Here is a 144,179-nt window from a genome sequence, read left to right as displayed (position 1 = left end):
ACCCCATCCCTCCTCCTAGCACAAATCCCCCCCATCCCTCCTCCTAGCACAAATCTCCCCCCCATCCCTCCTCCTAGCACAAATCCCCCCCCCCCCATCCCTCCTCCTAGCACAAATCCACCCCCCCATCCCTCCTCCTAGCACAAATCCACCCCCCATCCCTCCTCCTAGCACAAATCCACCCCATCCCTCCTCCTAGCACACATCTCCCCCATCCCTCTTTATAGCACAAATCCCCTCCCCCCCAAATTCCCCTTCTTCTAGTACAAATTCTCCCCCCCCCGCACAAATTCCCCCCTCTTAGCAGAAATTCCCACCCCCTCCTAGCACACACATTTCCCCCCAATTCCCCCAAACTCTTCTCCTAGCATATATCCCCCCATTCCTCCTTCTAGCAAATATCCCCCCCCAATCCTGATTACACTTCTCAGCACAGATAGCTTCCCATCCCCCCTTCTCCACAAACGCACAAACTATTATTCCCCCCCTCAATGTGTACAATTTCCCTGTAACCTTCCCCTCTTCACCCTCTCCTGTCACTACAGCACTCCTCCAGCACATGAGAGAGGATCGCTCTTGGATGGCATTGGACTGCACACACACACAGTTTGATTACCGCCCCTATCCACATTTCTTACTGCTGGGAGATGAGCAGCCCTTGGAGGAGATGGGGGGGCGGTAATCAAACTGTGTGCGTGTGTACAGTCCGATGCCATCTCCCCACTCTGCCACTTCTCTCACTGCTCCAGGATGCCATTCCCCTTTCCTGGCTCTGAGTGCGGGCGATAGTGGGGGGAGATCAGCAGCCACTCAGGCATCACATCGAAGGAAGGGCTGGGGAGGGGGCACAACTGAAATATGGGTGGAAATTAGCACCCCCCTGGATCCGCCTTGTCTGTGTCTCTCCATCCAGCAGCTGAAAACTGGCGAGAGGGAGAGAGGAAGAAACTGGCTTTAAGTTGCTGCAGAGAGCAGCACAGGGCATTGTTCTCCAATCTGTCTGCTGTCTGGGCCCCCTATAGGAGAACCGTGGAACAACCCTGATGACGGCCCTGCTCAGGATCATTCAGTGACGCAGTATAAAGTCACATACAATAATAAGTTTACTAAGAATTACACCCAGCATATGAGACAAGAGAAGTGGTACTGTGCAGGGTCCATACATGCAAAATAATAACAGATACTGAGAATTATACACAGCATACAGGACAAGAGAAGTGGCACTTGGCAGCTTCCATACATACAAAATAAGAACCGATACCGAAAATTACACTCGGCATACGGGACAAGAAAAGTGGTACTGTGCAGGGTCCATACATACAGAATAAGAACAGATATTCTGCCATTCTGCCGATGTACGTCGGCAGAATGGCACAGGTGCGCAAAAGGTCGTAACCATACATCCCTTCATAATCAAGGGCCGGCGGCGCGTGCCTGTGAGTCCTGCAGACTTGATGTCCGCCGGTGGCCCACGATCGTGACAAGGAGAGGCAGAATGGGGAAATGCCTGTGTAAACAAGACATTTCCCTATTCTGCCTAGTGACATGACAGGGATCCACTGCTCCCTGTCATCGGGAGCAGTGATTTCATGTCCTAGGTAGCCCATCCTCCCTACGGTTAGAACACGGTGAGGGAACACATTTAACCCCTTGATCGCCCCCTAGTGTCAACCCTTTCCCTGCCACTGACATTTGCACAATAATCATTTGGCTATTTTTAGCTCTGTATAAATGTCAGTGCTCCCAAAATTGGCTGATCTGTCCGCCTCATTGTTGCACTCCTGATAAAAATCGCAGATCACCGCCATTACTAATAAAAAAAAAAAAAATGTAATAATAAAAATGCCATAAATCCCCTATTTTGTAGACCCTATAACTTTTGCGCAAACCACTCAATATACACTTATTGCAATTTTTTTTTTACCAAAAATATGTAGATACATATCGGCCTAAACTTAGAAAGAACTTTTAGTTTTTTAATATGATTTTTTGAGGATATTTATTATAGCAAAAAGTAAAAAATATTACTTTTTTTCAAAATTGTCTGTCTTTTTTGTTTATAGCACAAAAAATAAAAAACGCAGAAGTGATCAAATACCACCAAAAGAAAGCTATAATTGTGGGAAAAAAGGACGTTAATTTTGTTTGGGTACAAGGTCGCATGACCGTGCAATTGTCAGTTAAAGCAACAGTGCCAAATCGCAAAAAATGCTCTGTCATTAAGGGGGTAAAATCTTCCGGGTACAGTTTAATTATATATAAAATCTATAAAATGATATAACATTTATTTGGCTACAGTGTTACATGACCGAGGTATTCCCAGTCTAAGTTTCCAGGCCTGAAAAGTGTCAGTTGGTATGATCAGTGTGACAGACTCACCCGAGACAGAGGCTATTGGAGGGGACTGAACGCTAGCCTCTTGCCAACAGATTATGGGCCCTGGCATTTGGGGGAATGGTGCTCTCTGTGAGCTGTATGCCTGGGGACCCTGGGGTTGGTGTTACTTTGGATTCAGCTCCATGTCCCCCCGAAACACACAGACTCTGGGGACCCTGTATTTGCCATAGTAGCAATAGTGACTGAGTCATACTGTTGGGACTCAAACTGTGAGAAGATGCTAATGTCATCAACTCCACTCACCTGTCTGATGTCAGCTATAATGTGTTTAATGTAAATGAGTTTAGTCTAGGTTCTAAGGGTATTCAACTCATTGTTGTTTGTTCTGATTAACCCTGTGTTGATGTTTATGGTAATGTGTGTTAATTAAATGAGCTGATCACATTAGCCACCAGCACTGGCTAGGAGACAAACAGTCTAGGCTGAGGAGGGGGGAGATTGTTGTTTGTATTGTTAATTGTAATTAGCTCCTGCTATTGTGTTTATACTACTGTGTGAAGCTCGATGCCCACAAGTCTGTCCTACAGGTCATGTCTCTGAGTCATCTGGTCTGCGTAAATTTTGTAGTAAATTAGCTCATGTTAATTAGGTTAGCTTTGAGTCATCCTGCTGTATAAATTTGTGTGAGATCTCAAATAAAGAGTTAGTCCTGATGTACTCCAAGACTGGTGTTGTCTAGTTCTTGGGGGTTCCTATAGCCAGATCCATTGGACTTGTGTTCCAGAACTTAGGAAGCGGTATACTGACGGAAGCACTCAAGCGAAGTGAGGGACGTTCCGTGACAATCAGTTATTAGCAATTTATTAATAATGCCCCCCTATCACTGTTAAATATTACTCAAGTTAGCATTGTCTACACTTTGAGGGGAGAAGCTCTTATTAATCACTAATTCTTAATTTATCATAGAGCAAGGTTAATTTAATTTTTAAATTTTTAATTTTCACATTGTCAGATTGTGTTTCCTGTGATTGTTAGCGTTTTTATTTACAATTTTTGCTATTATCATATTATTATTGTATATATTACTATATTATTATTGATATTAAATATTTGTAGGTTTTTTTTTTCAGTTACACCGGCATTAAGATGCCACGGCACCAGACCCGTGGAAGGCGATCCCGCCAGGAGGGAGGAGCGTCTCCAATTGCCCACCGGACGCGAGGACAGCTTCGGAGGAGACAAGAGGACGGAGCCAACAACTTGCGCCATCCTCCTGGAGACCACAACAGGGATCAGCACCCAGTGCCTCCGAGACCACCGGCAATGGAGCAGCCTACCTGTTCCATTTGCCTCAGTGAGTATAGTGCAGAGAACTCTACTGAATTACAATGTACTCACACATACCATTCTGATTGTATCCACAGATGGGTACAACAAAATGCGACTTGTCCCTTGTGCCGGACATTTATTCCATATAGTTTTTGTTTATGGTATGAAGGTAATGCATGCATTATTCTTGTCCTGGGGCTTGATGAAAATGGAGCCCCCATCCTGGATATCCAGAATGCATAGTATTATCTTTCAGATCCCCTGAAAAAAACATGGGGTAATGTATAGTAGATAATGCCAAGAAAAAAAATATACTTCAGGCTATTAACACTGAAAAGGAGTTGCTTCATCTCGATTGAACTACCACCTCTCAGATGAACACTCCAGTCATTCTCCACTGAAAAGGAGTCGCTTCACCCTGATTGAGCTACCACCTCTCAGGTGAACACTCCAGACATTCACCACTGAAAAGGAGTCGCTTCACGCTGATTGAATTATCACCTCTCAGGTGAACACTCCAGACATTTACCCCTGAAAAGGAGTCGCTTCACCCTGAGTGAACTACCATCTCTCAGGTGAACACTCTAGACGTTTACCAATGAAAAGGAGTTGCTTCACCCTGATTGAACTACCACCTCTCAGGTGAACACTCCAGACATTCACCACTGAAAAGGAGTCGCTTCACCCTGATTGAACTAACACCTCTCAGGTGATCACTCCAGACATTTACCACTGAAAAGGAGTCGCTTCACCCTGATTGAACTACCATCTCTCAGGTGAACACTCCAGACATTCACCACTAAAAAGGAGTCGCTTCACTCTGAATTACCACCTCTCAGGTGAACACTCCAGACACTTACCACTGAAAAGGAGTCAATTCACCCTGATTGAACTACCACCCCTCAGGTGAACACTCCAGACGTTTACCAATGAAAAGGAGTCGCTTCACCCTGATTGAACTACCACCTCTCAGGTGAACACTCCAGACATTCACCACTGAAAAGGAGTCGCTTCACCCTGATTGAACTAACACCTCTCAGGTGATCACTCCAGACATTTACCACTGAAAAGGAGTCGCTTCACCCTGATTGAACTACCATCTCTCAGGTGAACACTCCAGACATTCACCACTAAAAAGGAGTCGCTTCACTCTGAATTACCACCTCTCAGGTGAACACTCCAGACACTTACCACTGAAAAGGAGTCAATTCACCCTGATTGAACTACCACCCCTCAGGTGAACACTCCAGACGTTTACCAATGAAAAGGAGTTGCTTCACCCTGATTGAACTACCACCTCTCAGGTGAACACTCCAGACATTCACCACTAAAAAGGAGTCACTTCACTCTAATTGAATTACCACCTCTCAGGTGAACACTCCAGACATTCACCACTGAAAAGGAGTCGCTTCACCCTGATTGAACTAACACCTCTCAGGTGATCACTCCAGACATTTACCACTGAAAAGGAGTCGCTTCACCCTGATTGAACTACTATCTCTCAGGTGAACACTCCAGACATTCACCACTAAAAAGGAGTCGCTTCACTCTGAATTACCACCTCTCAGGTGAACACTCCAGACACTTACCACTGAAAAGGAGTCAATTCACCCTGATTGAACTACCACCCCTCAGGTGAACACTCCAGACGTTTACCAATGAAAAGGAGTCGCTTCACCCTGATTGAACTACCACCTCTCAGGTGAACACTCCAGACATTCACCACTGAAAAGGAGTCGCTTCACCCTGATTGAACTAACACCTCTCAGGTGATCACTCCAGACATTTACCACTGAAAAGGAGTCGCTTCACCCTGATTGAATTATCACCTCTTAGGTGAACACTCCAGACATTCTCCACTGAAAAGGAGTCACTTCAGAGTTTAGTGTCACTTATTAACATCTTAGAAAAAAGGAGAGGAATTGGCTGGCTATAAGGGGTGGACAAAGGGCCGGATTTATTTTTACACTAAACAATATCTTTATTTACTGAAAAGGAGTCGCTTCACCCTGATTGAACTACCACCTCTCAGGTGAACACTCCAGACATTCTCCACTGAAAAGGAGTCGCTTCACCCTGAGTGAACTACCACCTCTCAGGTGAACACTCCAGACATTTACCACTGAAAAGGAGTCGCTTCACTCTGATTGAACTACTACCTCTCAGGTGAACAATCCAGACATTCACCGCTGAAAAGGAGTATCTTCACCCTGATTGAATTACCGACTCTCAGGTGAACACTCCAGACATTCACCACTGAAAAGGAGTTGTTTCAGAGTTTAGTGTCACTTTATTAACATCTTAGAAAAAAGGAGAGGAATTGGCCGGCTATAGGGGGTGGAGGAGGCCAGATTTATTTTTACACTAAACAATATCTTTATTTTTCAGTAAACATTCTGTAAAAATTCATAAACATCCATTAGTTAATGGTACTCCTATACTGCGCCTTTTTCCCCCTCACGTCTGTTTGGAACGAGCAGTGCATGTTAGTTGCAGTCATGTACACTGCAAACCCAGAGCTCATAGCCCATAGCATAAAGCCCAGAGCCCAAAGCTTATAGCCTAGAGCCCAAAGCTCATAGCATAAAGTCTAAAGCCCATAGCCCAGAGCACATAGTTCATAGCCTAAAGTTCAAAGCCCAAAGCCCTTTTCGGGAAGTTGGATCATAAAAAATAATAAATGGAACAGAGTTTAGTGTCACTTCTTTACCAACTTACACAAAGGAAGTGTGATTGGGCGGCTAGGAAAGAAGGAAGCGCAAAGCCCAAAAGCCCATAGCCCAAAGCTACTTTTCTTCTTTATCGTACATCATAGGACACAGAACCTTAAGTAATTACTTAATGAGTTATGGGCCACCTTCAGGTGTTGACACTAGTAAACCCAACCAAGGAAGTTCACTGCCTATATAACCCCTCCTCCTTCCAGGAGCACATCAGTTTTTTCGCCAGTGTTTAAGGTGTTGGTCACGAGTGAAGATGTGCTCTGAGGAACTCCAGGAGGGATCCATGCTGGATTTAAAAAGCCTCCACAACCGGATCCATCCACGCCACTGCGGCCACAGGATGGTACCCGGGCCTCGCATTGAAGAACAAGGTTTTGCCTGTAATGCTTCTCTTTGAGAGCTGGACCCTAGGAACCAGGACTCTTTTTGGTCTTGCTACATTACCTAAAGTTGTCCTGAAGGGTGCTATACAAGGCCCAAAGGAGTGGAACCCCTATTAAAAGGGACCCAGTCTTTGAAGGTTTAACTACGCTGCCCGCCGTAATGGGTGAAATTTGGATCTGTCTGTTTACCGCAGTATCCTGCAGCGAGGAAAAGGTAGGAGGAAAGCACAGAAACTGCAAAGTCCACCTATGACTTTTCCTTTAACATATAATGTTGTAATGCCTTAAAAACGCCTCTAAAGGGAGTAAAAAATGTATATAGCCTGTTGATTCTGTGCTCAACAAGCGTGTGCCCTAGCAGCCGGAATGAGGCTCTCCTCTCCCCCTAATGGGGAAACTGAGTGCAGGGGGTACAGGTACTAGATACAGTGCATTGATATACTGTGATAAATGCAAAAAGCTGTTAAACTGCTAAGTAACCCCTCCGTCCGCCCATCCACCCACACTCCCAACCCCCCCCCCACCTTTGTGGAATGTGGGGTGGTGTTTTTTAGTAAGGAAAACATTTACTTGTACATAAACTGTAAAGCGCTCCTCTCCTCCTTCTGGCTGTGTCACAAAGCCGTTTCGTGCGCACGCACAAGGCCAAAAGAATTCACTGAGGAAGGAGGAAGGGTCGGGCAAGGGGCGTGGCTTAACGACGGCACCGTGTGTGAACTCTAAAGCACACAGCGCACTACAATCAGGTTCACACCTGAGGGGCTTAAAAACTAATGCTCTGAGAACACAAAGTTGTCTACCAGAGCAGCTGAAGCAGGGCTGCCAGAGGACACAGGAACGCTGGAGCATGTGAGGGGGTTTACACAGGCATTTTCAGTACAGGAAAAGACATCATTGTTTTTATTCTATGCTGTTAGTGTTTTTCCTGCTATTGTCGGAAAATAGAACAGTTCTTAGAGTACCTCTGCTTTGTGCTTGGCACTATGGCTTCTAAAGGTTGCTACTAAGGCACCCAAGGTTCCACCCCCAGGCGCGGGGAACTCTAGCCATGCCTCCCAGAAATGACAAGCCAGGGTGGGTCTTTGGAACCGATTGGCGCAACTGCTTCTCACACTTCAGCTCCTGTATACGTGACTGAAGATGCATTTTCCTCTGCCCTGCAGGGCTTAGAAGGAAGATTAGTGGCTTTAATCGCATCCTCCATCCAAGGTGATAGGAAGCATGCTAGATCCCTCTCTCCCACTCCAAACCCTTTATTAAGGGAACAATGGGGACAAGATGAGGTGTTACCCTCAAACAATCGAAAGGAAAAGCAAGCCGATTATTCCTCTGCTGAGGAAACAGCTGATGAATCAGCTTCACAATCTGAGGTACAAACCCCTACAAAAATGGTTTGTTCCACCTTCATACTACCCCTAACAGAGTTAGCTGAAGGTCCGGTTTTCTCTTGGGTTCTTTGAAACCTTTACAAACCTTTGCATGCGTTTTCAGTTCATGCATTACTAGAAAAGTTTATTACGCTGAATGGGATCATCCAGATAAGCACTGTTTCCCTCCAAAGAGATTCTTAGTTCTCTATCCCATGGAGGAAAAGATTCACAAAAAGGTGGAAAGTTCCAGTAGTTGACGCTGCGATTCCAGTGTGAATAAAAGTCTAACTTGTCCAGTAGACAATGTACAAATGCTTAAAGATCCAACAGATAAAAAGTTGGAATTCCTGTTAAGATCCTCTTTTTCTTTAGCAGGGACCATTACTCAGCCTGCAGTTGCAGCAATAGGTATCTGTCAGTCATTAAAGGACCAATTCACAAATGCTCTTAAAGAGCTCCCTGCACAACAGGCCCGTCAATTGGCCGAGTTCCCAGAAGCATTATGTTTTGCCATAGATGCTATATAAGATTCTATTCACCAGGCGTTCCACCTTTGCGTAGAACCCTTTGGTAAAAGATTGGTCTGCCGAAGCACCTTGCAAGAAGCTTCTGGCTAGTTTCCCTTTTCATGGGGAAGGACTATTTGGTGATGATTTGGATAAATACATCCAGACGATTTCTAGTGGAAAGAGTACTCTTTTACCAGTCAAAATGAAGTATAAACGACCTTCATTAAACTGACTTTTTTTTGCCTGTGCCAGGGGCATCCCCCTCTAGGCAGTGGCGACGGCTTCCACCGTCAGACTCAAGAGGAAGGACTCAGGGTCAGGTCCAGTCACAGAAAACATTTCAGCCACTATATACATGATTGAAAATGCTTTTCCTCTGCCCTGCAGGGTCTAGAAGGAAAATTAGCCACTTTAATCGCATCTGCTATCTAAAAGGATTGGAAGCGTGTTAGATCCCCCTCCCCCACCTTAGACCCCTTATCAATGGAACAGTGGGTAGAGGATGATGGGTTACCCTCAGGTGATCAAGAAGCTGAACCCTTTTCAGCCTTGCAATCTGAGATATTGCTGGTGCAACTCTCTTACAGAGATGGTTTGTGTTTTTTCAAACTACCTCTAGTAGTCAGCTGATAGTTTTAGGTTCCTTAGAACCTTCACTGCCTTTTTTCATGCATTTCCTGTACATGTACAGATCCACACAGAAATTCAACAGATCCATTCTGGATCTAAAAGAATCTAAATCAGTTCCTGAAGATCCGCTGCTTTCTATGAAGTCGATCAGATCAGTAGTTTCTATCCTACAAGGATAAAAGAAAACTTCTGGTGCCTATCAGCATCAGGGATGCATATCTGCATGTCTATATATTTCCCGCTTAACAAAGGTTTCTGCGGTTCGAAGTAGAACAGCAGCATTTCAGTTTATAGCCTTGCCCTTTGGGCCAGCTACAGCACCCCGAGTGTTCACAAGAGTGCTAGCCCCACCTCTAGCCAGGTCAAGGGCACAGGGCTTAAACAGTCTTGGCATACCTAGACAATCTATTGCTAATAGACCAATCGGTGTTTGGAGTAAGGTGTACGCATTACAACCAGTTACCTGGTTGCGTTCTCAACCTAGTGAAGTCTCCCTTAAAACCGCTAAAAAAGGGGGAGTATTTGGGTCTGCTCTTAGCTCAGAAAAAGGGGGTGTTCTTGCCAAGGCAAAAGACAACTCCATAAGAGATGGTCAGGTCAAAAGGAGATCCCTCCATTCACCTTTGCATGAGGTTGTTAGAAAGGATAGTGGCTTCATTTGAAGCAGTTCCCTATACCCAGTTCCATTCGAGACTGTTGCAAAACAGTATTCTATCTGCTAACAAGACGATCCAAGCTTTGGACTTGCCAATACGGCTGTCCCCAAGGGTGTTCCAAAGTCTCAATTGGTGTTACTAACCAGAATCTGCTGAAAGGAAGATCCTTCAGACCTGTTATCTGGAAAGTGGTAATAACAGATGCCAGCCTTTCAGGCTGGGGAGCAGTACTAAAGTAGACAACTGTCCAAGGACAGTGGTCAAGAACCGAAAGAGCCTTGCCCATCATCAGCCTAGAGATTTGGGCAGTGCGTCTAGCTCTAAAGACCTGGACTTCTAGGTTAAGGGATTGTCCTGTCAGGATCCAATCCGACATTGCCACGGCTGTGGCCTATATCAATCACCAAGGAGGCACCAAGAATCTCTCAACTCAGAGAGAGGTGAACCATATTCTAACTTGGGCAGAAAGGAATGTCCCATACCTATCAGCAGTCTTCATTCCAGGAATAGAGAATTGGCAGGTGAATTACTTAAATCACCAGCAGTTATTCCCAGGGGAATGATTTCTTTACCTGACACAGTTTTGGGCTGTTTGTCAGAGATGGGGAACTCCAGACGTAGATCTTCTAGTGTCCAGTTCAGCATAAAGTTAGTCAACTTTGTGTCCACAACAAAGGATCCATTCGCATGCATAACAGATACGTTGGTGATACAGTGGGATCAGTTTTTACTGATCTATGCATTTCCCTCTATTCAATTGCTGCCTCGATTTCTTTGCAGGATCAAGCTGGAAAGAAAACTGGTAATTCTGGCAGCCCCAGCGTGGCCTAGAAGGTCATTGTATGCAGTAATCGTAAAGATGGCAGTGGAGGATCCATGGTCCCTTCCACTAAGGCCAGACTTGTTCTCGCAGGGGCCGATATTCCATCCTACTTTACAATGTAAGGGCCTGGCTATTGAAACCCACATTCTAAAGAAACGTGTGCCTACCGGGTCAGTTATCTCTACTTTATTTAATGCAAGGAAACCATCTTCCAGAACTATACATTATAGAGTCTGGAAGGCTTATGTTTCCTTGTGCGAATCCAAGGATGACACCCTCGGAGATATATCATAGGCAGAATTCTTGCCTTTCTACAATTAGGCGTAGAGATGAAGTTGGCCTTGAGTACTATTAAAGGCCAAGTCTCAGCCTTATCGATTTTTCTTCAAAAAACGCATTCTTAAACCAGGGTTTTATGCAAGGGGTGATGCGGATTGATCCGCTAGTTAAATCACCTTTAAGCCCTTGGGACTTGACTTTAGTCAGTCTAGTCTAGTTTTGTCAGCCATTTGAACCGATACAGCATATTCCCTTAGTCCTTCTGTCAAGGAAGCTGGTATTTGTGGTTGCTATATCCTCAGCAAGGAGGGTTTTCAGAATTGGCTGCTCTTTCTTATAAAGGGCCATATTTGATTATTCATCAGGACAGAGTGGTTTTACGCCCTCGTCCAGGCTTTTTGCCAAAGGTGGTTTCAGGTTTTCACCTGAACCAAGATATTTTCCTGCCATTGCTTTTCCAAAACCATGTTCCAGGAAAGAAAAGTCACTACATTGTCTTGATGTGGTAAGAGCAGTGACAATCTATTTAAAGGCAACTGCTCAAATTCTGATGTCTTATGTATTCTGCCAGAGGTTCCTAAGTGGACAGGCAGCGTTGAAATCCACTGTTCCTAAGTGGATTCGGCAAGTTATAATTCTAACTTATAATTTAAGGGGTAAGATTCCCCCTTTTCAAGTTAAGGCGCACTTTACCCGAGCGGTTAGTGCTTCTTGGGCAGTGCGTCACCAGGCCTCCATGGCTCAGATCTGTAAGACCGCAACTTGGTCTTCAGTGCATACATTCACAAAAGATTTTTTATCAGGTGGATGTAAGGAGGTGTGAGGATATCGCCTTTGGATGCAGTGTACTGCAGGCAGCAGTATAAGTCCTCAAGTCTGTGGGTACCCTGCGGGTTGTTTCTCCCTCCCCTCAAGTAGCATTGCTATGGGACGTCCCATTAACCACTTGCCGACCGCCTCACGACGATATACGTCGGCAGAATGGCACGGGCAGGCAGAATGACGTACCTGTACGTGATCTGCCTCCCGCGGGCGGGGGGTCCAATCGGACACCCCCCCCCCCCGGTGCCCGAGGCGGCCGGCATTTCTTCACGGGCGATGAGAGGTGAGGGGGAGGCCATCCATTCGTGGCCACCCCCTCCCGATCGCTCCCGGCAAATGCAAATCCTTCCTCTGCCTCTGTAATGTAAACAGAGGGAGAGGAAGTGCTGTCATCCCTCCTCAAGCCGGTCTTTTCGTTCCGGCGCCGAGGAGAGAAGACATCAATGTAATTTACACCAACACTACACTAACAGTAGAACACACTAGGCACACTTTTCACCCCCCTATCACCCCCCCTGTACCCCCTGTCACACTGACACCAATAGCAGTTTTTTTTTTTTTTTTGCATTGGTGTCAGTTTGTGACAGTTATAAGTGTTAGGGCAGTTAGGGTTAGCCCCCTTTAGGTCTGGGGTACCCCCCTTTAGGTCCAGGATACCCCCCTAACCCCCCTAATAAAGGTTAACCCCGTGATCACCCCCCGTCGCCAGTGTCACTAAGCGATAGTTTTTCTGATCGCTGTATTAGTGACACAGGTGACGCTAGTTAGGGAGGTAAGTATATAGGTTCGCTGTCAGTGTTTTATAGCGACAGGGACCCCCATATACTACCTACTAAAGGTTTTAACCCCCTGATTGCCCCCTAGTTAACCCTTTCACCAGCGATCACCGTATAAGTGTTACGGGTGACGCTAGTTAGTTAGTTAGTTGTTTTTTATAGTTTATTATAGTTTTAGGGCACCCGCCGTTTATTACCTTATAAAGGTTTAACCCCCTAATTGCCCGGCGGTGATATAAGTTACGTTTTTAGGGTCAGATAAGGTCTGTGTTGCCCCAGGCAGCGTCAGTTTAGCGCCAGTACCGCTAACACTCACGCACGCAGCATACACCTCCCTTAGTGCTATAGTATCTGAACGGATCGATATCTGATCCGATCAGATCTATACTAGAATCCCCAGCAGTTTAGGGTTCCCAAAAACGCAGTGTTAGCGGGATCAGCCCAGATACCTGCTAGCACCTGCGTTTTGCCCCTCGGCCCAGCCCTGCCCAGCCCACCCAAGTGCAGTATCGATCGATCACTGACACTTACAAAACACTAAGCACACATAACTGCAGCGTTCGCAGAGTCAGGCCTGATCCCTGCGATCGCTAACAGTTTTTTGGTAGCGTTTTGAATCAGTCGCTAACAGTCAGGAGCTTTTTTGCCTGTGAGTCTCACTAGTGTACCCCTAAATTTAGAGCCCAAAATGGCAAATCGAAGGTACACTAGTGAAGAGGCCTACACGTTTCTGAGCATGACAGATAGTGAAGAGGAAGTCACTCATCTGTCAGATTTAGGCTCAAAATACGATCCTGTAGAGGACAGCGGCTCCATGACAGATAGCTTTGACGACGGAGTTGTGGTCCCTGCTAAGGTCAGGCATACCAGACCCCAATCTTCTTCTTCTGTCCTTGAAGTGCAAGAACCGCAGGTCCCTCGTATGTAGCAGAGAAGTACTAGTGTCGCTATTCCTTCTGGTGAACTGGCAAGCACCAGCGGCTTAGTACACCCTGGTCGTATATCCAGCACTGCAGTATCACGTGGTGACGTGGCGAGTCCCATAAGTGCAGTTCAAGCTGGCGAGGTGGCAAGCACTAGTAGTGTCCTGCTGCCACCAAGAAGACGAACACAGGCCCGTTGTGCCCATAGTGCCCTTCCTGCTGCATTCGCCAATCCGAATTGGGTACCCACCACTTCTGCAGCACCCGTATTTCCCCCATTACTGGCCAACCCGGAATTCAGGTGGATTTGTATTCGCTGTTTTTCACCGAAGATCTCTATAGATCTATTGTGGACCAAAGCAATTTATACGCTGGTCAACACATCGCCGCTAATCCCCAGTCCTCCCTTGCCAGAGATTGGAGACCAATTACGGTCTCCGAATTTAAGCTCTTCCTGGGCCTTTCCCTCAACATGGGCATAAATAAAAAGAGTGAGTTGCGGTCATATTGGTCCACTGATCCAATTTACCATATGCCCGTGTTCTCTGCCGCCATGGCCAGGGCACCATACGAGCAGATTTTGCGGTTCATACACTTCAATGACAATGGACTCTGTTGTCCTCGTGGAGACCCTGGATACGATCGGCTCTACAAAATTCGGCCCCTCGTAAACCACTTCAACCAACATTTTGCAGACTTGTTTACTCCCCATCAAGTTGTCTGCGTTGATGAGTCCCTGATTAAATTTTCTGGCCGCTTGTCATTCAAACGGTACCTTCCCAGCAAGCGTGCCAGATACGGGGTCAAGATGTATAAGCTCTGTGACAGGGCCACAGGCTATACATGTAGATTTATGGTTTACGAGGGCAAAGATAGTCACGTAGAGCCGACAAACTGCCCTGACTACATAGGAAGCGCTGGTGAGATAGTGTGGGACTTGGTGTCACCCTTATTCGGAAAGGGGTACCACGTGTACGTGGACAATTATTATACGAGCGTGCCACTTTTTAGTCACCTTTTTGATCATCAGATTGGAGCATGTGGCACCGTGCGACCTAATTGCCGGGGCTTTCCCCAGCGGCTTGTAGATTCCCGTCTTAGGCTGGAGGAGAGAGCCTGCTTGCTGTGTAATAATTTGCTCGCTATGAAGTGGAGGGACAATAAGAATGTTTTCGTTCTTACCTCCCTTCATGCAGACACAATGGTCCAAATTACTACGGCGACTGGTGTTGTGGAGAAACCCCTCTGTGTCCACGAATATAACCAAAATATGGGAGGGGTGGACCTCAACGACCAGTTGTTGGCGCCGTACCTAGTTGCCCGTAAGGCCATACGCTGGTACAAAAAAGTGTCTGTTTATTTATTTCAATTGGCTTTGCTGAACGCTCATGTGCTATACAGAACTTTAGGACGGACTGGATCCTTCCTTAAATTCCAGGAAAAGATCGACAGAGCCCTTCTGTTTCCAGACGGTGCTCCACCTCACCTTCCCCAACCAAATGCAGTAAGCCGGCTGCATGAGAGGCATTTTCCTTATGTCCTCTCGAGTACCCCTACCCAACGAGCTCCCCAAAGAAGATGTCGTGTCTGTAGCAAGCGCGGATTTAGGCGTGACACCCGGTATTATTGTCCCTCCTGTCCTGACAATCCTGGTCTATGCATTGGTGAATGTTTTGAACGCTACCATACACTAGTTGAGTTTTAGCGTAGGGTACAGCATTGCACAGACTAGGACACACTTTCACAGGGTCTCCCAAGATGCCATCGCATTTTGAGAGACCCAAACCTGGTACCAGTTACAAAAGTTAAAGTTACTAAAAAAAGTGTAAAAAACAAAATAAAATAAAAAAAACAAAAATAGTTGTCGTTTTATTGTTCTCTCTCTCTATTCTCTCTCTATTGTTCTGCTCTTTTTTACTGTATTCTATTCTGCATTGTTTTATTGTTATTATGTTTTACCATGTTTGCTTTTCAGATATGCAATTTTTTTATACTTTACTGTTTACTGTGTTTTTGTTGGTAACCTTTTTTTGTTTTCAGGTACGCCATTCAGCTGCAGAGCAGATTTATTTATTTTGACAGCAACAGCGTTTGCTCCCATGATATATAAAGCCGTGACTCCAGCGATGTCGGAGGTGATTTCACCACCACAGTTACATACTTCAGCATATATGCCGAAGCGTGGGGGCAGCAGTGGGTGGAGGAGCGATTTGCTCCTGCCTTTTGTGGGAGGATGCCCCCATGCTTCGGCATATATATATTTTAGGCACAGGTTGCGTTAAATGTTTTATTTTTTACTATGTTTTTTTTGTATTTGCTTTGCAGGTATGGTAAGTCTTACTGTTATACTGTAATGTTACTTTGTTTTATTGTTAACCATCATTTGCTTAGCAGGTACGCCATTCAGTTGCAGCGCAGATTTATTTATCTTGAGAGCAACAGCGTTTGCTCCCACGATATATATATAAAGCCGTGACTCCAGCGCTGTCGAAGGTGATTTCACCACCACAGCTACATACTTCAGCATATATGCCGAAGCGTGGGGGCAGCAGTGGGTGGAGGAGCGATTTGCTCCTGCCTTTTGTGGGAGGATGAACCCCATGCTTCTGCATCTATATATTTTAGGCACAGGTTGCGTTAAATGTTTTATTTTTTACAATTTTTTTTTTTATTGCTTTACAGGTATGGTAAGTCTTACTGTTATACTGTAATGTTACTTTTTTTTATTGTTAACCATCATTTGCTTAGCAGGTACGCCATTCAGTTGCAGCACTGATTTATTTATCTTGACAGCAACAGCGTTTGCTCCCACGATACATAAAGCCGTGACTCCAGCGCTGTTGGAGGTGATTTCACCACCACAGTTACATACTTCAGCATATATGCCGAAGCGTGGGGGCAGCAGAGGGCGGAGGAGCGATTTGCTCCTAACTTTTGCGGGAGGATGCCCCCATGCTTCGGCATATATATATACGGTGCATGTATGCCCATCATTAGAAGTGGGTGGATGAAGGGAGGTATTCTAATGGTGGGCATACCCACCGATCAATCTCTTTTTTTTGTTCAGCCCACAGGCTGCATGAAAATTAAGTTTACAATATATGCCAACAAGGACCAGCAACGTACTGGTATGTTGCTGGACTTTGAGTGGTTATACCAGAATGATGCCTGCAGGTTTAGTTATCATCTTGGTATCATTCTTTTCAGCCAGCGGTCGGCTTTCATGTAAAAGCAATCCTAGCGGCTAATTAGCCTCTAGACTGCTTTTACAAGCAGTGGGAGGGAATCCCCCCACCGTCTTCCATGTTTTTCTCTGGCTCTCCTGTCCCAACAGAGAACCTGAGAATGCAGCCGGTGATTCAGCCAGCTGACCATAGAAGTGATCAGAGACCAGAGTGGCTCCAAACATCTCTATGGCCTAAGAAACCGGAAGCTACGAGCATTTCATGACTTAGATTTTGCCGGATGTAAACAGCGCCATTGGGAAATTGGGAAAGCATTTTATCACACCGATCTTGGTGTGGTCAGATGCTTTGAGGGCAGAGGAGAGATCTAGGGTCTAACAGACCCCAGTTTTTTCAACAAAGAGTACCTGTCTCTACCTATTGCTATCATAGGGGATATTTACATTCCCTGAGATAACAATAAAAATGATTAAAAAAAAAAATAAAAAAAAAATGAAAGGAACAGTTTAAAAATAAGATAAAAAAGCAAAAAAATAATAAAGAAAAAAAAAAAAAAAGCACCCCTGTCCCCCCCTGCTCTCATGCAAAGGCGAACGCAAGCGTCGGTCTGGCGTCAAATGTAAACAGCAATTGCACCATGCATGTGAGGTGTCACCGCGAACGTCAGATCGAGGGCAGTAATTTTAGCAGTAGACCTCCTCTGTAAATCTAAAGTGGTAACCTGTAAAGGCTTTTAAAGGCTTTTAAAAATGTATTTAGTTTGTTGCCACTGCACGTTTGTGCGCAATTTTAAAGCATGTCATGTTTGGTATCCATGTACTCGGCCTAAGATCATCTTTTTTATTTCATCAAACATTTGGGCAATATAGTGTATTTTAGTGCATTAAAATTGAAAAAAGTGTGTTTTTTCCCCAAAAAATGCGTTTGAAAAATCGCTGCGCAAATACTGTGTGAAAAAAAAAAATTAAACACCCACCATTTTAATCTGTAGGGCATTTGCTTTAAAAAAAATATAATGTTTGGGGGTTCAAAGTAATTTTCTTGCAAAAAAAATAATTTTTTCATGTAAACAAAAAGTGTCAGAAAGGGCTTTGTCTTCAAGTGGTTAGAAGAGTGGGTGATGTGTGACATAAGCTTCTAAATGTTGTGCATAAAATGCCAGGATAGTTCAAACCCCCCCCCAATGACCCCATTTTGGAAAGTAGACACCCCAAGCTATTTGCTGAGAGGCATGTCGAGTCTATGGCATATTTTATATTGTGACACAAGTTGCGGGAAAAAGACAAATTTTATTTATTTTTTTTTTTGCACAAAGTTGTCACTAAATGATATATTGCTCAAACATGCCATGGGAATATGTGAAATTACACCCCAAAATACATTCTGTTGCTTCTCCTGAGTATGGGGATACCACATATGTGAGACTTTTTGGGAGCCTAGCCACGTACGGGACCCCGAAAACCAAGTACTGCCTTCAGGCTTTCTAAGGGCGTAAATTTTTGATTTCACTCTTCATTGCCTATCACAGTTTCTGAGGCCATGGAATGCCCAGGTGGCACAAACCCCCCCCCCAAATGGCCCCATTTTGGAAAGTAGACACCCCAAGCTATTTGCTGAGAGGTATAGTGAGTATTTTGCAGACCTCGCTTTTTGTCACAAAGTTTTGAAAATTTCTTGTCTTTCTTCATTTTCAAAAACAAATGAGAGCTGCAAAATACTCACCATGCCTCTCAGCAAATAGCTTGGGGTGTCTACTTTCCAAAATGGGGTAATTTGGGGAGGTTTTGTGCTATTTTGGCATTTTATGGCCTTCAAAACTGTGATAGGTAGTGAGGAGTGAATCAAAAATTTACGCACTTAGAAATCCTGAAGGCAGTGTTTGGTTTTCAGGACCCCGTACACGGCTAGGCTCCCAAAAAGTCCCACACATGTGGTATCCCCGTACTCAGGAGAAGCAGCTAAATGTATTTTGGGGTGTAATTCCACATATGCCCACGGCACGTTTGAGCAATATATCATTTAGTGACAACTTTGTGCAAAAAAAAAAAAATTGTCACTTTCCCGCAACTTGTGTCAAAATATAAAATATTCCATGGACTCAGCATGCCTCTCAGCAAATATCTTGGGATGTCTACTTTCCAAAATGGGGCCATTTGGGGGGGTTTGTGCCATCTGGGCATTTTATGGCCTTCAAAACTGTGATAGGTAGTGAGGAGTAAAATCAAAACTTCACGTCCTTAGAAATCCTGAAGGCGGTGCTTGGTTTTCTGGGCCCCGTGCGCGGCTAGGCTCCCAAAAAGTCCCACACATGTTGTATCCCCGTACTCAGGAGAATCAGCAGAATGTATTTTGGGGTGCAATTCCACATATGCCCATGGCCTGTGTGAGCAATATATCATTTAGTAACAACATTTTGTAATTTTTTTTTTTTGTTATTATTCAATCACTTGGGACAAAAAAAATTAATATTCAATGGGCTCAACATGCCTCTCAGCAATATCCTTGGGGTGTCTACTTTCCAAAATGGGGTCATTTGTGGGGGTTTTGTACTGCCCTGCCATTTTAGCACCTCAAGAAATGACATAGGCAGTCATAAATTAAAGGCTGTGTAAATTCCAGAAAATGTACCCTAGTTTGTAGGCGCTATAACTTTTGCGCAAACCAATAAATATACACTTATTGACATTTTTTTTACCAAAGACATGTGGCCGAATACATTTTGGCCTAAATGTATGACTAAAATTGAGTTTATTGGATTTTTTTTATAACAAAAAGTAGAAAATATCATTTTTTTTTCAAAATTTTCAGTCTTTTTCCGTTTATAGCGCAAAAAAAAAAAATGGCAGAGGTGATCAAATACCATCAAAAGAAAGCTCTATTTGTGGGAAGAAAAGGGCGCAAATTTCGTTTGGGTACAGCATTGCATGACCGCGCAATTCGCAGTTAAAGCGACGCAGTGCCAAATTGTAAAAAGTGCTCTGGTCAGGAAGGGGGTAAATCCTTCCGGGGCTGAAGTGGTTAAGTAATTACTTAAGGCTCTGTGTCCTATGATGTACGATAAAAAAAATAGGATTTTTTTAACAGCTTACCTGTAAAATCCTTTTTTTGGAGTACATCATAGGACACAGAGGTCCCGCCCCTCTTTTGGCATTTAAGAACCTTGCTTTGCTACAAAAACTGATGTGTCCTGGAAGGAGGAGGGGTTATATAGGGAGTGAACTTCCTTGATTGGGTTTACCAGTGTAAACACCTGAAGGTGGCTCATAACCCATTAAGTAATTACTTAAGGCTCTGTGTCCTATGATGTACTCCAAGAAAAGGATTTTACAGGTAAGCTGTTATAAAAATCCTATTTTTTGGTTTATGAAAACATACTGAAATTTAATATATTTTTTAAACCAGAGTTTAGTGTAATTTCTTTAACCACTTGCCAACCGCCTCACGCAGATATACTGCGGCAGAATGGCACGGGCAGGCAAAGTAATGTACGGGTACGTTACTTGCCTCCCACGGGTGGGGGGTCCGACAGGACCCCGCTCCGGTGCCCGAGGCAGTCGGCAAATGTCCCCGAGCGATCAAAGGTGAGGGGGAGGCCATCCATTCATGGCCACCCCCTCGCGATCGCTCCCAGCCAATGACAATCTTCCTCTGCTGCTGTAATGTAAACAGCGGCAGAGGAAGTGATGTCATCTCTCCTCGAGCCGGTCTTTTCGTTCCGGCGCCGAGGAGAGAAGACATTAATGTGAGTTGCACCAACACTACACTAACAGTAGAACACTCTAGGCACACATTTCACCCCCGATCACCCCCTGTACCCCCTGTCACAGTGACACCAATAGCTATTTTTTTTTCTGATTATTGCATTGGTGTCAGTTTGTGACAGTTATAAGTGGTAGGGCAGTTAGTGGTAGCCCCCTTTAGGTCTAGGATATCCCCCTAACCCCCCCTAATAAAGGTTAACCCCTTGATCACCCCCACGTCGCCAGTGTCACTAAGCGATCGTTTTTCTGATCTCTGTATTAGTGTCACAGGTGACGCTAGTTAGGGAGGTATGTATATAGGTTCGCCTTCAGTGTTTTATAGTGACAGGGACCCCCATATACTACCTAATAAAGGTTTTAGCCCCCTGATTGCCCCCTAGTTAACCCTTTCACCAGTGATCACCGTATAAGTGTTACTGTTGACGCTGGTTAGTTAGTTTATTTTTTATAGTTTCAGGGCACCCGCCGTTTATTACCTAATAAAGGTTTAACCCCCTGATCGCCCGGCGGTGATATAAGTTAAGTTTTAGAGTCAGATAAGGTCTGCGTCGCCCCAGGCAGCGTCAGGTTAGCGCCAGTACCGATAACACCCACGCACGCAGCATACACCTCCCTTAGTGGTATAGTATCTGAACAGATCACCATCTGATCTGATCAGATCTATACTAGCGTCCCCAGCAGTTTAGGGTTCCCAAAAACGCAGTGTTAGCGGGATCAGCCCAGATACCTGCTAGCACCTGCGTTTTGCCTCTCGGTCCAGCCCACCCAAGTGCAGTATCGATCGATCACTGTCACTTACAAAACACTAAACACACATAACTGCAGCGTTCGCAGAGTCAGGCCTGATCCCTGTGATCGCTAACAGTTTTTGTTGGTAGCGTTTTGATACAGTCGCTAACAGTCAGGAGCTTTTTTGCCTGTGAGTCTCACTAGTGTACCACTAAATTTAGAGCCCAAAATGGCAAATCGAAGGTACACTAGTGAAGAGGCCTACACGTTTCTGAGCATGACAGATAGTGAAGAGGAAGTCACTCATCTGTCAGATTCAGGCTCAGAATACGATCCTGTAGAGGACAGCGGCTCCATGACAGATAGCTCTGACAACGGAGTTGTGGTCCCTGCTAAGGTCAGGCGTACCAGACCCCGATCTTCTTCTGCTGTTGTTGAGGTGCAAGAATTGCAGGTCCCTCGTATGGAGCAGAGCAGTACTAGCGCCGCTATTCCTTCTGGTGAACTGGCAAGCACCAGCGGCCTAGTACACCCTGGTCCTACATCCAGCACTGCAGTAACACTTGGTGACGTGGCGAGTCCCATAAGTGCAGTTCAAGCTGGTGAGGTGGCAGGCACAAGTAGTGTCCCGCTGCCACCAAGAAGACGAACACAGGCCCGTTGTGCCCATAGTGCCCTTCCTGCTGCATTTGCCAATCCTAATTGGGAACCCACCACTTCTGCAGCACCCGTACTTCCCCCATTCAGTGGCCAACCCGCCATTCAGGTGGAAACAGTTGATTTTACGGCACTTGATTTTTATTCTATAGATCTATTGTGGACCAAAGCAATTTGTACGCTGGTCAACACATCAACACTATTCCCCAGTCCTCCCTTGCCAGAGATTGGAAACTAATTATGGTTTCCGAATTTAAGATCTTTCTGGACCTTTCCCTCAACATGGGCATAACTAAAAAGAGTGAGTCATATTGGTCCACTGACCCAATTCACCATATGCCCTTGTTCTCTGCCTCCATGACCAGGGCACGATATTGCAGATTTTGCGGTTTATGCACTTCAACAACAATGAACTCTGTCGTCCTCGTGGAGACCCTGAATACAATCGGCTCAACAAAATTCGGCCCCTCGTAAACCACTTCAACCAACATTTGCAGATTGGTTTACTCCCCATCAAGTTGTCTGCGTTGATGAGTCCCTGATTAAGTTTTCTGGCCGCTTGTCATTCAAACAGTACCTTCCCAGCAAGCGTGCCAGATATGGGGTCAAGATGTATAAGCTCTGTCACAGGGCCACAGGCTATACATGTAGTTTTATGGTTTATGAGGGAAAAGGAAGCCACGTAGAGCCGACAAACTGCTATGACTACATAGGAAGCGCTGGCAAGATTGTGTGGGACTTGGTGTCACCCTTATTCGGAAAGGGGTACCACTTGTACATGGGCAATTATTACACGAGCGTGCCACTTTTTAGTCACCTTTTTGATCAACAGATTGGGGCATGTGGCACCGTGCTACCTAATCGCCTGGGCTTTCCCCAGCGGCTTGTAGATTCCCGTCTTAAGCTGGGGGAGAGAGCCTGCTTTAAGTGTAATAACTTGCTCGCTATGAAGTGGAGGGATAATAAGAATGTTTTCCTTCTTACCTCCCTTCATGCAGACACGACGGTCTAAATTCCTACAGCGACTGGTGTTGTGGAGAAACCCCTCTGTGTCCACGAATATAACCTTAACAAGGGAGGGGTGGACCACAACGACCAGTTGTTGGCGCCGTACCTAGTTGCCCGTAAGGTCAGATGCTGGTACAAAAAAGTGTCTGTTTATTTATTTCAATTGGCTTTGCTGAACGCTCATGTGCTATACAGAGCTTCAGGACAGACTGGATCCTTCCTTAAATTCCAGGAAGAGATCGTCAGAGCCCTTCTGTATCCAGACGGTGCTCCACCTCACCATCCCCAACCAAATGCAGTAAGCCGGCTGCATGAGAGGCATTTTCAATATGTCCTCCCGAGTACCCCTATCCAACGAGCCCCTCCAAAGAAGATGTTGTGTCTCTGCAGCAAGTGCGCATATAGGCGTGACACCCGGTGTTATTGTCCCTCCTGTCCTGACAATCCTGGTCTTTGCATTGGTGAATGTTTTGAACGCTACCATTCACTAGTTGAGTATTAGCGTAGGGTACAGCACTGCGCAGACTAGGCACACTAACACAGGGTCTCTCAAGATGCCATCGAATTTTGAGAGACCTGAACCTGGTACCAGTTACAAAAGTTATATTTACAATAAAAGTAAAAAAAAAAAACAAAAAAACAAAACAAAAATAGTTGTCGTTTTATTGTTCTCTCTCTCTCTTCTCTCTCTATTGTTCTGCTCTTTTTTTACTGTATTCTATTCTGCAATGTTTTATTGTTATTATGTTTTACCATGTTTGCTTTTCAGATATGCAATTTTTTTATACTCTACTGTTTACTGTGTTTTATTGTTAACCATTTTTTTTGTTTTCAGGTACGCCATTCAGCTGCAGAGCGGATTTATTTATCTTGACAGCAACAGCGTTTGCTCCCACGATACATAAAGCCGTGACTCCAGCGCTGTCGGTGATTTCAACACCACAGTTACATACTTCAGCATATATGCCGAAGCGTGGGGGCAGCAGTGGGTGGAGGAGCGATTTGCTCCTACCTTTTGCGGGAGGATGCACCCATGCTTTGGCATATATATATTTTAGGCACAGGTTGCGTTAAATGTTTTATTTTTTACTATGTTTTTTTTGTATTTGCTTTGCAGGTATGGTAAGTCTTACTGTTATACTGTAATGTTACTTTGTTTTATTGTTAACCATCATTTGCTTAGCAGGTACGCCATTCAGTTGCAGCGCGGATTTATTTATCGTGACAGCAACAGCGTTTGCTCCCATGATACATAAAGCCGTGACTCCAGCGCTGTCGGAGGTGATTTCACCACCACAGTTACATACTTCAGCATATATGCCGAAGCGTGGGGGCAGCAGTGGGTGGAGGAGCGATTTGCTCCTACCTTTTGCGGGAGGATGCACCCATGCTTTGGCATATATATATTTTAGGCACAGGTTGCGTTAAATGTTTTATTTTTTACTATGTTTTTTTTGTATTTGCTTTGCAGGTATGGTAAGTCTTACTGTTATACTGTAATGTTACTTTGTTTTATTGTTAACCATCATTTGCTTAGCAGGTACGCCATTCATTTGCAGCGCGGATTTATTTATCGTGACAGCAACAGCGTTTGCTCCCACGATACATAAAGCCGTGACTCCAGCGCTGTCGGAGGTGATTTCACCACCACAGTTACATACTTCAGCATATATGCTGAAGCATGGGGGCAGCAGAGGGCGGAGGAGCGATTTGCTCCTAACTTTTGCGGAAGGATGCCCCCATGCTTCGGCATATATATACGGTGCATGTATGCCCATCATTAGAAGTGGGTGGATGAAGGGAGGTATTCTAATGGTGGGCATACCCACCGATCAATCTATTTTTTTCGTTCAGCCCACAGGCTGCATGAAAAAAAAGTTTACAATATATGCCCAACAAGGACCAGCAACGTACTGGTATGTTGCTGGACTTTGAGTGGTTATACCAGAATGATGCCTGCAGGTTTAGGTATCATCTTGGTATCATTCTTTTCAGCCAACGGTCGGCTTTCATGTAAAAGCAATCCTAGTGGCTAATTGGCCTCTAGACTGCTTTTACAAGCAGTGGGAGGGAATGCCCCCCCACCGTCTTCCATGTTTTTCTCTGGCTCTCCTGTCCCAACAGGGAACCTGAGAATGCAGCCGGTGATTCAGCCAGCTGACCATAGAGCTGATCAGAGACCAGAGTGGCTCCAAACATCTCTATGGCCTAAGAAACCGGAAGCTACAAGCATTTCATGACTTAGATTTCGCCGGATGTAAACAGCGCCATTGGGAAATTGGGAAAGCATTTTATCACCCTGATCTTGGTGTGGTCAGATGCTTTGAGGGCAGAGGAGAGATCTAGGGTCTAATAGACCCCAATTTTTTCAAAAAAGAGTACCTGTCACTACCTATTGCTATCATAGGGGATATTGACATTCCCTGAGATAACAATAAAAATGATTAAAAAAAAATTAAAGGAACAGTTTAAAAATAAGATAAAAAAGCAAAAAAAATAACAAAGAAAAGGAAAAAAAAAAAAAAAAAGCACCCCTTCCCCCCCTGCTCTCGCGCAAAGGCAAACGCAAGCGTCGGTCTGGCGTCAAATGTAAACAACAATTGCACCATGCATGTGAGGTATCACCGCGAAGGTCAAATCGAGGACAGTAATTTTAGCAGTAGACCTCCTCTGTAAATCTAAAGTGGTAACCTGTAAAGGCTTTTAAAAATGTATTTAGCTTGTCGCCACTGCACGTTTGTGCGCAATTTTAAAGTATGTCATGTTTGGTATCCATGTACTCGGCCTAAGATCATCTTCTTTATTTCATCAAACATTTGGGCAATATAGTGTGTTTTAGTGCATTAAAATTTTAAAGTTTGTTTTTTCCCAAAACAATGCGTTTGAAAAATCGCTGCGCAAATACTGTGTGAAAAAAAAATGAAACACCCACCATTTTAATCTGTAGGGCATTTGCTTTAAAAAAATATATAATGTTTGGGGGTTCAAAGTAATTTTCTTGCAAAAAAAAAATGTTTTCATGTAAACAAAAAGTGTCAGAAAGGGCTTTGTCTTCAAGTGGTTAGAAGAGTGGGTGATGTGTGACATGTTGTGCATAAAATGCACAACATGTCACACATGTTCAAACCCCCCCAAATGACCCCATTTTGGAAAGTAGACACCCCAAGCTATTTGCTGAGAGACATGTCGAGTCCATGGAATATTTTATATTGTGACACAAGTTGCGGGAAAAAGACAATTTTTTTTTTTTTTGCACAAAGTTGTCACTAAATGATATATTGCTCAAACATGCCATGGGAATATGTGAAATAACACCCCAAAATAAATTCTTTTGCTTCTCCTGAGTACTGGGATACCACATGTGTGAGACTTTAAGGGAGCCTAGCCGCGTACGGGACCCTGAAAACCAAGCACCGCCTTCAGGCTTTCTAAGGGCGTAAATTTTTGATTTCACTCTTCACTGCCTATCACAGTTTCGTAGGCCATGGAATGCCACGGTGGGACAAAACCCCCCCAAATGACCCTATTTTGGAAAGTAGACACCCCAAGCTATTTGCTGAGAGGTACAATGAGTATTTTGCAGACCTCACTTTTTGTCACAAAGTTTTAAAAATTGAAAAAAGAAAAAAAAATTTTTTTCTTGTCTTTCTTCATTTTCAAAAACAAATGAGAGCTGCAAAATACTCACCATGCCTCTCAGCAAATAGCTTGGGGTGTCTACTTTCCAAAATGGAGTAATTTGGGGGGGGTTGTGCCATCTGGGCATTTAATGGCCTTCAAAACTGTGATAGGTAGTGAGGAGTGAAATCAAAAATTTACGCCCTTAGAAATCCTGAAGGCGGTACTTGGTTTCGGGGCCCCGCACGCGGCTAGGCTCCCAAAAAGTCCCACACATGTGGTATCCCCGTACTCAGGAGAAGCAGCAGAATGTATTTTGGGGTGTAATTCCACATATGTCCATGGCATGTTTGAGCAATATATCATTTAGTGACAACTTTGTGCAAAAAAGAAAAAGTTTGTCATTTTCCTGCAACTTGTGGCAAAATATAAAATATTCCATGGACTCAACATGCCACTCAGCAAATAGCTTGGGGTGTCTACTTTCCAAAATGGGGTCATTTGGGGGGGGTTTCTGCCATCTTGGCATTTTATGGCCTTCAAAACTGTAATAGGTAGTGAGGAGTGAAATCAAAAATTTACGCCCTTAGAATTCCTGAAGTCGGTGCTTGGTTTCGGGGCCCCGTATGCGGCTAGGCTCCCAAAAAGTCCCACACATGTGGTATCCCCGTACTCAGGAGAAGCAGCAGAATGTATTTTGGGGTGTAATTCCACATATGTCCATGGCATGATTGAGCAATATATCATTCAGTGACAACTTTGTGCAAAAAAAAAAAAAAAAGTTTGTAATTTTCCCGCAACTTGTGTCAAAATATAAAATATTCCATGGGCTCAACATGCCTCTCAGCAAATAGCTTGGGGTGTCTACTTTCCAAAATGGGGTCATGGGGGGGGGGGGGGGTTGTGCCATCTTTGCATTTTATGGCCTTCAAAACTGTAATAGGTAGTGAGGAGTGAAATCAAAAATTTACGCCCTTAGAAATCCTGAAGTCGGTGCTTGGTTTCGGGGCCCCGTATGCGGCTAGGCTCCCAAAAAGTCCCACACATGTGGTATCCCCGTACTCAGGAGAAGCAGCAGAATGTATTTTGGGGTGTAATTCCACATATGTCCATGGCATGATTGAGCAATATATCATGCAGTGACAACTTTGTGCAAAAAAAAAAAAAGTTTGTAATTTTCCCGCAACTTGTGTCAAAATATAAAATATTCCATGGACTCAACATGCCTCTCAGCAAATAGCTTGGGGTGTCTACTTTCCAAAATGGGGTCATTTGGGGGGGGGGGGGGGTTGTGCCATCTTTGCATTTTATGGCCTTCAAAACTGTGATAGGTAGTGAGGAGTGAAATCAAAAATTTACGCCCTTAGAAATCCTGAAGGCGGTGCTTGGTTTCGGGGCCCCGTACGCGGATAGGCTCCCAAAAAGTCCCACACATGTGGTATCCCCATACTCAGGAGAAGCAGCAGAATGTATTTTGGGGTGTAATTCCACATATGCCCATGGCATGTTTGAGCAATATATCACATTTTTTAATTTTCTTATGAAATGTCTCCTTTAAAAAAAAAGGAAATATTGTCATGCCTAAGAGTCACCACTGAGGGCTGAATAGAGCACGTACCTTGCATGCTTCCACATCACGCTGTGTCAGAATAAGCAGGCTCTTCCTCCTGCTAGCAGCTCAGACCTCTGGTGGGGGGATTTATTTTCTTCCACCAAACACCCCCAACATGGACAGAGATCTCCCCCTCTCCCTGGAAATGGGAAGCCAAAACGATCGGTGATGCCGATCCGTTTTTTTACTGGCCCTGCACGGTGGCTGGTCACCAGGTCTCCTCGCCATCCGCCCCACACACGCCGATCCCGATGGATCGGAGGCCCGCACTCACGCGGGAAAAACTCTCTTTTGAAAAGAGAGAGGGGGCGTGATGTGCGGAAGGGGAGGGGCTTAGCGTGGTATTGGTGTGCAGCAACGCTTAGCGCGGGAGTATGTTTTAAAGCTCCATTTTTGCTGGCTGCAAATGTCGGAGGCACATAAGAGCAAAAAGGGGCATCTAAGAGGTTGGTGACAGGTTTTTCCTTGGCACATTTACTAAAGGCATCAGGCTGAGCGTTTAATAGTTACATAGTTGTCGAGGTTGAAAAAAGACACAAGTCCATCAAGTCCAATAGCTGCGGCCCTCAACATGGGGGATGGGTGCTTTGTGGCAGGGGGGGCTCTGCTCCCCTCACATCAAAGCACCTTGCCCCATGTTGATGGGGACAAGGGCCTCTTCCCGACAACCCTTGCCCGCAGGTTGTCAGGGTCTGCGGGCGGGGGGGTTTATCGGAATCTGGAAGCTTAATCCTGATTGAACTACTACCTCTCAGGTGAACACTCCAGACATTTACCACTGAAAAGGAGTCGCTTCATCCTGATTGAACTACCACCTCTCAGGTGAACACTTCAGACCAGACTACAAAATGTAGAAACAAACTCAAAATATAAACAGCAAAACACATAAAAAAAAAACAAAAACAGAGTTTAGTGTCACTTAATTAACATCTAAGAAAAAATTAGAGTAATTGGCCAGCTATAATGGGTGGAGGAGGCCGGATTTATTTTTACACTAAACAATATCCTTATTTTTCAGTAAAAATTCATAAACATCCATTAGTTAATGGTACCTATACACCCCTCCTTTTTCCCCTTACATCTGTTTGGAACGAGCAGTGCACGTTAGTTGCAGTCATGTACACTGCAAAGCCCAGAGCTCATAGCCCATAGCTTATAGCCCAGAGCCCAAAGCTCATAGCATAAAGTCTAAAGCCCATAGGCCAAAGCACATAGTTCATAGCCTAAAGTTCAAAGCCCATAGCCCAAAGCCCTTTTCGGGAAGTTGAATCATAAAAAATAATAAATGGGCCGGAGTTTAGTGTCACTTCTTTACCAACTTACACAAAAGAAGCATGATTGGGCAGCTAGGGAAGAAGGAAGCCCACAGCCCAAAAGCCCATAGGGTCTAGTATGGATTCGGAGGGGATCCCCCACACACATTTTTTTTTAAAAATGGTGTGGGGGTCCCCCCCAAAATCCATACCAGACCCTTATCCGAGCATGCAGCCCGGCAGGCCAGGAAAGGGAGGGGATGAGCGAGCCTCCTGAACCATACCAGGCCGCATGCCCTCAACATGAGTGATGGGTGCTTTGGGGCAGGGGGGCTCTGCGCCCCCCAACCCAAAGCACCTTGCCCCCATGTTGATGGGGACAAGGGCCTCTTCCCAACAACCCTTGCCCGATGGTTGTCGGGGTCTGCGGGTGGGGGGCTTATCGGAATCTTGAAGCCCCCTTTAACGAGGGGGCCCCCAGATCCCGGCCTCCCCCCTTTGTGAATGAGTATGGGATACATTTAGGGTTGCCACCCTTTCTTTGAGCCAAATCCGAACACTTTAGTGGGGCTTGGCATTTTTTTGTAGCATACACTATGAGACTGTAAAATACCTGGGACACCTCTGTGTGCCCTAGGGGAGTAGTAATGCAGCATGCGCAGGTGTGTGTAATGTGCAATATAGTGTATATAGTGCAGGTGTGTGTAATGTGCACCAGACCTCATTTTCCACTGGGCGAGTGGAAAATTTGAGGTCTGTGTGTATATGGGGGAACTGTATATATAGATGGTATATGGGGGGAGGGGAGGACTGTATATATGGATGGTATATGGGGGGAAACTATATATGGATGGTATAATGTATATATGGATGGTATTGGGGGAGGGGAGGACTGTATATATGGATGGTATATGGGTGGTGTATAGGGGGGAGGAAGCGGTGAGGACTGTATGTATGGGGGGGTGAGAAGAACCCTTTGAAATCCTGACATATATATAAGATCACAAAAACTTACTTTACAAGCTAGTCTGACACCGCGATCTCCGCACACTTTTCAAAAGAGCAGCAGGGAACACAGGGGCTCTTCCTTCAACCTCACCTCCGTGTCCCTTCTTCAGCCAGCCAGAGGAGAGCACCCAGCAACATGGAGGCTCCGCCTCTGCGTCCCGTCTGCAGTACACTGAGCGGACGAAGGTGCGGCGCGTACCGCTGACACTAATAGTGCAGGGGGTAGATAGGGAGGCAGCAGGAGCAGATACCATTGCGGACCCGAACTCGGGACACAGCCATGGTGGCACAGCTTAGGCAAGGCACGCCACACAGGGAGCCACCGGCGGGTCTAAATAATGTGCCCGGGTCTCAGGTGGGCAGAGACCTGGACACATGTTTCAAAACCCGTACTTTCCGGGTGAATCCCGGATAGGTGGCAACCCTAGCTAAAACTACGTTTTATTTTTTTACAAGGACTTACAGTATCTGATCATTTTACTCTCTGTCCCAGACTGTCTATATTGCATGTCTGTGCTGCTCTATGGCAGAGGGAGCTATGTGCACTTATATTAACAGGTCACATTGCATTATTCAGATGTTATGTACTGAACTTAATCAGCCACCCCCCCTTAAAGACCCCCATTAGATTAGAATCCCTTTACATTACCCCCCTTAAAGACCCTACCATTAGCTCAGATTCCCCTTGTATCAGTGCGGCCCCCACCCTGCAGACCTCCATTAGAGAGAGCCTTACCGGCAGGAGTAGTGGCAGTCGCTGGAGCCACTGCAAAGATGTGTGTGGGAATTTGGGAACAACTTCCCACACACTCGCGCGCACTCTCTCTCTTTCTCTCTCTCTCTCGCTCTTCGCTCGCTCACTCTTTCTCTCTTCCCTCGTTATCTATTCCTCTCTCACTCTTCCTTGCTCGCTCTTCTCTCATTAGCTCTTCCTCTCTCGCTTGCTCTTCTCTCTTACTCTCTCTGTCGCTCTTCCTCTCTTTGCTCGCTCTTCTCTCTCTCTCCCTTTCTCTCGCTCGCTCTTCTCTTGTTAGCTCTTCACTCTTGCTCTCGCGCACTCTCTTACTTCGCGCTCTCTTTCTTCCCTCGCACGCGCGCTCTCTCTCCTCCCCCTTGCGCGCGCTCTCTCTCCTCCCCCTCGCGCGCGCTCTCTCTCTCTCCTCCCCCTCGTGCTCTCTCTCTCTCTCCCCCGCTCTCTCTCTTGTGCTCTCTCTTCCCTCACGCGCTCTCTCTCTCTTCCCTCGCGCGCTCTCTCTCTTCCCTCGTTCTCCCCCCTATCTCTCTCTCTTTATATTGCTTTCTTGGTCGCTCTTCGCTCACTCTTTCCTCGCTGGCTCTTCCTTGCTCGCTCTTCTCTCGTTAGCTCTTCTCTCTCTCGCTCTCCCTCTCGCTGGCTCTTGCTCGCTCTTCCTCCCCCCTCTCGCTCACTCTCTCTTGGTCGCTCTTCCCTCGCTCTCTCCCTCACTCTTCTTTCATTAGCTCTTGCTCGCTCCTCTCTCTTCGCTCTCTCTTTGTAAAAATATTTTTAATTGTATCATTTTTCAATTATATTTTTTACTGTTTATGCTTTTTATTTTCAATTTAATTTTTCTTTTGGATTTTATTTATTTATTTTTTAATATGTTCATTTTTGAATTGTAAGTAGTCTTTATGTAAAATTGTAATAAACTTATTAACATATTTTAAGATTGTCTGTCTTTGTATTTTGATGTTATTATAATTACATTTCAATCAAAAAATATTAAATAAATAAAAAAATGTACAAAACTAAATAAAAAAAAAGCAAAAAAAAATAAAAATACAAAATACATTATAGATACCGTATCTATCCACAATTTTTTTTAAAAAATTGCTTGCGGCTGTAATGTATTGCCGGTTCTCGGTGTTCTGTCGAATAATGCCTCTCGTCGAAAAATGCATCCTGCGCATGCGCAGTACGTCAGCTGATTTCCCGATCAGCTGGCGTGACGTTTCAACTGGGCATGCACAGTTCGTCGGATTCATTTTTCCAATGGGAGACAAGCCACGGGGAGCGCGCAAAGGGAGAGAATCTAAATGTAAGATTCTGCCTCGCTCTCTGTGGTGTGACGTATCGACTGGGCATGCGCAATTCGTCGGATGCATTTTTCGACAAGAGGCAAGCCACAGGGAGCGCGCGAAGAGAGAATTTAAATTTAGGATTCTGCCTCACTCTCTGTGCATCTCAACACTGGCTGTAAGAGAGAACTCCGCAGCGAACACTGGATGTAAGGGAGAACGCGGCTTGGAACACTGAATGTAAGGGAGAACTCGGCTTGGAACACTGAATGTAAGGGAGAACTCGGCTTGGAACACTGGATGTAAGGGAGAACTCGGCTTGGAACACTGAGGTAAGGGAGAACTCCGCTGGCTTAATAACGTCAGCACCGCATCCAGCCCCGCCCGTAACACGCCCCTAGGCTGCTCTAGAGAAAGGGACGAGCCCCATGCATAAGCAGTTTATTTGTCAAGGGAGCTTGGATTGACACAGCGGTGCCAGTGGGAGGGCCAAGGTCTGTGCTTCAAGAGGAGGTGGGGCCGTGAATAGCTATGTATGTGTAAGTGACCTACACTGCAGTTTAAGAAAGCCCATCAGAGATCCCCGTTCCCAAGAGCTTGCAATCTATTAAAATGCCATATAGTTTATCTCTGTTTACTCTTTGTTTTTTTGACAAGTGTGCTTTAGATAGAGCATGTCAAGCCGTAGCTCTGCTCCCTGGGGATATGCTGATCACCTCATCTGTGCTGCTGCTGGAGGGAGCCCAGGTGACCATGAATGAGGGCCCTACAGACTTGGTCATGGTGAGTGATCAAGTCACCAAGTGGCATATCCCCCATACCCCACTCCATCTCCCCTGGGGACAGGGACCCCCCTTCTCCCCTGGGGACAGGGACCCCCCTTCTCCCCTGGGGACAGGGACCCCTCTTCTCCCCTGGGGACAGGGACCCCTCTTCTCCCCTGGGGACAGGGACCCCTCTTCTCCCCTGGGGAAAGGGACCCTCTTCTTGCCTCGGGACTGGGACCCCCTTATCCCACCTGGGGGCAGGAACTCCATCTCCGCTGGGGACCCCACCTCCACTAAGAACAGGAACCTGATCACCCTGTGTGTACCAACCTCACCGCCCTGCCTGACATGTGTCCTGTGTGAGGGCCCTCCTGTGACAGCTCTTATCAGGACTTTACCCCACTGTGTGCTCCCCTACATGGATACATGGACGTGCTCCCACTACACGACTGACCCCCTCTGTGTTCCCCCTACATGTCTGCATACTCTGACCACCTCCTGTATCCTGTGCACATGTTCTGACTGCCTCCTGTACCATGTCTGCAGCCTGAAAGCCACCTCCTGTCTGCATTCTCTGAGGGGAAATCTGGAGAAGAATCAAGATTAAGAGCGCTGCTGGGATGGGGATTATGGGAGGAGTCAGACGTGTATGGACTGTGGAGAAGAGACTATAGAATAAAACCAGAGTCGTCTAACTAAGCCCTGCATGGTGCACCTGAGAGGAGGTCAGTGACAGCGCCGCCAGGGTAGTCTGAGGTGGTGGGGGGGTCACTGATGTAAGGGGGTATTGAATACAAAAATGTAAGGGGGCACTGATATAAACGTTTCCTCTCATATCAGTAACCCCCCCCCCCCTTACCTTAGTATATTCACTCTGTGGAAAGTGGTCTCTGGTCACCAGAGTCTCCCCCCACCCCCACATCAGAGTTCCTGGCCTTTCCCTTTACATCAGAGTCTGCAGGATTCCACCTTGCAGTGCAAGGGAACTCGTATGTAAAGGAAAATGCTGCAGAGGAATTCTGATGTAAGGGGTGCCCTTATATCAGAGTCCACTGCATTCCCATTTACATCAGAGTTCCTACTTACATCAGAGTCTGCAGCATTGCCCTCTACATCAGTGCTCCCCTTTATATCAGGGTTCACAAAGTTACCCCTTGCACTGTAAGATTAAAAGGGATGGAGGCCTAGAGACATGTCCAGGGAACACAGAAGATACATGGGTTAGATTAGAAGGGATAGAGACCTAGAGACATGTCCAGGGTATACAGAGGACACATGAGTTAGATTAGAAGGGACGGAGGCTTCCTCTGTGTACCCTGTACATGTCTCTGGGCCTCCATTCCTTCTAATCTAAACCATGTATCTTCTGTGTTCCCTGGACATGTCTCTGGGCCTCCATGCCTTTTAATCTTACAGTGCAAGGGGAAACTCTGCGAACCCTGATGTAAAGGGGAACACTGATGTAAATGCAGTGAACTCTGATATAAGGTGGTCTCTGGTGACCAGAGCACCCCTTACATCAGAGTACTTCCTTAGATCATGCTCTGCAGCCTTTTCCTTTACATCTGAGTTCCCTTGCATTTTAAGGGGGAATCCTGCAGACTCTGAATACCGGAAATTCTAATGTGGGGGGGGACTCTGGTGACCAGAGACCACCTTCCGCAGAGTGAATACACTAAGGTGGGGGGGGGGGTTACTGATATAAGGGGAAACCTTTTATATCAGTGCCCCTTTACATTTTTGTATTCACTACCCCCTTACATCAGTGACCCCCCCCCCCCCCCGAGACTACCCTGGCGGCGCTGTCACTGACCTCCTCTCAGGTGCACCGTGCATGGCTCAGTTAGACGGCTTCAAGTTGGTGGCTCAGGTTTTATTCTATAGTCTCTTCTCCACAGTCCATACACGTCTGACTCCTCCCATAATGTATCCATCCATAAACTATACACAGTGACAGACCTCCGATCATTGTCCCCTCCTCCTCCTGGGTGTGTAGATGAGAAGATCGGAGGGGGGGAGGGTTCCTCTGTGTACATCCTGTCAGCCGGGAGGAGGGATGGAGGGGCGATTGCTGAGTGTGGGGGTCCAGGCATCCTACAAGAGATGAGGGGAACGGGGGAAGGTGTCCGGGGTGACCCCACTAGTGCGCCCCCTTCAGGCCAGCCGGTTTCCGGAGCTCAGTGTCGGAACTTGCACTGGGCTCCGGACTTTACTCAGCACAAACTTGCCAGGATGGAGGTGACAGAAGAGTCTCATGGGGCCCCGGAGACACTTGGGCCCCCGATATCTGTACTGGCTGTCCCCAGAGGCGGTTCTAGGCTTTGTGAGGCCTTAGGCAAAACTTAGAGATGAGGCCCCACTCACGTCCATAATGGGAAAAACAATAAAAGCGGTAAAAAAATAACTGTGTGCCCCTCCCCCACAGCTCTGCTGGCTTCTCTCCCGCTGACTGCTATAGGGGATCTTTAGGATGTAGGTCGGGAAAAGGGGCTGGTAAATGTAATTTACAAACCCCTTCCTTTTCTAAATGAACATAGTGAGTCATCGGTACTGATCACTCACTGTGTTCATTCATAACTGAAGCATAGTAAACTGTGTTTACTATGCTTTTGTTTATGAATTAACAGGAGCCTCTGTCTCCTGTGCATTAAACTGCAGTACAGCTGAGGCTACAGAGAAGGACTGGGTTCTCAGTCCCTTTCTTGGTTTCAAAAGTGAGATATCAGGGCTCTGTTTAGAGCCCTGATATCTCACCAAAAAACATAAAACATTTTGAAAATTTTAATAAAAAAAGCTGTAAAAAAATTTGATCTAAAATTTCTACTCAAACTAAAAGCCATGCCCAATATGAAGCATAATTTAGCCACACTCACTGTTTTCTGTGGTGCTCTGTGTATGCCACAGGTCACCAACTCCCTAGTAGGGGCCCTAATGCATTACTTTGTCCATGATGCTATTATGATGACATTCTACAATGGCAGTAAACCTGAGTAGGAAAAGAAAAGTGGAGGGTATGATGGCGGGTAGTATTACATGAGAGGAGTGCGGAGTGTAGAAGGAGAGAGAGACCCCAGAGAGTTGAGGCTCCTGTGCACAGTACTGGGAAAGGACTCAGGTAAGTATCAAGGGGTAGCACACAAAATGGTTTTTATTTTCATGCATAAAATACATGAAAGTAAAACACCTACAGCTTTTAGGCTGGCCATACATTATACAATTTTCTTGTACAACTTTCCTTTAGATTTACTATATATTTTAGGAGGTCAAATCTAATCACTTTCAGTTTGTATGCAGTCAGGCAGGCCCTTGCACTACATAGTTAAAGATAAATCTAATGAAAATTGAATAAGACAATTGTATAGTGTATGGCCAGCTTTATAACCATTTTAACCACTTAAAGACCAGCCTCATTTTGGAATGTAGGAGTTTACATGTTTAAAACAGTTTTTTTTGCTAGAAAATTACTTAGAACCCCCAAACATTATATATTGTTTTTTTCTAACACCCTAGAGAATAAAATGGCGGTCATTGCAATACTTTTTTTCACACCGTATTTGCACAGCGGTCTTACAAACGCACTTTTTTTGGAAAAAAAATCACTTTTTTGAATCAAAAAATAAGACAACAGTAAAGTTAGCCCAATTTTTTTTTATATTGTGAAAGATACTGTTACGCTGAGTAAATTTATACCCAACATGTCACGCTTCAAAATTTTACCGCTCGTGGAATGGCGTAAAACTTTTACCCTCAAAAATCTCCATAGGCAACGTTTAAAAAATTCTACAGGTTGCATGTTTTGCATTACAGAGGAGGTCTAGGGCTAGAATTATTACTCTCACTCTAACGATCACGGCGATACCTCACATGTGTGGTTTGACCACCGTTTTCATATGCGGGCGCTACTCATGTATGCGTTCGCTTCTGTGTGCGAGCTCGTCGGGACGGGGCTTTTTTTAAAAGAATTTTTTTTTTCTTATTTATTTTATTTTATTTATTTTTACACTGTTTTTAAAAAAATATATATTTGGGTCACTTTTTTCCTATTATGCCCCGTACACACGGTCGGATTTTCTGATGGAAAATGTCCGATCGGAGCGTGTTGTCGGAAATTCCGACCGTGTGTGGGCTCCATCGGACATTTTCCATCGGATTTTCCGACACACAAAGTTGGAGAGCAGGAGATAAAATTTTCCGACAACAAAATCCGTTGTCGGAAATTCCGATCGTGTGTACACAAATCCGATGGACAAAGTGCCACGCATGCTCAGAATAAATAAAGAGATGAAAGCTATTGGCCACTGCCCCGTTTATAGTCCCGACGTACGTGTTTTACGTCACCGCGTTTAGAACGATCAGATTTTCCGACAACTTTGTGTGACCGTGTGTAGACAAAACAAGTTTGAGCCAACATCCGTCAGAAAAAATCCTAGGATTTTGTTGTCGGAATGTCCGAACAAAGTCCGACCGTGTGTACGCCCTATTACAAGAAATCTAAACATCCTTTGTAATACAAAAAAGCATGACAGGTCCTCTAAAATATGAGATCTGGGGTCAAAAAGTCCTCAGATCTCATATTTGGACTTAAATGCAATAAAAAAAAAAACATAATTTGAAAAAAATGACATTGTAAAAATGTGGCTTTAAGAGGTATAGGCGGAAGTGACGTTTTGACGTCGCTTCCGCCCTGCAGTGTCATGGAGACGGGTGGTGGCCATCTTCCCCTCACTCATCTCCATGCACAGCTAGGGAACGGACGCGATTGCCTCCGCCGCTGCCCACAAATTCGGTAACCGGCAGAGGGCACCAGATTGCGGCGGGAGGGGGGGCCCCTCTCCCGCCACCGATAAAAGTGATCTCGTGGCGAATTTGCCGCAGAGACCATTTTTAACTTGTAGCTGACCGCGGGACAAAAAGGGGATACCGGGGTTATGGCAGCTAGCTGTTGCCATAACAACGATATCCGTCCTCAAAAAAGGGACGTACATCGGTGTGCAGCGGTCGGCAAGTGGTTAACTGTTTGGGGGGGGGGTGTGGAGGTTATTTAATTTACAATGCTATCAGTAATATGCAGCATGGAGGGGAGTATCTGCTGTGAGGAAAACACGGAATTTACCTGGAGTGGTTCCACCCCCCAGGGGACCGCACTAAAACCAAATGACGGCTACAATGTGGTCATCCAGGTGCGGCGTACACCCAGTGCTCTTCAGAACAGCTGATCAAAAATTGGGGTTAAAAGCCAATCACAGAAGCTCTTTACTATGTGATCAGCTGAGTTCAATCATCGCTGATCACAATGTAAACTTGCCAGTTATCAACATTCCTTTCCTCATGCTGTCACAGCCTGAAAAGAGGAGAGAGCCAGTAAACGGCTAGTGTAAAAGGGGACATCTACACTGATAACCAGGACACTGATCGTCCATGTCCTGATGATCAGTGCAGCCCCAACAGTGCCCATCAGTGCTGTGTATTAGTGCTAACCAGTGCCGCATATCAGTGTAGCTTCATCACTGCCTTCTTATCAGTGCCAACCAGTGCCGCATATCAGTGTAGCTTCATCACTGCCTTCTTATCAGTGCCAACCAGTGCCGCATATCAGTGTAGCTTCATCACTGCCTCCTTATCAGTGCCAACCAGTGCCGCATATTCGTGCCAACCAGTGCTGTCACATCCTCTGCCCTCATGTCTCATGGGTCTGATAAGGAACCTGCAGCTGATCACTGTGAATATCTCTGTCTTCCCCATCAGACCCGGAGACAATAACAATATACTGCGCCTGAGGGGGGGACACATTTGGGGGGGGGGGGGGGGGGCGCTCAATTTTAGTTTGCCTACGGGAGCACAAAAATGGCACGGACACTGCAGCATACAGGGGGTTAATGAACCTGACACTGGGGTCACTAATGCAGCATACAGGGGTTAATGAACCTGACACTGGGGTCACTAATGCAGCATACAGGGGGTTAATGAACCTGACACTGGGGTCACTAATGCAGCATACAGGGGTTAATGAACCCTGACACTTGGGCCACTAATGCAGCATACAGGGGTTAATGAACCTGACACTGGGCCACTAATACAGCACAGAGGGGTTAATGAACCCTGACACTGGGGCCACTAATGCAGCATGCAGGGGTTAATGAACCCTGACACTGGGGTCACTAATGCAGCATACAGGGGTTAATGAACCCTGACACTGGGGCCACTAATGCAGCATACAGGGGTTAATGAACCCTGACACTGGGGCCACTAATGCAGCACAGAGGGGTTAATGAACCCTGACATTGGGGCCACTAATGCAGCATACAGGGGTTAATGAACCCTGACACTGGGGCCACTAATGCAGCATACAGGGGTTAATGAACCCTGACACTGGGGCCACTAATGCAGCACAGAGGGGTTAATGAACCCTGACACTGGGGCCACAGGGGTTAATGAACCCTGACACTGGAGCCACTAATGCAGCATACAGGGGTTAATGAACCTGACACTGGGGCCACTAATGCAGCACAGAGGGGTTAATGAACCCTGTCACTGGGGCCACTAATGCAGCACAGAGGGGTTAATGAACCCTGACACTGAGGCCACTAATGCAGCATACAGGGGTTAATGAACCTGACACTGGGGCCACTAATGCAGCACAGAGGGGTTAATGAACCCTGTCACTGGGGCTACTAATGCAGCATACAGGGGTTAATGAACCTGACACTGGGGCCACTAATGCAGCACAGAGGGGTTAATGAACCCTGTCACTGAGGCCACTAATGCAGCATACAGGGGTTAATGAACCTGACACTGGGGCCACTAATGCAGCACAGAGGGGTTAATGAACCCTGTCACTGGGGCTACTAATGCAGCACAGAGGGGTTAATGAACCCTGACACTGGGGCCACTAATGCAGCATACAGGGGTTAATGATCCCTGACACTGGGGCCACTAATGCAGCACAGTGGGGTTAATGATCCCTGACACTGGGGCCATTAATGCAGCAGAGAGGGGTTAATGAACCCTGACACTGGGGCCACTAATGCAGCATACAGGGGTTAATGAACCCTGACACTGGGGCCACTAATGCAGCACAGAGGGGTTAAAGAACCCTGACACTGGGGCCACTAATGCAGCATACAGGGGTTAATGAACCCTGATACTGGGGCCACTAATGCAGCACAGAGGGGTTAATGAACCCTGACACTGGGGCCACTAATGCAGCATACAGGGGTTAATGAACCCTGACACTGGGCCTCTAATGCAGCATACAGGGGTTAATGAACCCTGACACTGGGGCCACTAATGCAGCATACAGGGGTTAATGAACCCTGACACTGGGGCCACTAATGCAGCACAGAGGGGTTAATGAACCCTGACACTGGGGCCACTAATGCAGCATACAGGGGTTAATGAACCCTGACACTGGGGCCACTAATGCAGCACAGTGGGGTTAATGATCCCTGACACTGGGGCCATTAATGCAGCAGAGAGGGGTTAATGAACCCTGACACTGGGGCCACTAATGCAGCATACAGGGGTTAATGAACCCTGACACTGGGGCCACTAATGCAGCACAGAGGGGTTAAAGAACCCTGACACTGGGGCCACTAATGCAGCATACAGGGGTTAATGAACCCTGATACTGGGGCCACTAATGCAGCACAGAGGGGTTAATGAACCCTGACACTGGGGCCACTAATGCAGCATACAGGGGTTAATGAACCCTGACACTGGGCCTCTAATGCAGCATACAGGGGTTAATGAACCCTGACACTGGGGCCACTAATGCAGCATACAGGGGTTAATGAACCCTGACACTGGGGCCACTAATGCAGCACAGAGGGGTTAATGAACCCTGACACTGGGGCCACTAATGCAGCATACAGGGGTTAATGAACCCTGACACTGGGGCCACTAATGCAGCATACAGGGGTTAATGATCTGACACTGGGGCCACTGATGCAGCACAGAGGGCTTAATGAACCCTGACACTGGGGAAACTAATTCAGCACAGAGGGGTTAATGAACCCTGACACTGGGGCCACTAATGCAGCATACAGGGGGTTAATGAACCCTGACACTGGGGCCACTAATGCAGCATACAGGGGTTAATGAACCCTGACACTGGGGCCACTAATGCAGAATACAGGGGTTAATGAACCCTAACACTGGGGCCACTAATGCAGCATACAGGGGTTAATGAACCCTGACACTGGGGCCACTAATGCAGCACAGAGGGGTTAATAAACCCTGACACTGGGGCCACTAATGCAGCATACAGTGGGTTAATGAACCCTGACACTGGGGCCACTAATGCAGCATATAGGGGGTTAATGAACCCTGACACTGGGGCCACTAATGCAGCATACAGGAGTTAATGATCTGACACTGGGGCCACTAATGCAGCACAGAGGGGTTAATGAACCCTGACACTGGGGTCACTAATGCAGCACAGAGTGCTTAATGAACCCTGACACTGGGGCCACTAATGCAGCACAGAGGGGTTAATGAACCCTGACACTGGGGCCACTAATGCAGCATACAGGGGTTAATGAACCCTAACACTGGGGCCTCTAATGCAGCATACAGGGGTTAATGAACCCTGACACTGGGGCCACTAATGCAGCACAGAGGGGTTAATTAACCCTGACACTTGAGCCACTAATGCAGCATACAGGGGGTTAATGAACCCTGACACTGGGGCCACTAATGCAGCATACAGGGGTTAATGAACCCTGACACTGGGGCCACTAATGCAGCATACAGGGGTTAATGAACCCTGACACTGGGGCCACTAATGCAGCATACAAGGGTTAACGAAGACTGACACTGGGGCCACTAATGCAGCACAGAGGGGTTAATGAACCCTGACACTGGGGCCACTAATGCAGCATACAGGGGTTAATGAACCCTGACACTGGGGCCACTAATGCAGCATACAGGGGGTTAATGAACCCTGACACTGGGGCCACTAATGCAGCATACAGGGGTTAATGATCTGACACTGGGGCCACTAATGCAGCACAGAGGGGTTAATGAACCCTGACACTGGGGCCACTAATGCAGCACAGAGGGCTTAATGAACCCTGACACTGGGGCAACTAATTCAGCACAGAGGGGTTAATGAACTCTGACACTGGGGCCACTAATGCAGCATACAGGGGGTTAATGAACCCTGACACTGGGGCCACTAATGCAGCATACAGGGGGTTAATGAACCCTGACACTGGGGCCACTAATGCAGCATACAGGGGTTAATGAACCCTGACACTGGGGCCACTAATGCAGCATACAGGGGTTAATGAACCCTGACACTGGGGCCACTAATGCAGCACACAAGGGTTAATGAACACTGACACTGGGGCCACTAATGCAGCACAGAGGGGTTAATGAACCCTGACACTGGGGCCACTAATGCAGCATACAGGGGTTAATGAACCCTGACACTGGGGCCACTAATGCAGCATACAGGGGGTTAATGAACCCTGACACTGGGGCCACTAATGCAGCATACAGGGGTTAATGATCTGACACTGGGGCCACTAATGCAGCACAGAGGGGTTAATGAACCCTGACACTGGGGCCACTAATGCAGCACAGAGGGCTTAATGAACCCTGACACTGGGGCAACTAATTCAGCACAGAGGGGTTAATGAACTCTGACACTGGGGCCACTAATGCAGCATACAGGGGGTTAATGAACCCTGACACTGGGGCCACTAATGCAGCATACAGGGGGTTAATGAACCCTGACACTGGGGCCACTAATGCAGCATACAGGGGTTAATGAACCCCGACACTGGGGCCATTAATGCAGCAGAGAGGGGTTAATGAACCCTGACACTGGGGCCACTAATGCAGCATACAGGGGTTAATGAACCCTGACACTGGGCCACTAATGCAGCATACAGGGGTTAATGAACGCTGACACTGGGGCCACTAATGCAGCATACAGGGGTTAATGAACCCGGACACTGGGGCCACTAATGCAGCACAGAGGGGTTAATAAACCCTAACACTGGGGCCACTAATGCAGCACAGAGGGGTTAATGAACCCTGACACTGGGGCCACTAATGCAGCACAGAGGGCTTAATGAACCCTGACACTGGGGCAACTAATTCAGCACAGAGGGGTTAATGAACTCTGACACTGGGGCCACTAATGCAGCATACAGGGGGTTAATGAACCCTGACACTGGGGCCACTAATGCAGCATACAGGGGGTTAATGAACCCTGACACTGTGGCCACTAATGCAGCATACAGGGGTTAATGAACCCCGACACTGGGGCCATTAATGCAGCAGAGAGGGGTTAATAAACCCTGACACTGGGGCCACTAATGCAGCATACAGGGGTTAATGAACCCTGACACTGGGCCACTAATGCAGCATACAGGGGTTAATGAACCCTGACACTGGGGCCACTAATGCAGCATACAGGGGTTAATGAACCCGGACACTGGGGCCACTAATGCAGCACAGAGGGGTTAATAAACCCTAACACTGGGGCCACTAATGCAGCATACAGGGGTTAATGAACCCTGACACTGGGGCCACTAATGCAGCATACAGGGGGTTAATGAACCCTGACACTGGGGCCACTAATGCAGCATACAGGGGTTAATGATCTGACACTGGGGCCACTAATGCAGCACAGAGGGGTTAATGAACCCTGACACTGGGGCCACTAATGCAGCACAGAGGGCTTAATGAACCCTGACACTGGGGCAACTAATTCAGCACAGAGGGGTTAATGAACCCTGACACTGGGGCCACTAATGCAGCATACAGGGGGTTAATGAACCCTGACACTGGGGCCACTAATGCAGCATACAGGGGTTAATGAACCCTGACACTGGGGCCACTAATGCAGCATACAGGGGTTAATGAACCTGACACTGGGGCCACTAATGCAGCACAGAGGGGTTAATGAACCTGACACTAGGGCCACTAATGCAGCACAGAGGGGTTAATGAACCCTGACACTGAGGCCACTAATGCAGCAAACAGGGGTTAATGAACCCTGACACTGGGGCCACTAATACAGCATACAGGGGTTAATGAACTTGACACTCGGGCCACTAATTCAGAACAGAGGGGTTAATGAACCCTGACACTGGGGCCACTAATGCAGCATACAGGGGTTAATGAACCCTGACACTGGGGCCACTAATGCAGCATACAGGGGTTAATGAACCCTGACACTGGGGCCACTAATGCAGCACAGAGGGGTTAATGAACCCTGACACTGGGGCCTCTAATGCAGCATACAGGGGTTAATGAACCCTAACACTGGGGCCACTAATGCAGCATACAGGGGTTAATGAACCTGACACTGGGGCCACTAATGCAGCACAGAGGGGTTAATGAACCCTGTCACTGGGGCCACTAATGCAGCACAGAGGGGTTAATGAACCCTGACACTGGGGCCACTAATGCAGCATACAGGGGTTAATGATCCCTGACACTGGGGCCACTAATGCAGCACAGAGGGGTTAATGAACCCTGTCACTGGGGCCACTAATGCAGCACAGAGGGGTTAATGAACCCTGACACTGGGGCCACTAATGCAGCATACAGGGGTTAATGATCCCTGACACTGGGGCCACTAATGCAGCACAGAGGGGTTAATGATCCCTGACACTGGGGCCATTAATGCAGCATACAGGGGTTAATGAACCCTGACACTGGGGCCACTAATGCAGCATACAAGGGTTAATGAACCCTGACACTGGGGCCACTAATGCAGCACAGAGGGGTTAATGAACCCTGACACTGGGGCCACTAATGCAGCATACAGGGGTTAATGAACCCTGACACTGTGCCACTAATGCAGCATACAGGGGTTAATGAACCCTGACATTGGGGCCACTAATGCAGCATACAGGGGTTAATGAACCCTGACACTGGGGCCACTAATGCAGCACAGAGGGGTTAATGAACCCTGACACTGGGGCCACTAATGCAGCATACAGGGGTTAATGAACCCTGACACTGGGGCCACTAATGCAGAATACAGGGGTTAATGAACCCTAACACTGGGGCCACTAATGCAGAATACAGGGGTTAATGAACCCTGACACTGGGGCCACTAATGCAGCACAGAGGGGTTAATGAACCCTGACACTGGGGCCACTAATGCAGCATACAGTGGGTTAATGAACCCTGACACTGGGGCCACTAATGCAGCATATAGGGGGTTAATGAACCCTGACACTGGGGCCACTAATGCAGCATACAGGAGTTAATGATCTGACACTGGGGCCACTAATGCAGCACAGAGGGGTTAATGAACCCTGACACTGGGGTCACTAATGCAGCACAGAGTGCTTAATGAACCCTGACACTGGGGCCACTAATTCAGCACGGAGGGGTTAATGAACCCTGACACTGGGGCCACTAATGCAGCATACAGGGGTTAATGAACCCTAACACTGGGGCCTCTAATGCAGCATACAGGGGTTAATGAACCCTGACACTGGGGCCACTAATGCAGCACAGAGGGGTTAATTAACCCTGACACTTGAGCCACTAATGCAGCATACAGGGGGTTGATGAACCCTGACACTGGGGCCACTAATGCAGCATACAGGGGGTTAATGAACCCTGACACTGGGGCCACTAATGCAGCATACAGGGGTTAATGAACCCTGACACTGGGGCCACTAATGCAGCATACAGGGGTTAATGAACCCGGACACTGGGGCCACTAATGCAGCATACAGGGGTTAATGAACCCTGACACTGGGGCCACTAATGCAGCATACAGGGGTTAATGAACCTGACACTGGGGCCACTAATGCAGCACAGAGGGGTTAATGAACCTGACACTGTGGCCACTAATGCGGCACAGAGAGGTTAATGAACCCTGACACTGGGGCCACTAATGCAGCAAACAGGGGTTAATGAACCCTGACACTGGGGCCACTAATGCAGCATACAGGGGTTAATGAACCTGACACTGGGGCCACTAATGAAGCACAGAGTGGTTAATGAACCCTGACAGTGGGGCCACTAATGCAGCATACAGGGGTTAATGAACCCTAACACTGGGGCCACTAATGCAGCATACAGGGGTTAATGAACCCTGACACTGGGGGCACTAATGCAGCACAGAGGGGTTAATAAACCCTGACACTGGGGCCTCTAATGCAGCCTAGAGGGGTTAATGAACCCTGACACTGAGGCCACTAATGCAGCATACAGGGGTTAATGAACCTGACACTAGGGCCACTAATGCAGCACAGACAGGTTAATGAACCCTGTCACTGGGGCCACTAATGCAGCATAGAGGGGTTAATGAACCCTGACACTGGGGCCACTAATGCAGCATACAGGGGGTTAATGAACCCTGACACTGGGGACACTAATGCAGCATACAGGGGTTAATGAACCTGACACTGGGGCCACTAATGCAGCACAGAAGGGTTAATGAACCCTGTCACTGGGGCCACTAATGCAGCACAGATGGGTTAATGAACCCTGACACTGGGGCCACTAATGTAGCATACAGGGGTTAATGATCCCTGACACTGGGGCCACTAATGCAGCAGAGAGGGGTTAATGATCCCTGACACTGGGGCCATTATTGCAGCAGAGAGGGGTTAATGAACCCTGACACTGGGGCCACTAATGCAGCATACAAGGGGTTAATGAACCCTGACACTGGGGCCACTAATGCAGCATACAGGGGTTAATGAACCCTGTCACTGGGGCCACTAATGCAGCACAGAGGGGTTAATGAACCCTGACACTGGGGCCACTAATGCAGCACAGAGGGATTAATGAACCCTGACACTGGGGCCACTAATGCAGCATACAGGGGTTAATGAAACCTGACACTGGGCCACTAATGCAGCATACAGGGGTTAATGAACCCTGACACTGGGGCCACTAATGCAGCATACAGGGGTTAATGAACCCTAACACTGGGGCCACTAATGCAGCATACAGGGGTTAATGAACCCTGACACTGGGGCCACTAATGCAGCACAGAGGGGTTAATGAACCCTGACACTGGGGCCACTAATGCAGCATACAGTGGGTTAATGAACCCTGACACTGGGGCCACTAATGCAGCATACAGGAGTTAATGATCTGACACTGGGGCCACTAATGCAGCACAGAGGGGTTAATGAACCCTGACACTGGGGTCACTAATGCAGCACAGAGTGCTTAATGAACCCTGACACTGGGGCCACTAATTCAGCACAGAGGGGTTAATGAATCCTGACACTGGGGCCACTAATGCAGCATACAGGGGTTAATGAACCCTAACACTGGGGCCTCTAATGCAGCATACAGGGGTTAATGAACCCTGACACTGGGGCCACTAATGCAGCACAGAGGGGTTAATTAACCCTAACATTTGAGCCACTAATGCAGCATACAGGGGGTTGATGAACCCTGACACTGGGGCCACTAATGCAGCATACAGGGGGTTAATGAACCCTGACACTGGGGCCACTAATGCAGCATAGAGGGGTTAATGAACCCGGACACTGGGGCCACTAATGCAGCATACAGGGGTTAATGAACCCTGACACTGGGGCCACTAATGCAGCATACAGGGGTTAATGAACCTGACACTGGGGCCACTAATGCAGCACAGAGGGGTTAATGAACCTGACACTGTGGCCACTAATGCAGCACAGAGAGGTTAATGAACCCTGACACTGGGGCCACTAATGCAGCAAACAGGGGTTAATGAACCCTGACACTGGGGCCACTAATGCAGCATACAGGGGTTAATGAACCCTGACACTGGGGGCACTAATGCAGCACAGAGGGGTTAATGAACCCTGACACTGGGGCCTCTAATGCAGCCTAGAGGGGTTAATGAACCCTAACACTGGGGCCACTAATGCAGCATACAGGGGTTAATGAACCTGACACTAGGGCTACTAATGCAGCACAGAGAGGTTAATGAACCCTGTCACTGGGGCCACTAATGCAGCATAGAGGGGTTAATGAACCCTGACACTGGGGCCACTAATGCAGCATACAGGGGGTTAATGAACCCTGACACTGGGGACAATAATGCAGCATACAGGGGTTAATGAACCTGACACTGGGGCCACTAATGCAGCACAGAGGGGTTAATGAACCCTGTCACTGGGGCCACTAATGCAGCACAGAGGGGTTAATGAACCCTGACACTGGGGCCACTAATGCAGCATACAGGGGTTAATGATCCCTGACACTGGGGCCACTAATGCAGCACAGAGGGGTTAATGATCCCTGACACTGGGGCCACTAATGCAGCATGCAGGGGTTAATGAACCCTGACACTGGGGCCTCTAATGCAGCATACAGGGGTTAATGAACCCTGAGAATGGGGCCACTAATGCAGCATACAGGGGTTAATGAACCCTGACACTGGGGCCACTAATGCAGCACAGAGGGGTTAATGAACCCTGTCACTGGGGACACTAATGCAGCATACAGGGGTTAATGAACCCTGACACTGGGGCCACTAATGCAGCATACAGGGGTTAATGAACCCTAACACTGTGGCCTCTAATGCAGCATACAGGGGTTAATGAACCCTGACACTGGGGCCACTAATGCAGCATACAAGGGTTAATGAACCCTGACACTGGGGCCACTAATGCAGCACAGAGGGGTTAATGAACCCTGACACTGGGGCTACTAATGCAGCATACAAGGGTTAATGAACCCTGACACTGGGGCCACTAATGCAGCACAGAGGGATTAATGAACCCTGACACTGGGGCCACTAATGCAGCATACAGGGGTTAATGAACCCTGACACTGGGGCCACTAATGCAGCACAGAGGGTTTAATGAACCCTGACACTGGGGCCACTAATGCAGCATGCAGGGGTTAATGAACCCTGACACTGGGGCCTCTAATGCAGCATACAGGGGTTAATGAACCCTGAGAATGGGGCCACTAATGCAGCATACAGGGGTTAATGAACCCTGACACTGGGGCCACTAATGCAGCACAGAGGGGTTAATGAACCCTGTCACTGGGGACACTAATGCAGCATACAGGGGTTAATGAACCCTGACACTGGGGCCACTAATGCAGCATACAGGGGTTAATGAACCCTAACACTGTGGCCTCTAATGCAGCATACAGGGGTTAATGAACCCTGACACTGGGGCCACTAATGCAGCACAGAGGGGTTAATGAACCCTGACACTGGGGCCACTAATGCAGCATACAGTGGGTTAATGAACCCTGACACTGGGGCCACTAATGCAGCATATAGGGGGTTAATGAACCCTGACACTGGGGCCACTAATGCAGCATACAGGAGTTAATGATCTGACACTGGGGCCACTAATGCAGCACAGAGGGGTTAATGAACCCTGACACTGGGGTCACTAATGCAGCACAGAGTGCTTAATGAACCCTGACACTGGGGCCACTAATTCAGCACGGAGGGGTTAATGAACCCTGACACTGGGGCCACTAATGCAGCATACAGGGGTTAATGAACCCTAACACTGGGGCCTCTAATGCAGCATACAGGGGTTAATGAACCCTGACACTGGGGCCACTAATGCAGCACAGAGGGGTTAATTAACCCTGACACTTGAGCCACTAATGCAGCATACAGGGGGTTGATGAACCCTGACACTGGGGCCACTAATGCAGCATACAGGGGGTTAATGAACCCTGACACTGGGGCCACTAATGCAGCATACAGGGGTTAATGAACCCTGACACTGGGGCCACTAATGCAGCATACAGGGGTTAATGAACCCGGACACTGGGGCCACTAATGCAGCATACAGGGGTTAATGAACCCTGACACTGGGGCCACTAATGCAGCATACAGGGGTTAATGAACCTGACACTGGGGCCACTAATGCAGCACAGAGGGGTTAATGAACCTGACACTGTGGCCACTAATGCAGCACAGAGAGGTTAATGAACCCTGACACTGGGGCCACTAATGCAGCAAACAGGGGTTAATGAACCCTGACACTGGGGCCACTAATGCAGCATACAGGGGTTAATGAACCTGACACTGGGGCCACTAATGAAGCACAGAGTGGTTAATGAACCCTGACAGTGGGGCCACTAATGCAGCATACAGGGGTTAATGAACCCTAACACTGGGGCCACTAATGCAGCATACAGGGGTTAATGAACCCTGACACTGGGGGCACTAATGCAGCACAGAGGGGTTAATAAACCCTGACACTGGGGCCTCTAATGCAGCCTAGAGGGGTTAATGAACCCTGACACTGAGGCCACTAATGCAGCATACAGGGGTTAATGAACCTGACACTAGGGCCACTAATGCAGCACAGACAGGTTAATGAACCCTGTCACTGGGGCCACTAATGCAGCATAGAGGGGTTAATGAACCCTGACACTGGGGCCACTAATGCAGCATACAGGGGGTTAATGAACCCTGACACTGGGGACACTAATGCAGCATACAGGGGTTAATGAACCTGACACTGGGGCCACTAATGCAGCACAGAAGGGTTAATGAACCCTGTCACTGGGGCCACTAATGCAGCACAGATGGGTTAATGAACCCTGACACTGGGGCCACTAATGTAGCATACAGGGGTTAATGATCCCTGACACTGGGGCCACTAATGCAGCAGAGAGGGGTTAATGATCCCTGACACTGGGGCCATTATTGCAGCAGAGAGGGGTTAATGAACCCTGACACTGGGGCCACTAATGCAGCATACAAGGGGTTAATGAACCCTGACACTGGGGCCACTAATGCAGCATACAGGGGTTAATGAACCCTGTCACTGGGGCCACTAATGCAGCACAGAGGGGTTAATGAACCCTGACACTGGGGCCACTAATGCAGCACAGAGGGATTAATGAACCCTGACACTGGGGCCACTAATGCAGCATACAGGGGTTAATGAAACCTGACACTGGGCCACTAATGCAGCATACAGGGGTTAATGAACCCTGACACTGGGGCCACTAATGCAGCATACAGGGGTTAATGAACCCTAACACTGGGGCCACTAATGCAGCATACAGGGGTTAATGAACCCTGACACTGGGGCCACTAATGCAGCACAGAGGGGTTAATGAACCCTGACACTGGGGCCACTAATGCAGCATACAGTGGGTTAATGAACCCTGACACTGGGGCCACTAATGCAGCATACAGGAGTTAATGATCTGACACTGGGGCCACTAATGCAGCACAGAGGGGTTAATGAACCCTGACACTGGGGTCACTAATGCAGCACAGAGTGCTTAATGAACCCTGACACTGGGGCCACTAATTCAGCACAGAGGGGTTAATGAATCCTGACACTGGGGCCACTAATGCAGCATACAGGGGTTAATGAACCCTAACACTGGGGCCTCTAATGCAGCATACAGGGGTTAATGAACCCTGACACTGGGGCCACTAATGCAGCACAGAGGGGTTAATTAACCCTAACATTTGAGCCACTAATGCAGCATACAGGGGGTTGATGAACCCTGACACTGGGGCCACTAATGCAGCATACAGGGGGTTAATGAACCCTGACACTGGGGCCACTAATGCAGCATACAGGGGATAATGAACCCTGACACTGGGGCCACTAATGCAGCATAGAGGGGTTAATGAACCCGGACACTGGGGCCACTAATGCAGCATACAGGGGTTAATGAACCCTGACACTGGGGCCACTAATGCAGCATACAGGGGTTAATGAACCTGACACTGGGGCCACTAATGCAGCACAGAGGGGTTAATGAACCTGACACTGTGGCCACTAATGCAGCACAGAGAGGTTAATGAACCCTGACACTGGGGCCACTAATGCAGCAAACAGGGGTTAATGAACCCTGACACTGGGGCCACTAATGCAGCATACAGGGGTTAATGAACCCTGACACTGGGGGCACTAATGCAGCACAGAGGGGTTAATGAACCCTGACACTGGGGCCTCTAATGCAGCCTAGAGGGGTTAATGAACCCTAACACTGGGGCCACTAATGCAGCATACAGGGGTTAATGAACCTGACACTAGGGCCACTAATGCAGCACAGAGAGGTTAATGAACCCTGTCACTGGGGCCACTAATGCAGCATAGAGGGGTTAATGAACCCTGACACTGGGGCCACTAATGCAGCATACAGGGGGTTAATGAACCCTGACACTGGGGACAATAATGCAGCATACAGGGGTTAATGAACCTGACACTGGGGCCACTAATGCAGCACAGAGGGGTTAATGAACCCTGTCACTGGGGCCACTAATGCAGCACAGAGGGGTTAATGAACCCTGACACTGGGGCCACTAATGCAGCATACAGGGGTTAATGATCCCTGACACTGGGGCCACTAATGCAGCACAGAGGGGTTAATGATCCCTGACACTGGGGCCACTAATGCAGCATGCAGGGGTTAATGAACCCTGACACTGGGGCCTCTAATGCAGCATACAGGGGTTAATGAACCCTGAGAATGGGGCCACTAATGCAGCATACAGGGGTTAATGAACCCTGACACTGGGGCCACTAATGCAGCACAGAGGGGTTAATGAACCCTGTCACTGGGGACACTAATGCAGCATACAGGGGTTAATGAACCCTGACACTGGGGCCACTAATGCAGCATACAGGGGTTAATGAACCCTAACACTGTGGCCTCTAATGCAGCATACAGGGGTTAATGAACCCTGACACTGGGGCCACTAATGCAGCATACAAGGGTTAATGAACCCTGACACTGGGGCCACTAATGCAGCACAGAGGGGTTAATGAACCCTGACACTGGGGCCACTAATGCAGCATACAAGGGTTAATGAACCCTGACACTGGGGCCACTAATGCAGCACAGAGGGATTAATGAACCCTGACACTGGGGCCACTAATGCAGCATACAGGGGTTAATGAACCCTGACACTGGGGCCACTAATGCAGCACAGAGGGTTTAATGAACCCTGACACTGGGGCCACTAATGCAGCATGCAGGGGTTAATGAACCCTGACACTGGGGCCTCTAATGCAGCATACAGGGGTTAATGAACCCTGAGAATGGGGCCACTAATGCAGCATACAGGGGTTAATGAACCCTGACACTGGGGCCACTAATGCAGCACAGAGGGGTTAATGAACCCTGTCACTGGGGACACTAATGCAGCATACAGGGGTTAATGAACCCTGACACTGGGGCCACTAATGCAGCATACAGGGGTTAATGAACCCTAACACTGTGGCCTCTAATGCAGCATACAGGGGTTAATGAACCCTGACACTGGGGCCACTAATGCAGCACAGAGGGGTTAATGAACCCTGACACTGGGGCCACTGATGCAGCATACAGGGGGTTAATGAACCCTGACACTGGGGCCACTAATGCAGCATACAGGGGGTTAATGAACCCTGACACTGGGGCCACTAATGCAGCATACAGGGGTTAATGAACCCTGACACTGGGGCCACTAATGCAGCATACAGGGGTTAATGAACCCTGACACTGGGGCCACTAATGCAGCATACAGGGGTTAATGAACCCTGACACTGGGGCCACTAATGCAGCACAGAGGGGTTAATGAACCCTGACACTGGGGCCACTAATGCAGCATACAGGGGTTAATGAACCCTGACACTGGGGCCACTAATGCAGCATACAGGGGTTATTGATCCCTAACACTGGGGCCACTAATGCAGCATACAGAGGTTAATGAACACTGACACTGGGGCCACTAATGCAGCACAGAGGGGTTAATGAACCCTGACACTGGGGCCACTAATGCAGCATACAGGGGGTTAATGAACCCTGACACTGGGGCCACTAATGCAGCATACAGGGGGTTAATGAACCCTGACACTGGGGCCACTAATGCAGCATACAGGGGGTTAATGAACCCTGACACTGTGGCCACAAATGCAGCATACAGGGGTTAATGATCTGACACTGGGGCCACTAATGCAGCACAGAGGGGTTAATGAACCTGACACTGGGGCCACTAATGCAGCACAGAGGGGTTAATGAACCCTGACAGTGGGGCCACTAATGCAGCATACAGGGGGTTAATGAACCCTGACACTGGGGCCACTAATGCAGTATATAGGGGTTAATGAACCCTGACACTGGGGCCACCACTGCAGCATAAAGGGGTTAATGAACCTGACACTGGGGCCACTAATGCAGCACAGAGGGGTTAATGAACCCTGACACTGGGGCCACTAATGCAGCATTCAGGGGTGAATGAACCCTGACACTGGGGCCACTAATGCAGCACAGAGGGGTTAATGATCCCTGACACTGGGGCCACTAATGCAGCACAGAGGGGTTAATGATCCCTGACACTGGGGCCACTAATGCAGCACAAAGGGGTTAATAAACCCTGACACTGGGTCCACTAATGCAGCATACAGGGGTTAATGAACCCTGGCACTGGGGCCACTAATGCAGCATACAGGGGTTAATGAACCCTGACACTGGGGCCACTAATGCAGTACAGAGGGGTTAATGAACCCTGACACTGGGGCCACTAATGCAGCATACAGGGGTTAATGAACCCTGACACTGGGGCCACTAATGCAGCATACAGGGGTTAATGAACCCTGACACTGGGGCCACTAATGCAGCATACAGGGGTTAATGAATCCTGACACTGGGGCCACTAATGCAGCACAGAGGGGTTAATGAACCCTGACACTGGGGCCACTAATGCAGCACAGATGGGTTAATGAACCCTGACACTGGGGCCACTAATGCAGCATACAGGGGTTAATGAACCCTGACACTGGGGCCACTAATGCAGCATACAGGGGTTAATGAACCCTAACACTGGGGCCACTAATGCAGCATACAGGGGTTAATGAACCCTGACACTGTGGCCACTAATGCAGCACAGAGGGGTTAATGAACCCTGACACTGGGGCCACTAATGCAGCATACAGGGGGTTAATGAACCCTGACACTGGGGACACTAATGCAGCATACAGGGGGTTAATGAACCCTGACACTGGGGCCACTAATGCAGCATACAGGGGTTAATGATCTGACACTGGGACCACTAATGCAGCACAGAGGGGTTAATGAACCCTGACACTGGGGTCACTAATGCAGCACAGAGGGCTTAATGAACCCTGACACTGGGGCCACTAATGCAGCACAGAGGGGTTAATGAACCCTGACACTGGGGCCACTAATGCAGCATACAGGGGGTTAATGAACCCTGACACTGGGGTCACTAATGCAGCATACAGGGGTTAATGAACCCTGACACTGGGGCCACTAATGCAGCATACAGGTGTTAATGAATCTGACACTGGGGCCACTAATGCAGCATACAGGGGTTAATGAACCCTGACAATGGGGCCACTAATGCAGCATACAGGGGTTAATGAACCCTGACACTGGGGCCACTAATGCAGCACAGAGGGGTTAATGAACCCTGACACTGGGGCCACTAATGCAGCATACAGTGATTAATGAACCCTGACACTGGGGCCACTAATGCAGCATACAGGGGTTAATGAACCCTAACACTGGGGCCACTAATGCAGCATACAGGGGGTTAATGAACCCTGACACTGGGGCCACTAATGCAGCATATAGGGGTTAATGAACCTGACACTGGGGTCACTAATGCAGCACAGAGGGGTTAATGAACCCTGACACTGGGGCCACTAATGCAGCACAGAGGGGTTAATGAACCCTGATACTGGGGCCACTAATGCAGCATACAGGGGTGAATGAACTCTGACACTGGGGCCTCTAATGCAGCATACAGGGGTTAATGAACCCTGACACTGGGTCCACTAATGCAGCATACAGGGGTTAATGATCCCTGACACTGGGGCCACTAATGCAGCACAGAGGGGTTAATGAACCCTGACACTGGGGCCACTAATGCAGCATACAGTGATTAATGAACCCTGACACTGGGGCCACTAATGCAGCATACAGGGGTTAATGAACCCTAACACTGGGGCCACTAATGCAGCATACAGGGGGTTAATGAACCCTGACACTGGGGCCACTAATGCAGCATATAGGGGTTAATGAACCCTGACATTGGGGCCACTAATGCAGCATTCAGGGGTTAATGAACCTGACAATGGGGTCACTAATGCAGCACAGAGGGTTTAATGAACCCTGACACTGGGGCCACTAATGCAGCACAGAGGGGTTAATGAACCCTGACACTGGGGCCACTAATGCAGCATACAGGGGTGAATGAACTCTGACACTGGGGCCTCTAATGCAGCATACAGGGGTTAATGAACCCTGACACTGGGTCCACTAATGCAGCATACAGGGGTTAATGATCCCTGACACTGGGGCCACTAATGCAGCACAGAGGGTTTAATGGTCCCTGACACTGGGGCCACTAATGCAGCACAGAGGGGTTAATGATCCCTGAGACTGGGGCCACTAATGCAGCATACAGGGGTTAATGAACCCTGACACTGGGGCCACTAATGCAGCATACAGGGGTTAATGAACCCTGACACTGGGGCCACTAATGCAGCATACAGGGGTTAATGAACCCTGACACTGGGGCCACTAATGCAGCATACAGGGGTTAATGAACCCTAATACTGGGGCCACTAATGCAGCATACAGGGGTTAATGAACCCTGACACTGGGGCCACTAATGCAGTACAGAGGAGTTAATGAACCCTGACACTGGGGCCACTAATGCAGCATACAGGGGTTAATGAACCCTGACACTGGGGCCACTAATGCAGCATACAGGGGTTAATGAACCCTGACACTGGGGCCACTAATGCAGCACAGAGGGGTTAATGAACCCTGACACCGGGGCCACTAATGCAGCATACAGGGGGTTAATGAACCCTGACACTGGGGCCACTAATGCAGCATACAGGGGGTTAATGAACCCTGACACTGTGGCCACTAATGCAGCATACAGGGGTTAATGAACCCTGACACTGGGGCCACTATGCAGCACAGAGGCGTTAATGAACCTGACACTGGGGCCACTAATGCAGCACAGAGGGGTTAATGAACCCTGACACTGGGGCCACTAATGCAGCATACAGGGGTTAATGAACCCTGACACTGGGGCCACTAATGCAGCATACAGGGGTTAATGAACCCTGACACTGGGGCCACTTATGCAGCATACAGGGGTTAATGAATCCTGACACTGGGGCCACTAATGCAGCACAGAGGGGTTAATGAACCCTGACACTGGGGCCACTAATGCAGCACAGAGGGGTTAATGAACCCTGACACTGGGGCCACTAATGCAGCATACAGGGGTTAATGAACCCTGACACTGGGGCCACTAATGCAGCATACAGGGGTTAATGAACCCTAACACTGGGGCCACTAATGCAGCATGCAGGGGTTAATGAACCCTGACACTGGGGCCACTAATGCAGCACAGAGAGTTAATGAACCCTGACACTGGGGCCACTAATGCAGCATACAGGGTGTTAATGAACCCTGACACTGGGGACACTAATGCAGCATAGAGGGGTTAATGAACCCTGACACTGGGGCCACTAATGCAGCACAGAGGGCTTAATGAACCCTGACACTGGGGCCACTAATGCAGCACAGAGGGGTTAATGAACCCTGACACTGGGGCCACTAATGCAGCATACAGGGGGTTAATGAACCCTGACACTGGGGTCACTAATGCAGCATACAGGGGTTAATGAACCCTGACACTGGGGCCACTAATGCAGCATACAGGGGTTAATGAATCTGACACTGGGGCCACTAATGCAGCATACAGGGGTTAATGAACCCTGACACTGGGGCCACTAATGCAGCACAGAGGGGTTAATGAACCCTGACACTGGGGCCACTAATGCAGCATACAGGGGTTAATGAACCCTGACACTGGGGCTACTAATGCAGCATACCGGGGTTAATGAACCCTAACACTGGGGTCACTAATGCAGCATACAGGGGTTAATGAACCCTGACACTGGGGCCACTAATGCAGCACAGAGGGGTTAATGAACCCTGACACTGGGGCCACTAATGCAGCACAGAGGGCTTAATGAACCCTGACACTGGGGCCACTAATGCAGCACAGAGGGGTTAATGAACCCTGACACTGGGGCCACTAATGCAGCATACAGGGGGTTAATGAACCCTGACACTGGGGTCACTAATGCAGCATACAGGGGTTAATGAACCCTGACACTGGGGTCACTAATGCAGCATACAGGGGTTAATGAATCTGACACTGGGGCCACTAATGCAGCATACAGGGGTTAATGAACCCTGACACTGGGGCCACTAATGCAGCACAGAGGGTTTAATGAACCCTGACACTGGGGCCACTAATGCAGCATACAGGGGTTAATGAACCCTGACACTGGGGCCACTAATGCAGCATACAGGGGTTAATGAACCCTGACACTGGGGCCACTAATGCAGCACAGAGGGGTTAATGAACCCTGACACTGGGGCCACTAATGCAGCATACAGGGGTTAATGAACCCTGACACTGGGGCCACTAATGCAGCATACAGGGGTTACTGAACCCTGACACTGGGGCCACTAATGCAGCATACAGGGGTTAATGAACCCTGACACTGGGGCCACTAATGCAGCACAGAGGAGTTAATGAACCCTGACACTGGGGCCACTAATGCAGCATACAGGGGTTAATGAACCCTGACACTGGGGCCACTAATGCAGCATACAGGGGTTAATGAACCCTAATACTGGGGCCACTAATGCAGCATACAGGGGTTAATAAACCCTGACACTGGGGCCACTAATGCAGCACAAAGGGGTTAATGAACCCTGACACTGGGGCCACTAATGCAGCATACAGGGGGTTAATGAACCCTGACACTGGGGCAACTAATGCAGCATACAGGGGGTTAATGAACCCTGACACTGTGGCCACTAATGCAGCATACAGGGGTTAATGATCTGACACTGGGGCCACTAATGCAGCATACAGGGTGTTAATGAACCCTGACACTGGGGACACTAATTCAGCATACAGGGGGTTAATGAACCCTGACACTGGGGCCACTAATGCAGCACAGAGGGATTAATGAACCTGACACTGGGGCCACTAATGCAGCACAGAGGGGTTAATGAACCCTGACACTGGGGCCACTAATGCAGCATACAGGGGTTAATGAACCCTGACACTGGGGCCACTAATGCAGCATACAGGGGTTAATGAATCCTGACACTGGGGCCACTAATGCAGCACAGAGGGGTTAATGAACCCTGACACTGGGGCCACTAATGCAGCACAGAGGGGTTAATGAACTCTGACACTGGGGCCACTAATGCAGCATACAGGGGTTAATGAACCCTGACACTGGGGCCACTAATGCAGCATACAGGGGTTAATGAACCCTGACACTGGGGCCACTAATGCAGCATACAGGGTGTTAATGAACCCTGACACTGGGGACACTAATTCAGCATACAGGGGGTTAATGAACCCTGACACTGGGGCCACTAATGCAGCATACAGGGGTTAATGATCTGACACTGGGACCACTAATGCAGTACAGAGGGGTTAATGAACCCTGACACTGGGACCACTAATGCAGCACAGAGGGCTTAATGAACCCTGACACTGGGGCCACTAATGCAGCACAGAGGGGTTAATGAACCCTGACACTGGGGCCACTAATGCAGCACAGAGGGGTTAATGAACCCTGACACTGGGGTCACTAATGCAGCATACAGGGTTTAATGAACCCTGACACTGGGGCCACTAATGCAGCATACATGGGTTAATGAATCTGACACTGGGGCCACTAATGCAGCATACAGGGGTTAATGAACCCTCACACTGGGGCCACTAATGCAGCACAGAGGGGTTAATGAACCCTGACACTGGGGCCATTAATGCAGCATACAGGGGTTAATGATCCCTGACACTGGGGCCACTAATGCAGCACAGAGGGTTTAATGATCCCTGACACTGGGGCCACTAATGCAGCACAGAGGGGTTAATGATCCCTGACACTGGGGCCACTAATGCAGCATAGAGGGGTTAATGAACCCTGACACTGGGGCCACTAATGCAGCATACAGGGGTTAATGAACCCTGACACTGGGGACACTAATTCAGCATACAGGGGGTTAATGAACCCTGACACTGGGGCCACTAATGCAGCATACAGGGGTTAATGATCTGACACTGGGACCACTAATGCAGTACAGAGGGGTTAATGAACCCTGACACTGGGACCACTAATGCAGCACAGAGGGCTTAATGAACCCTGACACTGGGGCCACTAATGCAGCACAGAGGGGTTAATGAACCCTGACACTGGGGCCACTAATGCAGCACAGAGGGGTTAATGAACCCTGACACTGGGGTCACTAATGCAGCATACAGGGTTTAATGAACCCTGACACTGGGGCCACTAATGCAGCATACATGGGTTAATGAATCTGACACTGGGGCCACTAATGCAGCATACAGGGGTTAATGAACCCTCACACTGGGGCCACTAATGCAGCACAGAGGGGTTAATGAACCCTGACACTGGGGCCATTAATGCAGCATACAGGGGTTAATGATCCCTGACACTGGGGCCACTAATGCAGCACAGAGGGTTTAATGATCCCTGACACTGGGGCCACTAATGCAGCACAGAGGGGTTAATGATCCCTGACACTGGGGCCACTAATGCAGCATAGAGGGGTTAATGAACCCTGACACTGGGGCCACTAATGCAGCATACAGGGGTTAATGAACCCTGACACTGGGGCCACTAATGCAGCATACAGGGGTTAATGAACCCTGACACTGGGGCCACTAATGCAGCATACAGGGGTTAATGAACCCTGACACTGGGGCCACTAATGCAGCACAGAGGGGTTAATGAACCCTGACACTGGGGCCACTAATGCGGCATACAGTGGTTAATGAACCCTGACACTGGGGCCACTAATGCAGCATACAGGGGTTAATGAACCCTGACACTGGGGCCACTAATGCAGCATACAGGGGTTAATGAACCCTGACACTGGGGCCACTAATGCAGCACAGAGGAGTTAATGAACCCTGACACTGGGGCCACTAATGCAGCATACAGGGGTTAATGAACCCTAATACTGGGGCCACTAGTGCAGCATACAGGGGTTAATGAACACTGACACTGGGGCCACTAATGCAGCACAGAGGGGTTAATGAACCCTGACACTGGGGCCACTAATGAAGCCTACAGGGGTTAATGAACCCTGACACTGGGGCCACTAATGCAGCACAGAGGGGTTAATGAACCCTGACACTGGGGCCACTAATGCAGCATACAGGGGTTAATGATCCCTGACACTGGGGCCACTAATGCAGCACAGAGGGTTTAATGATCCCTGACACTGGGGCCACTAATGCAGCACAGAGGGTTTAATGATCCCTGACACTGTGGCCACTAATGCAGCATACAGGGGTTAATGATCTGACACTGGGGCCACTAATGCAGCACAGAGGGGTTAATGAACCCTGACACTGGGGCCACTAATGAAGCCTACAGGGGTTAATGAACCCTGACACTGGGGCCACTAATGCAGCACAGAGGGGTTAATGAACCCTGACACTGGGGCCACTAATGCAGCATACAGGGGTTAATGATCCCTGACACTGGGGCCACTAATGCAGCACAGAGGGTTTAATGATCCCTGACACTGGGGTCACTAATGCAGCACAGAGGGGTTAATGATCCCTGACACTGGGGCCACTAATGCAGCATAGAGGGGTTAATGAACCCTGACACTGGGGCCACTAATGCAGCATACAGGGGTTAATGAACCCTGACACTGGGGCCACTAATGCAGCATACAGGGGTTAATGAACCCTGACACTGGGGCCACTAATGCAGCATACAGGGGTTAATGAACCCTGACACTGGGGCCACTAATGCAGCACAGAGGGGTTAATGAACCCTGACACTGGGGCCACTAATGCGGCATACAGGGGTTAATGAACCCTGACACTGGGGCCACTAATGCAGCATACAGGGGTTAATGAACCCTGACACTGGGGCCACTAATGCAGCATACAGGGGTTAATGAACCCTGACACTGGGGCCACTAATGCAGCACAGAGGAGTTAATGAACCCTGACACTGGGGCCACTAATGCAGCATACAGGGGTTAATGAACCCTAATACTGGGGCCACTAATGCAGCATACAGGGGTTAATGAACCCTGACACTGGGGCCACTAATGCAGCACAGAGGGGTTAATGAACCCTGACACGGTGGCCACTAATGCAGCATACAGGGGTTAATGATCTGACACTGGGGCCACTAATGCAGCACAGAGGGGTTAATGAACCCTGACACTGGGGCCACTAATGAAGCACAGGGGTTAATGAACCCTGACACTGGGGCCACTAATGCAGCACAGAGGGGTTAATGAACCCTGACACTGGGGCCACTAATGCAGCATACAGGGGTTAATGAACCCCCCCACTCCTGTGTTTGTCATCTCTGACCCCCCCCCCCCACTTCTGTGTGTGTCATCTCTGACCCCCCCCCACTTCTGTGTGTGTCATCTCTGACCCCCCCCACTTCTGTGTGTGTCATCTCTGTCCCCCCCACTCGTGTGTGTGTGTCTCATCTCTGTCCCCCCCACTCGTCTGTGTGTGTCTCATCTCTGTTCTCCCTCCTCCTGTGTGTTTGTCATCTCTGTCCCCTATCTCCTGTGTGTGTCTCATCTCTGTTCCCCCTCCTCCTGTGTGTTTGTCATCTCTGTCCCCTCCCTCCTGTGTGTGTCTCAGCTCTGTCCCCCCTCCTGTGTGTGTGTCTTCTCTGCCCCCCCCCCTCCTGTGTGTGTGTGTCTTCTCTGCCCCCCCCCCCCTCCTGTGTGTGTGTGTCTTCTCTGCCCCCCCCTCCTGTGTGTGTGTGTCTTCTCTGCTTCCCCCCTCCTGTGTGTGTCTCATCTCTGCCCACCCCACAGTGCTATGGCTTCATCAGGAAATGTACAGACTTCACTTATTTTATATAAAAACAAAATGAATTAGAATGCCCAGACAGAGTGCCTATGTACAATTCCTTGCACTCTCATGCTTGGCGTATAAGAAATGTTGAAGCCCCCCAGGGGTCTGCTCAGACTGGATAGAGGGATAGACTCTATCCAGTCTGAGCAGCCCCCTGGGGGGCTTCAACATTTCTTATACGCCAAGCATGAGAGTGCAAGCAATTTTCATCTGAAACTGCTTTCCAGTAGCCCACTTCCATCACGGGGTCTGGATCAAGTGTGCCCCCGGCTTTCTCCTTGGAATACATCTTTGAGGTCTATTGGCAGATATCCAGTTGGCGGTCCTTCCTGATGTTTCTCCATCCCACCAGAGAGATCGAGAAGTGAGACAGAGGTTCCATCGTTCTGGATATCGCTTTTCAGCCTAAGTTTGGCTCCATGAACCATTGACTCCATGTCATATAACAGTGGAGTCCACGTCATCTGGTAAGAGTGTCCACCCTACCTTACTTCCTGATGTTTCCACTTTGATGTCCCATATCGTGATGTTGGTTTACAGCTACGGAAGTTCTGTACTCTGTTGTTGATCCACATTCACAGATCCATATCGTGCACTATTGACTTTAATTTTTCAAGTTTCACATTACTTTTATTGGTTTATACTAGTTCCTCTTATTAATTTGAGTTTGGAATTGTCTATTCACTATATGTGGACACTTTATATATATTTGTTTATTTTATTCTACTTATGTTTTTTTCGAATATATGCCTTACTGTTTAGTACAGCATCTCCCACTTAATTGCTTCACTACATTTCAATGTTTTATTATTTTTTAGTGCTGCATTTTTTCTCTCATTTACCAGTTATTGTTTGTCACAATGTATGCAGCTGCTGGCTCACGTATATTTTATTTCCTATATTAGAGTGCAGTGTTTTTGTAATTTCCCTATTTTGTAGATGCTATAACTTTTGTGCGAACCAATCAGTATACGCTTATTGCGATTTTTTTTTTTTTCCCAAAAACATGTAGAAGAATACATATTGGCCTAAACTGAGAAAAAATTAGCTTTTTAAAATAAAAATAGGGATATTTATTACAGCAAAAAGTACAAAATATTGTGGGGTTTTTTTTTTTTTTTGCACAATTGTCGCTCTTTTTTTTGTTGTTTATAGCGCAAAAAATAAAAACCGCCGAGGCGATCAAATACCACCAAAAGAAAGCTCTATTTGTGGGAAAGCAAGGACATCAATTTTGTCTGGGTACAACGTCGCACGACCGCGCAATTGTCAGTTAACGTGACGCAGTGCCGAATCGCAAAAAGTGCTCTGGTCAGAAGGGGGTAAATTCTTCCGGGGCTGAAATGGTTAATGATGTACACTTGTAAACATTTGTACTTACATTTACATGCATACAGTAGTGAGTGTAAATATACGCTATCAGCCCTGAATGCACTTGCAAGTGGCCTGAATGGAAGTCTAGCTTGTATAAATGCTGTGCGGCGGGGGCTACTTGTGTCCTAACAGTCAAGGAGGTTAGGTGGCTTCCTAGCAAATCGGGTACATTTGCACTTCATGTAACATTACAGATGTTGCATAGGGTATTACTGCCAGCAAGATCACACACACACACACACCCTATAAGCATGAGCCCAGAGTTAGACTTGCTAAGCATTTCCTTGTTCCCATATGCTTGTTATGCCATTCTGGTTTGTGAGGTGTAATGAGGAGTCCTAGCAGTACTGAGAACCTACACCCGGGGGGAATGTATTCCTTACCTCTTGCTGCTCATCTTATACACAAGATTTAGTACTTGTGGTGTGGAAGAGGAAGGGGCATCCATGAGATATCTGGGACACTCTTTCCCAAAGGAAACCGTGAACCTGAATCTGCCTGCAGCACCACCTTCAAGAGAATGGAGTGAAGTATATTCTTGTGCTGTGTACTTGTGTGTGGAACTGGTTGGCTCTATACACTGTTTCACCCCTGGTATTTGTTGGGTGACCGGGTCAGTGGGACTTCAGCTTTACCTCCTGAATGCATTCTTGAAGCAATAATTGTGCTCTACTGCTTTGTTTCACAATGCAAGTATGGGAGTATGTGGGTAATAATTTATCTCAGAAGTTAAGGCAAAGTAATATCACAGAGCCACTGAGGGCTCCCCCTAGTGTCTAAACTGCAAAAGGCACTAAGATGTGTTGGGCCCCTTCCACATGGAGCGGCTCCATTGGAGTCTGTCTGCACAGCAGGGAATCTGTCAGCTAATCACCACTGATCAGGCAGGCTGAGATTTCCCCCTCAGAAGGATGAGAAATGCTGTTTCTGCTAATGGAGAGAGTCTCCATCTCTTCTCTACCCCTCTAATGCCCTCTCACTAAGACAGGAAGGGAAGTTCTAATCTTTTCTCACAATGTCAGAGGCTAAAAAAAAAAAAAAAAAAAAAGTCTGAACTTGGGCTTTAAAAGCTGTAGTTTAATCTGCTTGTATTTTACCTTCCCCGATTCCTCCTTTCCGCCTTCCTCAACACGCTAAGGAAATGTATAAAGAAAACCTTTCTATTTTCATGACATACGTCATTTTAGACTGTGACATCATCACTAGGTCTCTTTACTTCTCTATGGCAGATCACAGCTGGTGGGAGGGGCTGGCAGGAGGCTGTCCATAGAATCTTGAATACAATGACCACAAGTAATGCTGAACCTCTTTTATTGAAAGAACTGTTATTGAAAGAACTGAAACCAGTGGATGAAAGGGGCGAGCCAGAGACAGACGTGGGGGAGAAGAAGAATTACACAATGGATGTCCTCCAGCCAGGAAATCGCACTGCTCTGTGTGACTTGCTGCAGCTTCTGATGTGAACTGTAAGAAGCTCACAGTGTGCAATGAAATCAGAATAAGCAATTTCAATAGGGGAGAGAAGCTTTTCTTTCACTATCCAGTCACAGGTATGACTGGGGTCAGGACAATTTGGTTGTACGATGCTGGAAATCATTTAATCGAGCAAAACTAACATCGCTCCGGATTACAGAAGCTGATATATATATTTTATTTTTTTATGTATCTTTTAATAATGAAATATTTTTTTTTGACTGGTGTTCTGCCTTAAAGTGATTGCAAAGTTATAATTTATTTATTTTTTTTTCAATTAGAAAAACAAACATGTTATACTTACCTGCTCTGTGCAAGTATTACACAGAGTGGTCCCGTACTACCTCTTCTGGAGTCCCTTGCACTTTTGGCTCCTCCTGATCTCTGAGGACACTCGTGCGGGGTTGATCCGGAGCCAGGCTGTGTGCATCCATTGACGTGCACGGCTCCGCCCCACCCCCTACTTCATTCAATTTGACTCTCAGCAGCGGGAACCAATAGCTTCCACTGCTCTCAGCCAAGCCCATGAATGCAGGAAGAGAGAGCAGAGTCAGGCTGCAGGTGGGGACAGCGCTGGATGGAGAGCGGTGTCAGGTAAGTGTTTAGGGTGGGATGGAAAGGCACACACAGTGAAAGGTTTTTTTACATTTAATGCAGAGAATATATTCCGGTAGAAAACCTGCCTTTAGAACCACTTCAAGTAGTCCACACTCCTCTGATCTAGTTTATTAATCTGTAGAAATGATATTTTATTCTTGTATAATGTCACTTGGTTTAATACAACACAACTCAGTACAGGGAGATTGTATACTGTACATTCCCAGGCAGAAGGCAGGCTCGGCAGCAGTCATTTGCATGTGATCTGGCCCTGGGAGTGAATCCATTAGGATGTGCTTGTCTTTGGTTGTACTCAGTATTTTCCTTGTTGCAGCACAGCAAACTAGACAATGCAAACCTTGCTGAGGGAGCCACAGAAGCTTTTAAGGGATGTACAGTAAAATGAATTCATAATTAACCTAAGATAAGGAAGAAGAGTAAAGACGTCAGACATCAGACTTGCATGGTGGAACATATGCTGGAGGAAGGAGTACGTTAGTCTCTGTGGCAGCCAGGCAGATTCTTGCATTTTTCAAACTTTACAGAGAACAGGCTGCTGTGGTTGTCAAATGTTTGTCATCGGTACATTTGGGTTTAGTGTGGTTTTAGAAAAGGAATTCTATTGACATATTTATTATTATTACATTTATTGATTTATTGTGCATTTCTGCAGCCTACTCACTTCGAATGGGCCCCAGCATAAAAATATTCTCTTTATTCCTTGATCACACATCTTCATCACAGCCAAAGTGGAGGATGAGAGTTCAGATTGGCTTATCCTTCATTTTAGCAGATGCCGGTGATGGTCCTTTAGGCCCTTTTCACACTGGGGCAGTGGGGGCGTTGGCAGTAAATATAGCGGCGCTTTACCGTCATTTTAGCAGCGCTATTTGGCCGCTAGTGGGGTGGATTTAACCCCCGCTAGCGGCCGACAAAGGGTTAAAACCACCCGCAAATCGCTGCTGCAGCAGTGCTATGCCGGCGGTATAACCGCGCTGCCCTATTGATTTCGATACAAATCATACACCGCTCCTTTACCGCTCCAAAGATGCTGCTAGCAGGACTTTTTTCCTGCTGCTTTTTTCAGCGTCCTGCCAGCGCACCGCTCCAGTGTGAAAGCCATCGGGGCTTTCACATTGGAGATATTGCAGCGGCTGTTTCAGTGTGCTATGCAGGCGCTATTTTTAGCGATGTAGCTCCTGCAAAGCGCCCCAGTGTGAAAGGGGTCTTAGAGAAACGTATAGTGAAATGTGAGGTCTCCCGTTGCCTATCTTTTTTCCTTTTTTAATCCCTTCTTTTTCATGGACCTGGAAAAATCCTGCAGAAAAGCATCATCATAACCCTTATGCCCCGTACACACGGTCGGATTTTCCGATGGACAATGTCCGATCGGAGCGTGTTGTCGGAAATTCCGACCATGTGTGGGCGCCATCGGACATTTTCCATCGGATTTTCCGACACACAAAGTTGGACAGCAGGAGATAAAATTTTCCAACAACAAAATCCGATCGCATCAATTCCGACCGTGTGTGGCCTGTTCCGACGCACAAAGTGCCACGCATGCTCAGAAGAAATTCCAACACGGGACAGCTCGTTCTGGTAAACTTAGCGTTCGCAATGGATACAGCACTTTCGTCACGCTGCAATGTTAAAAATGGTTTAATACAGCGCACTCTCTTCTTCTTTATAATGTGACAAGAATTAAGTAGTTTTGCTGCTCGTATTCACACAGACTTCTCACAAACTTTTATTTGTGTTTTTTTAGTGGGATTCCCTGAATATATTGTTAATTAGTTGTCACATCTGACAGTTTGATATTTTTTAATTTTTTTTTATTTTGGATTTTAAGCCTTTTTTTTTCTTTAATGTTTGGATTTTTTCCAAGGCTGATCTTTGTTCAATGTTATTTTTATTTTTACTCCAGAATATTTTTGGGTGTGTTTTGTGTGTCAAGTTACCCCAACACCATTGATATCTTTTATTATTTAATCTCAAGGAGATTGTTTGTTGTTGGTGTCCCTTGTTCATTTCACATTGTATATTTGAAATGTACCTGAATCCTCACAAACAAACTGTCCTTTTTGAAGTAAAACACATAGGAGAGTATAATTCAAAACAAAAATCCTTTATTAAGGGATCAGAACCAAACAAAGAGGAAGGCAACACTGGATCAACAAGAGAAATTAGCGAAGCCTGGGACCCCCACAGCAGACATCAATTCTTCAACATCAAAATTGGTGGCCTGAGGAGTCCATATGTAAGGGAGGGCAGTCTGGTCCGGGATTCACAGAGACTTGGATAGCAGCAGATGACATGTGTGTCCGCAGGCTGTGGTACCACAAGAGGCTGCATTTTTTTGCCCAACAGACTGGATTCAGGATCCTCACTGTCTGGTCTTCCTTTCATGCTTCATTCCCGGCTGTGGCTGTGCAGTTGGAGATGTGGCAGGAGGAGGAGTAGGACCTGGAGGAGGAGTAGGACCTGCAGGAGGAGGAGGAGGACCATCCCAAAGCTGTGTGTGAGGTGTAATTTGGCCCCTCATACCTTTCTCCAGAGCCTCCGATATGAGGGCCTCACACATGGCTTTTTGGCCCTCCTCCATCCTCTGCATTTTATAGGCTATGAATGCAGCAATGTTCTCCTGCCTGGTGTGTGGTGCTCCCAGGACCTCTGTAGCCCTCCAAAAGAATGCTATAGCAGCCTCCTCTAGAGCACTCCTCCTACTGCCACTTTCTGTTTTCAGGGGGGGTGGAGGGACCTTGATATCAGCCAGCCAGCTCGGCCCGGCCACCTCCTGGCTGCGACTTCCCTGTGTATGAAAAAGGGACATAGTTTTAGTTTTTGCATCATCAATCACAATCCTTAATTAGTACTCCCAACTAACATATAGTTCACATCATTGATTGGACAAGCAGAAATATTTAGAGGAATGCTATACCTGGCTCAATCTGGGCTCCTCCACATGTGGCCTGGAAGGCCCAGGTTGGGCATCAGAAGCCTCAGCTGGGGGAGAAGGAAGCGTGGAAGGAAGACTGGAGAGGGATGGCCTGGGTTCAGTCTGGCCTGCCAGAAAGTGCAGCCTGTCGTAGTACAACATCCTGGGGACATAGATGTCACCTGCTGCTCCGGATCTCTGCGAATCAAGGACTTTATTGCGCTCCCTCAGATATGTGCTCCTCAGGCCACCAATGAAAATCTTTAAATAAGTGATGTCTGCCGTGGGGATGACCTGCTTCACAATTTCACACAATTGCTCCAGTGCTGCCTTCCTCTTTGCTTGGTTCTTATAATGGGGGTGTTTAATCTCCCACAGACAGGGCAGCTCCCTTAGCATCTCTATGAATACTGAAATGAAGTCATTATCTTTCATTAAGATATCCATGTTCACTGCAAGACACAACACAAGACAAAGCCTAATGTCACACAAAACTCTCCTAATCTTGTTACAATATAGGCCTCAATCTAGAAGCGGTATAGGCACAAGTTTGTCTCTTACCTTCGTTCTTACGATCGGCGCGTCCAATGCTCCTTCCTCCGCTCACAGATCAAACATAATACGCACGCGTGTTACGCTTTATACACACTGCGCATGCGTGTAACTCCGCCCGCCCCTGACGTTCTTTCTAGTGTATTCCCCGCCCCTTTTCGTTCGGCGCAGTGGGGGAAGAGCATGATGGCGGACATACAGCAGGTGCGGGCTAATTGTAGCAACGAGGAGGAGGAGGAAAGGGCGGATCCAGGCACGTCCCGATCCAGAAGGAGACGTTTTAAGGCCACAAATATGTAGTTTGGGGAGATGTTGGAGATGGTCGACATCATGAGGAAGTCCGACTATGACGGAAAATATGGGCCTTACCCCAACCCGAACATCCGAAAGGCCAAGATCATGGCGAAAGTGGTCAGGAGTCTAGAGCGGAATTTCGGGGTACGAAGGTCTAAAGATCAGCTCAGGAAGCGGTGGTCGGACCTGAAGTTGAGAGAGCCAGAGCAGTACCGAAAGATCCGGAGAGTGCTGCAAAAAAGTAAGTAGTTGTGCTGTGTTCCTATTCTTTCTGTCTTTATTACGTTCGTTCTGCTCCATATGCTTTTATTAGTTGTAACGTTTAAAAAGGTCAACTTTAATGTTCATTGGCACATTATTCGTTCGTATCAAACATTTTTCTTTCGGCCTCTAGAACACCATTGTTTAGGCTATATGCATTTTCACACATTTTTGGGGGCCTACTTGGATGCCAAATATTTGTTTGTGTAGATGGGTTTGTTACTAGAATGAAATGCAAACTAGATTGTGTGTAAGGAGAGGACACTGAGCAGCTGTTTTCACATCTGGACACTGGAGCACTAGTGTGGGACACAAGAACACCATTTTTATTAGGGGGGCCACACAGGTGCTCCAGTGTATACTATAGGGGGGTCTCCATCTGTGAAGCTTGTACCAAACAGGTAAAGTATTGCAGCTTGACAAAGGGCAATAAAAAATATACATCTTGGAACTCTGCTAAAATAGACAATTGTACCCCACTTCCGAGCAATGTTTCCTATTTCCAGTTCTGCCATCAAATATCTGTGTGCTAATTATACCATTTTTGTTTTACATAGGGGAGAAAAGACTCGGACACCCCTCATCCCAGGAGACCAGAGACCCCCCCCCCCTCTGGAAGAAGGGGAAATACCAACACAAGAAGAAGAGCAGGAGGAAGAAGAAGACGTGGTGGAGATTGGCACCACAACAGGTGAGTGTCTGCGACCACAGGCTCAGGTAAAAGAGATGGATGGTGGCAGATTTTTGAGACCTTTTTTTTTGTTCTTTATCTCTTTTTAGGTGATCGTGATCCAGAACGCTTTACATCTGAAAGTGCCCAGATACTGATCGGGGAGATCATGGGGTGTAATCTCCAATTGCAAAACATCCAGCAACAAATCAGTGATGTTATTAAAAAAAATAATAACATCATTGATGTTTTGGGGCGAATTTAAACCCCACAAAATCACCTGTTTTATCGTACCAAAATTTTTTCAATGTTTAGAAAAGCCAAATTTGGAGGATGCACACAGTGTGCCAACATGTGCTATCTGCCATCACGGGAGATCAATGGACGCGTTTTGGGGGTGCAACCCCTTCCTCAATTATAAAGTAGCGTTGAGGAAGGGCTTGCTCCCCCAAAACACGTCCCTTGATCCCCCCTGATGGCAGATAGCACATGTTGACATTCGTAAATTGGTGTGCATCTTCCAAATTTGGCTTTTCCAGGGGTGATTTCCCCCCATCTGAACGCTATATCAAACACAGTTCATAAATACTCATGTCTGATATAGCCTTCAGGTTTTACCATATGTGAACTTTGTAAGTTCAAGTTTTTTGGCTTTCTTGTTGGTTTTACACAGGCCTGTTTTATCTGAAATGGATATTTCGATTTTTTAATATGCTACTGCAAACATTGTTATACAACAAACATGTTGGTTTGTTTTAAAAACCTTTGGGAAATGCACATGTGATTGTGCAGGTATAAAAAAGTGCCTTACTCAAGAATGTGTGGATTATTGTCTCAACACTACAACACTTTTGGGGTGATGTAATTGCTGTTTTATGCAAAAATGGGGGTTATTTCCTAAGGGCAAATCCTCTTTGCACTACAAGTGCAGGTTCAGTGCAGTTGCAAGTGCACTTGTAGTGAAATGTGTTTTTGCATTTAGGAAGTACCAGCCAACACTGTTTTTTATAAGGTTACCCAATCACGACATTTTCTGCACTCAACACATTTCTGTCAGGGTCAGCTAAAACAAACACAAGCAGTAAATGTCCACAAAGAATTTCTTTTGGTTGTTTTTTATTTGAAAAAAATGTCACAGATTGTCTGGCATATTGATAGCCCCCCTACCCACAAAGAACTCCAGGTAGCGTAACCGGACATCACGGGCATTCAGGGAGGGCAAGCCAGGACGGCCACTTTCAAGCGCCGTCAGTGTTGATGGATTAGGGATTCCGGCCTCAGGCCCAACTGAGCCAGCATAGTTGGCTGAATGTTTTCTTAAAAAATTATGGAGAACACAGCAGGCAAGTATTATATGGTTCAGTTTATACTCCGCCATATGGATGGGTGTCAGAAATAATCGGAACCGGCTGGCCAGGATTCCAAATGTGTTCTCCACCACTCTTCGGGCTCTGGCCAGCCGGTAATTAAAAACCCTCTGTTCCGGGGTGAGGGTCCTCATCGGGAATGGCCGCATCAGGTGGTCCCCCAGCGCAAATGCTTCATCAGCAACAAACACAAATGGGAGACCTTCAACATTGTCCTCTGGAGGTGGCAAGTCCAAGCTGCCATTCTGGAGACGCCTGTAGAACTCCGTCTGGGCGATCACTCCACCATCGGACATCCGGCCATTCTTCCCCACGTCCACATACAAGAAGTCGTAATTAGCCGACACCACCGCCAACATCACTATACTATTAAACCCCTTGTAATTATAATAGTACGACCCTGAGTTGGGTGGTGGGACGATGTGGACGTGTTTCCCATCAATTGCCCCTCCGCAGTTAGGAAAGTCCCACCGCTGGGCAAAGTGGGAGGCCACAGTCTGCCATTCCTGTGGCGTTGAAGGAAACTGTTGAGGAAAAAAAAATAAACATTACTATTTTTTCACAGAAACATGGCAAGCAGATTAGACACAAACATTATGGGGCAACCTCCAGATAGCATTTACTAAGGGGAATTTAACAACAACAAAGTATAAGGTACACCTATCATATTCCCCCTCCCCCCCTCTCATGGGCCATTTCTAACATTATAGGGGGGGGGAACTCTTGGACAGGTAACCCTCTTCACTTCATTGAGAGATGAATGCCTAAATACAGGGTATTACTTGGAACAGCCCCTCCTTAGTTACACTATTGGCAGACCACTGGACAGGTAAGAAGTGTCATAATACAAAGATATAAATACACACTGTACACATTTGAGGACATTTGAACATTCTGCTATTACCTATCAAGATAATAATAGGAAACAAAAACTTTAAACAGTACCATTGGAAAGTATACAGGCAGGCCCTTGCACTACATGCTTTGGGGAATTCATCCATAAATCTGAGCACTAAAGAGGTGGGTATAGTGTGTATGGGTTTGGCAAAGTCAGCAGATAGATGATTGAGGATAGAGAATTGGGATCAGCTGACTTAGCAGTTGGGGGGGGGAGGGTTAAAAAAAATTTGGGGACACCACAAAAAAAAGCCTCTGGCACTCTGCCTGAATTTAAATCAAAAATAACATTTCCAAACATTTTAGGGGGTGTTTGGGGTAAAGCACTACTATGGAGCTGATAAAATACATTGTTAAGTGACTACATGAGGTGAATATAGGGCCAGGAAAGACCATGCTGGGGAGGTTAGTGAAGGGCAAATATGTATGAAGGACATAAAATAATAATTACCTAAAAATCCAGCATGCATGAGAACAAAGGGGACATTCACAGCATATTACAATCATGGTAATTAGGGAATGAGGGAAGAAATACAATATATTATCAAACATTCAATACAATAAAATGTGATATAAAAGGATAAAAATCTTACCTTCATATACTCCTTCTGCAGGACCTGGATGATGGCAGAACAGGTCTCTGGGATAATGATCCCCAGAGCCTGGGGGGAGATGCCTGTCGAGAACTTCAAGTCCTGCAGACTTCTCCCTGTGGCCAAATACCGCAAGGTAGCGACCAACCTCTGCTCCGGAGTGATGGCTTGCCTCATGCAGGTATCCTGCCTGCTAATATAGGGGGTCAGCGAAGCCAACAAACGGTGAAACACGGGGTCCGTCATCCTGAGAAAGTTCCTGAAATCATCAGGATTATTCTCACGGATCTCACGGAGCAAAGGCATATGAGAGAACTGGTCACGCTGAAGCAACCAATTCTTGGTCCATGAACTCCTCCCCACCCTGTTCATGGACTGGACTTGTGTCAAGGTCAGGACCCCAACACCAAGCCCCCGCACAGCACGAACTCTACGAGGAGTACACATACGAAACATGGCTAGAAAACGGTCGGCTGCTCAGAACGAGGTAACAGAACGCACTGAAGAACAGCAAGGCCTGTGAAGAGCAACCTGAAAAACAGCAACGAGCGGGCAAGATCGCACAGAAAACTCCGATACGAACTGACTGCACGCACTGAAGAGCAGATACAAACCCACAAGCACAAACTGAACGGCAGAAAACGATCTGGAAGCCACGAGTCTGAAAAAGCGCGAATCGTCTCTCACCAAACTTTTACTAACACGAGATTAGCAAAAGGAGCCCAAAGGGTGCCACGCTTGGTTCTGAACTGGCCTTTTCTAGTCTTGTCGTACGTGGTGTACGTCACCGCGTTCTTGGCGATCGGAAATTCCGACAACTTTGTGCGACCGTGTGTACGCAAAACAAGTTTGAGCCAACATCCGTCGGAAAAAATCCTAGGATTTTGTTGTCGGAATGTCCCAACAAAGTCCGACCGTGTGTACGGGGCATAAGTGTGCATATTTGTTTTGTGTCAGTAACTTTTGAAAGTTGTGATGCCAGAGGCTTGGCATTATAGCTGGGAAATGAATGCACTGGGAACCGTGAAGGAACGATTGACAGTGGCGGCCGCTATATTCGCGCCATAAATCCTGAATTTGTTTGTTTCAAGTCAAAGCACCAACAGCCCTCACATCTTACACAGTACAGTTCAGATTTACTGTGATAAGGCGTAACTCTCTCCAAATCGATGACTAAACAGACTCCGCTTCTCTTAAAAGGTACAAGAGAACTCTCCTGGACACAGAGCTGGGCTTGAACCTTTCTTTGACTTCATTATTTCAATAAATAGACTGGTAAGTTGAACGTGTTCTAGTCTGTATTCTATGTTTACATTATGTGTGTCTTACAACTTCACACACAAACATAAACATTTTTTAAAAAACCTCCTTCGCTGCTATGTCCTTCTTTAGTGCTTGTTTAAAGTGGTTGTAAACCCTGGGAAAAAAACCCTGCAAGACAAAGGTATAATGAGCTAGTATGCATAGCATACTAGCTCATTATGAATTACTTGCCCGAGAATGAAGCCCCCCCGCAGCCGTCCTCGGCTCTCCCTCCGGCCGGCGACAGCTCTCCCGGGGGTTACTTCCAGGTATCGCGGCTCCAGCGCTGTGATTGGCCGGAGCCGCGATGACGTCACTCCCACGCATGCGCGCGGAAGCCGCCAGTAATGGCACACAGACTGAAGCAACGGCACATATGTCATCGGCACATACAGGGGATACCTGCTAAACTGTGCAGGTTTAGGAGATATCCTGGGTAGCTACAGGTAAGCCTTATAATAGGCTTGCCTGTAGCATAAAGTTGTTGTAAAGGGTTTACAACCACTTTAAAACGGAGTAGCGGCTCATACGTTATTCCATTCAGCATAGTTCTGTTTAGACCAACACAAACTTCAGGAAAGACAAGGAAAATCCTTTCACTTATGGGCTAATACAAACTGGCTGGGTGGCATGACTGGAAAGACCTGTTGATCTTGTAGTGTCAGAGGCAGAACAAAATAGCGTTGTGTGGAGCCTCCGCTCTGTCTTAGAAATCCGTTACCTTTAGATTTTTCTGAGCCGAAGCCGTGCCTTGGAAAAAAACTCAGAAGTCTCTGACCTGGATGGGGGTCCAAACTGAGAGACCCACATGAGACCTCAAGTGGAGGGGTTTCCACTTATTTCTTGAATGTGAAGAATACAATTCATATTTTTGGAGGGGCCTTTGTTTTAGAATTTATACTAAAGAGCTTTCCTGTTCTCATCTGAGCAGTCTTTGTCAGGTTAGAAAACAACAAAAATACCAAGCACACTTACCAGCTAGCCTGAAAAAAACCCAACAGTGTATGTAAGTGACAAAGGGTTTAGTTGCACACATTTGCAAATCTATGTGAAAGCCACAGTGCCTCGCCAAGGCTCCTCTGTATACTGTGTTCCTAACTATAGTTTTCATTCTCCCAAGTTGAAGCACATATAGCAGGGGATAAATTAAGGGCAGGTTTGCTTGGAGGGGGCTCGCCCGTCCCTAAAGATTCAGGGACACATTGGACGCCCAGCAAAAGCACAATGGCAACTGAAAGCATCTAATGTGTCCCCACGCACAATGCTGTTGAAAAGCTGTGCAGATAAGCAACAACCACCCCAATCTGAAACTAGCCTTTACAGTAAGGTGCACATGGAAGGGACTTGGTGTATTACAAAATAACAAAAATATACCCAGCACATTACCAGCTATCCTAGATTGGGGTACTTGACACTTATCTGCACAGCTTGTCTTTGTCAGGGTTCCCTATTTGCTGTGTGTACAGTTCCCCACAGGTACAGATCTGTAGTGAATATTACTTTCGGTACTCAAGTTTTGTGACAGTTTCATGCACTTCAGATATTGCTAAAAGGGTCCAAGGCATATCAGTAATGTAATTATATTTACATGTTACAATAGAGGGACTGTTTGCATCTTCTAGGCAAAGTGTTGTATGCTGTGCCTCAAAGATGCCAAGTACTATGACCAATGAGAATGCCCCTTACCTTGTGATGGATGGGCATACACTACATACCATCCATGCTCATTATGCTGCTACACATTTTGATGTTGTAATAATCGCATGATGGTGTATGTTGGTGTGTAAAGATCAACTCAGCTTTTTAATAACCCTTCCTTGCTATACTAAAATAGTTTGGTTTGAGTGGGGCTTTAAATGGTGAATACGTGTAACACCAGGAGTAGTGTAATCATTGCTTTTATCTTTAAAAGTCTGATAACTAGTTTGATTATATGCCTATGATATGAATTGGTGATGTCTCTCCCATAGAATAAGGACATAGAATAGAATAAGAAGCCTGACAGCAACAAGAACTTGGAACTGAGGGAGACGACGGTGACGCCCAGCAATATGTGGGGAGGACAAGACTTGCTGGGAGTTGGCATACGATTCTGCAGCTTCGAAGGGGCTAATGAGAACATATGGAACGTGCTGGTGAGTTATTTTAAGGACAATCTGCACTAAGAAAATAGATGTTGACTGTCTGTCATGCTGATCCAAAGACTTCCGTATTTATAGGTGTATAACACGCACTTTATCCCCTGAAAACAGAGGACAAGCTGCCTGCGTATTATACGCCGATATTCCTTTTTTTTTTGGATTTGGGCAGCGGTGTCATGCTGGCGGCCCCGCCTCTCCTGGGCCGGCCTGCCGGTGTACTCTAAAAATGGAAGAGGGTCACTGCCAGTCCCTTTACATGTGTCCTTTGTAGGCTGTGTAAAAGTGTCATGGTGAACCGGAGTCCACAGATGCCTCATTCTCCCTGTTCTTTCCGGCCGCTCTCCTCCTCCCCCTCCGAGTGTAGCTTTAGATTGGAGGAGGAGAGCGGTCACGTGAAACATCAGAGGAGAGTGATCATGTGACCAGCTGGAGGGAATGGGGCTAGTGAGGTGTTTGTAATGACGGCACAGTGTGGGAAGGGTCTGTGAGAAGAGACTGGCACTGATTTATTTTTTTAACTTTGGAGTATGCTGGCAGTGCTGTCCCAGGAGACCCAGTCTCCTGGGAGTGCAAGGGGGCTGTGCAATGTAAAATAGCTGTGTACTGTGCAGGGGGAGGAGGCTGTGCAATGTATAGGTTTACAACGTAGTGTGTGTGTGTGTGTGTGTGGTGGTGGTGGGGGGGGTGTCTTCATAGTGTAATTGCAGGGGTCTATGTAATGTGCAGGGGGGGCTTTGGAATGTAAAAGGGGCTGTGGAAAGTTTATTTTTTTTTATTTTTATTTTTTCTTCCTAAAACTTCCCTCTTAACCACTTCCCATCCCACCCATAGGCATAGTCATATGACGTCCGCAAGGTGGCTCTCCTATCCCAGGCAGGCATCATATGACATCCTTGCCTCCCCCCCGGAATAGGGGGGCGCGCGCCCGCCGCTTTACCAAGGAGCTGATGTGCGTGCCCGTTGGCCATGATGTCCGCCGGACACCTGCGATCGCTTGTGACAGAGCAGGAACGTGGATCTGTGTGTGTAAACAGTTAGAACACACCTAGGGAACAAAGTAAACCCCTTGATCGCCCCCTAGTGTTAACCCCTTCCCTGCCAGTGACATTCACACAGTAATCAGTGGATATTTATAGCACTTATCGCTGTATAAATGTCAATGGTTTCAAAAAAGTGTCCGATCTGTCCGCCGCAATGTCGCAGTCACGATAAAAATCACGATAAAAATCACAGATCACCGCCATTACTAGTAAAACAAATAAAATAATAAAAATGCCATAAATCAATGACCATTTTTCAGGCGCTATAACTTTTTTGCGCAAACCAATCAATATACACGTATTGCGATATTTTTGGTTAAAAAAAAAATGAATGAAGAATACAGATTGGCCTAAACTGAGGAAAAAATGTATTTTCCTGACAGACTCCATGGCAGCCTACGTGTGGGTTAACCCCGCCTCCTCTCCAATGCTATATGACCCATTCCCATAAATGAGTACTCACCACTAGCTACTGTGTTCCTTTTTTGTCCTCCTCCAATGGACCTACACAAAATGTTCGCGTCTGGTCGGACGGATCCAGGATCATGGCATACCTCTTGCGGTGCAGCTCAGGGCCCAGCCACGGGCGGGCGAGTAGCAGGTAGAGGCTGATGTTTACCCCTTTGGTGGAGGGATGGTCGCCTCTGTATGCCGATCGTCCAGGGACATCAATGGCTGGCAAGGTCGGAAGTTTAAAGTTTATCTCCATGGCAGTTTTTCTGTGTATTGTCTGTTTTTTTCCCCCTAGGTCTCCAGGCTTTGGCTATGACCGCTGCGGTCTCTGTTGGGACCGTTTTTCCCCCTCATGGCGGCTGGAGCGCTTGTGTGTTCCAGCTCGCCTCAGCACTTCCGGGTTTGGCCGTCCGCGCCGTTCGCACATGCGCGGTAGCCTCCTCGGGACCGAGGCTTGGCTCGCGCGTGCGTAGAGCGGCGGAACGCTCGGCAATCCGCACATGCGCAGTACGGTCACCGTCCGACGGCGCGAGGTCGGGTGGTGACGTCATGGGCGGGGGGTTTAAATTCTGCTCCCAAACTCCTTCACAGTGGGAATGCCCTCACAGTGAGTTGGAGTGGAGCGTTTTTTTCCCCATATCCAGCCCTGGCTGTTATAGGTGAGTGCCTGATTAACTTTCCTGCATACTGAATTTGAAAAAAAAAAAAAAAAAAAATGTTTTCTTTTGAAAAGGGGTGATCAAGTATATTTTCTTCTTACGTCCAGAGATAAGAAGGTTTTTTTTATCTGGACATACGTTGCAAGTGCACTTTTTATGTATTTATGGGGCAGAATGACCCTTTTTTCTTACTGGTATCTTGGCCCGTTCAGGCCACCTTTTTTTCTGCAGACCAACTGTACTGTGTCGCTCTTCATATGAAAGTTATGGACAATTCACCGCCTTTAAGTGGCCAGCCCTCACGCACAAGGTATGTGCTTATGAGGGGAGGGGTTGACAGTCAGTCGCATTGTGAATTGCGTTATCTGATGTTGGTCTCGCCTTTTTTTCCCCCTCCCTACTGTGTTTTCTCTCCCAGCTCTTCTAGATCGGACCCTCAGATCGTGGTCCAGAATGACAGAGACCTTGCCAGGCCACAACACCAGTCACCTTCAAGATCCAGACGAGACTCTACGTCTGGAAACCACCACCAGGGGAGACGTTCTCATTCCTCCTCCAGACACCGCTCCCACCGCCACGACAGCCGCTCTGATCGAAGAGCCTGCTGGGGATGTGGAACACTAGTTCCGGAGGGCAAGTCACTGTGTGACCGTTGCTATGCCTGGGCGACCAGGGAAAAAGAATCGGAGAACCAGCGTCTGGAAACTCTCGTTAAACGTGTGGTACAACAGTCCCTGAAAGAGCTGGATTCTCCCCACATGCTGAGCCAGTCTACTACACTGTCTGGCCCCCCGGCCGATGAAGCCCGTGAAGAACCGGGCACTTCTCAGCCGTATGTGGCCTCTCTTGAATCCTCGGATGATGATCCTCAGGAAGAAGAGGAAGTAGGAGGTTTTGACTTCAGTATGGTGTCACCTTTAATTAAGGCAATCAAGGAGGCTCTTAAGTGGGAGGATCCCTCTACTCCCCCGGCCAAACAAAAGAAATTCTTCAAGCATTTGGGGAAAGAACGCGCAAGTTTCCCGCTCCTTTCTGAGCTGAAAGAGATCATAGATGAGGAATGGAGTAAGACGGACAGGAAGTCCTCTATGACAAATAAGACCTCCAGATTATATCCCTTCAAGTCAGAAGAGGTGAAATATCTGGAGAATGCTCCCCTCATAGACGCAGCCCTAATGCGTCTAGCTAAGCATATTACACTCCCCTTGGAAGATGCAGTGTCCTTCAAGGATGGTCTTGAAAGAAGGATCGACCAAGACTTGAAGAGGATTTACGGGTTGGCCGGAACGGCCTGTAAACCCGCTTTGGCTCTGGCAGCCATGTCAAAAGCCATGGAAGCCTGGACGGAGAATGTGGATTCCTTCCTTAAAGGGGTGTCAGAGGAGCTAGCGGGAAGTTCTGCAGCTGCAGAATTAAAGCTAGCGGCGGTGTTCTTGGGGGAGGCGTCCATTGATTTGATACGCCTATTGGCGCGAATTATGCTGTCGTCGGTCACGGCCAAACGGGCTTTATGGTTACGTTCTTGGCTTGCTGACCCCGTTTCCAAACAGGCCTGGTGTAAGATTCCCTTTGAGGGGTCTTCACTGTTTGGCAATAAGCTAGACGATGCCATAACACGAGCCACGGGTGGCAAGTCGGGGTTTCTCCCCCAGGACAGGCGCCTTCTTGGTCGGAAGAAACCGCAGTTCAGAAGACGCTCTCCGGAGCGTTCTAGAGAAGCTCGCTCGTACAAGCCCGGTAGGGACTTCAGGAAAAATTGGAGCAGGGGCCAGACATCCTTTCGCAAGTCCGCTAAAGGCCAGACATCCAGCGGCCGGGAGCAAGCAAAGTCTTTTTGAGATTGCGCCCGCCCAGGCGGGTCGGGTAGGGGCACGGCTGCGCCTCTTCCGGCACGTCTGGGTGGCCTCGATCTCGGACTTTTGGGTAATAAAGACGGTCTCGACAGGTCGCAGATGGACTTTCTCCAGTACTCCGCCCCCCAGATTTGTTCCCACTCTTCTGCCCCGGTCGGAAGATCAAAAACAAGTGCTACTGTCCTATGTGGATCTCCTGAAATCTCAAGGAGCGGTGGTGTACGTCCCGAGGGACGAATGGTTTCAGGGAATATACTCCCCTCTCTTCCTGGTTCAAAAAAAGAGTGGCTCTTGGCGCCCGGTCATAGACCTGACCTACCTCAACGAGTTTATAGAGCCAGGGAGATTCAAGATGGAAACCCTGTCGACTATTCAGCAAGCTATTCAGCCAGGCGATTGGATGATTTCCATCGACTTGAAGGACGCTTATTTCCACGTTCCGATAGAAGAAGGGTTTCACAAATATCTCTGCTTCCAGGTAGGGCAAGATCATCTACAGTTTATCTGCCTCCCCTTCGGATTGACAACGTCCCCCCGAGTCTTTTCAAAAATCCTCTTGGCCACAGTGGCTCACATAAGACTGAAGGGGGTACGTCTTTATCACTACCTCGACGACCTCCTGATATTATCGCAAACCAGGGAGCAGCTGCTGGCCCACCGAGATCAGGTGATCTCCACCCTATCCAGTTTCGGGTGGCTCCTGAACTTAGCAAAAAGTCATCTAAAACCAGCGCAACGCCTAATATATCTAGGAGCTCAGTTCGACACTGTAAGAGGCACCATTTCCCTTCCACTACAGAAAATTACGGTGGTGCGGGAAAGAATTTCTCAGGCGTTACACGCCTCATACCTAAAAGCCTCTCAGTGCCTGGAAATCATCGGCACGATGGTCTCTACAACACCCATGGTCAAGTGGGCCTTGTGGAGATTACGTCCATTCCAGTCAGGGTTCCTGCAGCAGTGGAGAACAGGGGACAAGAATCAAGTCATCCGGGTGACTTCGTCAATGAGGAACAGCCTCTTTTGGTGGCTTCAACGCAAGAATCTCCTGGCATGTCATTCCATCGCCCCCATCTCCTGGATCACGGTTACGACCGATGCCAGTGGGACGGGTTGGGGGGCCCTCTGCGGCTCGAACCTCGCCCAGGGCAAATGGGATTCCTGCCTTCCAGTCCCAGGGTCGAACGTCCTGGAACTCAGGGTGGCCTGGTGTGCTCTACAGGCCTTCTCTCACCTACTGAAGGGGAAGTCAATACTGTTAAGAATGGACAACACAACGGCCGTCGCCTACGTGAAGAGGCAAGGGGGTACCCGGAGTCCCACTCTCCTTCGAGAAGTCGAGCCCATCCTTTCGTGGTGTTATGGAAATGATTAAGAGCTCCAATCGAGCCCAAGGTTATCTGCTGCTGTCTCTAATTGGAAAGTGTGGATATGCATGTATATAAAAGTAAACACTCTGAGACACGCTCAGCACCGTTACTTCTTACACTTCTAATTTATTCAAGGCGGTGCTAATGTTTTATACACAAAAATACGTCATTGCTATGTTAGTCTAATAGGTACATCTCATTGGTTAAGATAGAAAAGAAGATGGAGAATCTTCATAACGAGGTTTGGCTGTCCTTGGTTTTATCTTCAGTTCCGCGTTCTTCTGATGTGTGGGATGTAGGGGGTACCCGCCATCTTGAGAAAATATAGGAACAGAGCTAATCTGTATACTTATATAATGAGTAAGGAGAAAAATATGTATACACATAAGAAAATAGACATTTTCAGATTATTATTATTATTATCTACATCACATTCCTTCACAATCCCCCCTAAAATGACTATTTTCTCTTTTCTGTCCCTAATACTAAAGGTCCTACTTTGGCCTGGCCCTTCTCCTCAGCAACTCTTTTAGGCTGTATATAGAATTGGGCAGCAACTGTTCACTTCCCTCCTCGATACAGCTGGAGAGGTGCAGTCAGGCGCTATCTATCCCTAAAACCCTATAGGACTGTGAGATTATGGACAGGGAGTGACTGTAGAGGAGTGAAGGGTTTGTCATCTTCCATCATAAGGGGGACCTCTTCTTCTTGGTGGAGAAATGTAGGTGTGCTATTGTCTACAGCCTTGCTCATTAACTTTTTTACGAAAGGTAGAATACAGCATACAGTCAGGGCTAAAAGAACCAGGATTATTAATACCGTTACCCCTATCTGGACGAGCACCTTCTGCCACCCACTCATCCAGCTAAAGTATTGATCCCATGGGTCTGTGATACCTGAGTTCTTCTTCAACTCCAATGACAGATCTTCTAATTTCTTTATAGCTAGAGTAACCTTACCATTTGGGCCAGTATTATCAGGAATGTATGTACAACAGGTTCCCGTTTTTTTCCTATGATTTTACAAAACACCTCCTTTCCCAGCTAGCACCATGTCTAAGGCCATCCGGTCCTGGAATGTCATGTAGGAAGTGGGGGCTAACTGGTCAGCAATTCCCTGGAGGGCATCTTTAGTGTAATTTACAAATCTCTGTTGGTTATAATATGTGTAGTGTCAGGTCACCTAGAGGCTGGGTGACAGATGCACACCGTTGGGATCAGAAGTGCACCGCAAGGTAGTGGACCCTACGGCTGACTGCTGCGGATTGAACCCTGGGAGGTTCAGGAAGCAGGTCTACTGGATCACTGACACAGATCCCACTGGGAGCTAGAGCATAGATTCCCCAGGGCGCGGAGTCTAAGAGCCAGCAGGTGTTCACCAGAGCCTTTAATGGTAAGGATGGACTGCGCTGCAGTCTGGCTCCAGGTCGCGGCCCCCAGGGTCTCACAGCTCACGCTCACGGTAGACTACAGGAGAAGAGAAAGGAGGCAGCAGGCTAGAACAACAAGGAAAGTAAGGGACAAGCCAAGGTTCAGGGTCACAGGCAAACAGGGATGGTCGGGAACAGGCCAAAGTCGGTAACAGGAATCAGATGTAGGAAACACAGCAAGTACACATAGAGGCTAACACACAATGGTTGATCATCACTGCTGGCTTGCGGTGCACAGGTTAATATAGGGTTCCCTGATAGGGCCTGGGGTGGGGCCATGCTTAGAGGAGAGGTTATAAAAGCAGTCAGGTGAGGGTCAGCTGGTCTCTAGAGATGAACACATGGAGACAGGTATGCTGATCGACAAACTCTATTGCATAACCATGACATGTAGTTAATCCAATCTACATTCTTGCTGACAGTTGTTATGGGGATCAAAGACTCAAAACCAGCTTTTACCTGATCCCTGGCTTTAAACTCATCAGGGACCCCCCTTGTAACCCCTATGACATCTATGTATACATGAGGGTCAAAGCTTCCGGAGAGAGCTGCTCGCTTCCTCCTCTGACTGTGTGCTGGGTCAGTGTATGTATCAGGGGTATCTTCGGTTAGGATATGGGGGGGCATAATGACCTTTGCAAAGGCACATTCACTGGTCCAGATTCCCTCTAGATCAAACTGAAAAAGGATATGCAGCACCCGAAAACACGCTCTCCTGCAGTGATAAGCGTGCATTCAGGTGTTCTTCCTGGCCAACTTGACTGAGGTGGCTGTGGTCAGCAAAACTTGGAATGGACCATCATATCTTGGCTCAAGGATCTCCAGACAGTAGTTGGTGTGTTCCTGTATCTAATTCAGGATCTGGAATGGAAGAAAACATCTGGACATGCATTCAGGTTAATTCTCGTGATAAAGTGGTTACATAATTAGTCAACACATCAGACTGTAACTGTTGTGGAAAGTAACAACCAAGTCTGGGAGCTGAACCAAACAAAATTTCATAAGGGGATAGGGCATGTTTCCCCTGGGGGTGTGTCTGACACTGAACAGGGCAATGGGCTAACTGTCTGGCCAACTCATGTTAGTCTCTTGGGCCATCTTTAACATCCTGTTTTTAGTGTCCCATTCATCCTTTCTACCTTCCCGCTACTTTGAGGGTGGTATGGGATGTGTAGTGCCAACTGAACCCCCAGTGCTGCCCAAATCTCTTTAGTAAGGGTTGCTGTTAAGGCTGGGCCCTGATCTCTCAATATCACCTCTGGGACCCCAAATCTACATACTATCTCACGCAGTAGTTTCTTAGCTGTGGTCCTGGCAGTCATGACCACTTCCACTAGGGCGTTTTCGAATCTGCCACTTCTTGGCACTTTAGAATGATCAATTTGCATCCTCTGGAATGGGGTATAGGGCTTTTGCCAGGTGCTTCTTCTGTGTTTTTTTTCTGTGCGTCCTACATTTGGTGCAGATAATGCATTATCTGCAGAAGTTGTCGGTCAGTGGAGTAACTCTTGGTGCAACACTTGTTGATAAGAGAGTTCATAAAAGTCTTTGTCAAGTGGGCAGCTCCATGTGCCCATTGCACCACGGCTGGGTACATACTCCTGGGTAGACAAGGCTTCTTGTTGCACTCGAATAGTCCATTTCTGAGAGTTGCTCCTCTCCGTTTCCAGCTTTCCTTCTTAACCGGATTTGTTGTTTCCTGTAGTTCTTTTAGATAAACTCTGTCCACTGGGAAAGTCTGTAAGGTAAGCACAGGGTGGTCTTCTTCTACCACCCTGCTGTCCACTTCCCGTGGACCACCAGCTGTCTGTTTGGCAGCTGAATTGGCTAGATGATTGCCTTAAGCTTCCTTTGAGTTCATTTTGTTGTGTGCTTTACTCAGAATAGTCACTTGGGTTGGGAGAAGCAAGGCATCAATTTTTCACAGGTGTTCCTGCAGCCGTCAGGAATCCTCTGTCCTAGATAACACCATAATCATGGGCAATGCTGAAAGCATATCTTGAGTCAATATGAATGTTGGCTCTTTTTCCCTCTGCCCATTTACGTGCTGTAGTAAGTGCTTACAGCTCTGCCTCCTGTGCAGACATCACCGGTGGTAAGGCTTCAGCTTGTAGAACAGTGTTTTCAGTGGTGACCGCGTGTCCTGTGTGGTCATGGGGTGACAAGTCAAGACTCTACTCCTCCTCCTCCTTTCCCCCCTCGAGAAGTGGAAGAAGGGTGGTAGGGTTCAGTGTTTGACAACTTAATAGAGTAATGCTGTCCAGTAGGAGGGAACACAGGAGTCTCAAGTGTCTGGTAGTGGACAAGTGTTTCGGCTGGATCTTGGTTGAATATGGCAACAACGTCATGGGGAGTAAGCAGAACGAGGCAGTGTCCGAGGACCAAGTTCAAAGTTTTGTCAAGCAAGGTTTGTGTAGCAAAGTCAGCTCGCAGACACAATAGGCCTCCTCTTGCTACCGCATCCAGCCGACAGGAATAATATCCTATGGGGCGTAGGCTGATGCTGTGTGATTGGGTGAGTACACCTGCAGCATGTCCCAGACATTTGGATACAATGAGCTTGAGCGTTTTGTCGTAGGCTGGGAGCCCTAGCGCCGGGGGTGGCGCACTTAAGGGCCTCAAACTTAGATATTTCTTCAGGAGACATCTGGAAGGGTCTGATTGCAGAGCATCAGTAGGAAGGCTTCTGGAATCCATGCTCTGCACTAGAAAATTAGTCCAAGGAAAATGACAGGTGTTGAGCACCACTGCAATTTGGGCTTTGAGGCTCTGCAGCCCTGGTTGGCAAGATAGCACAACAGGCTTTCTGAGGTGACTTCAACAGGGGGTAAGTCAGCTGCACAAAGGAGAAGGTCATCAACATGTTGGAAGAGAATCACTTCCGGGTGTTCCTCTTGTCATGTGTCAAGGATGATAGCCATAGCTTTTGCAAACTGGCTTGGAAAGTTCTGTGCCGCTTGTGGCACAACTGTTTAGGTATGTTGCCGTTTCTTTCCGTGGATGAATGCGAAAAGGTACCAGCAGGAGGGATGAGGGTGGACACTGAAGAAAACGTTTGTAAGGTCCACCTCTGTGAGGTATTTTGCAGTCAAAGGCATCCACAGCAGGTACCTGGTTCTTCTTTAGGGGTTCTCTTCTTGGGGTTATTGTGGTTTCCGGGGCAATGAAGCGCCCTCTTTTAGCTTGACTGAAACTGGTGGCACCTTTAAGTGACCGTTGTCTTCCGGTCCTGTGGACCATAGGCACGCAGGGATTCTGTCAAGTACTTCCTGCAGTATTGAACTTGAAGTTTTCGCTTCATTAAGTGTCATCAGGAGAGGCAGAGAACACAAAGCAGATTAGTCTTCTAAAGATAGGGGAGTATGTAACTTCATCCCCCCTTCAGGCGTGTCCTGATTGAGGCCTGTAGTCTGGACAACACATCAGCTCCTAGTAGATTCAAGGGACATGTAGAGGACACCACAAATCTGGCAACCAAATCAGGAAGTGGACTGGAGCGGGGCACCCCATCCATTCCCACGCAGGAAACGTGTGTGTCTCTTTTCATAGTGGGAGAAACTCAGATCATCAAAAGCCTGTACGAGTGTAGCATGATACTTCTTCACAGACTCCCCTTTATCTTGGGTAATATCTTGGATTGTGGTGGTCTGATCCGTCAACTTCTCCTTTGCCCAGTCCTGGAGTTGTGCACAGAACTCCACGCCTGAGGTGTAGGAAGTGGCACTTGTCAGGCAGGCATCATTGAAGGCTGTCTGCATAACTGGACAAAAGACATATCCTGCTTTGATTTGGCATAGGCTGATCAAGTCTCTCCAGACAGCTGAGTAAGTTTCTTGTATCTGCACTATCCTGTGGTAGAAGGGAATTGGCTGCTTCTCTGGGTCAGGCAGACTTGTCACTAAGGCCGCTGCTTGTGATGGAGTAAAAGCGACATACATCACTGGTGCCCCTTCTGGTAACCGAGACTGTTGTTGGGGCGGGGGCTGGCAAGGGGCACTGTTCTTTACTGTTGCCAGCATGTGTTTGAGATCCTCTCGGAACTGTGAGTCTGGAGCCGGCTTGGGGGTTAAATCAGTGGGTGGCCTTGCTGCCTGCTGTTGGGCTTCCCACTCAGACGCTTCTTCATCATTAACATATCCGGCCTGGGAATGTGATGCTTCCGTATTGGGGAAGACAGGTGTGTGGTATGAACCATCCTGGTTTAAAACAGGGAGGGCTGGGTACAGGCTGTTTAAGCTCACTGGGTGTACCAAGATGGCCGCCGGCAGGAAGTGCACTGGGCTGGGTAGAAAGTGAAGGCATGGGTGCACTAAGATGGCCGCCGGGCTGAGTTGTCACAGTGGGTTGTGCTTGGGTGGTGAGAAAGGAGTGGTTGTTAGACGGAGGGCAGTGCTGTCCCTCCCCTCCTTTTGTTTCAAGTTCCAACATAGCGTGGTAATTTCACATACTGTATCCTCAACTCTGTGATACACATACATAATACAATCGCCATCTTTCTTAACTTCCTTTATCCAATTTTCTTTATCACACAGGATTTTTCTCCCTGTTTCTTTAGCAATATAACTTTCGCCACTTCTTTCAACTTTATTAACTATTTCAACATCTTATCCCCTCTTCACTATCACATTCTTTTCTCTCTCTGTTTCTCGGCTAACGGCTTGAGAGGAGAATACGTACAACCAAGGGGTTAATATTCTTTCTCAGTGTTCTTATCAAATTCCTTGGGTGGGGGCACATAAGACTGCGCTTCTAGTTGCTACTGTCTGCTATAACCCTGTAATGTACGGTTAATCTCAGAACAAGAACAAACACGTCAGGGGTAGTGGGGAGCAACGGCCCGCGACCCAACAGATCCCCCGGGCAGCCCCCCCTCCGACCTTAACCATTCCCCAACCCCTCTCGTGTATAGCAAACAGTAAACCACAAATACACTCACGACAGGACATTACACCTGCCACTCTTCGAACTGCAAAATTTCAGCAGGCTAAGATAACCTCAGGGGCAGACAACTCCCCTTAAACCCAGTTAAAGGCCGTCATTACAGTTACTCCCAGAGGCCGACAGCTCATCTGGGGGTGAGGGCACACATGTAGCACTTTTAGACTGCTGAGTTTCGTAGCCCAAAGAATGGCAGACAGTGAACAAATACAGACAGCAGAAACCCATTGGCAGGTTCGTTAAAACAACCTCAGGCGAGGAAATACCTGCCTCTAAGACAGTCTCAGCATACCGACAGAATCCAGCCGTCAACCGAAAGATAAGAAAGTCGTACAGTGGTAAGAATATAAAGAAGACTTACTGGTACTGTTAGGGCTGCGCAAACCCCCTCTCATCTTTCAATTAACGCTCGAATGCTTATCGCGGTATGGCTTCGACTGTAGCCTGAGGTCCCAGGTTTCGGCACCATCTGTTATGGAAATGATTAAGAGCTCCAATCGAGCCCAAGGTTATCTGCTGCTGTCTCTAATTGGAAAGTGTGGATATGCATGCATATAAAAGTAAACACTCTGAGACACGCTCAGCACCGTTACTTCTTACACTTCTAATTTATTCAAGGCGGTGCTAATGTTTTATACACAAAAATACGTCATTGCTATGTTAGTCTAATAGGTACATCTCATTGGTTAAGATAGAAAAGAAGATGGAGAATCTTCATAACGAGGTTTGGCTGTCCTTGGTTTTATCTTTAGTTTCGCGTTCTTCTGATGTGTGGGATGTAGGGGGTACCCGCCATCTTGAGAAAATATAGGAACAGAGCTAATCTGTATACTTATATAATGAGTAAGGAGAAAAATATGTATACACATAAGAAAATAGACATTTTCAGATTATTATTATTATTATCTACATCACATTCCTTCACAGTGGGCGCAGAAAAACCTTTGCAATATCTCGGCAGTGTTCATCCCAGGAGTCCAGAATTCTCAAGCGGACTTCCTTTCACGCACCGAACTGGACAACAATGAGTGGTCCCTTCATATGGAAACGTTCAGATGGGTCTCCTCTCTAGGGATCAACCCCGAGGTAGATCTGTTCGCCTCTCGCCACAACTTCAAGCTGGAGAAATTTTACACTAGAGGCCGTTGCAGTCAGGCTCTCGGGTCAGATGCACTGACGGATCTTTGGAAGTTCAGCAAGGCATACGCCTTCCCGCCGCTTCCAGTCATCTTGAGATTCCTGCAGAGACTCTGTTCAGAAACGGACAAAGTGTTGATGATAGCTCCATACTGGCCGAACAGGCCCTGGTTCCCTCTCCTTGTCCAACTCAGCTTCAGGGACCCGGTGCCTCTCCCTCTCAGGCCGGACCTTCTTTCTCAGGGGTCAGTCCTGCACCCGTGTCCAGCAGTGCTGAGACTGATGGTCTGGTTCTTGAGAGGGAGAGGCTAATCTCCCTTGGCTGCGCTCCTACAGTAATATCAACCCTCATGAGTTCAAGAAGATCCAGCACAAATAAAGTTTACAGTAGGATCTGGTCCAAATTTGTGGATTTTTGCTCTTCTAGCGGCAGGTCTTTTAGACACCCGGGGGTGCAAGATATACTCAGCTTCCTTCAAACGGGCTTAGATCTACCATTATCCATCAGCTCGCTTAGGGTTCAGGTCTCTGCACTGTCGGCCTTCTCTGGGTCCTCCTGGGCAACTAATCCGGCAATTTTTTCATGGCGCTTCAAGGCTCAAGCCCCAAAGGAAATCCAGATTCCCCAAATGGGACTTGCCACTTGTCCTGGACTCAATCTCCGGACTCAGTACTACCGGGCCTTCCCCGCTCTCTATCAAGGACTTCTCAGCTAAAGTAGTCTTTCTAGTAGCCATCACATCGGCAAAAAGAGTTTCTGAGATTGGCTCTCTGGGTTGTAAAGAACCCTTCTTAACGTTCTTCCGGATCGAGTAGTCCTTATCCCTATGCTGGGTGCTAACCCAAAAGTGTCCTCGGTGTTCCATGTTAATCAAGAGATAGTCCTTCCTACGTTTAGGTCTCTGGAGTCCTCCGAGGTTCATCCTCTGGATGTAGGAGAAACAATTAAAGAATATCTGAGAGTGACTTCTCCCTTCAGACGTTCTGACCATCTATTCATCTTACACTCAGGAAGTAACAAAGGAAAGAAAGCCTCAGTTAGGACACTCGCTACTTGGATTGTTCAAACTATTCAACAAGCATACAAGGCGAAGGGCTTTGCTCCTCCACAGGCGGTGACAGCTCACTCCACCAGGGGAATGGCAGCTTCATGGGCGGCAGCTCGACATGTGGCCCCAGACACCATCTGCAAGGCAGCCTCATGGGCCTCTATCAACACTTTCATGTCTCATTACTGTATTGAGCCTGCTTCATTATCCTCTGTTGACTTTGGTTTGAGAATCCTATCGGTCGATAGGACAAATTAAAATTTTGTTTGATTTAGCATACCCATCCGTGTGGTCGGCTAGTTATTTCCCACACGTAGGCTGCCATGGAGTCTGTCAGGAAAAAGGAAAATTTCAAATACTTACCGTAATTTTCCTTTCCTGATGGACTCCATGGCAGACGGAGTTCCCACCCATTGGTCAAAGAGTAGGCTAGTTACGGAACACAGTAGCTAGTGGTGAGTACTCATTTATGGGAATGGGGTCCTATAGCATTGGAGAGGAGGCGGGGTTAACCCACACGTAGGCTGCCATGGAGTCCATCAGGAAAGGAAAATTACGGTAAGTATTTGATAATAAATTTTCCTTTTTTTTTAAATTCTTTAAAAAAAAAAAAAATTATTGCAAAAAGTACAAAATATTTTTTGTTTATTTATAGCGCAAAAAATAAAAAAACGCAGAGGTGATAAAATACCACCAAAAGAGAGCTCTCTTTTTGTGGAAAAAAATTATCAAAATTATTTGGGTACAGTGTTGCATGACCGCACAATTGTCATTCAAAGTGCGACAGCGCTGAAAGCTGAAAATTGGCCTGGGCAGGAAGGGGGGTAAAGTGCCCTGTACTGAAGTGGTTAAAATTGGGGTGCGTGTTATGCGGTAATTTACTAAAAAGCTTATTTGAACAGGCTGAAGTTAGATGCACAGCTGTACCAGAGTTTGCACACTCCAGTTTTAGTAAATCCCACTGTTACTTTCCTGGAACAAGTATGCAGATCAGAAAGCTTCATTTCACTAGCTGCATGCAAGTACTGTATGCTGTCCAGAGACAAGAAGGCAACCCAATCAGAAATGACGGCCTTCATATTTCTCTCAGTGCAGCTTTTCAACAAGCTCTTGTGTATAACTAATGAAGAAAATTGATATGTTGTTGGATATAGCAAATTAATTTTTTGTTGTTTTAACTGGTTCACGCATGGCGCTGGCGAGAACCTCTCGTCGATCCAGGTGGACGTCGTATGACGCCCTCCCAGATCCCGGCGCAATCTGTCACCGGCTACATCCACCAGACACAGCCGATGACTGATCACTGTACTGGCTTGCTGCCGGTACCATGTGACTGCTGTAACCAAATACAACAGGTCACATGACAGTTGTACATAGTGGAAGGCTTCCTTTCAAGCCATCCATTGTATACAATTGTGCTGCTAGCTGCGATCACATGGTTCAGACTGGGCCAATCACAGCTCATCTGTACCTTGTGATGAGAGAGAGATAGAGATAGAGATAGAGAGAGAGATAGACTGTGTAGCATACGGAATAGGAAAGCCTGTTGTCCTGTGTCCGAAAACCGGAAGTGATGCAATGATGCTGTTAGCCCCGCTACACAGTGGATACCCAGTGCTACACAGTGGCTCATACTGTGAAAGTGAAATACCTCCTTGTGGGGTGAATAATAGCGGTGAGTGCATTTCCTATGGGGCGCCTTTTTAAAGAAGCACCGAATAACAATCTGAAGGAGCATTTTGTCACTTTATTTTGGATTTTGTAGTATACCAGTATCTAGGGACTTTATATGTATGTTGAGTTCAGCACTATAGCAGTATTATACACTGATTACATTTGTGGATTTTGCATAGGAATATAAGATAGATAGATAGATAGATAGATAGATAGATAGATAGATAGATAGATAGATAGATAGATAGATAGATAGATCTTTTTTGGTTTTGTTTTTTGTTTTTTCCACTAGTATTCATTTTAGATGGTGGTCCTCTGATTAGGAGGCTCACACTATATAGTAGCCTATAACAGTGTGGACACTAGGTAGTGTTTTTTTTTGTATTTCTTGCTTTTTTTTTTTTTTTTTTTTGTGTTTTTGCACGTTTTTTTGTCATATAATTACTCAGATATCAGTACTGCTAACTCTTTTTGCACATTTGCACTTCCTATGCACTTTAGCACATACTAGCACAAGGCATCCCTCACGCATTAGAGGGTCTGGAACATCTTAAAGTAAGAACAGCGCCATTTCTATCCCTTTCTTCCTATGTTTTTCTATTTTCACCTTAGGGTGGATTTATTGATAAAGGCTGCAGTTCTTTATATACGTTTTGTATTTTCTTACCGTAAGCGCGGGAGTTTATACTATTCTTAGTGTTACATGACATCGCAATTGTAATTCAAAGTGTGACAGCGCTGGAAGCTGAAAAGTGGCCTGGACAGGAAGGAGGTGAAAGTGCCCGGCAGTGGCATCGCTAGGGGGTGGCTTTTGGGGCTATAGCCCCGAATCTGGGGCCCATAGCCCCGAGTCTCTGCAGGTGTCCCCAAGAGGAAGGGGGCTCTCTGAGGACCCTGATGTAAGTGGAGGGTTTCTCTGGGGACCCTGATGCAAGGGAGAGGCTCTCTGGGGACCCTTATTTTAACAGGGAGGCTCTCTGGGGACCCTAATGTAAGGAGGGGCTCTCTGGGGACCCTGATGCAAGGGGGAAGCTCTCTGGGGAATCTGATGTAAGGGGGGGCTCTCTGGGGATATATACACACACACACACGTATATTACTGTATATACATGTGTATGCCCGCCCAAGCGTAAAGTATGACTTTATGAAGCTGCTATGGGCTCTAGCCCCAGATCTTTTGTAGACCTAGCAATGCCCCTGGTGCCCGGTATTGAAGTAATTAAAGCCCAGTTGAACTTTCAGCTAACACTAGATAAATACAGTACATAAAATCAAAATGTGTTCCTTGCCTTACAGTAGATTTTCTGTACAATGCTTGTCCGGCATGTTGAGGAGAGCGACCCATCCCCTGCTGAGCTAGAGCTGTCCAATCAGCAAGGGGCATATGTTTTACTGATTAGAGAGCTATAGCTCTGACCCAGTAGTGGAAGTGCTAGTCTGCAGCTGCTGCCTTTTATACTCAAATGGCTTCTTTAGAAAGAAAAAACTGTAAGATGCCGCACACCCTTTTATTTAGGTGCACATGAAATGTATTTAGCTGATTTAAACTGAGGGTTCAGTGGGGCTTTGATTTTATTTTTTTATTTTTTTTAATGTGAGAACCTTTTTAACCTTTTATTTTTATGCTTTCTCAAGTAAGTGGAACCAAACTCTCCTGCAGCATTAGCTGGTTTGAGGCCCCATACAGACTACATCATAGGAGCAGATACAGTCATGAATGAGGTAATATGCTCTTTCTATCTATCCTTTTTTTTTTTTTCTTTTTTGTCTACACTGCCACAGTTTGGTATATTTCTTAACTACTTCCAGCCCATGGCCGTCATATGGCGTCCTGGACTTTTAGTGGAGATATCTGAATGAAGCCTGCAGCTACAGGAATCCATCAGATATTATTTTTATTTTTTTTCCTGCCAGCTATTCCCTGCACCTGTTCAGCCGCTTGACGTTCCTCCTGTCGCCAGCCTCCGCTGCTTCTACTGGCTCGCCTGTGCAATTGGCGAGCCAGCGAATGGAATCTGCTGGCGGCTGAACTTCCCAATAGAGAATACCATGTGCCACATGGTCCCCGGCAGTCTGTTTGACCTTCAGAGATAATATATATCTATATATTACATGTATATATCAGCCTTTTCAGCTGCGTGGAGAGTCTTATAGACGCCACACCTCTCCATCAAGAGGACCTGTCATGCCCTATTCCTATTACAATGTGATAAAAAAAAAAAAAAATTCAAAGGGAAAGTGTAAAAAAAAAAAAAAAAAATTTAATAAAAATAAAATAACTAAACAAAAAAAAAACAGTAAAGCGCCCTCATCCCCACGTGCTCGAAAGCAGAAGTGAACGCATACGTACATCGTGCCCACATATACATATAAACTGTGTTCAAACCACACATGAGGTATCGCCGCGATCGTTAGAGCAAGAGCAACAATTCTAGCCAAAGACCTCTTCTGTGTAATGCTAAACTGGTAACCTGTAAAAAAAAAAAAAAAATTAAAGCGGCGTCGCCTATGGAGATTTTTAATTACCTAAATTTGGCACCATTCCACTAGTGTGCGCAATTCTAAAGTGTGACATGTTGGGTATCAATTTACTCGGCGTAACATCATCTTTTATATTCTAGAAAAATTAAACTAAAACTAAAAAAAACAAAACTTTTATTCTTTTTTATTCATAGGACAGGTTTTTTTTTTTTTTCAAAAAAACACGTTTGAAAAATTTGCTGCGCAAATACCGTGTAAAATAAAAAAAGTTCCAACGCCATTTTATTCCTTGGGGTCTCTGCTAAAAATTTGTGTGTGTGTGTGTGTATATATATATGTGTGTGTGTGTGTATATATATATATATATATATATATATATATATATATATATATATATATATATATATATATATATATATATGTATGTATGTGTGTGTATATATATATATATATATATATATATATATATATATATATATATATATATATGTATGTATGTATGTATGTATGTATGTATGTATGTATGTATATGTGTATATGTATATATATATATAAAATTCTATAATCTGGGTAATTTTCTAGCAAAAAAATGATGATTTTACATGCAGGAGAGGAGTGCCAGAATAGGCGTGGTATGGAAGTGGTTAAAATAGAACTATGGTCAACCTATAAAATCTTATAATATATGTAGGATCTGAATCTTTTGTGTGTTTTTTGTTATTTTTTTTTTTTCTGTAAATACGCGTTGGTCCTGCCAGTAGATCCATTGGATAGACACTTCTTTTAATGGGTGACATTGCTATTAAAACACAATCACTGTGTTGTCACCCTTACTCGTGCTGTAGCTGCTTAAGTGCTGGTATGTTTTTTTGATATGCCTAGCTCTGCCCACAGCCCTTTAGATCAATTGACTGCACATTTACTTTATTTTCCTAACCTCCTAATGGTAAGGTAAAAGCCCTGCTCAGTTCCTCCCATCCCCTCCTCCACTTGTAGGGTGCAGGAGAATTACAGCTGGGAAGCTAGATTTCTCCTGCACCTTGCTAGTAAGTTACGACTTATAAAGAGGTAACTCACATTTTTAAATACATTTTAAATGTTGACTTTCTTTTAAAAATGCCTGTTTATTACTCTGAGAGGAAGAAAAATTATAGGCTTTAGATGGACTTAACCACTTCTGGACCGCCCTCTGCACATATACGGCAGCAGGGCGGCCCAGCTGTGCGAAACAATGTACCTGTACAGGGTTTGGTGCATGAGATGCTGTGGGCGTGGAGGTGTGTTCGTGGGTCCGGCAGACTATAGGTCTGCTGGCCAGCCACGATCGCGGTACAGCAAGGCAGAACGGGGATCAGCCTATGTAAACAAGGCAGATCCCCGTTCTGACAGGACACCATGGAGATCTGCTGTTCCCAGTGAACAGGAACAGCAATCTCTGTATTGTCCCAGTTAGCTAACCCCACCACCACCACCACCACACCCACACACACACACACACACACACACACACACACACACACACACACACACCCAGGGAACACTGTTAACCCTTTGATCGCCGTTAGTGTTAACCCCTTCCCTGCCAGTGTAATTTATACATTGATCAGTGCATTTTTTGTTTTTTAGCACCAATCACTGTATGGGTGTCACTTAGGGTCAGATTTGTCCACCGCAATGTCGCAGTCCCACTAAAAATCACTGATCGCTGCCATTACCAGTAAAAGCAATAAGAAAAAAAATGAAGTCCCTAAATCTATCCCCTATTTTGTAAACGCTATAACTTTTGCGCAAACCAATCAATGTTCACTTATTGGAATTTTTTTTTTACCAAAAAATATATAGAAGATTTTTTTTCGATATATATTATAGCAGAAAGTAAAAAAAAATGTTTTTTTCAAAATGTGACCTGAAAAGGTGTGTGTGTGTTTTTTTGTTTTGTTTTTTTGCTGGTGAACTGTGATTACGGGCAGCTACTGTAGTGAGGTTCTGGGTATTCCTCTCTCTTCTTTAAATTAATCTTTGTCGCTTTGACGTGGATACTATTTTCATTTTAATCATTTAAACCGCAACAACAAATGAACTGTAACAATGCTTTCATTACTTTTCAGTCAGAAGATCTGTTTTCCCTTATTGAGACTCATGAAGGAAAGCCTTTAAAGCTGTATGTGTACAACACAGACACAGACAACTGCAGGGAGGTAGTCATCACTCCAAACTCTGCATGGGGTGGAGAAGGCAGGTGAGTGCTCATAGACAGCTGCTGTATGGATGGGATCTTTTATGAAGAGATATCTGATTCTCAGTATTCAGTACTGCTGAGCACCTATGCTACCACTATATACCAAGGGGAATATAAACATTTTTGGGTTAAAGCGGTAGTAAACCCTCCTAAAGAAAAATGATTTTAACAATATTATAAAATAACTATTAATTTAGATTCAAATGGGCACTAGTAATAATAAAAAATAGTTCTTACTGTAGTTATTATTTATATTCAAAATGCTGCTGCTTCATAATAGCCGGCACCAACTCAACTGTGGTCCTCCCTGTCTGAATAACTATTTTTCTTTCTCGAACATCACGGGACACAGAGCCTCAGTAATTACTGATGGGTTATATAGGTATCACTAGGTGACTGGACACTGGTCACACCCTAAACAGGAAGTTCAACCCCCTATATAATCCCTCCCCTTGCAGGGATACCTCAGTTTTTACACCAGTGTCTTAGGTGATGGACGTGTAAAGATGTCCTGTGCTGAGCTCCAAAGGGAATATCCGATATCCTATACTGGGGCAAGCCAGGCGAACCGGATCCATCTCAAAGTGTCCTTTTCTAGGCCGAATTGGATGGTACCCGGGCCTCGTGTGCGAAGAAACGAGGTTTTACCTGTAACGCTTCTCTTTTTAGAGAGCTGGACCCTGGACCCCGCATATCAGAAAATGGTTTTCTATCCTTATTTCTGGCCGGGTGCTTTACAGGCCAGAACTGTGGATCCCCCTATTCGTAGGGGTCCCCGGTCTCTGAAGGTTTTTTCAAACGGAGCCCACCGTGAGAGGCGAAGATTGGGTCTGTGCAACAGAACCCTGCGGCTGGATAAGGTAAGGGAGATTCCACAGAATTTTTTAATTCTAGTAGGTTTCTCCTTTAACCACTTCAGCCCCGGAAGGATTTACCCCCTTCCTGACCAGAGCGCTTTTTACAATTTGGCACTGCGTCGCTTTAACTGCTAATTGCGCGGTCATGCAATGCTGTACCCAAACGAAATTTGCGTCCTTTTCTTCCCACAAATAGAGCTTTCTTTTGATGGTATTTGATCACCTCTGCGGTTTTTATTTTTTGCGCTATAAACGGAAAGAGACCGAAAATTTTGAAAAAAAATGATATTTTCTACTTTTTTGTTATAAAAAAAATCCAATAAACTCAATTTTAGTCATACATTTAGGCCAAAATGTATTCGGCCACATGTCTTTGGTAAAAAAAATGTCACTAAGCGTATATTTATTGGTTTGCGCAAAAATTATAGCGTCTACAAACTAGGGTACATTTTCTGGAATTTACACAGCTTTTAGTTTATGACTGCCTATGTCATTTCTTGAGGTGCTAAAATGGCAGGGCAGTACAACCCCCCCCCCCCCCCCCAAATGACCCCATTTTGGAAAGTAGACACCCCAAGGAAATTGCTGAGAGGCATGTTGAGCCCATTGAATATTAATTTTTTTTGTCCCAAGTGATTGAATAATGACAAAAAAAAAAATTACAAAAAGTTGTCACTAAATGATATATTGCTCACACAGGCCATGGGCATATGTGGAATTGCACCCCAAAAGTAGACACCCCAAGCTATTTGCTGAGAGGCATGGTGAGTATTTTGCAGCTCTCATTTGTTTTTGAAAATGAAGAAAGACAAGAAAAAAAAATATTTTTTTTTCTTTTTTCAATTTTCAAAACTTTGTGACAAAAAGTGAGGTCTGAAAAATACTCACTATACCTCTCAGAAAATAGCTTGGGGTGTCTACTTTCCAAAATGGGGTCATTTGGGGGGGTTTTGTGCCACCTGGGCATTCCATGGCCTCCGAAACTGTGATAGGCAGTGAAGAGTGAAATCAAAAATTTACGCCCTTAGAAAGCCTGAAGGCGGTGCTTGGTTTTCGGGGTCCCATACGCGGCTAGGCTCCCAAAAAGTCTCACACAGGTATCCCCATACTCCCCGTACTCAGGAGAAGCAACAGAATGTATTTTGGGGTGTAATTTTACATATTCCCATGGCATGTTTGAGCAATATATCATTTAGTGACAACTTTGTGCAAAAAAAAAAAAAAAAAAAAAAATTTGTCTCTTTCCCGCAACTTGTGTCACAATATAAAATATTCCATGGACTCGACATGCCTCTCAACAAATAGCTTGGGGTGTCTACTTTCCAAAATGGGGTCATTTGGGGGGGGGGGGTTTGAACTGTCCTGGCATTTTATGCACAACATTTAGAAGCTTATGTCACACATCACCCATTCTTCTAACCACTTGAAGACAAAGCCCTTTCTGACACTTTTTGTTGTTGAAAAAAATATTTTTTGGGGAAAAAACACACTTTTTAAAATTTGAAGCACTAAAACACACTATATTGCCCAAATGTTTGATGAAATAAAAAAGATGATCTTAGGCCGAGTACATGGATACCAAACATGACATGCTTTAAAATTGCGCACAAACGTGCAGTGGCAACAAAATAAATACATTTTTAAAAGCCTTTACAGGTTACCACTTTATAGTTACAGAGGAGGTCTACTGCTAAAATTACTGCCCTCGATCTGACCTTCGCGGTGATATCTCACATGCATGGTGCAATTGCTGTTTACATTTGACGCCAGACCGATGCTTGCGTTCGCCTTTGCGCGAGAGCAGGGGGGGACAAGGGTGCTTTTTTTTTTTTTTTTTTTCTTTATTATCTTATTTTTAAACTGTTCCTTTCATTTTTTTTTTTTTTTAATTAAATCATTTTTATTGTTATCTCAGGGAATGTAAATATCCCCTATGATAGCAATAGGTAGTGACAGGTACTCTTTTTTGAAAAAATTGGGGTCTATTAGACCCTAGATCTCTCCTCTGCCCTCAAAGCATCTGACCACACCAAGATCGGTGTGATAAAATGCTTTCCCAATTTCCCAATGGCGCTGTTTACATCCGGCAAAATCTAAGTCATAAAATGCTCATAGCTTCCGGTTTCTTAGGCCATAGAGATGTTTGGAGCCACTCTGGTCTCTGATCAGCTCTATGGTCAGCTGGCTGGATCCCCGGCTGCATTCTCAGGTTCCCTGTTGAGACAGGAGAGCCAGAGAAAAACACGGAAGACGGTGGGGGGGCATTCCCTCCCACTGCTTGTAAAAGCAGTCTAGAGGCTAATTAGCCACTAGGATTGCTTTTACATGAAAGCCAACCGCTGGCTGAAAAGAATGATACCAAGATGATACCTAAACCTGCAGGCATCATTCTGGTATAACCACTCAAAGTCGTGAATGGCGTACCTGAAGACAAAAAAATAGTTAATAATAAAGCACAGTAAACAGTAAAGTATAAAAAATTGCGTACCTGAAAAGCAAACATGATAAAACATAATAACAATAAAACATTGCAGAATAGAATACAGTAAAAAAGAGCAGAACAGTAGAGAGAGAATAGAGAGAGAGAGAACAATAAAACAACAACTATTTTTTTTTATTATATATATTTTTTTGTGTTTTTTTTTTTACACTTTTTTTGTAACTGTAACTTTTATACCTATAACCGGTTCCAGGTTCGGGTCTCTCAAAATGCGATGGCTTCTTGGGAGACCCTGTGAAAGTGTGCCTAGTCTGTGCAGTGCTGTACCCTACGCTAATACTCAACTAGTGAATGGTAGCGTTCAAAACATTCACCAATGCAAAGACCAGGATTGTCAGCACAGGAGGGACAATAATAGCGGGTGTCATGCCTATATCCGCGCTTGCTGCAGACACGACATCTTTTTTTGGGGGGGTTCGTTGGGTAGGGGTACTCGGGAGGACATAAAAATGCCTCTCATGCAGCTGACTGCATTTGGTTGGGGATGTGAAAGGGGGAAGTACGGGTGCTGCAGAAGTGGTGGGTTCCCAATTGGGATTGGCGATTGCAGCAGGAAGGGCATTATGTGCACGACGGGCCTGTGTTTGTCTTCTACTTAGTGGCAGCGGGATACTACTTGTGCTTGCCACCTCACCAGCTTGAACTGCACATATGGGACTCGCCACGTCACCAAGTGTTACAGCAATGCTGGTTTGACTACGACCAGGGTGTACTAGGCCGCTGGTGCTTGCCAGTTCACCAAAACGCTACCAAAAAAAACTGTTAGCGATCGCAGGGATCAGGCCTGACTCTGCGAACGCTGCAGTTATGCGTTTAGTGTTTTGTAAGTGACAGTGATCGATACTGCACTTGGGTGGGCTGGGCTGGGCCGGGCGGAGGGGCAAAACGCAGGTGCTAGCAGGTATCTGGGCTGATCCCGCTAACGCTGCGTTTTTGGGAACCCCTAAACTGCTGGGGACGCTAGTACAGATCTGATCGGATCAGATATTGATCCGTTCAGATACTATACCACTAAGGGAGGTGTATGGTGCGTGCGTGGGTGTTAGCGGTACTGGCGCTAATCTGACGCTGCCTGGGGCAACGCATATCACCGCCGGGCGATCAGGGGGCTAAACCTTTATTCGGTAATAAACGGCAGGTGCCCTGACACTATAAACAATAAACGAACTAACCAGCGTCACCCGTAACAGTTATACGGTGATCACTGGTGAAAGGGTTAACTAGGGGGCAATCAAGGAGTTAAAACATTTATTAGGTAGTATATGGGGGTCCCTGACACTATAAAACGCTGACGGCGAACCTAAATATTTACCTCCCTAACTAGCGTCACCAGCGACACTAATACAGCGATCAGAAAAATGATTGCTTAGCGACACTGGCGACGGGGGGTGATCAAGGGGTTAAAACTTTATTAGGGGGGTTAGGGGGGTACCCTAGACCTAAAAGGGGCTAACACTAACTGCCCTACCACACTAACTGTCACAAACTGAAAAAAAAAAACTGCTTGGTGTCAATGTGACGGGGGGAGGGGTGATTAGGGGGTGATCGGGGGGGGATCAGGGGGTAAAGGGGGGTGTAAAGTATGCCTGGCATGTTCTACTGTGTGTGTGTGTGTGTTGTGTGTTGGTGCACTCACATTGCAGTCTTCTCTCCTCGGCACCGGAACGGAAAATACGAGCCGAGGAAAGATGACATAATTTCCTCTGCCTCTGTGTACTATACAGAGGCAGGGGAATGATCTCATTGGCTGGGAGCGATCGCGAGGGGGGGGCACGAATGGATGGCCTCCCCCTCATCTCTGAACGCTCCCAGACCAAAGCCGACCGCCTCGGGCACCGGGGGGGGTGTCCGATCGGACCCCCCGCCCGCGGGAAGGCAATCACGTACCAGGTACGTGATTTTGCCTGCCCGTGCCATTCTGCCGCAGTACATCTGCGTTAGGCGGTCGGCAACTGGTTAAGGTAAATGCATGCTATGCCTATTGTCGCCACTGGGGGCTGCCAAGAGCACATACCTTCTCATGCTGATGTCTGTCTCAAGTGTTCACGCTGCACAAGCTCCTCTGGCCGGCTCAGGTAGGATGGGATGGGGGGCTCTCCTTAGGGATATCTCCCCCCAGATTAGGGGGAGGCCGCAGGTGGGTTGCAAGGCAGTTAAACACCTCAATTTCGCCGCCATTTTGCCACGTGCATGGCCCCATCTCTACCGGCCTCTCTCCTTCCTCCCCCTCCCCCAGCCTTCCCTCCATGCTGATTCCGGAGGGTTGGCTCGCACTGGAAGCGTGCGGTTTTTGAAAAACGAGGGGGGGGGGGGCGGGACGTCAGCACAGTGTGCTCAGACGCCCAAGGGTCGGCTGCAGGCTATTAAAGACACTGATTACAGGTGCACTAAGCCTTTTGGAGGGACACAGAGCTGACGGTCGCATGTAAGGTGGGACACAAGCATTCTCCTAGGCAGCATTTACTAAGGTAACACCAGACTGGGCATTTGGTAGCAAGGCTTTTAGCCAGACTACATCGCCCAGCAGTCATTTTGTGATACCTCCACCTTGTTGCTTTGCACTATGGGTAGAAGAGGTTCAAACACCCCAAGAACCAGAGACTCTAGGGGATCTCGTTCAGGTTCTGAGGACCCCCTGTCTGCAGCATCCCCCCCCCCCCCGAGGGGCCAGGGACGGCTAGCCAGGGAGAGCCGTTTGGGTCAGGGGCTACACCTGCTTCTGGCACTTCAGCTCCTGTATATATTACACAGGAGGTTTTTTCCTCAACCATTAATGGTATAGAGGAAAGATTAATGGCCATAGTTGCATCTTCACTCAGTGGAAGAAAACGCACTAGGTCTTCCTCTATTTCCCAGGACCCTCAGGAGAGGAGCTCTGGGATAGGGGAGAAAAATCCCTTTCAGAGGATCGGGATGGGACGGATGATTCCTTCTCTGAGGAATCAAGTGGAGAAGGGCCCTCTTCGCTTCTCAGGATGAGAAAGGTCTTAATACAGATCCTTGCTGGATGGGTCCGCTCCACATTTAAAGTACCCGTATCTGAATCAGTTAAAGAACCCTCTATTTCTTTAGGGTCACTGAAGCCTCCTCAAACAACACATGCTTTTCCTGTTCATAGTGTACTTGCAAAAGCTCGTTGGTTCTGAGTGGGATCACCCAGAGAAACGTTTTTTCCGCCTGGATAAGTTTTCAACACTTTATCCTATGGAAGAAATGTTTATAAAGATGTGGGGGATACCGGCCGTTGATGCCGCCATTTCCTCTGTAGTCTGACTTGTCCGGTAGACAATGCTCAGAGGCTTAGGGATCCTGTGGATTAAAGGATGGAATCCCTATTGAAGGATGTTTTCTCCTTAGCAGGTTTAGTAGCTCAACCTGCAGTGGCAGCGTTTGGAGTCTGTCAACACTTAAGAGACCATGTTAAGCAGGTCATCAAAGTGTTACTGGAACAGCAGGCCCAGGGGGTGGCTAACCTTCCAGTGGCCTTATGTTTTGCTGTTTACGCCATTAGAAATTCTATCATGCAAACCCCTCGTTTTTCACTTGGGTTGGTGCGTATGCGTAGAATCTTATGGTTGAAAAATTGGTCAGCTGAAGCACCATGTAAGAAACTTCTGGCTGCATTTCCATTTCAGGGTGCAAGGCTGTTTGGAGAAGACTTGGATAATTATATTCAAAGGTTCTCTAGTGGGAGAGCACTCTATTACCTGGTAAGAAGAGGAGTAAGCGTCCCTCTTTCAAACGGACTCTTTTCCCCAGTGCCAGGGGCATCAGCCTCTAGGCAGTCGCGACGGCCTTCTCCGTCTGGGTCAAGAAACAAGAGTCAAACCCCAGAGACAAAGAAGTCCTGGGGGAAGAAGCCTGCTAGACAGGACTCTAAGGCCTCTTTATGAAGGGGCGCCCCCGCTCGCTCGAGTGGGGGGAAGACTGCTACAGTTCTCAAAAGCTCTGGCAGGAGGATTTCAGGACAGGTGGGTAATCTCCACGGTAACCTTAGGTTACAAACTGGAGTTCCAGGAGTTTCCCTTTCCTCATTTCCTCAGATCAAGTGTTCCCATCGATCCAGAGAAGAAGCAGTCGCTCCTTCTAGCGTTACAGCGACTTTTGTCGCAAGAGGTCATTATGGTGGTTCCCGCAAAGGATCAAGGATTGGGTTTTTATTCCAACCTTTTTACGGTCCAAAAGCCAAATGAGGATGTCAGACCCATTCTGGAGCTAAGGGATCTGAATCGATTCCTAAGGATTCGGTCCTTCCGCATGGAATCAATTCGGACAGTAGTCTCCATCCTGCAGGGAGGAGAATTTGCTGGCATCGATAGACATCAGAGATGCATATCTGCATGTGCCCATTTTTCCTGCTCATCAGAAGTTTCTGCACTTCGAGATAGGAGGGCGTAATTTCCAGTTTGTGGCTCTGCTTTTCGGGATAGCCACTGCACCTCGAGTGTTCACAAAGATCTCCTCCTCTGGCCAGATTAAGGGTTCAGGGTATAACTGTCATAGCATACCTAGACGACCTTCTCATGATAGACCGGTCGGTAGCCTTGTTGAACGTGAACTTGAGGACCACAGTCAAGTATCTGGAACACCTAGGTTGGATCCTCAACCTAGAAAGATCTTTCCTAAAACCAGTAAGAAAACTGGAGTATTTGGGTCTGAACATAGATACAAGCCAGGAAGAAGGTATTTTTTCCTCAGGCAAAGATCACTGCCTTAAGGGAGCTGATTCCGGTAGTCAGCACCGGGAAGGGTCCTTCTGTCTGCCTTTAGTATAAGGCTGCTGGGAAAGAGGGTAGCTTCGTCGAAGCAGTTCCCTATGCTCAGTTTCAGTCAGGACTGTTGCAACACAGTATCCTGTTGGCCTGGAACAAGAGGGTTCAGGCATTAGATTTTTCGATGCACTTGTCTCAGGCAGTGCATCAGAGCCTCAATTGGTGGTTTAATACCCGAAAGCTTGCAGAAATGGAATTCCTTCCTACCGGTCACCTGGACGGTGGTAACAACAGATGCCAGTCTTTCGGGTTGGGGAGCAGTTCTGGAACAGTCTGCGGTCCAAGGGGTATGGTCCAAGACCGAGAGGTCTCTACCCATCAACGTTCTGGAGATCCATGTGTCATAGCTGCCCTAAAGGCTTGGACTCTCAGGCTACAGACTTGCCCAGTCAGGATTCAGTCCGACAATGCCACAGCAGTGGCTTATATCAAATTTGTGGCAGGGACAAAAGATCCTCTTGCAGATGGGACGGATGCGGTGGTGATTCCGTGGCATCGGTTCTCACTGGTTTATACATTCCCGCATATTCTGCTACTGCCACGATTCCTTTGCAGGATCAGGCAGGAAGGTCGGTACTTCTGGTAGCCCCAACTTGGCCCACTTGGTTCCCCGTGGACCCTACCGTCACGCCCAGACCTGTTATCTCAGGGTCCAGCGTTCCATCCTGCCTTGCAAACGTTAAAATTGACTGTTTGGCTATTGAGACCCAGGTTTTGAAGAGCCATGGGGTTTCAGGTCCTGTGATATCTACCTTGATCAATGCAAGGAAGCCAGCTTCCAAAGTGATTTATCATAGAGTCTGGAAAGCTTATGTATCCTGGTGTGAATCCAGGGGTTGGCATCTCAGAAAATATGTGATTAGTAGAATTCTTGATTTTCTACTATTGGGATTAGAGATGAAGCTGGCCTTGAGTACCATCAAGGGCCAGGTCTCCGCCTTATCAGTATTATTTCAACGGCCACTTGCTTCGCATTCTTGGGTCCGAAACTTTATGCAGGGGGTGACGTGTCTTAATCTCCGGTTAAGGCGCCTCTAAACCCCTAGGACTTGAACTTGGTTCTGTCTGTTTTACAGAAACAGCCCTTTGAACCAATATGTCAGATTCCTTTGGTGTTGCTGACAAGGAAGTAAATTTTTCTGGTAGCCATCTCTTCTGCTAGAAGAGTATCAGAATTAGCAGTTCTTTCCTGTAAAGAGCCTTATTTGATTGTACACAAGGATAGAGTGGTGTTGCACCCTCATCCTAGTTTTTTTTACCGAAGGTGGTTTCAGATTTTCATCTAAACCAAGACATTGTTCTGCCTTCCTTTTTTCCAGATCCCTGTTCTTCGGAAGAAAGGTCACTACATTCTTTGGATGTAGTAAGAGCAGTCAAGACCTATCTGGAAGCAACTGCTCAAATTCGCAAAACGGAGGTTTTGTTCGTGCTGCCAGAGGGTCCCAATAAAGGATAGGCAGCATCAAGATCTACCATTCCTAAATGGATTCGACAATTGATTATTCAGACTTACGGTTTGAAACAAAAGATTACTCCATTTCAGATCAAAGCACATTCCACAGGGGCTATTGGTGCTTCTTGGACAGTGTGTCACTGGGCCTCTATGGCTCAAATCTACAAGACCGCAACCTGGTCTTCAGTTCATACATTCACCAGATTTTATCAGGTGGATGTGAGAAGGCATGAGGATATCGCCTTTGGGCGTAGTGTGCTGCAGGCAGCGGTACAGGGTCCTCAGGTCTGATTGCATCCTACTTGGTTGTGGTTCCCCTCCCCTCAGGTAGCATTGCTCTGGGACATCCCATCAGTTATTACTGAGGCTCTGTGTCCCGTGATGTTCGAGGAAGAAAATAGGATTTTTTATAACAGCTTACCTGTAAAATCCTTTTCTTTCAATGGACATCACGGGACACAGAGGTCCCGCCCCTCTTCTAATACACTTATATTGCTTGGCTACAAAACTTAGGTATCCCTGCAAGGGGAGGGATTATATAGGGGGTTGAACTTCCTGTTTAGGGTGTGACCAGTGTCCAATCACCTAGTGATACCTATATAACCCATCAGTAATTACTGAGGCTCTGTGTCCCGTGATGTCCATCGAAAGAAAAGGATTTTACAGGTAAGCTGTTATAAAAAATCCTATTATTTCCACCCGCAGTACATTTTCATCTCTGTAATCTCGCGCATGCGCAGTAAAAGCATTATCCAAGCCTCTTCTTCGTTTCCTGTTACTACGGAAACTAAGCATAGCGAATCAGTGCTTGCTTACTCCAGAAACAAAGCAGAAGCATCGTGGGATGTTGGGGCTGACGTCAACAACAGGAAATTACGCAGCCCGACAGACACAGCATTTTTCTGTCAGGGTCTCGGCTTGCGGGAAAGATAGAATATACGGCGTATGCGCGGGCGATGTCATCCCTAACTAAAATATCAAAAACTCGCAAGGCGTGCAGGTAAATAAAAAATGACTTATGGCAAATTATTTTAAACACTGCAATTGCTAATATAATGGAAAGTCATGAGAATGGGTATATAACCGCTTGAAAGTGGATGTAAACCCAAATTTTTTTCCTTAAGGCTTGCACCATGTATAGGATTTCATGTCATCTGTGCCCAGTCTTGCCACAAAGAGTTAATCCAGCTCTGAGCACTCCGCTTATCTTTTTTTAGTGAGATAAAAATGGTCAAACAGAGAAATAGAGGTCTTTTCTCCCCCTTACTGTGAGTGACAGGTGATTTACATTTCTCATGCACTAGTGTGAGGCATTCTGTGTACTTCACACCCCCCCCTCCTTTCTTCTCCAGCTCGCCCAGGATTGGCTGCTCCACACCTCTGCATGATTGGGCATGCTGAAGCCATGTGACTTTCCTGGGTTTTGTCTGGATGTTCGTGATCATGGGGCATAATCCACAAGACCAGCAGAAGTTCGGTGTAAGACATATGGATACCTGGCCAAGGTGAGTGTAGAGGTGGGTGGGGAGTCTACTGACATCTCAACGCCACCCACCGAGCTCTAGACAACAGACCTGCCCACAGAATCTGCCGTTTTCGGGTCTCATAACAGAGGGGAGACATTTGACAGGTAAGGATACATGCAGGAGGCATGTATTTCCTTATAGATAACCACTATGGCAGTAGTTTAGAAAGAATGAGAGTGGGTTTACATCCACTTTAAAGTCATAACTGTAGCACCCCTCCCACTCTTTGCCCAGCATCCTGCATTTAACAGATCAACAAGTATATTCCTGTACTTGTGATTTTTAAAGGGAGTTACACATATATTCTGTAGGGGTCCCAGTCCTTTCCAGTGTTATACTCTCTTGTCCCTAAACCAGCAGGATATGTGCTGTGCAACTCAGCGTTGCAAAGCCACTTGTCAAAATCCTGCTGGTTGGGCCACATATATACTGTATGCTCTCCATTGAATCGTATGGAGAGTTTGTATTCTGCCAAAGCATGAAAAGTAACTCTCCATCGGAATCCATGTAGAACATACATGCGGGCCTGGCCAGCAGGATTTTGACAAAGTGCTGAAGAGCTGCACAGCTGATCTTGCTGTTCTGGAGATGGGCAAGTATAAGAATATGTAATTCCCTTTTTTTTTTAAATACTGCAAGTACAGAAAGTAAGCTGGTCTTTCAGAAATCCTGTGTGCTCCTTCTTTTATTTTATTAAATTATTTATTATTTGTACCCATTTGACTAGAAGACTCCACATACCTTACACCCCTCTCTGTGTCGCTACACATGCGTAGACTGACTCCCCCCCCCCCCCATTTTTTTTTGAGTCCCAAGAACATGCTCACACACTGTGTTCAGGAAAAGGGCTCTTGAGAGATGTATTTCTGGGGGTATGCCTACTTTAGATGCCCCTGAAAGATTTTAAAAGCCCGGTAAAGCTGTCATGGGGAGTAATAAAGGTTTGTTTTTGTTTTTCTCACTAGATGGATAAGATGAAATCATTAAAAAAAAAATTGTTAGGAAATGATCTGGAAATAAGGAGGGGGAGGTATGGGGGTAATGTGAGTAATGCCTGGATATACAATGTAAGGCTGATACCTTTTGGCTTTCTGCTACCTAAAAGAGTCAATTATCTGGCTGTTTTTTTACTTTTTGCTATAATAAATATCCCCTAAAAATATATAAAACTATATTTTTTTCCTCAGTTTTGGCCGATATGTATTCTTCTACATATTTTTGGTAAAAAAAATCTCAATAACCGTATATTGATTGGTTTGCGCAAAAGTTATAGCGTTTACAAAATAGGGGATAGTTTTATGGCATTTTTTTATTAATCTATTTTTTTTTACTAGTAATGGCGGCGATCTGCAATTTTTATCGGGACTGCGACATTATGGTGGACACATCGGACAATTTTGACACATTTTTGGGACCATTGCCATTTTTACAATGTAAATCAATACATTTCAGTGCTATAAAAATGCATTGATTACTATAAAAAATTTCACTGGCAGTGAAGGGGTTAACCACTAGGGGGCGATCAAGGGGTTAATGTGTTCCTTATTGTGTGTTCTAACTAAATGGGGGGGGTGGACTGTGTAGGGGAGATGACAGATCGCTGTTCATACTCTCGCAGATCCCGGTTCTCCGTGTGCCCTGAGCGATCGCGGGAGCCCGGCGGTGATCGCGACCACCGGGCACTCGCATAGGCTCCGTGGGCTAACAAACCTAGTGGCCAAATCTAGAAGCGACGTAACATGATGGCGTTTTGCGCAGCTGAGCCATGTTGCCGCAGTACAACTGCGGCGGCTGGTCGGCAATCGGTTAAATTAGAACTTCAGCCAAAATCATTCATCTTCACACAGCTCTGGCACTCTGCATCGCCAGACAGATGAAACAACTATTATTGGAGTTCTGTTGCTTCCTTTGTCACTTTTCTGCTCACAGGACTGTGAATCGGCATTATTATTATTATTATTATTTCTTTCTCGAACAACACGGGACACAGAGCCACAGTAATTACTGATGGGTTATATAGGGTATCACTGGTGATTGGACACTGCCACACCCATCAGAAAGTTCAACCCCCTATATAATCCCTCCCCTTGCAGGGATACCTCAGTTTTTATGCCAGTGTCTTAGGTGATGGATGTGTAAAGATGTCCTGTGCTGAGCTCCAAAGAGGAATATCCTATATCGGGGCAAGCCAGGCAGATCGGATCCATTCAAAGTGTCCTTTCGTGGCCGAATTGGATGGTACCCGGGCCTCGTGTCCGAAGAAACAAAGTTTTACCTGTAACGCTTCTCTTTTAGAGAGCTGGACCCTGCATACTAGAAAATGGTTTTCTAGCCTAATTTCTAGCCGGGTGCTTTACAGGTCCAGAACTGCAGGATCCCCCTATTCGTAGGGGGCCCCAGTCTCTGACGTTTTTTTCAAACAGAGCCCACCGTGAGAGGTGAAGATTGGGTCTGTGTAAACTGAACCCTGCGGCTGGATAAGGTAAGAGGAGATTCCACAGAATTTTTTAATTCTAGTAGGTTTTCTCCTTTAAGGTAAATGCATGTTATGCCTATTGTGACCACCGGGGGCTGCCAAGAGCACAAACCTTGTCATGCTGATGTCTGTCTCAGTGTTCATGCTTCACAGCGTCTCCGGGCCTCAAGGTAGGATGGATGGGGGGGATTTCTCATGTTTGATGTTCCCCCCAGGCTAGGGGGAGGCCACAGGGGTGTAGAAAGCGGTTATACTGCTCGGGCACCGCCGCCTCCGCCGCTATTGCCGCTTTCAGGCTTTCACTACCAGCCTCTCTCCCTCCTCCCCCTCCCCCAGCCTTCCTCCATGCTATTTCTGGAGGGTCGGCCAGCGCGGGAAGCGCTAATTTTTTTGAAATTCGGGGGGGGGGGGGGCGGGACGTCAGCACAGGTGCTTAGACTCCCACTCAGGCCAGCTGCAGGCTATTAAAGCACTCTGTACAGGTGCACACAGCCTTTGGATGGACACAGAGCTGACGGTCGCATGTAAGGTGGGACACAGGCATTCTCCTAGGCAGCATTTACTAAGGTAACACCAGACTGAGCAGTGGGTAGCAAGGCTTTTAGCTGGACTACATCGCTCAGCAGTCAGTGTTCATTTTGTGATACCTCCACCTTGTTGCTTTGCACTATGGGTAGAAGAGGTTCAAACACCCCCAGAACCAGAGACACTAGGGGATCTCGTTCAGGTTCTGAGGGCCCCCTGTCTGCAGCATTCCCCCCCCCCCCCCCGAGGGGCCAGGGACAGCTAGCCAGGGAGAGCCATTGGGGTCAGGGGCTACACCTGCCTCCGGCACTTCAGCCCTGTATACATTACACAGGAGGTTTTTTCCTCAACCATTAATGGTTTAGAGGAAAGATTATTGGCCGTGATTACAGCTTCACTCAGTGGAAGAAAACGCACCAGGCCTTCCTCTGTTCCCCAAGACCCTCAGGAAGAGGAACTCTGGGATAAAGGAAAGGAATCCCTTTCAGAGGATCGGGATGGGATGGATGATTCCTCTTTGGAGGAATCAGGTGGAGAGGGACCCTCTGCGACTTCCCAAGAGGAGAAAGTCTTAGTGCAGATCCTTACTGGATTGGTCCGCTCCACATTTAAGTTGCCCGTACCTGAATCAGTTAAAGAACCCTCTTCTGCTTTGGGGTCACTGAAACCTTCCCAAGCAGCACAGGCTTTTCCTGTTCATAATTGACTTGAAAAGCTCATTTATTCTGAGTGGGATCACCCAGACAAATGTTTTTTTTCCGGCGAGAACGTTTTCAACACTTTATCCGTTGGAAGAAAAGTTTGTTAAAATGTGGGGAATACCAGCCATTGATGCCGCCGTTTCCTCCGTAAATAATAATCTGACTTGTCCGGTAGAGCTCAGGGAGCCCGTGGATTAAAAGATGGAATCCCTATTAAAGGATGTTTTCTCCTTAGCAGGTTCATTGGCTCAACCTGCAGTAGCAGCGATTGGAGTCTGTCAATACTTAAGAGACCATGTTAAACAGGTCATCAAAGTATTAAGTGAAAAACAGGCCCAGGGGTTTGCTAACCTTCCTGCGGCCTTATGTTATGTGGTTGACGCCATCAGAGATTCTATCGTGCAAAACCTCTCGTCTTTCACTGGGGTTGGTGCATATACGTAGAATCCTATGGTTGAAAAATTGGTCAGTCGAAGCACCATGTAAGAAGCTGCTGGCTGGGTTTCCGTTTCGTGGTGCAAGGTTGTTTGGAGATGACTTGGATGACTATATCAAGAAAATCTCTGGTGGGAAAAGTACTCTCTTACCTGTCAAGAAGAAGAGTAAGCGTCCCTCCTTCAAATGGACTCTTTCCCCAGCACCAAGGGCTTCAGCCTCCAGGCAGTCTCGACGGCCTCCTCCGTCTGGGTTCAGAAGCAAGAGTCAACCCCAGGAACAAAAGAAATCCTGGGGGAAGAAGCCTACTAGGCAAAACACTAAGACACTTCATGAAGGGGCGCCCCCCCTCTCGATCAAGTGGGGGGAAGACTGCGACAGTTCTTAGAGCTCTGGCAGGAGGACTTCCAGGACAGATGGGTAATCTCCACGGTAACCTTAGGGTACAAGCTGGAGTTTCAGGAATTTCCCTCTCCTCGGTTCCTCACATCAAGTGTCCCCAGAGAAGAAGCAGCCGCTCCTTCTAGCGTTAGTGCGACTTTTGTCGCAGGAGGTCATATGATGGTTCCCACAAAGGACCAGGGATTGGGCTTCTATTCCAACCTTTTTACGGTCCAAAAACCAAATGGGGATGTCAGACCCATTCTGGATTTAAGGGATCTGAACCGATTCCTAAGGATTCAGTCCTTCTGCATTGAATCAATCTGGACAGTAGTCTCTACCCTGCAGGGAGGAGAATTTCTGGCATCGATAGACATCAGAGATGCATATCTGCATGTGCTCATTTTTTCCTGCTTATCAGAAGTTTCTGTGCTTCGAGGTAGGAGGGCGCCATTTCCAGTTTGTGGCTCTGCCTTTTGGGATAGCCACTGTACCTCGGGTGTTCACAAAGGTCTTGGCCCCTCCTCTGGCCAGACTAAGGGCTCAGGGTATAGCTGTCATAGCATACCTAGACGACCTGCTATTGATAGACCGGTCGGTAGCCTCCTTGAATGGGAACTTGAGATCCATGGTCAAGTATCTGGAACACCTAGGTTGGATCCTCAACCTAGAAAAATCTTTCCTAAAACCAGTAAGAAGACTGGAGTATTTAGGTCTGATCATAGATACAAGCCAGGAGAAAGTATTTCTACCTCAGGCAAAGATCACGGCTTTAAGGGAGCTGATTCTGGCAGTCAGGACCAAGAAGGGTCCTTCTGTCCACCTTTGTATGAGGCTGCTAGGGAAGATGGTGTCTTCATTCGAAGCAGTTCCCTGTGCTCAGTTTCATTCAAGAATGCTGCAACACAGTATTCTGTCGACCTGGAACAAGAAGGTTCAGGCATTAGACTTTCCGATGCACCTGTCTCATGTGGTGCGTCAGAGCCTCAATTGGTGGCTCATTCCCGAAAACCTGCAGAAGGGGAGATCCTTTCTACCGGTTACCTGGACGGTAGTAACAACAGATGCCAGTCTGTCAGGTTGGGGAGCAGTTCTGGAACAGTCTGCGGTTCAGGGGATATGGTCCAAGACAGAGAGGACCTTACCCATCAACATTCTGGAGATCCAGGCGGTATATCTAGCCCTAAAAGCCTGGACTCTCAGGTTACAGGGCTGCCCGGTCAGGATCCAGTCCAACAATGCCACAGCAGTGGCTTATGTCAATCATCAGGGAGGCACCCGGAGCCGAGCTGCTCAAAAGGAGGTGAACCAGATCTTAGTCTGGGCAGAGATGCATGTGCCATGCATATCGGCAGTCTTCATTCCAGGGATAGGGAACTGGCAGGTGGACTATCTAAGTCGCCAGCAGTTACTCCCAGGGGAATGGTCTCTACACCCCGACGTCTTTTGGGCCATATGCCAAAAATGGGGGGTCCCAGATGTAGATCTCTTTGCATCCCGATTCAACAAAAAGTTAGATAGATTTGTGGCAAGGACGAGGGATCCTCTTGCATGCCGGATGGATGCGTTGGTGATTCCGTGGCATCAGTTCTCACTGATTTACGCATTCCCGCCTATTCTGCTACTGCCACGACTCCTTCGCAGGATCAGGCAGGAAAGGAAGTCAGTACTTTTGGTGGCCCCCGCTTGGCCCAGAAGGACTTGGTATGCAGAAATAGTAAGGATGACGGTGGGTTCCCCGTGGACCCTACCAGTATGCCCAGACCTGTTATCTCAAGGTCCAGTGTTCCATCCTGCCTTACAAATGCTAAATTTGACGGTTTGGCTATTGAGACCCACGTTCTGAAGAGTCGTGGGCTTTCAGGTCCTGTCATATCTACCTTGATTAATGCAAGGAAGCCAGCTTCCAGGATGATTTATCATAGAGTCTGGAAAGCTTATGTATCCTGGTGTGAATCCAGAGGTTGGCATCCCAGGAAATAGGTCATAGGTAGAATTCTTGATTTTCTACAATTAGGATTAGAGATGAAGCTGGCCTTGAGTACCATCAGGGGCCAGGTCTCGGCTTTATCGGTATTATTTCAACGGCCACTTGCTTCGCATTCTTTGATCCAAAACTTTATGCAGGAGGTGATGGATCCTAATCCTCCGGTTAAGGCGCCCCTAAACCCCTGGGACTTGAACTTGGTCCTGGCTGTGTTACAGAAACAGCCTTTTGAACCAATAAGTCAGATTCCTTTGGTCTTGTTGACAAGGAAGTTAATTTTTCTGGTGGCCATCTCTTCTGCTAGAAGAGTTTCAGAATTAGCAGTCCTTTCCTGTAAGGAGCCTTATTTGATTATACACAAGGATAGAGTAGTACTGCGCCCTCATCCTAGTTTTTTACCGAAGGTGGTTTCTGATTTTCATTTAAACCAAGACATTGTTCTGCCTTCCTTTTTTCCAGATCCCTGTTCTCTGGAAGAGAGATCACTACATTCATTGGATGTAGTAAAAGCAGTCAAGGCCTATCTCGAGGCAACTGCTCAGATTCGCAAAACGGATGTTTTGTTCGTGCTGCCAGAGGGTCCCAATAGAGGACAGGCAGCGTCAAAAGCTACCATTTCTAAATGGATTTGACAATTGATTATTCAGGCTTACGGTTTGAAACAGAAGATTCCTCCGTTTCAGATCAAGGCACATTCCACAAGGGCTATTGGTGCTTCTTGGGCAGTGCATCACCAGGCCTCGATGGCTCAGATCTGCAAGGCCGCAACCTGGTCTTCAGTTCATACATTCACCAGATTCTAGATGCTTACCTGTAAAATCCTTTTCTTTCGAAGGACATCACAGGACACAGAGGTCCCGCCCCTCTTCTAATACACTGTATTGCTTGGCTACAAAACTGAGGTATCCCTGCAAGGGGAGGGATTATATAGGGGGTTGAACTTTCTGATAGGGTGTGCCAGCGTCCAATCACCAGTGATACCCTATATAACCCATCAGTAATTACTGTGGCTCTGTGTCCCATGATGTCCTTCGAAAGAAAAGGATTTTACAGGTAAGCTGTTTTTAAAAAATCCTATTTTTTATACAGGATTTGTATAGTGCCGATAGTTTATGCAACGCTTTACAACATGAGGGCAGACAGTACAATTACAACACAATGCAGTACAGTAGGAATCAGAGGGCCCTGCTCATTAGAGCTTACCATCTAGGGGGAACACTACTGACTTATTGTCCAGTAAGCAGAGAGGTGACACTGTACACTGCAAAGCTTAGTGGAAAATGAAGGTTTTGCTCGCCTGCCTATGCAGTGTGGAAAGCAAGACTGAGAAGAGAATTACAAATCCTTTTAGTGGGCTTAAATGTACAAATATTTGTATTTCAGTTGTGTATCAAGTTGTTATAATGTAATACCGGGGAGCACAGTAATGACTGTCCTAAGTTGTCTATACACTATATACAATCTGTACGATCCCTTTTTACATCTACCATCAACTATGTAGTGCAAGTTCCTGCCTGATTTGCTACAAATCAAATAGATTATTTAGGTTTGTTTTTCATATTACAGTTTTGGTAAGTCTACAATCAGGTTCTATAGTGTATAGCCAGATTTAGATAGTGGAGACCCATGTCTACTATTCATATTGATAGTTTTCTACTCCTTGCAGTGTTTTTTCTTGTCTGGAAGTTGAATCTCTGATATTTTCTGGTGTTGGAAGAAAGGTGGAACAAATCTCCTGTCTTGTCCGTTTCCTCTCAGTGTTTAAGGCATATTATGTATTTGTTATAGAAATATTGCAAAGGAGAGTAGGGGAAGCCCAGAACAATTCCAAGGATTCCTAATTTCAAAATAATAATAAAGTGCCTCAAGTATTGCTTCTACTTCAGATATTCTGTGAGCGCTATTTCTGTGCCGGGGTATCAAATATGTTCTTCCCACTTTCCTCTGAAAATCCTCTCTTCCTACTCCCTTCATTAACTTCATACAGGCATGTTATGAGATATTCACATATAGTTCCACAGTATTCCTTTTACTTATCTGGAGGAGGAGAGGGGACTCGTCCCTGTCCCACAGAATCTCGCCGGCGGGCTCTCTCCGATCAGCTGAGCCTCCCTCTGCTCTGCTTGGCTCCACTCGGCTCTTCTTAGAAATCCACGGCCCGTTGTTCGCTCTTACTAAGCCACCCCCAACCTCCTCCGAGTGGCCGAACTCCAACCGCTGATGGCCGAGCGTCTCCTCCTCCTTACCTGTCTTCGGATCCTGCCGGATGCTGCATGTTCTCCGGACCAACCGGGAGGTAAGAGGAGGGGAGTGGAGGTATCTACTCCTGTATTCCCCGTCCGTCTTCCGTCCTCCCGCAGCAACCACCCGTATCTTCTGATAAGAAGCGGGGGGTGGAGAGGCAAAGAGATAACCCCTTGACAGCGGCACATAGTGCCGCCTTATCAGTGCCCGTCATTGAAGAAAAAAAAAAACATACTTTTTTACAAAAAATTTTAACAGAAACAAAGAAAACCTTCCTTATATTTTCGGTCTTATTTTATTTGTTGCGCAAAAAATAAAAATCACAGAGGTGATCAAATACCACCAAAAGAAAGCTCTATTTGTGGGAATAAAATGATAAAAAAAATTTGTTTGGGTACAGTGTAGCATGACCGCGCAGTTGTCATTCAATTTGCGACAGCGCCGAAAGCTGAAAATTGGTTTGGGCAGGAAGGTGTATAAGTGCCTGGTATTGAAGTGGCTAATTGACAATTGCCCGGTAATGTGACGCTGTACCCAAATAAAATTGATGTCCTTTTTTTTCTTTCCCCCACAAATAGCGCTTTCTTTTGGTGGTATTTGATCACCTCTGTGGTTTTTATTTTTTGCGCTATAAACCAAAAAAGACAGACAATTTAAAAAAAAAATTTATATATATATATTTTTTTTTTTTTTTTACTTTCTGCTGTTATACATATCTCAAAAAAATGTAAAACAAATTTCTTTAGGCCAATATTTATATTCTTCTACATATTTTCGGTAAAAAAAAATCCCAATAAGCGTATATTGATTGGTTTGCGCAAAAGTTATAGTGTCTACAAACTTTGGGATAGATTTAGGGATTTTTTAACAAATTTTTTTATTGGTTTTTACTAGTAATGGCGGGGATCAACCGTTTTTAGTGGTAGGACTGCAGCGGACAAATCTGACCCCAAGTGACACTTTTTGGGGGCCAGTGACACCAATACAGTGATCAGTGCTAGAAAATATACTTATTACTGTATAACTAACACTGGCAGGGAAGGGGTTACCATCAGGGGCGATCAAAGGGTTAACTGTGTTCCCTGCTAGTGTTTTTCTAACTGTGTGGAGGATGGACTGACAGGGAGAACACAGAGATAGCTGTTCCTGATTACTAGTAACAGAAGATCTCAGTGTACTTCCCTGTCAGAACGGGATCCGCCTTGTTTACATAGGCAGGTCCCTGTTCTGCCTCTCTGTGGAGCGATCGCGGATGGCCATTGGGTCCGCTGGACCCACGTTTTTTTCTCCCCCACCGTGCAGCAGGTGCCCACAGTATCTAGTGCACAAAAAAAACGTACAGGTGCATTGTATGGCGCAGTAGAGCAGCTCTGCCACAGTATATATGCGTTGGGTGGTCTGTAAGTGGTTAAAAAAGAAAAAAAAAAAAAAAAAAAAAAGACTGGAGCTCTTAAGTATCACTAGATGTGAATTTAAAGTTGGTTAAGCAGGCCATAGATTTTATTTTTTTTCCCCTGCAACTACGGGTTGCAGGAAAGAAAAATTCAAAACATGCCATTCAGGATGGGACTTTAGAGGTACTGGAACCCCCCCCCCACCCCTCTGAATGAAAGTCAATAGATGGGTAAAGGTAAAAAAGTATTTATTACACAAATGGTAAAAACACAACATACTGGGGGTCTAACCCCTAAAAAGCCAGTAATTGTTCCTTCACATACTAACAAAACAATAACAATCACCCCTGGAAGTAGTTTCCTTCCCGCATGTAATATCATATATATATATATATATATATATATATATATATATATATATATATATATATATATATATATATATATATATATATATATATATATAGGAAAATCCAAAATAGGTTACAGCAGGAAATAACTCGTCCCGGCCCGTTGCTTTTCACCTCTATTGGATTCTTCAAAGAGTGCAGGGGATATGTGTGGTTGTGAACAAAATTGATAAAGGAACAGAACATTTAGCGATGTCAGGAGAGATGCTTATATTCCTCACTCCACTGAGATGCTGAAAAATTCACATAAACAGACACATGGACAAGGTCGAAACCAGCCCTACTTCCAGGCTGCAGACACCAACCCCAGAGATCAGGGAACAGACGCCAAGAAGCGTAGACTTGTATGGTCAAGAAGCCCAAAATTGGTGATATCTCCTAAATGTGCGTGCAAAGAATGGATGCAACACCTCAGATAACAAATCCCCCTTAGGGTATGTCAGTAGCCCAGAGGATCCAGGGAAACACTACAACAAAGGGCAACAGGTGCCAAGGTGTTGCCCCACTGACCTGAAGAAACATGCATACAGATCGCCTTTATTGATGCGTTTCTTCAAAGGGTTCAGGGGATATGTGTGGTTTGGCACAACTAAAAAACAAAAATATATACATAATACACAATCCATAAACAATAAGAATTTATTATTTACTTTGTCCTCCAACTTATAACTGATATAAGAACATAACATTTAGTGCAATGTCAGGAGAGATGGATATAACCCTCACTCCGATGCTGGTTGAAGATGTTGGAAAATGCGCAGAAACGGACACGTGGGCGAGGTTGAAACCAGCCCTACCTCCAGGCCGCAGATACCAACCCCAGAAATTCGCTCAACAGTCAGTGTTGATGGGGGAATCCCCCCCTGTGGAGCTATTGTGTTCTCCCTGCGAGGGGGGTGCGGGAAGCCATCCCTGATGGGAGAACACAGTGATTATTACTAGCGTCTATACCTGCTGTAACAATCGAATGAAAATCCGGCATTCTGTTTGTTCCTAAGTTGATCGACTTGCGTACAATCAGCCTGCCTGCCCATACATGGTTTGAATCTTGGACGCCTATGGCCGGCTCTAGTTGGAAAGGTTTTCTTGTTCAATAATTTTAATTAACAATTTCATATGTACAAAGTACGAATAGATCAAATGTATAACGTGTATAAAGACATCAAACGAACAATGTTCATATGGTGTCTCATATTTGAACAGCGTTGTCTGACAGCTTTCTTATCCAATTTTATTGTGCAAGGGGAAAAATGAGAAAAGAGAAGAAGCAATGTACAGTTGTGCTCATAAGTTTACATACCCTGGCAGAATTTATGATTTCTTGGTCATTTTTCAGGGAATATGAATGATAACACAAACATTTTTCTTTCACATTCATGGTTAGTGTTTGGCTGAAGCCATTTATTATCAATCAACTGTGTTTACTCTTTTTAAATTATAAACACAACAGAAACTACCCAAATGACCTGATCAAAAGTTTACATACCCCAGTTCCTAATACCGTGTATCATCAATACCTTTATCATACCTTTATCATCAATGACAGCTTGAAGTCATTTGTGGATGAGGCTCTTTATCTTCTCAGATGGTAAAGCTGCCAATTCCTCTTGGCAAAAAGCCTCCAGTTCCTGTAAATTCTTGGGCTGTCTTGCAGGAACTGCACATTTGAGATCTCCCCAGAGTGGCTCAATGATTTTGAGGTCAGGAGACTGAGATGGCCACTCCAGAACCTTCACATTATTCTGCTGTAGCCAATGATAGGATGACTTGGCCTTGTATTTTGGATCATTGTCATGTTGGAATGGACGGACAAGGAGGAGGCTGGATGGCGCAGACTTCATATACGCCCAGCCCTGCTGTGAATAGGAGGGGACATTGTACGGCGTAATATGGCTTTCCTTCCCCCGCATCAATACTGACACGGCGGCAGATAACCTGACTCGAGTATAAGCCGAGGAGGGCATTTTCAGCACAAAAAAAGTGCTGAAAAACGCAGCTTATACTCGAGTATATATGGTAAATTTAAAAAACATTAGGAAAAAAAAAAAATGTTCTACTTACCAGAAACCCCTGTAGCTAGGCAGTCTTCCTAATCTGCCTCTTCCTAGTCCACAGAGCTGTTCCATCACTTCCTCCTCTTTGGCGAGCTCCCCCGTTGTCTTCTGGCACCTGTGTGGGGGGCCATTTACAAAGCACTGCGCGACTCGCGCATGCGCAGTAGGAAATGGGCAGTGAAGCCGCAAGTCTCCACTGCTGGTTTCCCTTAGTTTCAATGGTGGCGCTGGCACCTGATCCGATGGACGGATCGGCCTCAGGGGCTGACATCGCGGGCTCGCTAGACAGGTAAGTGCCCTTATTAAGAGTCAGCAGCTACAGTGTTTGTAGTTGCTGACTTTAAAAAAAAAAAAACAAAAAAAAACCAGCTGGAATACCGCTTTAACTACAGAAGATAGTTAGCGATGTTTAAAGATACTTCAACAATTGATATGTGAAATTGTGGGCTAGTCATGACCTACTCCTTTAACTGAGTCCATCTGAAGTTTTCAGAACAGTAAAAAAATAAAAATAAAACATTTTGTAATCGCTTCTAATCCATATATGTTTTTTTTATTTTTTTTTGTGACAGGATCTTGTGCATTTCAGAATAGTCTCCATCCACTATACTAATATGTATTGTATAGCTCTAACATTGTGTGTGTTTTTCTTCTCCTCAGGTTTACCCACAGTTCCCGTATTAACCCCACAAATGAATAATTCCCTCGCCTTTGTTTGTCTAAACCCAGCAGTCTCTTTGCCAGGTAATTTTATGTCGGGCTGCTTTGAAACATTTGATATTACAGAACGTGTGTGTGAAATTCTACAGAATGTTGTAGATTCTCTTTATGAAATCCCCAGAGTGTGTTGGGTAACACAGTTGACAGACCAGCAACTGTCAGACTTAAGGTGACATCTGAGGCTCTGATTGGTACTGATCAGCAATTACAGTACTCTTAAACTTAAAATGAACAGGGCTCTAATATTTGGGGTTGACAATTTAAGACGTTTGACATTTAATGGTTTTGTTAGGTTCATTAATTGAATAAAACAAAAAAAGCCAACAAACTTTGGTTTATAAGATTTAGGCTTTGTTCACACTTGTTGCATTGCGGAACACAAGCAGAATCGCACACTTTCCCGCAGTGCTCAAAATGTGCTGCCATTTTACAGATGTATGACAGTGCCATGAGTTCTGAATGGTACCATACACATCTCACTTATGTGTGCCTGTTCACTTATGTCAATACATATGGTACCGCAGTACCATGCACTTTGGCGCAGTGAAATTTTTAAAGTGGTGCAGGGATCTTTTTGTGCATTTATCACACACAGAGCAGCCCTTTGAGAAAAATGGTCTGCCCCAAATGCGACACACAGCAATGTGCAAAAAAGAATGCACACAATCGACCGCACCTCTGTGGCGTTACCGAAGTCTTAAAATACATAAAACAACCTTATATAAAACATAGTATTATTATTATCATACAGGATTTATATAGCCCCAACAGTGTATGCAGTGCGTTACAATATAAAAAGGATACAATACAGTTATCTCTGTTTACTTTGATAACAAAATACACATTTATAGCACTTTTAGTGGTTATTAAAGTTGGCTACACTTTAATTTTCATTCTTTAGCAAACTGACTTTACCTAAAATAATTAGTAACGTGATTGCAATGTGAGTCATATTTATAATGCTAACGACTGTCCTTCCTATTTTTTTAATTCACTAGGGTATTCTTCAAGGATGCAATCCAGATGTGCGCAGGATATATCTTCCAACAAGACAAGCAGTACGACATATCGTATGACACAGGAGATAAAGCAACACAATGTGGTCGCCATGTAGATATATTTAAATTCTGGCTCATGTGGAAAGCAAAAGGTATATAAAGTGATTTTCAGGGGTTTAGCTGGGACACAGGACACCAAGAAGTGCACAACGCTTCATAAAGTCCTAAACACAAACCTCTGCCTATTTTTGCCACATAATCTTTATACAGCAAACAAAAGTCCATACACATAGGGGATGATATACAAAAGGAAAATAGACTGTGCACTTTGCAAGTGTAGTTGCTCCAGAGATTAGTAAATGAGGCAAAGCTTCACTGTGCAAAGAATACCCAATCACATGCAAGACAAATAAAAAAAAAAAACAGCATTTTTGCTTGCACATGATTGCATGATCAAAGTCAGCAGAGCTTCCCTCATTTACTAAACTCTGCTACAACTGCTCTTTGCAGAGTGCATCTCCACTTGCAAAGTTCGTAGTTTATTTTCCTTCAGTAAATCGACCCCATAGTATGCTAAACCCTATCACTGGGGCTTGGTCACAGAGCACTGGCATTCCCATGCAGGCAGTCTCATTCATGTCAATTGGGACACAGCTGATGCACAGACACAGCCCCTGTTCCAAACCTGACACCTGCATGGCCCTAAACACAGCTTACATCCCTATGCAGGCAAACACGGTCCTTGCATAAGTGTACACTGTGGTACGCACGTGTGAACGAGGTTTGAAATTAAATTTAACGGCAATAATCCTCTATGTGAAACATGTCTAGAATGATCATAATAATAATGACAATAGTAGTGCTACATAACCACCAGCTCCTGCATGTTTAGTTAAGGACAAATAAAAACAGGATATTGATTTGATATGTCTTTCTTTTTCAAACAGGGCACTGAAGGGTTTGAACAACAGATCAACAAATGTTTGGAGCTCTCAGAATATTTGTACCAAAAGGTCAGCAATTGAGAAGACTTTGAGATGGTCTTCAAAGGAGAGAGGTCAGTATCTCAACATTCCAGTAAATAGGAACAATCACATCACATACAAGAAACATCTGAATGTGTAATATGTAACAATACTGCTAAAACAGTGTTTCCCCAATATCTTACAATTTCCCAAAGAACTAACAATCCAATGAGTGTCCTATTAGGGCCAATTGCCTAATCCTAGAAAACTCTTAGGATTAGTCAACAGAAAATACCAGCATGTTGAAGATATCAAGTCAGCACTACACATTTTTAACACTTTGGAATGTACACTAACATTTATAATCAAAGGCTACTAAAAAAAGCTTATAGTTTTGGCTCCAAAGAAATTTGTTTGGGGCTCATGTACATGGACCCATTTGCCCATATAGTGTAGAGAAATGGGTTTATTTTAGTGCTTGAGGGCTCCTTGTGCTGTGTAGAGCCAACCATAGGCATGAATGGGTGAAGGTGGCTGCATGTAGTTATGCATCACTACTTGCATAAAATGACTTACACACACAGGCAATGTCCCAAACACACACTACCTGCAATTGGGACATTACATCTGCTTGCATGTACCACATGCAAGAGTAGGGCCTTATACTTGTATATGGCCACCTTCACACATTCATGCTTATAGGTAATGTACGCAGCACCATTAGCTCCCAGAAACCAAAATATTCCAGTCTATTTACGCTACATGGGCGAATATGCCCATGTGCATGAGCCCTAATACACCATACTTTCATGTTACTTTGTGTAAAACTATAAAATTTCTATATATTTTCCAGCCTGAGCACACAAATGTTTGCTTCTGGTATATCCCCCAAGTCTTCGGGGGATTCCTCATTGGGAAGAGAGGCAAGAGAAATTACACGAGGTGAGAAATGATCAAATCTGCAATAAGGCATTGTAACCGTTTACACACCACTGTGAAATGCATAGATGGTATGGATGTAGATGTGGTTCTTAAACCAATAATATATGAATTAATTAACTGACAGACTGCCACAAAATACAAAAATGGTTCAGCCCACTCGCAAATGGAAATGCTGGAGAAGTAAGCCACCAGGCAATTTCCTAAATTTCTTGGGGTTTGTTGATATCTCTGCACTAGAGTTCCTGGATCTGCATACCTGCTGTGGCCATTATAAAGGTTTCTGCATATTTTCATGACTATAGAGCGAATTAAAACAACAAATGGATTCTATCGTCTCTCTCCAGTTTAAATAAACCAAGTGGAACATGGAGAAATTGACTTTGCACCTGGAATCCAAGAGCCAGTTATGGTGGAGAAAAATAAACGGCTAAGTAATGGAATTCCCCCATGGAGATACTGTTGCTGTCAGCATACAGGGACATGGCAGTATGAGTAGACATTGGGGATGATTTGCTAAAACTGAAGACTGCAAAATCTGGTGTACAGTAGCTGTGCATGGTAGCCAATCAGTTTCTAAGGTCAGCTTGTTCAATAAAGCTTTGACAAAAAACCTGGAAGCTGATGAAGGTTTCTGTGCAGAGCTGTACCAGATTTCGCACTCTCAAGTTTCAGTAAACCAACCCCCATTGCCTTTTTTTTTTTTTTTTATAATCGTTTTTTATTTAAATTTGAACAAAACAATACAAGAAAAAATATATACATTAACATAAAAAGGTATGAAAACAAAATTACAATCACTATGGTAAAAAAAAAAAAAAAAAAAACATTGGTACTATATAACATGAATAAAATTTCTAAGGTGCCAGAGTTCCAAAGATAGGGAGCCATCCAACGATCCCCCCGTGCATAATGACAAATATGCTTGTAAGAAAGGGGGGGGCAGTTGGATGGTCAAGATACAGAAGCAATCAAAGGGTGTCATACATAATACCACACATGGATACATGAACAGCCATTAGAACTTGTCTAAAACCCTTGTGGTCAAATTCGGGGTTGCAGGCTGCAAAATATATCTTGACAAAAAGAAAAAAAAGGAGAGGGGCGGGATGCTAAACCCGGTGTGCAGAATGAGTGGGGGGTCGCTTTATGACAAAGAAATAAACATTTACCTCCCTGGCGGTAATCCCGAGTGTGGCTTGTGGTTAAATTTCATTACCATTAGCGGCATCCTTGAGCCACACTCGGGATTGCATTGCAGAATCCTGGTCCAGGTTACTTACCTTGTCACCAGGATCCTGCGATGTCCCCCTGCTGTGTCTGCAGGCTATGTCCCCTGCCCGATGCTCTGTGCCGGGCTCCGTTCCCTGCGAGCAGCGCATGAGCCCGGCGGCAAATTCAAAAACTACAAAAAAATAACATACAGTACACTGTAATCTTACAGATTACATTACTGTATCAAATCACCTCCCTTTTGTCCCTAGTGCTTTGTCCAGTGCCTTACCTGCACTTTTATCCTATATATGCTGTTCTTTCTGCCTGGAAACTTGAGATTGTCCGTGACAACCAAAAAGTGTCCCTTTACATCAAAAGTGGTTTTAGACCAGCTAGAAAACAGTGATAGTAAATTGGAACACTTGCAGAATCGAGCGATAGTGAATTGTGGGGAAATTTATTATTATTTTTATACTTAATTATAGTTATTATAATTTATGATTTCATGTTTCAAACTTTATCACAACCATAAAAAAAAATACCAGAATTTCCACTAATGACTAGTCAGGATAAAAACAATCCTTTTTGGCATTTAAACCAATGTGTTGGAAAAGGCAGAGTAGACAAAGGCACACTTACAGGCTGATAACAGACAGAAGTCCATGTTGTCTCAGGAGGAACGTCAGGGATCGTAGCAATAGTTACACTGCCATATTTGGTTTTGTCAGGGCACAGTATGTGTGGTAAGTGAGAGATATGGTTGTGGTGTGATCAATGAACTTTTGCTATCCTGTGACTTAAACATTTTTTTTTAACTATTAAAATGATATGCAATGCAGTTTTAATTTTTCAATAAAATTCTATGTTAAAACCCACAAAAATATTTGTTTTTGTTTTGATTTTGTTATTTATACTGCTTACTACATAAGATACACATTAGAGCCACCAATTTGCCTGTATTAGCAGAGATGTTCCTATTTCCAGAGAGGTGTCAGTGGACATGTCACCGCTGACATCCGTCGCTCCATAGACTAGCATGGAGCGCCCGTTCAGGTCCGCCGTCAAAACTGACAGGCGGACCTGAACGGTCCGACAGTGTGAAAGGGGCCTTAGACTTCAACTCTCAGAAACTGAGCGCTAATGCAAATGGAAAGCAGTGCTATTGTGGGCAAAAATGGCTGTCAGATAACATATGCGGGAATAGTGGAAGTCAATGGGGCTCGAACCTGCAAAATCCAAAGTTCTCACTGAAGGCTTATATGCAATTTCTTTGCCATAAAAAGTGTATAGGGACCTGGGTCCTGCCCCAGGGGACATGTATCAATTGGAAAAAAATGTTTTTAAAGCATCCGTTTTTTCAGGAGCAATGATTTTAATAATGCTTAAAGTGAAACAATAAAAAATGAAAAATTCCTTTAAATATTGTGCCTGGGGGGTGTCTATAGTATGCCTGTAAAGTAGCGCAGCTTTCCCGTGTTTTATTACTGTACCGCAGCAAAATGACATTTCTAAAGGAAAAAATTTCATTTAAAATTGCTTGCGGCTGTAATGAATTGCCGGTTCCCGGCAATATAGAATTAAAATCAAAGAAACAAAACGGCGTAGGTTCCCCCCACCAGTCCCTTCGAGTCTGGTATGGATATTAAGGGGAACTCCACGTCAAATTTTTTTAAAACAAATTGGCGTAGGGGTACCCCCCAAAATCCATACCAGACCCTTATCCGAGCACGCAACCTGGCAGGCCGCAAAAAAAGGGGGGGGGGGACGAGAGAGCTGTCCTGAACTGTACCAGGCCACATGCCCTCAACTTGGGGAGGGTGCTTTGGGGTCCCCCCAAAACACCTTGTCACCATGTTGATGGTGACAAGGGCCTTATCCCCACAACCCTTCCCCGGTGGTTGTGGGGGTCTTATCAAAATCTGGAAGCCCCAGATGGAGAAGACCAGAGCAAGAAGCGGGGGGAAAAAAGAGGAGGATGGAGAAGACCGCAGGAAGAAGCGAGGAAAGAAGAAGACCTTTTTAATAAAGGAATTGTCAAAAACCAGCTATTGTCTTTTGTCACATTTTACTGCTTTTTTGGTGAATGTGTAGGGGTACAATGTACCCGATACCCATTCACATAGGGGGGTCGAGATGTGGGGGTCACCTTATTAAAGAGGGCTTCCAGATTCCGATAAGCCAACCGCCCGCAGACCCCCACAACCACCGGGCAAGGGTTGTGGGGATGAGGCCCTTGCCCCCATTAATATGGGGACAAGGTGTTTTGGGGGGGACCCCAAAGCACCCTCCCTATGTTGTGGGGTTGTGAACAAGCAAGCTATCGCTTGTGAAACGTCTACCATTGCCTGTATCTGTCTGACTCTTTTTTGACAAAAAAGATGATATCAAGATAATTTGGAGTTCCAGTGTGCGACCAATTCCTTTGTCTTGTTTGACCCTCCCTATGTTGAGGGCATGTGGCCTGGTACGGTTCAGGAGGGGGGGCGATCTCGTTCCCCCCTCTTTTCCTGCGGCCTGCCAGGTTGCGTGCTCGAATAAGGGTCTGGTATGGATTTTTGGGAGGGATCCCCACACCATTTAAAAAAAAAAAAAAAAAAAAATTGGTGTGGAGTTCCCCTTAATATCCATACCAGACTCGAAGGGCTTGGTATGGACTGGTGGGGGGAACCTACGCCATTTTTTTCTTTGATTTGAATTCTATATTGCCAGTGTTCTGTTGAATAATGCCTCCCGTCGAAAAATGCACCTACGCACTGCACATGTGCAGTATGTCACGTCACTCCAGCTGATTTCCCGATCAGCTAGCGAGACGTTTCGACTGGGCATGCGCAGTTCGTCTGATTCGTTTTCCAATGGGAGACAAGCCACGGGGAGCGCGCAGAGGGAGAGAATCTAAATGTAAGATTCTGCCTCGTCTGTGCATCTCAACACTGGATGTAAGGGAGAAATCTGCAGAGAACACTGGATGTAAGGGAGAAATCTGCAGAGAACACTGGATGTAAGGGAGAACTGCGCAGGGAACACTGGATGTAAAGGAGAACTGCGCAGGGAACACTGGATGTAAAGGAGAACTCGGCTTGGAACACCGAGGTAAGGGAGAACTCGGCAGAGAACACCGAGGTAAGGGAGAACTCGGCAGAGAACACCGAGGTAAGGGAGAACTCGGCAGAGAACACCGAGGTAAGGGAGAACTCGGCTTCGAACACCGAGGTAAGGGAGAACTCGGCTTCGAACACCGAGGTAAGGGAGAACTCGGCTTCGAACACCGAGGTAAGGGAGAACTCGGCTTCGAACACCGAGGTAAGGGAGAACTCGGCTTCGAACACCGAGGTAAGGGAGAACTCGGCTTGCAACACCGAGGTAAGGGAGAACTCGGCTTGTAACACCGAGGTAAGGGAGAACTCGGCTTGTAACACCGAGGTAAGGGAGAACCCGACTTGGAACACTGAGGTAGGGGAGAACTCCGCAGGGAACACTGATGTAAGGGAGAACTCCGCTGGCTTAATAACAGCGGCAGCATCGCATCCAGCCCCGCACCTAACATGCCCCTAGGCTGCTCTAGAGAAAGGGGGCGAGCCCCATGCATAAGCAGTGTATTTGTCAAGGGAGCTTGGATTGACACAGCGGTGCCAGTGGGAAGGCCAAGGTCTGTGCTTCAAGAGGAGGTGGGGCCGTGAATAGCTATGTATGTGTAAGTGACCTACACTGCAGTTTAAGAAAGCCCATCAGAGATCCCTGTTCCCAAGAGCTTGCAATCTATTAAAATGCCATACAGTTTATCTCTGTTTACTCTTTGTTCTTTTGATAAGTGTGCTTTAGATAGAGCATGTCAAGCCGTAGCTCTGCTTCCTGGGGATATGCTGATCACCAATCCGTGCTGCTGCTGGAGGGAGCCCAGGTGACCATGAATGAGGGCCCTACAGACCTGGTCATGGTGAGTGATCAAGTCACCAAGTGGCATATCCCCCACACCATCCCATACCCCACTCCATCTCCCCTGGGGACAGGGACCCCACCTCCACTAAGAACAGGAACCTAATCCCCCTGTGTGTGCCAACCTCACCGCCCTGCCTGACATGTGTCCTGTGTGAGAGCCCTCCTGTGACAGCGCTTATCAGGACTTTACCCTACTATGTGCTCCCCCTACATGGATGTGCTCCCACTACACGACTGACCCCTCTGTGTGCTCCCCCTACATGTCTGCATACTCTGACCACCTTCTGTATCCTGTACACATGTTCTGACTGCCTCCTGTACCGTGTCCGCAGTCTCAAACCACCTCCTGTCTGCAATCTCTCACTATCTCTTGTCTTTTATCATGTCTGCATTCTCTGAGGGGAAGTCTGGAGAAGAATCAAGATGAAAAGCGCCGTCGGGATGGGGATTATGGGAGGAGTCAGACGTGTATGGACTGTGGAGAAGAGACTTTAGAATAAAACCAGAGCCACCAACTTGAAGCCGTCTAACTGAGCCATGCACGGTGCACCTGAGAGGAGGTCAGTGACAGCGCCGCCAGGGTAGTCTGAGGGGGGGGGGGGGGGTCACTGATGTAAGGGGGTAGTGAATACAAAATTGTAAAGGGGCACTGACATAAAAGTTTCCCCTTATATCAGTAACCCCCCCTACCTTAGTGTATTCACTCTGCGGAAGGTGGTCTCTGGTCACCAGAGACCCCCCCCCCCCAATTCCCGGTATTCAGAGTCTGCAGGATTCCCCCTTAAAATGCAAGGGAACTCAGATGTAAAGGAAAAGGCTGCAGAGCATGATCTAAGGAAGTACTCTGATGTAAGGGGTGCTCTGGTCACCAGAGACCACCTTATATCAGAGTTCACTGCATTTACATCAGTGTTCCCCTTTACATCAGGGTTCGCAGAGTTCCCCCTTACTCTGTAAGATTAAAGGGTATGGAGGCCCAGAGACCTATCCAGGGAACACAGAAGATACATGGTTTAGATTAGGAGGGATGGAGGCCCAGAGACATGTACAGGGTACACAGAGGAAGCCTCCGTCCCTTCTAATCTAACTCATGTGTCCTCTGTATACCCTGGACATGTCTCTATCCCTTCTAATCTAACCCATGTATCTTCTGTGTTCCCTGGACATGTCTCTAGGCCTCCAGCCCTTTTAATCTTACAGTGCAAGGGGGAACTTTGTGAACCCTGATATAAAGGGGAGCACTGAAGTAAAGGGCAATGCTGCAGACTCTGATGCAAGTAGGAACTCTGATGTAAATGGGAATGCAGTGGACTCTGATATAAGGGCACCCCTTACATCAGAATTCCTCTGCAGCATTTTCCTTTACATACGAGTTCCCTTGCACTGCAAGGTGGAATCCTGCAGACTCTGATGTAAAGGGAAAGGCCAGGAACTCTGATGTGGGGGTGGAGGGGGGCGGGGGGAGACTCTGGTGACCAGAGACCACTTTCCACAGAGTGAATATACTAAGGTAGGGGGCGTGTCTGGGATGGCAGAGGGAGCAGGTGTGTGAGGCCTGAGCTCCCACGGATCAGCATATAATCCTGCTATTTTGGGGTGCAGACACAGGACAAAAGACCCTCCAGTGACCCCTCTCACCTCTGGGACACTCCTGGGGTATGTACTAGCGGAATCCCCCCCACCAAAAATCTCGGGAATAGGCCGCGCCGCCGAGAAGCGCGGACTAGGCCGAAGCCGCGGCCTCGCCTGATTTTCCTGCCCGCACAGAGAACCAGGCCGGCACGGACCGGAAAAAACGCAGTTTTTTGGGGTATAAATGCCGGGCAAAAGACCATCCTGTGCCCCCATCATCCCGGAGGCACTTCTGGGGTATGTATTGGAGGACTTCCCAGCAAAAAGCTCAGGAAAAAGGCCGCAAAAAGTACAGCATGCTGTTTCCGGCAAGATTGCGAGTGGAAGATGGTGAATCGGTGCGGTTCTTCAATCCTCCTGAGGATGCCTCCACGTGGATCGACACGCTACCTCGCAGATAAGTTTCACCACACAAGAAAAATTTGTTTATTTCTAGTTACATGTGCCATGGCCGACCGGTGATCTAGAGACGTGCCTCTTTTGTTTAATGGCCTGATCATCACTTTTGACCCAGTCGGTCCCCTCTGTGATTTACACTAATGTGCCTTATGGTAGACGGAAGCCCGGGGGTCCACTGGCCTCATAAATGTCTCTTGGTTTTCTGAGATGTTTAACAGGAGGAATGGGAGACGATTGTTTCTATGCGCATCCATCCTCCCCCCTCGCCCTCCCTCATTCTCATTCTCCCCGATAATGTCGGTCATGGCCAAGAAAATATAACTGTTCCTGCAATGTTGAAGTTTAAGTTTAAACCCCTGGCGGCTGCCGGGAGACTGCACCCACTTATTATGATCCGATCTCCAGCAGAGGACTGGATGTTCTTCATCATCTGACTGCTGCACTGTGGTTGCTGTTCCGCTCATGATACCCCATTACAGGCATGTTCGCCTTGGTTCTGAGTTGGGATCCTGAGCCTCCCCGAGGTTTGGGGTGGGGGGCTTGGTTGGGAAGGTTTTGTTATACTTTGCTGATTTGCTGTTTTTTTTACAAGCGATGTACTTATGTCTGTCACAGGATGCGCCAGGTGCCATGTCCTGACCTTATTAAGGCTCCGGGCCTTGCACCTGTTTTTCTATGGTGATATTATGGATAGAAAATATGTTCTCGAGTGTAGATGGCTGATTGTACCCTAATTTCATGGAACACCAGGGGTTTGAATTCCTCTGTTAAAAGATCACTGGTGTTCCAATTCCTCAAAACATACCACCCCCAAATATGCATACTACAAGAGGACCCATCTGATGGGAAGTAAACTACTGAGTCTAAGACGACCCTGGGTGGGACACCAATACCACTCCATGTATACTAACTACTCCAGGGGGGTTAGCATTTTAGTGCACAAGTCCACACCGTTTAGATTGCTGGCGCTGGAGCTTGACCCTGACGGTCGATTTGTAATCTTACATGCCATTGTGGACAGATTAGAGTTGGTGGTGGTGGGACTATACCTACCCCCCCCCCCCCCCGGCCTCTATACGGGTACTTAACCAAATTATCTCTAAAATAGCTGCCTTTGGTACGGATAATGTGGCAATACTGGGCGATTTTAACCTGGTCCCAGACCCTGCAATGGACAGGCTCACACCGGGGACAGGCTCACCATCAGAGCTGTCCTCATGGGCTGAGGCGTCTAACTTGACTGACGTGTGGAGGTGGCGTCATCCTTCTCGATGCGCCTACACTTGTCACTCAGCTTCCCACAAGACCCTGTCACGGATAGATGTGGGGGGGGGGTCTGTCCTGCACATGGTTCGGGACATCAATATACTCCCTCCGTGGCATATCCGACCACGCTCCGCTTGCTTTAAAACTTTGTGTATCTAATGCCCCGGGGGAGAATCTTTGGAGGTTGTCCAGATTCTGGATTACCGACACTAGAGTATCTGAACCCTATAGATCTGAGGCGATACATTATTATCCTGGGACGCATTTAAGGCCTTCACTAGGGGCAGCTTTCAAGCACATATCCGAAAGATCTGGAAGGATCTGAGGAGAGAAACACAGACAGCCGAGGGGAGGGTAGCAGCATTGGAGGCGGCATATTCCACAACGGGATCCCCTGAGATATATTCAGATTTTCAGGCAGCGTTGAGAGACGTTCTTTTACTACACACGGCGGCCACAAAAATCTAATTTTTACACCAGTCACAACGAATTTTCGAACATGGAGAAAAAACAGGCAGTATGCTGGCATGGCTGGCGAGGGAAAGCTCCTCCCCGGTGACCATCTCAACTATCTCTGATTCAGATGGGACGATTTTGACTGATCCCGCGGACATTAACAATAAATTTGCTTCATTATATTGAGACCTCTACGGTTCTCGGATGTGATGTTTGGATGAAGAACTGAATGGGTACCTCGATGGGGTGGTGGTCCCTTTGCCTGACATCCACGTTTAGGGAGGCATTAGATGGCCCGATCAAATTAGAAGAAATCCAGCGAGCAGTAGCCTCCTTGCAAAACGGTAAGACCCCAGGTCCTGACGGAATTCCACAAAACATACGCTGAAGAAATTCTCCCATCGTTTCGGTTAATGCTCCAGAAAGCCACGGAGAGGGGCTCACTACCCCTGACTATGGCTGAAGCGGTCATTGTGGTCATTCTTAAGCCTGGCAAGCCCCCTGAGCAGTGCGCCTCATATCGGCCAATATCACTCCTCAACGTTGACGCCAAGTTACTGGCAAAAGTGCTGGCTAGACGGTTGAACACTGATCACGGCACTGGTCCATCCAGACCAGTCTGGATTTATGCCAGGCAGGGGGACCGATATAAATATCAGACGTCTTCTTACACATCTCTCTAGGGCAGACGGGGACGGTTCGGAGGTAGTGGCCTCTCTTGACGCCGAGAAGGCTTTTGACTCGGTGGAGTGGCGCTACCTCTGGGCTGTCCTGCGCAAATTTGGATTTGGCCCTCGCTTTATTGGCTGGGTGCAGATGCTATACCATAATCCCTCAGCACGCATACGAACAAACAACTCACTGTCCTCATCCTTTCCTTTATCTAGGGGTACCAGGCAGGGCTGTCCGCTTTCTCCTGGACTGTTTGCCCTGGCTATGGAACCCATGGCTGCTCGTATTAGAGCCTCCCCCTTGGTACAGGGCATTCAGGTGGGAGTAGTGATAGACAAAATATCCCTTTATGCTGATGATACCTTACTTTTTCTTAAAGACATATCCTCCCTCTCACCAGCACTTCAAATAATTGACGAGTTCGGCATTTTCCCGGGCATTAGGATAAATTGGGGAAAATCGATAATTTTCTCATTAAATCTATCCAATCAAAACCCACTGACAGGTACCCCCCTAAACTGGATACCTGAATTTAAATACTTGGGGGTAAGGGTTAGAGCTCCACTGTCCACATATTTTGAATTGAACCTTCAGCCACTACTAAAAAATCTTTCCCAAAAATGTATAACATGGAAAACCCTCCCCCTCTCTCCAGTGGGAAGGGTAAATTTAATTAAAATAATATACTTGCCCAAATTTTTATACTTTTTTCGAAATTCTCCCCTGATCCCCCAGCTTCATATTGAAAGGTATATTGTCTTCCTTTATTTGGAACGGAAGGCCCCCGAGACTGGCCATGTCTACACTCCAGCTACCCATTACTCAAGGGGGTCTGTCCTTACCGGACTTCCAGGTATACTTCTGGGCAGCTGTCCTGGTGACGGTCAGGTGGTGGTTCTCTCAACCACGTGATAACCCGGCAGTGACCCTGGAAGCCGCCATCATGGGGTCCTACTCATCTCTTAGCAATGTGGTGTTCAGAGGGATAAAATCCCACCCTGGCATTACGGATCTGATGAACACCACCATTATAGTTTGGAACAGGGCCAGGCATAGTTTTAACAATCCAGAGAGGTTCTCCCCGCACATTCCCCTGTGGGGCAACCCTAGACTGCCACATTTGAAGTCGGTCCCAGACCCTCAAGTCTGGGCAAGAAAGGGAATTGTTAAGCTAAAACACATTGTGCTGGGTGGTAAATTAAGAACTTTCTCTGATCTTAAAAACGCTTATTCATTAACGCTTATTCATTACCAGGTTGGATGCTGTTTAGAAATGATCAACTCCAACATGCCTACAAGAAGCAGTTTCCATCTCTCCTCCAGTTAGAATCAGACCCTGTGGAGGGATTACTTACATCTAAAATCATAGATAGACCACTATCTACTCTGTACTTTCATTTGTCCATACCCCCTGCAAAGAAACTTGAAAAAACTCTGGTCAAGTGGAAGGCAGATATTCCTGACTTATCAGAGGAGGAATGGGAAACGCGTGTATCCTCCTTTGTGATAAATACTATATCGGCCAGAGAGCGATTTATGCAGGTCAAGTTTCTCCACAGGGCCTATTACACCCCAAAACGTCTGACAATTATGACACCTGACAGTCCAGTGGCCTGCGCCAGGTGTGGTCTGGAGTCTGCCTCCTTTCTTCATATGGTGTGGTCTTGTCCTCGCCTCGGAGACTATTGGACGGAAATAGCTAACACTCTCAGCCAGGTTACCTCCTTAGATGTGGGAGCTCATCCCAAGGCAATGCTATTGAATATTTTCAGCCCCAATGTTAGAGGTAAATATACCAAACTATTTTTGAGCTATGCTACGTTCTATGCCCGAAAAGAAATATTTCTCCATTGGAAGGATGCATTACCCCCTAGAGTATCTTCATGGCGCCTAGCAATGAATTCTATACTCCCACTATATAAACTCACGTATCTTAATCGTAACTGCCCCAAGAAATTTGATAAGATATGGTCGGGATGGATAGATGCATGGGGTGCGGAGGTTGTGAATGATGTCCAAGTTGACGCAGAGATACCAGCCATCTGATTATACAACATGAATGAGTGCTCTTTAAACTTCACCTAGTGTACATGTTCAGTTAAGATATTGAGGTGTTGTGATTCCTTCCTTGCCTCATCTTCTAAGTATCCTTAATCCGCCTCCCCCCCCCCCCCCCAGTCCCTTCCACAGTACCTCCTTGATTGATTGTTTTAATATGCTACCTCTACACCAATACTTTGCTGCAATGTCATGTATTGCTCTCATACTTCTTTATGTTGTCTATATGGGAAAATTAATCATCTATCTTGTGACTATATGTATACTGATATCATATCTAAATGTGCCTATGCATCACTTGTAATGTTTAAATCTTGAATAAAAATTTTTTTCTTGTAAAAAAAAAAAAAAGAATATACTAAAAGGTAAGGGGGGGGGGTTACTGATGAGAGAAAACCTTTATATCAGTGCCCCCTTACATTTTTGTATTCAATACCCCCTTACATCAGTGACCCCCCCCACCACCTCAGACTAGCCTGATGGCGCTGTCACTGACCTCCTCTCAGGTGCACCATGCAGGGCTTAGTTAGACGGCTCATGGTTTTATTCTATAGTCTCTTCTCCACAGTGCATACACGTCTGACTCCTCCCATAATCCCCATCCCAGCAGCGCTCTTAATCTTGATTCTTCTCCAAACTTCCCCTCAGAGAATGCAGACATGATAAAAGACAAGAGATAGTCAGATTGCAGACAGGTGGTGGTTTTCAGGCTGCAGACATGGTACAGGAGGCAGTCAGAACATGTGCACAGGATACAGGAGGTGGTCAGAGTATGCAGACATGTAGGGGGAACACAGAGGGGTCAGTCGTGTAGTGGGAGCACATCCATGTAGGGGTGCACACAGTGGGGTAAAGTCCTGATAAGAGCTGTCACAGGAGGGCCCTCACACAGGACACATGTCAGGCAGGGCAGTGAGGTTGGCACACACAGGGTGATCAGGTTCCTGTTCTTAGTGGAGGTGGGGTCCCTTTCCCCAGCGGAGATGGAGTTCCTGCCCCCAGGTGGGATAAGGGGGTCCCAGTCCTGAGGCGAGAAGGGGGGTCCCAGTCCTGAGGCGAGAAGGGGGGTCCCAGTCCCCAGGGGAGAAGGGGGGTCCCAGTCCCCAGGGGAGAAGGGGGGTCCCTGTCCCCAGGGGAGAAGGGGGGTCCCTGTCCCCAGGGGAGAAGGGGGGTCCCTGTCCCCAGGGGAGATGGAGTGGGTTATGCGGGATATGCCACTTGGTGACTTGATCACTCACCATGACCAAGTCTGTAGGGCCCTCATTCATGGTCACCTGGGCTCCCTCCAGCAGCAGCACAGATGAGGTGATCAGCATATCCCCAGGGAGCAGAGCTACGGCTTGACATGCTCTATCTAAAGCACACTTGTCAAAAGAACAAAGAGTAAACCGAGATAAACTGTATGGCATTTTAATAGATTGCAAGCTCTTGGGAACGGGGATCTCTGATGGACTTTCTTAAACTGCAGTGTAGGTCACTTACACATACATAGCTATTCACAGCCCCGCCCCCTCTCGAAGCACAGGCTTTGGCCCTCCCACTGGCACTGCTGTGTCAATCCAAGCTCCCTTGACAAGTACACTGCTTATGCATGGGGCTCGTCCCTTTCTCTAGAGCAGCCTAGGGGCGTGTTAGGGGCGGGGCTGGATGCGGTGCTGACGTTATTAAGCAAGCAGAGTTCTCCCTTACATTCAGCATTCCAAGCCGAGTTCTCCCTTACATTCAGTGTTCCAAGCCGAGTTCTCCCTTACATTCAGTGTTCCAAGCCGAGTTCTCCCTTACATTCAGTGTTCCAAGCCGAGTTCTCCCTTACATTCAGTGTTCCAAGCCGCGTTCTCCCTTACATCCAGTGTTCGCTGCGGAGTTCTCCCTTACATTCAGTGTTCCAAGCCAAGTTCTCCCTTACATCCAGTGTTCCAAGCCGAGTTCTCCCTTACATCCAGTGTTCCAAGCCGAGTTCTCCCTTACAGCCAGTGTTGAGATGCACAGAGAGTGAGGCAGAATCCTAAATTTAAATTCTCTCTTTGCGCGCTCCCTGTGGCTTGCCTCTCGTCGAAAAATGCATCAGACGAATTGCGCATGCCCAGTTGATATGTCACACCACAGGCAGCGAGGCAGAATCTTACATTTAGATTCTCTCCCTCTGCGCGCTCCCCGTGGCTTGTCTCCCGTTGGAAAAATGAATCCGACGAACTGTGCATGCCCAGTTGAAATATCACGCCAGCTGATCGGGAAATCAGCTGACGTACTGCGCATGCGCAGGATGCCCTTTTCGATGAGAGGCATTATTCGTCAGAACACCGGGAACCGGCAATACATTACAGCCGCAAGCAATTTTGAGTGAAATGTTTTCCTTTAGAAATGTCATTTTGCTGCTTTACAGTAATAAACACGGCAAAGGTGCACTACTTTACAGGTATACTTTAGACACCCCCCAGGCACGATATTTAAAGGAATTTTTCATTTTTATTGTTCCACTTTAAGCATTATTAAAAATCACTGCTCCCGAAAAAAACGACCGCTTTAAAAACATTTTTTCCAATTGATACATGGCCCCTCGGGCAGGACCCAGGTCCCCATACATTTTTTACGGCAAAAGAACTTGCATATAAGCCTTCAGTGAGAACTTTGGATTTTGCAGGTCCGAGCCCCTAAATATATATATTACAATTTGGAATGACAGATTAAAATATTTGATATTATTTCAATACTTTAAAAAAATTGTGGATAGATATCTATAATGTATTTTGTATTTTTATTTTTATTTAGTTTTGTACATTTTTTTATTTATTTAATATTTTTTCATTGAAATGTAATTATAATAACATCAAAATACAAAGACAGACACAATCTTAAAATATGTTAATAAGTTTATTACAATTTTACATAAACACTACTTACAATTCAAAAATGAACATATTAAAAAATAAATAAATAAAATCCAAAAGAAAAATTAAATTGAAAATAAAAAGCATAAACAGTAAAAATATAATTGAAAAATGATACAATTAAAAATATTTTTACAAAGAGAGAGCGAAGAGAGAGAGAAGAGCGAGCAAGAGCTAATGAAAGAAGAGTGAGGGAGAGAGCGAGAGGAAGAGTGAGGGAAGAGCGACCAAGAGAGAGTGAGCGAGAGGGGGGGAGGAAGAGCGAACAAGAGCCAGCGGGAGAGCGAGAAGAGCGAGTGAGGAAGAGCCAGCGGGGAAAGAGTGAGCGAAGAGCGACCAAGAAAGCAATATAAAGAGAGAGAAAGGGGGAAGAACGAGGGAAGAGAGAGCGCGCGCGAGGGAAGACAGAGAGCGCGCGAGGGAAGACAGAGAGCGCGCGCGAGGGGGAGGACAGAGAGCGCGCGCGAGGGGGAGGACAGAGAGCGCGCGCGAGGGGGAGGACAGAGAGCGCGCGCGAGGGGGAGGACAGAGAGCGCGCGCGAGGGGGAGGACAGAGAGCGCGCGCGAGGGGGAGGACAGAGAGCGCGCGCGAGGGGGAGGACAGAGAGCGCGCGCGAGGGGGAGGACAGAGAGCGCGCGCGAGGGGGAGGACAGAGAGCGCGCGCGAGGGGGAGGACAGAGAGCGCGCGCGAGGGGGAGGACAGAGAGCGCGCGCGAGGGGGAGGAGAGAGAGCGCGCGCGAGGGGGAGGAGAGAGAGCGCGCGCGAGGGGGAGGAGAGAGAGCGCGCGCGAGGGGGAGGAGAGAGAGCGCGCGCGAGGGGGAGGAGAGAGAGCGCGCGCGAGGGGGAGGAGAGAGAGCGCGCGCGAGGGGGAGGAGAGAGAGCGCGCGCGAGGGGGAGGAGAGAGAGCGCGCGCGAGGGGGAGGAGAGAGAGCGCGCGCGAGGGGGAGGAGAGAGAGCGCGCGCGAGGGGGAGGAGAGAGAGCGCGCGCGAGGGGGAGGAGAGAGAGCGCGCGCGAGGGGGAGGAGAGAGAGCGCGCGCGAGGGGGAGGAGAGAGAGCGCGCGCGAGGGGGAGGAGAGAGAGCGCGCGCGAGGGGGAGGAGAGAGAGCGCGCGCGAGGGGGAGGAGAGAGAGCGCGCGCGAGGGGGAGGAGAGAGAGCGCGCGCGAGGGGGAGGAGAGAGAGCGCGCGCGAGGGGGAGGAGAGAGAGCGCGCGCGAGGGGGAGGAGAGAGAGCGCGCGCGAGGGGGAGGAGAGAGAGCGCGCGCGAGGGGGAGGAGAGAGAGCGCGCGCGAGGGGGAGGAGAGAGAGCGCGCGCGAGGGGGAGGAGAGAGAGCGCGCGCGAGGGGGAGGAGAGAGAGCGCGCGCGAGGGGGAGGAGAGAGAGCGCGCGCGAGGGGGAGGAGAGAGAGCGCGCGCGAGGGGGAGGAGAGAGAGCGCGCGCGAGGGGGAGGAGAGAGAGCGCGCGCGAGGGGGAGGAGAGAGAGCGCGCGCGAGGGGGAGGAGAGAGAGCGCGCGCGAGGGGGAGGAGAGAGAGCGCGCGCGAGGGGGAGGAGAGAGAGCGCGCGCGAGGGGGAGGAGAGAGAGCGCGCGCGAGGGGGAGGAGAGAGAGCGCGCGCGAGGGGGAGGAGAGAGAGCGCGCGCGAGGGGGAGGAGAGAGAGCGCGCGCGAGGGGGAGGAGAGAGAGCGCGCGCGAGGGGGAGGAGAGAGAGCGCGCGCGAGGGGGAGGAGAGAGAGCGCGCGCGAGGGGGAGGAGAGAGAGCGCGCGCGAGGGGGAGGAGAGAGAGCGCGCGCGAGGGGGAGGAGAGAGAGCGCGCGCGAGGGGGAGGAGAGAGAGCGCGCGCGAGGGGGAGGAGAGAGAGCGCGCGCGAGGGGGAGGAGAGAGAGCGCGCGCGAGGGGGAGGAGAGAGAGCGCGCGCGAGGGGGAGGAGAGAGAGCGCGCGCGAGGGGGAGGAGAGAGAGCGCGCGCGAGGGGGAGGAGAGAGAGCGCGCGCGAGGGGGAGGAGAGAGAGCGCGCGCGAGGGGGAGGAGAGAGAGCGCGCGCGAGGGGGAGGAGAGAGAGCGCGCGCGAGGGGGAGGAGAGAGAGCGCGCGCGAGGGGGAGGAGAGAGAGCGCGCGCGAGGGGGAGGAGAGAGAGCGCGCGCGAGGGGGAGGAGAGAGAGCGCGCGCGAGGGGGAGGAGAGAGAGCGCGCGCGAGGGGGAGGAGAGAGAGCGCGCGCGAGGGGGAGGAGAGAGAGCGCGCGCGAGGGGGAGGAGAGAGAGCGCGCGCGAGGGGGAGGAGAGAGAGCGCGCGCGAGGGGGAGGAGAGAGAGCGCGCGCGAGGGGGAGGAGAGAGAGCGCGCGCGAGGGGGAGGAGAGAGAGCGCGCGCGAGGGGGAGGAGAGAGAGCGCGCGCGAGGGGGAGGAGAGAGAGCGCGCGCGAGGGGGAGGAGAGAGAGCGCGCGCGAGGGGGAGGAGAGAGAGCGCGCGCGAGGGGGAGGAGAGAGAGCGCGCGCGAGGGGGAGGAGAGAGAGCGCGCGCGAGGGGGAGGAGAGAGAGCGCGCGCGAGGGGGAGGAGAGAGAGCGCGCGCGAGGGGGAGGAGAGAGAGCGCGCGCGAGGGGGAGGAGAGAGAGCGCGCGCGAGGGGGAGGAGAGAGAGCGCGCGCGAGGGGGAGGAGAGAGAGCGCGCGCGAGGGGGAGGAGAGAGAGCACGCGCGAGGGGGAGGAGAGAGAGCACGCGCGAGGGGGAGGAGAGAGAGCACGCGCGAGGGGGAGGAGAGAGAGCACGCGCGAGGGGGAGGAGAGAGAGCACGCGCGAGGGGGAGGAGAGAGAGCACGCGCGAGGGGGAGGAGAGAGAGCACGCGCGAGGGGGAGGAGAGAGAGCACGCGCGAGGGGGAGGAGAGAGAGCACGCGCGAGGGGGAGGAGAGAGAGCACGCGCGAGGGGGAGGAGAGAGAGCACGCGCGAGGGGGAGGAGAGAGAGCACGCGCGAGGGGGAGGAGAGAGAGCACGCGCGAGGGGGAGGAGAGAGAGCACGCGCGAGGGGGAGGAGAGAGAGCACGCGCGAGGGGGAGGAGAGAGAGCACGCGCGAGGGGGAGGAGAGAGAGCACGCGCGAGGGAAGAAAGAGCGCGCAAAGTAAGAGAGCGAGCGAGAGCAAGAGCGAAGAGCTAACAAGAGGAGAGCGAGAGAGAGAGAGAGAGAGAGAGAGAGAGAGAGAGAGAGAGAGAGAGAGAGAGAGAGAGAGAGAGAGAGAGAGAGAGAGAGCAAAGAGAGGAAGAGCGACAGAGAGTGAGAGAGAAGAGCGAGCGAGAGAGGGAGGAAGAGCTAATGAGAGAAAGGGAGCAAGGAAGAGTGAGAGAGGAATAGATAAAGAGGGAAGAGAGAAAAAGAGAGAAAGAGTGAGCGAGCGAAGAGCGGGAGAGAGAGAGAAAGAGAGAGTGCGCGCGAATGTGTGGGAAGTTGTTGCCAACTTCCCACACACATCTTTGCAGTGGCTCCAGCACTGCAACTATTCCTGCCGGTAAGGCTCTCTCTAATGGAGGTCTGCAGGGGGGGTGGGGGTGGGGGGTCGCACTGATACAAGGGGAATCTGAGCTAATGGTAGGGTCTTTAAGGGGGGTAATGTAAAGGGATTATAATCTAATGGGGGTCTTTAAAGGGGGGTGGCTGATTAAGTTCAGTACATACCATCTGAATAATGCAATGTGACCTGTTAATATAAGTGCACATAGCTCCCTCTGCCATAGAGCAGCACAGACATGCAATATAGACAGTCTGGGACAGAGAGTAAAATGATCAGATAAGTCGGGATTCTACAAACTGTTGGGGAAGCCCCGGAGATTAGATCGCACGGTGTCACATGTGCCAATTCCACAATCAAAAAGGTGACTAAAAAGTGTCACTCTTGTGTAAGTGTCCACGTATAAGGGGTACCCCTATCCGAATAAGGGTGTCCCAAACAATCTTGCCAGCGCTTCCTATGTAGTCTGGGCAGTTGGCACTACTTTTGTTAGTGTAGTGTTAGTGCAACTCATGGTTAGATGTCCTCTTTCCTCTCAAAGGAACCGAAAAGGGCTCCACGAGAGGAGGTGACATCACTTACTCTCCCTGTGTTTACATTACACAGGCAGATGACAGTCTCTCATTCGCCAGTACCAATCACCACGTCCAGGCCAGAAATCATTAGCCTGGGCCTGGAGACTGATCGGTTCTGGAACTAATCCAATTGCTGTGGGTGCGTGCACCCGACGTACAATGAAGGAAATTCGCCCAGGAGAGCAAACCTGCGCAGTACAACTTCGGTGGCTGGTCCTTAACTGGTTAAAAATATATCCGATTCAAATATGTGTTCTTAACCCAAAAAAAGTGATTTTTACCGATCTCAGGTTCCTTCAAATCTCAAGTTTTATTTTGTTTTTTGTGATCCGACTTCCTGCTGTGGGCTCTGGGCAATAGGCATTGGACTTTAAGCTATGGGCTTTGGGATTGTCAGCGTACA

At 47.1% G+C, this 144,179-nt stretch overlaps 1 long non-coding RNA gene across 1 annotated transcript; it reads left to right on the top strand.

Annotated features, from left to right (window-relative positions):
- The first annotated feature begins 75,279 nt into the window (after positions 1–75,279).
- Positions 75,280–122,310, top strand: LOC141141455 (uncharacterized). The gene is made up of 5 exons (XR_012244089.1): positions 75,280–75,355; positions 77,353–77,517; positions 94,761–94,847; positions 97,715–97,845; positions 122,221–122,310. It is a non-coding gene; the product is annotated as an uncharacterized lncRNA (long non-coding RNA).
- The last annotated feature ends 21,869 nt before the right edge of the window (positions 122,311–144,179 follow it).

The sequence above is a fragment of the Aquarana catesbeiana genome, linkage group LG04, assembly GCF_042186555.1.
Source record: "Aquarana catesbeiana isolate 2022-GZ linkage group LG04, ASM4218655v1, whole genome shotgun sequence".
In the NCBI taxonomy this organism is placed as follows: domain Eukaryota; kingdom Metazoa; phylum Chordata; class Amphibia; order Anura; family Ranidae; genus Aquarana; species Aquarana catesbeiana.
The sequence above is the reverse complement of the archived record's forward strand: the minus strand, read 5'-3'. Positions and strand labels throughout refer to the sequence as shown.